The sequence below is a fragment of the Triticum urartu genome, chromosome 6A (genome assembly GCF_056163025.1).
Source record: "Triticum urartu cultivar PI428250 chromosome 6A, HENAU_Tu73, whole genome shotgun sequence".
NCBI classification, from domain to species: Eukaryota; Viridiplantae; Streptophyta; class Magnoliopsida; order Poales; family Poaceae; genus Triticum; species Triticum urartu.
Window position 1 is genome coordinate 215,700,863 of NC_141878.1, and position 144,179 is coordinate 215,845,041.

Genomic DNA, 144,179 nt, shown 5'->3' on the forward strand with positions numbered 1-144,179 from the left:
TTTTCATAAATAAACTTAAACAACACCCATGTTTTGAGCCAATATTGTAACTAACCATGTCGACAGTAACTCTTAAAAAATATATTAAGTCATATCAATGACATAATGAGCTAGCGAGCAATAATAAGATATCTCAAACAGCAACGCGTTATCAAAACAACCATGATATAATATGACAATAGTGGTATCTCGCTAGCCCTTTCTGAGACCACAAAACATAAATGTAGAGCACCTCTAAAGTTCAAGCAGCAACTAAACATTGTAATTCATGGTAGAAAAGATCTAGTCATGATGCACCCAACATTAGCCACACACAATGCATAAGCATGACATCAGTGCTCTAAGGTTCTGGCGCTTTATTTTAGAAGGTCATGACACAACATAAAAGTAAGTAGATAGTCCCTTTGCAGAGGGAATCAGTGATTTGCAGCGGTGCCAGAGCTCAAGTTTTTAAAACAGTGGTAAATGATATTTTTTAGAAATGCACCCTTCTTGTTTACTTCGTGAGCATCAGTAATCAATATCTTCCATGCTAAACACATTAGCGGTGGTTCCCAAGTGATAAAGTAAAGGTTATTACTCCATAGGAGTTTTTGTTTGATTATTTGTAAGCTCAATTATTTTTGCAGTTTGGGACTGGGCATCCCTATTACCGTCCCCTTCTCATGCAATGGCGAGTGAATAAACACTCAACCTAAGAATAACCCGCTTAGCATGGAAGATACTGACTACCTCCTATCGCTCTATGAACAATCCAGACACACAAAAAGGATATTTATTTGGAGTTTTTAGATGTGGCACATGCAAATTTACTAAGGACGGCAGGGTAATACCGCATATAGGTAGGTATGGTGGACTCATCTGGAATGACTTGGGTTTCAGGTTTTTGATGTACAAGCAGAATTCCCACTTATTACAGGCGAAGGCTAGCAAATAGGTTGAGAAGCGTCCAGCTAGAGAGCAACAATAGTCATGAACATGCATTATGCATAAGTAACATTGGATACTATCATTAGTAGGATATGAACTGTAGGGTAACATAGTATTTCAAAAATATCCTACGATCACACAAGATCTATCTAGGAGATGCATAGCAACGAGAGGGGAGAGTGTGTACACGTACCCTCGTAGACCGAAAGCATAAGTGTTAGTAACGCGGTTGATGTAGTCGAACGTCTTCGTGATCCAACCGATCCAAGCACCGAACGTACGACACCTCCGCGTTCAGCACACGTTCAGCTTGATGATGTCCCTCGATCTCTTGATCCAGTTGAGGATGAGGGAGAGTTCCGTCAGCATGACGGCGTGATGACGGTGATGATGAAATTACCGGCGCAGGGCTTCGCCTAAGCACTACGACGATATGACCGAGGTGTGTAACTATGGAGAGGGGCACCGCACACGGCTAAGAGAAGACTTGGTGTGCCTTTGGGGTGCCCCCTCCCACGTATATAAAGGGGGTAGGAGTGGTGGCCGGCCCTAGGGGGCGCGCCATGGGGGGAGTCCTACTTGGACTCCCGGTCCAAGTAGGATTCGGTCCCCCCTTTCATATTCCAAGTAGGAGAAGAAGGGAAGGAGGAAGAGGAGAGAAGGAAGGAGGGGGGCGTCGCCCCCACCCCTTGTCCAATTCAGACTGGGCAAGGGGGGGGGGGTGCCACCTCCTGGCCGGACCTCTCTCTTCTCCACTAAGGCCCATGGTGACCCATTAACCTCCCGGGGGTTCTGGTAAACCCTGATACTCCGAAACTTATCTGAAACAACCCGAACCATTCCGGTGTCCGAATGTAGCCTTCCAATATACGAATATTTATGTCTCGACCATTTCGAGACTCCTCGTCATGTCTGTGATCCCATCCAGGACTCCGAAAAATCTTCGGTTCATCAAAACACAAAACTCATAATACAAATCGTCATCGAACGTTAAGCGTGCGGACCCTATGGGTTCGAGAACTATGTAGACATGACTGAGACATATCTCCGATCAATAACCAATAGCGGAACCTGGATGCTCATATTAGCTCCTACATATTCTACAAAGATCTTTATCGGTCAAACCACATAATACATACGTTGTTCCCTTTGTCATCGGTATGTTACTTGCCCGGGATTCGATCGTCGGTATCATCATACCTAGTTCAATCTCGTCACCGGCAAGTCTCTTTACTCGTTCCGTAATGCATCATCCCGTGACTAACTCATTAGTCACGTTGCTTGCAAGGCTCAAAGTGATGTGCATTACCGAGAGGGCCCAGAGATACCTCTCCGATACACGGAGTGACAAATCCTAATCTCGATCTATGCCAACTCAACAAAAACCATCGGAGACACCCGTAGAGCATCTTTATAATCACCCAGTTATGTCGTGACATTTGATAGCACACAATGTGTACCTCCGGTATTCAGGAGTTGCATAATCTCATAGTCTGAGGAACATGTATAAGTCATGAAGAAAGAAATAGCAGAAAAATTAAAAGATCATTATGCTAAGCTAATGGATGGGTCTTGTCCATCACATCATTCTCTAATGATGTGATCCCGTTCATCAAATGACAACACATGTCTATGGTCAGGAAACTTAACCATCTTTGATTATCAAGCTAGTCAAGTAGAGGCATACTAGGGACACTCTGTTTGTCTACGTATTCACACATGTACTAAGTTTCCGGTTAATGCAATTCTAGCGTGAATAATAAACATTTATCATGATATAAGGAAATATAAATAACAAATTTATTATTGCCTCTAGGGCATACTTCCTTCAGTCTCCCACTTGCACTAGAGTCAATAATCTAGGTTACATAGTAATGATTCTAACACCCATGGAGTCTTGGTGTTGACCATGTTTTGTTCATGAGAGAGGCTTAGTTAACGGGTCTGCAACATTCAGATCCTATGTATCTTGCAAATCTCTATGTCTCCCTCCTTGACTTGTTCGCGGAGGGAATTGAAGAGTCTCTAGATGTGCTTTGTTCTCTTGTGAAATATGGATTCCTTTGCCAAGGCAATTGCACCAGTATTGTCATAAAAGATTTTCATTGGATCCGATGCACTAGGTATTACACCTAGATCGGATATGAACACCTTCATCCAGAATCCTTCATTTGCTTCTTCCGAAGCAGCTATGTACTCCGCTTCACACGTAGATCCCGCCATGATGCTCTGCTTGGAACTGCACCAACCGACAGCTCCACCATTCAATATAAATACGTATCCGCTTTGCGACTTAGAGTCACCGGATCAGTGTCAAAGCTTGCATCGACGTAATAGTTTACGACGAGCTCTTTTTCACCTCCATAAATGAGTAACATATGCTTAGTACTTTTTAGGTATTTCAGGATGTTCTTGACCACTGTCCAGTGATCCACTCCTGGATTACTTTGGTACATCCCTGCTAAACTAATAGCAAGGCACACATCAGGTCTGGTACACAGCATTGCATACATGATAGCACTTATGGCTGAAGCATAGGGAATGACTTTCATTTTCTCTCTATCTTCTGCAGTGGTCGGGCATTGAGTCTGACTCAACTTCACACCTTGTAACACAGGCAAGAACCCTTTCTTTGACTGATCCATTTTGAACTTCTTCAAAACTTTATCAAGGTATGTGCTTTGTGAAAGTCCAATTAAGCGTCTTGATCTATCTCTATAGATCTTGATGCCCAATATATAAGCAGCTTCACTGAGGTCTTTCATTGAAAAATTCTTATTCAAGTATCCTTTTATGACATTCAGAAATTCAGTATCATTTCCGATCAACAATATGTCATCCACATATAATATCACAAATGCTTCAGAGCTCCCACTCACTTTCTTGTAAATACAGGTTTCTCCAAAAGTCTGTATAAAACCATATGCTTTGATCATGCTATCAAAGCGTATATTCCAATTCCGAGAGGCTTGCACCAGTCCATAAATGGATCGCTGGAGCTTGCACACTTTGTTAGCACCTTTTGGATCGACAAAACCTTCTGGTTGCATCATATACATCTCTTCTTTAAGATATCCATTAAGGAATGCAATTTTGACATCCATTTGCCAAATATCATAATCATAAAATGCGGCAATTGCTAACATGATTTGGACAGACTTAAGCATCGCTACGGGTGAGAAGGTCTCAACGTAGTCAACTCCTTGAACTTGTCGAAAACCTTTCTCAACAAGTCGAGCTTTGTAGACAGTAACATTCCCGTCAGCGTTAGTCTTCTTCTTAAAGATCCATTTATTCTCTATTGCTTGCCGTTCATCGGGCAACTCAACCAAACTCCATACTTTGTTCTCATACACGGACCCCATCTCAGATTTCATGGCCTCAAGCCATTTCGCGGAATCTAGGCTCATCATCGCTTCCTCATAGTTCGTAGGTTCGTCATGGTCAAGTAACATGACCTGCAGAACAGGATTACCGTACCACTCTGGTGCGGATCTTAGTCTGGTTGACCTACGATGTTCGGTGGTAACTTGATCAGAAGTTTGATGATCATCATCATTAGCTTCCTCACTAATTGGTGTAGGAATCACTGGAACTGATTCCTGTGATGAACTACTTTCCAATAAGGGAGAAGGTACAATTACCTCATCAAGTTCTACTTTCCTCCCACTCACTTCTTTCGAGAGAAACTCCTTCTCTAGAAAGGATCCATTCTTAGCAACCAATATCTTGCCTTCGGATCTGTGATAGAAGGTGTACCCAACAGTCTCCTTTGGGTATCCTATGAAGATACATTTCTCTGATTTGGGTTCAAGCTTATCAGGTTGAAGCATTTTCACATAACCATCGCAGCCCCAAACTTTAAGAAATGACAACTTAGGTTTCTTGCCAAACCACAGTTCATATGGTGTCGTTTCAACGGATTTCGATGGTGCCCTATTTAATGTGAATGCAGCCGTCACTAAAGCATAACCTAAAACGATAGCGGTAACTTAGTAAGAGACATCATAGATCGCACCATATCTAATAAAGTGTGGTACAACATTCGGACACACCATTACGCAGTGCTGTTCAAGGTGGCGTGAGTTGCGAAACTATTCCACATTGTTTCAAATGAAGACCAAACTCATAACTCAAATATTCACCTCCATGATTAGATCGTAGAAACTTTATTTTCTTGTTACGATGATTTTCCACTTCACTATGAAATTCTTTGAACTTTTGAAATGTTTCAGACTTATGTTTCATTAAGTAGATATACCCATATCTGCTCAAATCATCTCTGAAGGTTAGAAAATAACGATACCCGCCACGAGTATCAACACTCATCGGACCGCATACATCAGTATGTATTATTTCCAATAAGTCTGTTCCTCGCTCCATTGTTCCGGAGAACGGAGTCTTAGTCATCTTGCCCATGAGGCATGGTTCGCAAGCATCAAGTGATTTCAAAAGCCCATCAGCATGGAGTTTCTTCATGTGCTTTACACTAATATGACCTAAACAGCAGTGCCACAAATAAGTTGCACTATCATTATTAAACTTGTATCTTTTGGCTTCAATACTATGAATATGTGTATCACTACTATCGAGATTCAACAAAAATAGACCATTCATCAAGGGTGCATGACCATAAAAGATATTACTCATATAAATAGAACAACCATTATTCTCTGATTTAAATGAATAACCGTCTCGCATCAAACAAGATCCAGATATAATGTTCATGCTTAACGTTGGCACCAAATAACAATTATTCAAGTCTAAAACAAATCCCGAAGGTAGATGTAGAGGTAGTGTGCCAACGGCGATCAGATTGACTTTGGAACCATTTCCCACGCGCATCGTTACCTCGTCCTTAGCCAATCTTCGTTTAATCCATAGCCCCTGTTTCGAGTTGCAAATATGAGCAACCGAACCAATATCGAATACCCATGCACTACAACGAGCATTAGTAAGGTACACATCAATAACATGTATAACAAATATACCTTTCACTTTGCCATCCTTCTTATCCACCAAATACTTGGGGCAGTTCCGCTTCCACGGACCAGTCCCTTTGCAGTAGAAGCACTCAGTCTCAGGCTTATGTCCAGATTTAGGCTTCTTCACTTGAGCAGCAACTTGCTTGCCGTTCTTCTTGAAGTTCCCCTTCTTCCCTTTGCCCTTCTTCTTGAAACTAGTGGTCTTGTTGACCATCAACACTTGATGCCCCTTCTTGATTTCTACCTCCGCAGCCTTTAGCATTGTGAAGAGATCGGGAATTCTCTTATCCATCCCTTGCATATTATAGTTCACGATGAAGCTTTTGTAGCTTGGTGGCAGTGATTGAAGAACTCTGGCAATGACACTATTAACAGGAAGATTAACTCCCAGTTGAGTCAAGTGGTTGTGGTACCCAGACATTTTGAGTATATGTTCACTTACAGAACTATTCTCCTCCATTTTGCAGCTGTAGAACTTATTGGAGACTTCATATCTCTCAATCCGGGCATTTGCTTGAAATATTAACTTCAACTCCTGGAACATCTCATATGCTCCATGTGTTGGGGAACGAAGTATTTCAAAAAATTTACCTATGATCACGCAAGATCTATCTAGGAGATGCATAACAACGAGCGGGGAGAGTGTGTCCACGTACCCTCATAGACCGAAAGCGAAAGCGTTTAGTAACGCGGTTGATGTAGTCGAACGTCTTCGCGATCCAACCGATCCAAGTACCGAACGTACGGCCCCTCTGTGATCAACACACGTTTAGCTCGATGACTTCCCTCGAACTCTTGATCCAGTTGAGGCAGAGGGAGAGTTCTGTCAGCACAACGGCGTGGCAACAGTGATGATGAAGTTACCGGCGCAGGGCTTCGCCTAATCACTATGACGATATGATCGAGGTGTGTAACTATGGAGGGGGGCACCGCACATGGTTAAGAGAAACTTGTGTGTTCTAGGGTGCCCCCTGCCCCCGTATATAAAGGAGGGGAGGGGAGGCCGGCCGGCCCTCCTAGGGCGTGCCAGGAGAGGGGAATCCTACTAGTACTCCAAGTCCTAGTAGGTTTCCACCTAAGGAAGAGGGGGAAGAAGGAAGGGAGAGAGGGAAGGAAAGGAAAGGGGGGGGCGCCCCCTTCCCCTAGTCCAATTCGGACCCAAGGGGGGGGGGGCGTGCGGCCAGCCCCTCCTGGCCCTTCCTCTCTTCCCACTAAGGCCCATTGAGGCCCATTAGTTCCCCCGGTGGGTTTTGATAAACCCTCCGGCACTCCAATAATTATTTGGTACCTCTCGGAACTCATCCGGTGTCCAAATAACATCGTCCAATATATCAATCTTTATGTCTCGACCATTTTGAGACTCCTCGTCATGTCCGTGATCTCATCCGGGAGTCCGAACAAACTTTGGTCATCAAATCACATAACTCAGAACACAAATCGTCATCGAATGTTAAGCGTGCGGACCATACGGGTTTGAGAACTATGTAGACATGACCGAGACACATCTCCGGTCAATAACCAATAGCGGAACCTAGATGCTCATATTGGCACCAACACATTCTACAAAGATCTTTATCGATCAAACCGCACAATAACATACGTTGTTCCCTTTGTCATCGGTATGTTACTTGCGCGAGGTTCAATCGTCGGTATCATCATACCTAGTTCAATCTCGTTACCAGCAAGTCTCTTTACTCGTTCTGTAATGTATCATCCCGTAGTTAACTCATTAGACACATTGCTTGCAAGGCTTATAGTGATGTGCATTACCGAGAGGGCCCAGAGATACCTCTCCGATACACGGAGTGATAAATCATAATCTCGATCTATGCCAACACAACAAACACTATCGGAGACACCTGTAGAGCATCTTTATAATCACCCAGTTACATTGTGAAGTTTGATAGCACACAAGGTGTTCCTCCAGTATTCGGGAGTTGCATAATCTCATAGTCTGAGGAACATGTATAAGTCATGAAGAAAGCAACAGCAGAAAAACTAAACGATCATTATGCTAAGATAACGGATGGGATTGTCCATCACATCATTCTCTTATGATGTGATCCTGTTCATCAAATGACAACACATGTCTACGGCTAGGAAACTTAACCATCTTTGATTAACGAGCTAGTCAAGTAGAGGCATACTAGGGACACTCTGTTTGTCTATGTATCCACACATGTACTAAGTTTCCGGTTAATACAATTCTAGCATATAATAAACATTTGTCATGATATAAGGAGATATAAATAACAACTTTATTATTGCCTCTAGGGCATATTTCCTTCAGTCTCCCACTTGCACTAGAGTCAATAAGCTAGATTACATAGTAATGATTCTAACACCCATGGAGACTTGGTTTTGATCATGTTTTGCTCGTGAGAGAGGCTTAGTCAACGGGTCTGCAACATTCAGATCCATATGTATCTTGCAAATCTCTACGTCTCCCTCCTTGAGTTGATCATGGATGGAATTGTAGCGTCTCTTGATGTGCTTGGTTATCTTGTGAAATCTGGATTCCTTTGCCAAGGCAATTGCACCAGTATTGTTACAGAAGATTTTCATTGGACCCGGTACACTAGGTATTACACCTAGATCGGACATGAACACCTTCATCCAGACACCTTCATTTGCTTCTTCTGAAGCAGCTATGTACTCTGCTTCACACGTAGATCCCGCCACGACGCTCCGCTTGGAAATGCACCAACCGGCAGCTCCACCATTCAATATAAATACGTATCCAGTTTGCAACTTAGAGTCATCAGATCAGTGTCAAAGCTTGCATTGATGTAACTGTTTATGATGAGCTCTTTGTCACCTCCATAAATGAGAAACATATCCTTAGTCCTTTTCAAGTATTTCAGGATGTTCTTGACCACTGTCCAGTGATCCACTCCTGGATTACTTTGGTACGTCCTTGCTAAACTAATAGCAAGGCACACATCAGGTCTGGTACACAACATTACATACATGATAGAACCATGGCTAAGGCATAGGGAATGACTTTCATTATCTCTCTATCTTCTGCAGTGGTCGGGCATTGAGTCTGACTCAACGTCACACCTTGTAACACATGCAAGAACCCTTTCTTTGACTGGTCCATTTTGAACTTCTTCTTAACTTTATCAAGGTATGTACTTTGTGAAAGTCCAATTAAGTGTCTTGATCTATCTATATAGATCTTGATGCCCAATATATAAGCAACTTCACCGAGGTCTTTCATTGAAAAATTCTTATTCAAGTATCCTTTTATGCCATTCAGAAATTCAGTATCATTTCCAATCAATAATATGCCATCCACATATAATATCAGAAATGCTACAGAGCTCCCACTCACTTTCTTGTAAATACAAGATTCTCAAAAGTCTGTATAAAATCATATGCTTTAATCACACTATCAAAGCGTATATTCCAACTTCGAGAGGCTTCCACTAGTCCATAAATGGATCGCTGGAGCTTGCACACTTTGTTAGCACCTTTTCGATCGACAAAACCTTCTGGTTGCATCATATACAACTCTTCTTTAAGATATCCATTAAGGAATGCTGTTTTGACATCCATTTGCCAAATATCATAATCATAAAATGCGGCAATTGCTAACATGATTCGGATAGACTTAAGCATCGCTACGGGTGAGAAGGGCTCATTGTAGTCAACTCCTTGAACTTGTCGAAAACATTTCGCAACAAGTCGAGCTTTGAAGACAGTAACATTACCGTCAGTGTTAGTCTTCTTCTTGAAGATCCATTTATTCTCTATTGCTTGCCGATCATCGGGCAAGTCAACCAAAGTCCATACTTTGTTCTCATACATGGATCCCATCTCAGATTTCATGGCCTCAAGCCATTTCGTGGAATCTGGGCTCATCATCGCTTCCTCATAGTTCGTAGGTTCGTCATGGTCAAGTAACATGACCTGCAGAACAGGATTACCGTACCACTCTGGTGCGGATCTTAGTCTGGTTTACCTACGATGTTCGGTGGTAACTTGATCAGAAGTCACATTGCTTGCAAGGCTCAAAGTGATGTGCATTACCGAGAGGGCCCAGAGATACCTCTTCGATACACGGAGTGACAAATCCTAATCTCGATCTATGCCAACTCAACAAAAACCATCGGAGACACCCGTAGAGCATCTTTATAATCACCCAGTTACATTGTGACATTTGATAGCACACAAGGTGTACCTCCGGTATTCGAGAGTTGCATAATCTTATAGTTTGAGGAACATGTATAAGTCATGAAGAAAGCAATAGCAGAAAAATTAAAAGATCATTATGCTAAGCTAATGGATGGGTCTTGTCCATCACATCATTCTCTAATGATGTGATCCCGTTCATCAAATGACAACACATGTCTATGGTCAGGAAACTTAACCATCTTTGATTATCAAGCTAGTCAAGTAGAGGCATACTAGGGACACTCTGTTTGTCTACGTATTCACACATGTACTAAGTTTCCGGTTAATACAATTCTAGCGTGAATAATAAACATTTATCATGATATAAGGAAATATAAATAACAAATTTATTATTGCCTCTAGGGCATACTTCCTTCAGTCTCCCACTTGCACTAGAGTCAATAATCTAGGTTACATAGTAATGATTCTAACACCCATGGAGTCTTGGTGTTGACCATGTTTTGTTCATGAGAGAGGCTTAGTTAACGGGTCTGCAACATTCAGATCCTATGTATCTTGCAAATCTCTATGTCTCCCTCCTTGACTTGTTCGCGGAGGGAATTGAAGAGTCTCTAGATGTGCTTTGTTCTCTTGTGAAATATGGATTCCTTTGCCAAGGCAATTGCACCAGTATTGTCATAAAAGATTTTCATTGGATCCGATGCACTAGGTATTACACCTAGATCGGATATGAACACCTTCATCCAGAATCCTTCATTTGCTTCTTCCGAAGCAGCTATGTACTCCGCTTCACACGTAGATCCCGCCATGATGCTCTGCTTGGAACTACACCAACCGACAGCTCCACCATTCAATATAAATACGTATCCGCTTTGCGACTTAGAGTCACCGGATCAGTGTCAAAGCTTGCATCGACGTAATAGTTTACGACGAGCTCTTTTTCACCTCCATAAATGAGTAACATATGCTTAGTACTTTTCAGGTATTTCAGGATGTTCTTGACCACTGTCCAGTGATCCACTCCTGGATTACTTTGGTACATCCCTGCTAAACTAATAGCAAGGCACACATCAGGTCTGGTACACAGCATTGCATACATGATAGCACTTATGGCTGAAGCATAGGGAATGACTTTCATTTTCTCTCTATCTTCTGCAGTGGTCGGGCATTGAGTCTGACTCAACTTCACACCTTGTAACACAGGCAAGAACCCTTTCTTTGACTGATCCATTTTGAACTTCTTCAAAACTTTATCAAGGTATGTGCTTTGTGAAAGTCCAATTAAGCATCTTGATCTATCTCTATAGATCTTGATGCCCAATATATAAGCAGCTTCACTGAGGTCTTTCATTGAAAAATTCTTATTCAAGTATCCTTTTATGCCATTCAGAAATTCAGTATCATTTCCGATCAACAATATGTCATCCACATATAATATCACAAATGCTTCAGAGCTCCCACTCACTTTCTTGTAAATACAGGTTTCTCCAAAAGTCTGTATAAAACCATATGCTTTGATCATGCTATCAAAGCGTATATTCCAACTCCGAGAGGCTTGCACCAGTCCATAAATGGATCGCTGGAGCTTGCACACTTTGTTAGCACCTTTTGGATCGACAAAACCTTCTGGTTGCATCATATACATCTCTTCTTTAAGATATCCATTAAGGAATGCAATTTTGACATCCATTTGCCAAATATCATAATCATAAAATGCGGCAATTGCTAACATGATTTGGACAGACTTAAGCATCGCTACGGGTGAGAAGGTCTCAACGTAGTCAACTCCTTGAACTTGTCGAAAACCTTTCTCAACAAGTCGAGCTTTGTAGACAGTAACATTCCCGTCAGCGTTAGTCTTCTTCTTAAAGATCCATTTATTCTCTATTGCTTGCCGTTCATCGGGCAACTCAACCAAACTCCATACTTTGTTCTCATACACGGACCCCATCTCAGATTTCATGGCCTCAAGCCATTTCGCGGAATCTAGGCTCATCATCGCTTCCTCATAGTTCGTAGGTTCGTCATGGTCAAGTAACATGACCTGCAGAACAGGATTACCGTACCACTCTGGTGCGGATCTTAGTCTGGTTGACCTACGATGTTCGGTGGTAACTTGATCAGAAGTTTGATGATCATCATCATTAGCTTCCTCACTAATTGGTGTAGGAATCACTGGAACTGATTCCTGTGATGAACTACTTTCCAATAAGGGAGAAGGTACAATTACCTCATCAAGTTCTACTTTCCTCCCACTCACTTCTTTCGAGAGAAACTCCTTCTCTAGAAAGGATCCATTCTTAGCAACCAATATCTTGCCTTCGGATCTGTGATAGAAGGTGTACCCAACAGTCTCCTTTGGGTATCCTATGAAGATACATTTCTCTGATTTGGGTTCAAGCTTATCAGGTTGAAGCATTTTCACATAACCATCGCAGCCCCAAACTTTAAGAAATGACAACTTAGGTTTCTTGCCAAACCACAGTTCATATGGTGTCGTTTCAACGGATTTCGATGGTGCCCTGTTTAATGTGAATGCAGCCGTCACTAAAGCATAACCTAAAACGATAGCGGTAACTTAGTAAGAGACATCATAGATCGCACCATATCTAATAAAGTGTGGTACAACATTCGGACACACCATTACGCAGTGCTGTTCAAGGTGGCGTGAGTTGCGAAACTATTCCACATTGTTTCAAATGAAGACCAAACTCATAACTCAAATATTCACCTCCATGATTAGATCGTAGAAACTTTATTTTCTTGTTACGATGATTTTCCACTTCACTATGAAATTCTTTGAACTTTTGAAATGTTTCAGACTTATGTTTCATTAAGTAGATATACCCATATCTGCTCAAATCATCTCTGAAGGTTAGAAAATAACGATACCCGCCACGAGTATCAACACTCATCGGACCGCATACATCAGTATGTATTATTTCCAATAAGTCTGTTCCTCGCTCCATTGTTCCGGAGAACGGAGTCTTAGTCATCTTGCCCATGAGGCATGGTTCGCAAGCATCAAGGTGTACCTCCGGTATTCGAGAGTTGCATAATCTTATAGTTTGAGGAACATGTATAAGTCATGAAGAAAGCAATAGCAGAAAAATTAAAAGATCATTATGCTAAGCTAATGGATGGGTCTTGTCCATCACATCATTCTCTAATGATGTGATCCCGTTCATCAAATGACAACACATGTCTATGGTCAGGAAACTTAACCATCTTTGATTATCAAGCTAGTCAAGTAGAGGCATACTAGGGACACTCTGTTTGTCTACGTATTCACACATGTACTAAGTTTCCGGTTAATACAATTCTAGCGTGAATAATAAACATTTATCATGATATAAGGAAATATAAATAACAAATTTATTATTGCCTCTAGGGCATACTTCCTTCAGTCTCCCACTTGCACTAGAGTCAATAATCTAGGTTACATAGTAATGATTCTAACACCCATGGAGTCTTGGTGTTGACCATGTTTTGTTCATGAGAGAGGCTTAGTTAACGGGTCTGCAACATTCAGATCCTATGTATCTTGCAAATCTCTATGTCTCCCTCCTTGACTTGTTCGCGGAGGGAATTGAAGAGTCTCTAGATGTGCTTTGTTCTCTTGTGAAATATGGATTCCTTTGCCAAGGCAATTGCACCAGTATTGTCATAAAAGATTTTCATTGGATCCGATGCACTAGGTATTACACCTAGATCGGATATGAACACCTTCATCCAGACTCCTTCATTTGCTTCTTCCGAAGCAGCTATGTACTCCGCTTCACACGTAGATCCCACCATGATGCTCTGCTTAGAACTGCACCAACTGACAGCTCCACCATTCAATATAAATACGTATCCGCTTTGCGACTTAGAGTCACCCGGATCAGTGTCAAAGCTTGCATCGACGTAATAGTTTACGACAAGCTCTTTTTCACCTCCATAAATGAGTAACATATGCTTAGTCCTTTTCAGGTATTTCAGGATGTTCTTGACCACTGTCCAGTGATCCACTCCTGGATTACTTTGGTACATCCCTGCTAAACTAATAGCAAGGCACACATCAGGTCTGGTACACAACATTGCATACATGATAGCACTTATGGCTGAAGCATAGGGAATGACTTTCATTTTCTCTCTATCTTCTGCAGTGGTCGGGCATTGAGTCTGACTCAACTTCACACCTTGTAACACAGGCAAGAACCCTTTCTTTGACTGATCCATTTTGAACTTCTTCAAAACTTTATCAAGGTATGTGCTTTGTGAAAGTCCAATTAAGCGTCTTGATCTATCTCTATAGATCTTGATACCCAATATATAAGCAGCTTGACCGAGGTCTTTCATTGAAAAATTCTTATTCAAGTATGCTTTTATGCCATTCAGAAATTCAGTATCATTTTCGATCAACAATATGTCATCCACATATAATATCACAAATGCTACAGAGCTCCCACTCACTTTCTTGTAAATACAGGTTTCTCCAAAAGTCTGTATAAAACCATATGCTTTGATCATGCTATCAAAGCGTATATTCCAACTCCGAGAGGCTTGCACCAGTCCATAAATGGATCGCTGGAGCTTGCACACTTTGTTAGCAACTTTTGGATCGACAAAACCTTCTGGTTGCATCATATACAACTCTTCTTTAAGATATCCATTAAGGAATGCAGTTTTGACATGCATTTGCCAAATATCATAATCATAAAATGCGGCAATTGCTAACATGATTCGGACAGACTTAAGCATCTCTATGGGTGAGAAGGTCTCAACATAGTCAACTCCTTGAACTTGTCGAAAACCTTTCTCAACAAGTCGAGCTTTGTAGACAGTAACATTCCTGTCAGCGTCAATCTTCTTCTTAAAGATCCATTTATTCTCTATTGCTTGCCGATCATCGGGCAAGTCAACCAAACTCCATACTTTGTTCTCATACACGGACCCCATCTCAGATTTCATGGCCTCAAGCCATTTCGCGGAATCTAGGCTCATCATCGCTTCCTCATAGTTCGTAGGTTCGTCATGGTCAAGTAACATGACCTGCAGAACAGGATTACCGTACCACTCTGGTGCGGATCTTAGTCTGGTTGACCTACGATGTTCGGTGGTAACTTGATCAGAAGTTTGATGATCATCATCATTAGCTTCCTCACTAATTGGTGTAGGAATCACTAGAACTGATTCTTGTGATGAACTACTTTCCAATAAGGGAGAAGGTACAATTACCTCATCAAGTTCTAGTTTCCTCCCACTCACTTCTTTCGAGAGAAACTCCTTCTCTAGAAAGGATCCATTCTTAGCAACGAATATCTTGCCTTTGCATCTGTGATAGAAGGTGTACCCAACAGTCTCCTTTGGGTATCCTATGAAGATACATTTCTCCGATTGGGTTCAAGCTTATCAGGTTGAAGCATTTTCACATAAGCATTGCAGCCTCAAAATTTAAGAAACGACAACTTAGGTTTCTTGCCAAACCACAGTTCATATGGCGTCGTTTCAACGGATTTCGATGGTGCCCTATTTAACGTGAATGCAGCCGTCACTAAAGCATAACCCCAAAACGATAGCGGTAACTTAGTAAGAGACATCATAGATCGCACCATATCTAATAAAGTGTGGTACAACGTTCGGACACACCATTACGCTGTGCTGTTCAAGGTGGCGTGAGTTGCGAAACTATTCCACATTGTTTCAAATGAAGACCAAACTCATAACTCAAATATTCACCTCCACGATTAGATCGTAGAAACTTTATTTTCTTGTTACGATGATTTTCCACTTCACTATGAAATTCTTTGAACTTTTCAAATGTTTCAGACTTATGTTTCATTAAGTAGATATACCCATATCTGCTCAAATCATCTTTGAAGGTCAGAAAATAACGATACCCGCCGCGAGTATCAACACTCATCGGACCGCATACATCAGTATGTATTATTTCCAATAAGTCTGTTCCTCGCTCCATTGTTCCGGAGAACGGAGTCTTAGTCATCTTGCCCATGAGGCATGGTTCGCAAGCATCAAGTGATTCATAACCAAGTGATTCCAAAAGCCCATCAGCATGGAGTTTCTTCATGCTCTTTACACCAATACGATCTAAACGACAGTGCCACAAAAAGTTGCACTATCATTATTAAACTTGTATATTTTGGCTTCAATACTATGAATATGTGTATCACTACTATCGAGATTCAACAAAAATAGACCACTCAACAAGGGTGCATGACCATAAAAGATATTACTCAAATAAATAGAACAACCATTATTCTCTGATTTAAATGAATAACCGTCTCACATCAAACAAGATCCAGATATAATGTTCATGCTTAACGTTGGCACCAAATAACAATTATTCAGGTCTAAAACAAATCCCGAAGGTAGATGTAGAGGTAGCGTGCCGACGACAATCACATCAACTTTGGAACAATTTCCCACGCGCATCGTCACCTCTTCCTTAGCCAATCTTCGTTTAATCCATAGCCCCTGTTTCGAGTTGCAAATATGAGCAACAGAACCAGTGTCAAATACCCAGGCGCTACTACGAGCATTAGTAAGGTACACATCAATAACATGTATAACAAATATACCTTTCACTTTGCCATCCTTCTTATCCACCAAATACTTGGGCCAGTTCCGCTTCCACGGACCAGTCCCTTTGCATTAGAAGCACTCAGTCTCAGGCTTAGGTCCAGATTTAGGCTTCTTCACTTGAGCAGCAACTTGCTTGCCGTTCTTCTTGAAGTTCCCCTTCTTCCCTTTGCCCTTCTTCTTGAAACTAGTGGTCTTGTTGACCATCAACACTTGATGCCCCTTCTTGATTTCTACCTCCGCAGCCTTTAGCATTGCGAAGAGCTCGGGAATTCTCTTATCCATCCCTTGCATATTATAGTTCACCATGAAGCTTTTGTAGCTTGGTGGCAGTGATTGAAGAACTCTGGCAATGACACTATTAATAGGAAGATTAACTCCCAGTTGAGTAAAGTGGTTGTGGTACCCAGACATTTTGAGTATATGTTCACTTACAGAACTATTCTCCTCCATTTTGCAGCTGTAGAACTTATTGGAGACTTCATATCTCTCAATCCGGGCATTTTCTTGAAATATTAACTTCAACTCCTGGAACATCTCATATGCTCCATGACATTCAAAACGTCGTTGAAGTCCCGATTCTAGGTCATAAAGCATGGCACACTGAACTATCGAGTAGTCATCAGCTTTGCTATGCTAGACGTTCATAATATCTGGAGTCACTCCTGCAGCGGGCTTTGCACCTAGCGGTGCTTCCAGGGCGTAATTCTTCTGTGCAACAATGAGGATAATCCTCAAGTTACGGACCCAGTCCGTGTAGTTGCTACCATCGTATTTCAACTTAGCTTTCTCTAGGAATGCATTAAAATTCAAAGGAACAATAGCACGGGCCATTTATCTACTACAACATAGACATGCAAAATACTATCAGGTACTAAGTTCATGATAAATTAAAGTTCAATTAATCATAATAGTTAAGAACTCCCACTTAGATAGACATCCCTATAGTCATCTAAATGAGCAAGTGATCCATATCAACTAAACATGTCCGATCATCACGTGAGATGGAGTAGTTTACAATGGTGAACATCACTATGTTGATCATATCCACTATATGATTCACGCTCGACCTTTCGGTCTCAGCGTTCTGAGGCAATATCTACATATGCTAGGCTCATCAAGTTTAACCTGAGTATTCTGCTTGTGCAAAACTGGCTTGCACCCATTGTATGTGAACATAGAGCTTATCACACCCAATCATCACGTGGTGTCTCAGCACGAAGAACTGTAGCAATGGTGCATACTCAGGGAAAACACTTGTACCTTGAAATTTAGTGAGAGATCATCTTATAATGCTACGTTCGTACTAAACAAAATAAGATGCATAAAAGATAAACATCACATGCAATCAAAATAAGTGATATGTTATGGCCATCATCATCTTGTGCCTTTGATCTCCATCTCCAAAGCACCGTCATGATCACCATCGTCACCGGCTTGACACCTTGATCTCCATCGTAGCATCATTGTCGTCTCACCAACTATTGCTTCTACGACTATCGCTACTGCTTAGTGATAAAGTAAAACAATTACATGGTGATTGCATTTCATACTATAAAGCAACAACCATATGTCTCCTGCCAGTTGCTAATAACTGTTACAAAACATGATCATATCATACAACAATTTATATCATCACGTCTTGACCATATCACATCACAATATGCCCTGCAAAAACAAGTTAGACGTCCTCTACTTTGTTGTTGCAAGTTTTACGTGGCTGCTACGGGCTTCTAGCAAGAACCGTTCTTACCTACGCATCAAAATCACAATGATTTTTCGTGAAGTGTGTTGTTTTAACCTTCAACAAGGACCAGGCATAGTGAAACTCGATTCAACTAAAGCTGGAGAAACAGACACCCTCTAGCCATCTGTGTGCGAAGCACGTCGGTAGAACCAGTCTCATGAACGCGGTCATGTAATGTCGGTCCAGGCCGCTTCATACAACAATACCTCCGAATCAAAGTAAGACGTTGCTGGTAAGCAGTATGACTATTATCAGCCACAACTCATTGTGTTCTACTTGTGCATATAACATCTACGCATAGACCTAGCTCTGATACCACTGTTGGGTAAGGCAGTATTTCAAAAAAATTCCTACGATCACGCAAGATCTAACTTGGAGATGCATAGCAACAATAGGGGAGAGTGTGTCCATGTACCCTCGTAGACCGAAAGCGGAAGCGTTTAGTAACGCGGTCGATGTAGTTGAACGCCTTCGCAATCCAACTGATCCAAGCACCGAACGTAAGTCACCTCCACGCTCAGCACACGTTCAGCTCGATGACGTCCCTCGATCTCTTGATCCAGTTGAGGATGAGGGAGAGTTCCGTCAGCACCACTGCGTGATGACAGTGATGATGAAGTTACCGGCGCAGGGCTTCGCCTAAGCACTTCGACGATATGACCGAGTTGTGTCACTATGGAGGGGGGCACCGCACATGGCTAAGAGAAGACTTGGTGTGCCTTTGGGGTGCCCCACTCCCACGTATATAAAGGGGGAGAGGAGATGGCCGGCCCTAGGGGGCGCGCCATGGGGGGAGTCCTACTTGGACTCCCGATCCAAGTTGGATTCGGTCCCCCCTTTCCTATTCCAAGTAGGAGAAGAAGGGAAGGAGGAAGAGGAGTGAAGGAAGGAGGGGGGCGCCGCCCCCACCCCTTGTCCAATTCGGACTGGGCAAGGGGGGTGCGCACCACCTCCTGGACGGCCCTCTCTCTTCTCCACTAAGGCCCATGGTGGCCCATTAACCTCTAGGGGGGGGGGGTTCTGGTAACCCCCCGTACTCCGAAACTTATCCGAAACGACCCGAACCATTCCAGTGTCTGAATGTAGCCTTCCAATATATGAATCTTTATGTATCAACCATTTCGAGACTCCTCGTCATGTCCTTGATCTCATCTGGGACTCTGAACAAACTTCGATTCATCAAAACACGAAACTCATAATACAAATGGTCATCGAACGTTAAGTGTGCGGACCCTACGGGTTTGAGAACTATGTAGACATGACCAAGACATATCTCCGGTCAATAACCAATAGCAGAACCTGGATGCTCATATTGGCTCCTACATATTCTACGAAGATCTTTATCGATCAAACCCCATAACAACATACGTTTTTCCCTTTGTCATCGGTATGTCACTTGCCTGAGATTCGATCGTCGGTATCATCATACCTAGTTCAATCTCGTCACCGGCAAGTCTGTTTAGTCGTTCCGTAATGCATCATCCCGTGACTAACTCAATAGTCACATTGCTTGCAAGGCTCATAGTGATGTGCATTACCGAGAGGGCCCAGAGATACCTCTCCGATACATGGAGTGACAAATCCTAATCTCGATCTTTGCCAACTCAACAAACACCATCGGAGACACCTGTAGAGCATCTTTATAATCACCTAGTTATGTTGTGATGTTTGATAGCACACAAGGTGTTCCTCCGGTATTCGGGAGTTGCATAATCTCATAGTCTAAGGAACATGTTAAGTCATGAAGAAAGCAATAGCAGAAAAACTAAACGATCATTATGCTAAGCTAACGGATGGGTCTTGTCCATCACATCATTCTCTAATGATGTGATCCTGTTCATCAAATGACAACACATGTCTATGTTCAACAAACTTAACCATCTTTGATTAATGAGCTAGTCAAGTAGGGGCATACTAGGGACACTCTGTTTGTCTATGTGTTCACACATGTACTAAGTTTCTAGTTAATACAATTCTAGCATGAATAATAAACATTTATCATGATATAAGGAAATATAAATAACAACTTTACTATTACCTCTAGGGCATATTTCCTTCATGAACACAATGAACATAAATATCATAGAGGCTATGTTGGTTTTGATTCAACTACATTATAACATCCTAATTTTCAATTTGGATGTTAATCACTAGGTCATCATATGCATCCATGATTTGTGCATTTTGAATTTGGTATATTTGGACATTTTTATCCTAGAAACCTTAAGCTACTCAAGGACCATTTGAGAGAGTTGGAGGTTTTCACAAAAATCCATTTTTGAATTTTCAAAATTGGAAAAATTGGATCAAAGTGATTTTTATTTGAAATTATCTTTCCAATTATTTTCAAAATAAATAAATACTGAGAGAAGATAACATGACTTCATCAAAAACATCTAGGAAATAATGGAAATTTAATTTTGAATAAAATATATTTTTTATTTGAATTTTATTCGGTTGAATTAGGGAAACGTGTGCATTTTTAAAAATTGCATTTGGCCCAGAAAAATGTTCACTTTGTCCTAAGTATTAGGAGAGGACAATGAAAATTAGTTCTGGAATTTTAAGAATTTTTTTAATTTTTTTGGATTTTTTTCTTCGCGGTGAAATTATTTTTTTTAAAAAGTTTTGGACCGAACTGGGCCGAAGGCCCAGCAGGCCCAAACCGCGCCGCTGCCTTCCACCTCGCGCCCGAGCCGGACTCCTTCGGAGCCCGAGCTCCACATGCCGCCGGCCGGCCCCCTGCCCAAGTCGGACCCCCCGGGGCTCCTTATAAGCCGCCGCCCCCCGGCCCTCTCCTCCACCAAGCCGCGCCGCCTTGAGCCGCCGCCCGCCGCCATAGCCGCCGCCTACCGTGTCGCTCGTCGCTGCCGTTCGTCGCGCCGCCTGCCGCGCCACCCCCTCCCACAACCGCCGAAACCGCGCCGCCGCCGGAGCCCGATCCGTCGCCGCTGGTTTTTCTCACCGAACCGGTATAACTGCCTAATAAGCCTGCCCCGGTTTATTAGTTTCAGTTTCCCTTTTTAAATCGATTTATTTTATTACACTACTAGGGAAAACCCTAGCAGTAGCGCGGGTATTTTCCCTATCAGTAGCGCGGGACGACGCGCTACTGATAATGCACTGCAGCCAACGTGTAGCAGTAGCGCGTGTCGTCCCTCGCTACTGCTATACATGGCTAGCAGTAGCGCGCTTTAGTGCAGAGCGCTGCTTCTAATATCTACAACGCTTTTTAGCAGGAAGCGCTACTGGTAAGGGAGCGCTACTGCTAACTTTGTTCCCCTTGCTACCGCCAGTTTTATTAGTTTCTATTTTTTCTGCATATTTGTTTTGTATTTGACTAGGCTTTATACAATAATCTTTAGCATATCATACACATACAAATGTAATCATAGCATATACATACAAATAGTCTCATCAAATCATGTCATCATCATAATCATCATCCAACACAAAGTGGTCTCTCATCATCATCTCGAAAATAGCGATACAAGTCTCGATCACTTGCAACTACATTGTCATCCATCTAAACAATGATATACGCGAGAAGAGCTATCACTTTGAGTGAGAGCGGAACTATGCAGTACATGAGTTCGTATCCCTCTCTCGCATTAGCGTGGACCTAAACTAACTACTGGTTGTCACTCGGAAACCGAAAACTGGTACACCTAGGCCTGACATTCCGACCACTCGTCGTATACTCCTGGCGTCGCACTTCTTCGCCATCGATGATCTATACACCTGCATCATCACATGAGTCGACGATATGCAACATATATAGTTGAGCAAAAGAAAGAGACAAACTTGGCAAAAATAGAAGCAACATATCATAAGCATAAATAACAAAGCTCATCGTACCCAAAATGCCCTAACTAGAGTGATCTTCGCTAGTCGAGGAGGACAGTTTAATTACATCACAAATAAAGTTTCTTCATGCATAATTCAAAGTTTCGCCATACAGATAGTATGGACTAAACAGACACATTGTCATATATCGACAATCACTCCATGTCGTGCCATCCATCCAAGTCAGGGAGATAGTCCCCGAGCTTAGTGAAAGGCTTCAGGTCGAGACGTTGAGCGGCTACGCGTGTTCGGACGTCTTCCCGCGAGATTTGTCCTTCTTCGTAGAACATCCATTTTTTTCCGACGACCTCCTTCATGATGATTTGGGCAAGTTCGCGCTGGATGTGATAGAACTAAGCTCAAAGTCGACGATCCTCGATATCTGCTAAGTTCTTTGCCCATTGCAGAATATGGGCATTGCCGGATCTAGGTGACATGCGAAGGTTTTGGTGATCCCGTCTGTACTCCAGCATCTGGTGTAGGACATAGAATCCATCATTAAGAGAATCACTCGGTTACTAGATGCAGCAGAAGTCGGTCTTATGGCCGAATGCGGGCCTGCCGTCCCTTTTCTTCTTGTCCTTGACCTCTCCACCCCGTGCGCCATCGTAAAACATAGCACTGTAGAGAACATACTTGATGTGGGTGTAATCCTTTTTGTTAATGTTCTTCGATGAGTCCAAGTAAAGAGCGTGGGAGTATCGGGGGTAGAGGATGATGAAGACGACGCGCCCGCCGCTGCGCAAAATAAGTACACCTCAAATTAATTAGCCTCCACCGTGTAAATGAATGATTGAAATCAAAGGAAGGATATTCGCGCGGATGACTTACAGGGGATGATAAGGCACAAGAATCACCTCCTTTTCCTTATTGGCGAGCATGAAATTGGCGATGTATTCCCTCGTGTATTCACGGTGCTCCGCGCAGACTCCCAAGAAGCCCTCGTGCATGAAGTACGGGTCAGCGACTGATACGTCCCCAACGTATCTATAATTTTCGATTGTTCCATGCTATTATATTATCTGTTTTGGATGTTTATGGGCTTTATTATACACTTTTATATTATTTTTGGGACTAACATATTAACCCAGAGCCCAGTGCCAGTTTCTGTTTTTTCCTTGTTTTAGAGTATCGCAGAAAAGGAAAATCAAACGGAGTCCAATTGACCTGTAACTTCATGGAACTTATTTTCGGAGCAGAAGAAGCCCACGGAGTATCGGAGTTGGACCAGGAGAGTCCCGGGCTGCCCACGAGGGTGGGGGGCGCGCCCACCTGGGCGCACCCCCTGCCTCGCGGACAGCCTGGAGGTCCACCGACGTACTTCTTCCTCCCATATATACCCATATACCCTAAAAACTTCGGGGAGCACAATAGATCGGGAGTTCCGCCGCCAAAAGCCTCCATAGCCATCAAAAACCAATCTAGACCCGTTCCGGCACCCTTCCGGAGGGGGAACCCTTCACCGGTGGCCATCTTCATCATCCCGGTGCTCTCCATGATGAGGAGGGAGTAGTTCTCCCTCGGGGCTGAGGGTATATACCAGTAGCTATGTGTTTGATCTCTCTCTCTCTCTCTCTCTCGTGTTCTTGAGGTGGCACGATCTTGATGTATCGCGAGCTTTGCTATTATAGCTGGATCTTATGATTTTTCTCCCCCTCACTACAAAAAAGACACATCCGTGACATTTTGGGCCGAACGAATTTTTTTCCTGTCATACATATGACACTTCTATGACGATAATTGTGACAAAACCTGGTATCATCATAGATGTGGTGGGCTCCTACTTCTATGACAAAAAATCATGATAGAAAATGGGCTTTTCGTCCTAGGCGGGCCGGAGACGCAGCTGCATGACATTCTTTGGGCCGTCCATGACGGAAAAAACCGTGGTACAAGCGAGGGGGAGGAAAATTTCGGGGAGTTCCCGGTTACGGTGGGAGGTCGGGGGCCGAGCGATGCGCGTTTCTCTCGTACACGTATGCGTGTGTGTGCGAGGCGTTGGCTCTAACTGAACCCAAGCGAGGCGTTGGGCTCTAACTGAACCCAAGCGATTGCACTGCAGGCTACGCGTTACTGAACCTGAGCGATCGATCGATGGCTGTTAACTAAACCCGATCGAGCGATTCCTTCGCTACTGCTGCTAACTGAAGCCGATCGATTGGATGAACAGTGAGCATTGCGGGGGGGGGGGGGTTGGATGAACAGTGAGCGGTGGCGTTGCCTCTAGATGCACAAGACCCCGTGGTGTGGTGGAGGGCTGGATGAACAGTAGACGGTGGAGGGGTGCCCGTGGAGGGGTGGTTGAACAGGACCCCATGGTGTGGAGGGATGGATGAACAATAGACGGTGGAGGGGTGGTTGAACAGTAGCCGGTGGAGTAGCGCACAGTGGAGGCTAGATGAACAGGAGCCGATGGAGACTGGAGGAGGTCGACGGTAGCCCGTGGAGGCTGGAGGAGGTCGACGGTGCAGATGAACAGTATCCCGTGGAGTCCCGTTTTGCGGTATGCCACACCCCTCCCGATGAACAGGACCCCCTTTTGACCGTAGGAGGTCCGTTTCGTCCGTTTTGCGATACGACACACCCCTCCCGATCAACAGGACCCCCGTTTCGACCGTAGGAGGTCCGTTTCGTCCGTTTTGCAGTATGCCACACCCGTCCCGATCAACAGGACCCCCGTTTCGATTGTAGGAGGTCCGTTTCCTCCATTTTGCGGTACGCCAGACCCCTCCTGATCAACAGGACCCCGTTCCTCCGTTGTGCGGTACGCCAGGCCTCGTTTCCATGCCTGTTCCGCCCAAGCCCTCCCGATGAACACGACCACGCATTTCGTTCCGACCCAGCCGGTTGGCTCCCACGCGTTCCGTTGCCTCCCTATGAACACAACGCATTCCGTTGCCTCCCCATGAACACGACGCATTCCGTTGCCTCCCCATGAACACGACGATGACACTGCCTCCCCATGAACACGACGACAACGTTGTTTCTCCGTTCCGACCCAGCCATGTACACGAGCCCTGGCTGTACGTACGCGCGAGTAGGCGTTCGAGACCCCGCCCGTATGTACAAATATGTGGCCATATTTTCTTTCTTGTACCCTGGCCGCTGTACATACGTGTACATGCTACGTGCATGCCTCTAATACGACACGTATGCGCCTCTATTACGACACGTGCGCACCTCTACATCCACCAGTATATATGTACGTACACGTTCGCGACCAGAATGACAACGCTACGTATGCTTCGACCAGGTGTGTAACACCCTGGATGTAACTACCTTAATTGTATTCCGACTCTTGCCTTTTCCGGAATTAAGTTATGTCATTTCCTCGTTGTCGGGTTTTTGCCTTCGTGTGTTTTTGTCTTTGTCATGCATCTCATATCATGTCATCATGTGCATTGCATTTGCATACGTGTTCGTCTCATGCATCCGAGCATTTTCCACGTTGTCCGTTTTGCATTCCGGCGCTCCTATGTCCTCCGGTGTCCCTTTCTACCTCTTTTCGTGTGCGGGTGTTAAACTTTTTCGGATTGGACCGAGACTTGTCATGCGGCCTTGGTTTACTACTGGTAGACCGCCTGTCAAGTTTTGTGCCATTTGGACTTCGTTTGATACTCCAACGGTTAACCGAGGGACCGAAAAGGCCTCGTGTGTGTTGCAGCCCAACACCCCCCAAAGTGGCCCAAAACCCACCTAAACCCCTTCCATCATCTAGAGCGTTCGATCACGATCGCGTGGCCGCAAACCGCACCTCATTTGGAGCTTCCTAGCTCCCTCTTCCTCTATATATAGGCCACTCCCCGAAAATTCCGAATCCAAAACCACCCTAACCCTAAAAATCCTCTCGCGCCGCCGCCGGACATGTCCGCCTGCGCGCCGGACACCGCTCCGATCCAGTGAGCGAGCTACACGTGGCTCCGCCGCCTCCTTCCACCGCGCGGCCCGGCGAGCCCGTGGCCGGCCCCCGCGGCCCACGTCGCCCTGCCGCCACCTACCTCTGCTTCCGTCGCCCAGCCTTCCTCGCCGCGCCGCCCGAGACCTGCCGCACGCCGCCCACGCCGGCGAGCGCCGCGCCCCGCCGTGCCGGCGACTGGCTGGAGCCGCCGCATCTTCGCCCGGCGCCACGCCACCGCTCGTCGCTCCGGCGACCTCGCCGCACTCCGGCCCCGGCGACCCCTCCTCTCCGGCGTCCTACTCCGACCGCGTCCCCGTCGCCGGTGAACAGTAACTCCGGGGCCGACGAACCTCGTAATCCGCGCCAGATCTGGATCTGAGAAGTTTCAGTTGACTTTTTCCCCCGTAACCCTAATATCTTTGCATACTTTGACATGCCATAACTTCATCATAGTAGCTCCGATTCGTGCGTGTAGCATATCAAAATGTTCGCCTCGACGAGTACATCATTTCATCTCATTGCATCATTTTCAGTTGAGATCATCTTGATGCCCAAAATGCTGTTGGAAGAGGGCTATGTGATGATAGTTTCAGATCCGTTTCAGCAAATGCACTTTTGTCATTTTTGCCATGATTAATGTGTGCATACTATGATCATGAGCTCTACATGTGTTTTGAAGAATGCCATGCCATCTTTACAGGGGTGTATGCCATGTATTTTTGTGATCTATGTGGTGACTAGCATAAGCATGCAAAGTATCTTACTCAATGATGCTGATTTCAGAGACTTAGAATTTCACTAAGTCCTTGCCCTGTCATTATTTTTATGCCATATGTTGATGTTGTTGCCTAGTGATCCGTGCCTCTTTTGAGCATGATCAGTAATGATGTTTTGTAGATAATGTTGTGCTCTATCCATCATGTCTTTGTTTGCAATTATGGAGCAACCTAGCTTGAGTCAATCGAGCTCTACTTTTGCTATAAAATGTTCCTGGCAGATTGTTAACATGTTTAGCGATTTTGCCGAGCTTGTTGTAGTTGATCCGTGCATGTTATGATGTTGTTCTTGCCATGTCTAGCTTCTATGCCATGTCTACTTGCTGGGTGTATGCTTAGATTATCATGCAATGCCTCGTGGCGAGTGCATCGAGCTAGTAAACATGCCTACTTGTTATCTGTTTTGCCATGCTCCAGTTTTTTTCATTTAGTCTGAATCTGTTTATGTTTTTGCTATGTTCACATGCTTGCAATTGTATTTTTTGATCCCTTTTGGCTCATGGTCACTAAGGGACTTTTGTTGTATGCTTTGAGTAGCTTCATGCCATGCCTTGCTTTGCCATGATAAGTTCCTGTAGCATGTAGTTTTCGTGCTCTAAACATTGCTTCCTGATGATAAATTCCTGACATGCTGTTAATTTCACTAAGTCTGAAACCCGTTACCTTTTGCACGTTTGTCATGCTTGTTTGAACCTGTTATTGAGTGAATTGGCGGTAGATCAGTGTTCATCTTTTGTCAAGCATTATGAGTGGATCCCTGCCATTTATTTTGTTGCCATGCTTGAGTGCAGTAGCTTATTTATCTTGATGCATTTAGGAGGCTACTTGTTGTTTATCGGAGACCGGTGCCATATTTTTTTTGCTTGCCATTTCCAAACCGTGCATCCGATTCCCGTGATATTTATATCGATTTCGACCGAAATCAACTCCTCTTTCCAGTGGAACTCTTGGTTTTCCAAGTTGAGGCCAGGGCCAATCATTATTTTCCAAATCTTGCATATGCATCACATATCGCATTCCGCATATCATACCCTGTTTGCATCATGTTGCTTGAGCATTGCACGTGGTTGATTGTGTTCCTTTTTGTTTGTTGTTCTTGCTTGGGTAGAGCCGGGAGACGAGTACGTGATCGAGGAGCCCGTTGAGTACTCTTACGAGGATCAAGTCAACTCAGAGAACTTTGCAGGCAAGATGACCATACCCTCGAAATCACTTCTATCTTTGCTTGCTAGATGCTCGCTCTTTTGCTATGCCTATGCTACGATACCTACCACTTGCTTATCATGCCTCCCAAATTGCCATGTCAAACCTCTAACCCACCTTGTCCTAGCAAACCGTTCTTTGGCTATGTTACCGCTTTGCTCAGCCCCTCTTATATCGTTGCTAGTTGCAAGTGAAGATTGGAGATCGTTCCTTGTTGGAACATGTTTATTGTTGGGATATCACCATATTATCTTGTTTATCCTAATGCACCTATACACTTGGTAAAGGGTGGAAGGCTCGGCCTTATGCCTGGTGTTTTGTTCCACTCTTGCCGCCCTAGTTTCCGTCATATCGGTGTTATGTTCCCGGATTTTGCGTTCCTTACACGGTTGGGTTATAATGGGAACCCCTTGACACTTCGCCTTGAATAAAACTCCTCCAGCATGGCCCAACATTGGTTTTACCATTCGCCACCTAGCTTCTTTTTCCCTTGGGTTCCACGGACTCAAGCGTCATCTTTATTTAAACCCCCGGGCCAGTGCTCCTCTGAGTGTTGGTCCAACCTGTTAGCTGTCGGTGGCCACCATGGGCAACTCTGGGCTGGCCTACCGGAACCTTGGACAATCCAGTGTGCCCTGAGAACGAGATATGTGCAGCTCCTATCGGGATTTGTCGGCACATTCAGGTGGCTTTGCTGGTTTAGTTTTCCATTGTCGAGATGTCTTGTAACCGGGATGTCGAGTCTGATCGGATTGTCTTGGGAGAAGGAATGTCCTTCGTTGACCGTGAGAGCTTGTGATGGGCTAAGTTGGGACACCCCTGCAGGGATTTGATCTTTCGAAAGCCATGCCCGCGGTTATGGGCAGATGGGAATTTGTTAATGTCCGGTTGTAGGTAACCTGAAACTTAACTTAATTAAAATGCACCAACCGCGTGTGTTACCGTGATGGTCTCTTCTCGACGGAGTCCGGGAAGCGAACACGGTGTTGGAGTAATGCTTGACGTAGGTTATTCTAGGACCACTTCTTGATCATAGTTGTTCGTCCGTGCCCTTGCCTTCTCTTCTCGCTCTCTTTTGCGAATATGTAAGCCACCATATATGCTATTCGCTTGCTGCAGCTCCACATCATACCTTTTACCCTTCCTATAAGCTTAAATAGTCTTGATCGCGAGGGTGTGAGATTGCTGAGTCCCCGTGACTCACAGATTCCTTCCAAAACCAGATGCAGGGACCGATGATACCGCTCCGAGTGATTCAACTGAGCTCAAGTGGCTGTTCGATGAGGACTCAGGACGATACTACGTGTCTTTCCCAGATGATCAGTAGTGGTGCCCAGTTGGGGCCATCGGGGACTATGTTGCATTTGGGGTTTATCTTTATTTTGGTTCCGTAGCTGGACCTTGAGTGTATTTGGATGAATGTAATGTTATTTATGCATTGTGTGATGTGGCGAGTGTAAGCCAACTATGTATCTCTTTCCCTTTATGTATTACATGGGTTGTTTGCAAAGATTACCTCACTTGCGACATTGCTTTCAATGTGGTTATGCCTCTAAGTCGTGCTTCGACACGTGGGAGATATAGCCGCATCGAGGGCGTTACAAGGTGGGTCCCGACTGTCAGGCACTTCCTTGCGTGCGAAGATGTAGCTGGTGGGTCCCAGCAGTCAGGGGGGTGAATCGTTTTTTTGCCCGGACGCACTTCCTTGCGTGCAAAGATGTAGCTGGTGGGTCCCAGCAGTCAGGGGGCGAATCGTTTTTTTTGTCTGGACGCACTTCCTTCCGTGCGAAGATGTAGCTGGTGGGTCCCAACAGTCAGGGGCAAATGTTTTTTTTGTGAAATAAGGTGGCCCGTCCGGTGGGTCCTTGCTGTCAGGTGGAGGAATAATTATTTTGCACGTAATAGGGAGGCACTTCCTTGCTGCGGCCGTGGACCCAGTTGTTAGCCTATCCACGTACAGTCCACGTCTGATGGAAGCCGTTCCTTGACCACATTGACCACGCCGCGCCGAGAGCACCAAGGCGGTGGACGACGGCGAGGCCTGGGAAGGGGACGACGCGGAGCCGGGGAAGACGCGGCGGTGGATGCCCACGCGTAGAGGAGTACGAGGGTTCACTGGTTCGCTGCGGTGTGAGGCTGCTGTCGCCGCAGAATAACAGGGGGTGTGGGTGAGTAGAGGGATGGCTTGGCCAGCGGTGGGAGTAGTAGGGGGTGGTGAGGCCTCCGCCGCATCGCAGCCGGCCATGGGAGGCAGGAGCACGAGGCACGACCGGTGCTGGTTTGGGCGGGTGGAGCAAGAAGACCAGAGGTTGAAGAAGCACTACGGCCGTTGGATGGACATCGTACGGTCACTAGAGCTAGAATCGTGCATATTGACTAAGTTGACAAAGCCCTCCGTCCCCGTCAACTTAGTAGGCCCACAAGTCAGCCTGCCACTATACTGGGTCCCAGCTAACAGGGGGAGTATTCATTTTGTGTGTGTGTAATAAGGAGTCATTTCCTTGTGTGCGAATATATAGCTGGTGGGTCCGAGCTGTCAGCGGTGGTAATGTTTTTTTCATGAAATATAGAGGCCCTTTTGGTGGGTCCCTGATGTCATGTGGAGGAATCATTATTTTGCGCGTAATAAGGAGGCATTTCCTTGCATGCGGCCGTGGACCCAGCTATCGGCCTCTCCTCGTACAGTCCACTTCAGATGCATGTCGGTCGTCGACCACGTTGACCAGGCCGCACCGAGAGCACCAGGGCGGTGGACGACGGCAAGGCTTAGGAAGGGAACGACACGGAGGCAGGGAAGACTCGGCAGTTGTTTCCCACGCGGAGGGGAGTACGACTGTATGAGGGTTTACTGGTTCGTCTGCCGTCGCCGGAGAATAACAGCAGGTGTGGGTGAGTAGAGGGATGGCTAGGCCAGCGATGGGAGTACGGTGGGGCAGTGAGGCCTACGCGGCAGCAGAGCCGGCCGCGGGCAGGAGGGAGCAGGTAGTCCCGCCGGCGCATGTTTGAGCGGCTTGAGCAGGAAGAGCAGAGATTGAAGAAGCACGACGGCCGTTGGATGGCCGTCCAACAGTCACTGCTTTTGCGTCAACCTTTATTTAGGAAAGCCTCAAATCTATGGAAAATAGCATACAACCCATCTGCCATTATTTCTAATAATTTACAGCCCATTTGCTAATTATTAAGGTTTTTTTGGAGCCCATATTCTTTTTGTTAGCATTACAACCCATATTGTGGCCACGGTTAAAAAATTATACGAAATTTTGCATATTTTGGTGCGGTCCGAACTGTTTTTAATCCTGAAATTTCGAATCACATTCAAACTGATTTTGAAAATAAATGTATATCAATACAAAATTCTACAAATTCTCCATGCATAAAAATTAATGTAATTTAAAATCTCGAAATGAAAAAAAGATGTTTGAAACTAATTGCCGGTTTGATGTGTTTTAAAAATGTACAACCCATTTCTCATTACTGATGGGCCATTTTCTCGGCCAGCCGAATGAAAGCTCTCCTCGTCTTGAAAGATTTGCAGCCCAATAGGCCTGACAAAGCGACTTACTTGGCAAATCACAAAAAAACTGGGTTGTGGCCGTGGACCCAACTTTTAGTCCACTTGTTTTTTAGTCCATTTGGTGGGCTGGGTGAAACAATGATGTAGCATATATGCAGCCCATTTAAATCCCATTTGCATTTTTCTCGGAATTCGCGGACTTGCTGGGCTGGGTGAAAATATCATGTTGGGCTAGACAGAGAAATGTTATAAAAACATAAACACATGATTGCACGTCAGTAAAATCTTTGCAAGCTTATGTACGCAATCACTAGGAGTTAACTTGCCAAGTTATATATAAACAATTATTATTATTATTTTGTAAGAACTTTCAACTTACGAAATAAAATATCATTTTAATTTGATGAGTTAATAGTACGTGGGGTATTATTAGTTTTTAGGCTAGACGTGGGACAGTTGAGTTGGTTCTAGGGGAAGTACTGGGATAAAACTCAGTTTACATCGAAAAAGAAAGTGGGAGAAAATTCAGAGACCTGCTGGGTCCACCTGAGGAGGGGAATATGTTGGGAGGAAGGATATTCAAAGCACGGTAGCTGAGTGAACTAGTTTTTTTTACGGACAAGTGAACTAGTTTACATACATAAGCAAATAGCCACTAAAAAAAGCAATCAGGTTAATGGGTTCTTAAAAGAAATATTTCGGACAAAACAGATAATTACGACACATAGGCTAATGCATGAAACACTCAGATGATAAAGGTGCTTATAAACAGATAAAGTACAACATCTAGACCTTCCTGGCACGCTTGATCATGACGTTGCGGCTGTCTGTGTACTCATCGGTTACGGGAAGTAGACACACCATCATGTCCAAGATCTGCCTGTACATGTCGTAGCATGCGTATGCGTCCTTGGCCGCGTAGGTTATGTAGGCTAGATTCAGACGTACCTCCCACGTGTTCAGGTAGTCTTCTTTCATGTTGGCGTATCAGGGGTCGATGATGGTCTCAGCGAGGTCAACCATGGAGTCCTTCTCCTGCCCGTTGCTGATGATCTTGTATTGCTTCTGGATGTCGACAAGCTTGTTGCACCAGATGGCCGAATCGTCGCGTTCTTCCTTCTCTCCACCGTAGAGAAGGTGCAGTCGGCGCTGCCGATGAAACGGGCGAATGCTCTAGAACCTGGTGCAGCCATAGGACTGAGGCGAGGTAGAGCTTCACCGAGTCCGTATCGTTGGTGTACATCACATTCAACTTGGTGCAGCCATAGGACTGAACGGCGAACTCAAAGGGGAACTCCTTGCTGAAGTCCATATCCAGCAGGCTCACCCCTCGGATCGCCATTGGAGTCTCCTCAAGTGAACGAGTGTGTAGGCGGCGGCAACAGTTTGTTTTTCAGCTCTTGGGGAACTGGATTCAACAGTAAGCTAAGTGTGTACAGGCGACAACAGTTACTACCCCTCCCTCGTTCGCTACACGCCCGGCAGAAGATGCACCCTCGGCCACATGTCGGTTCACGAGCGGGTCTGTATTGGTACTGTAATAACAGGTGTTAGTGGTCACTTTACTTATATTTAATTAGCTTTAATAGAAATTTGTACTTAAAACAAGCAATGCATTCGGTCCATCTATCAGTGCCACAGGATCAACATGCACAACAATTAGAATTATTATTCTCAGGACGCACACGATCAACACATTTGTCGCACTTTCACAAAGATAATACTACCAAGTTTGAACTGTTTGTTATGGTTGTTGTCCTCTGCATCATCATGCCATGTTTCCCAGCTTGCAAGATTCAGAACCAACAAATAAGATCCTAATAATAAGTACAACAAAGATGCCTACACATCTCATTGATTCCCAGCTTGCAAGATTCAGAACCAACAAATAAGATCCAAATAATAAGTACAACAAAGATGCCTACACATCTCACTGATTCCCAGCTTGCAAGATTCAGAACCAACCCATTAGAGCCTTTTGATAAAGTGAATATCGGGATTAAATCCATCTTGGCTAGCCATGTCATACAATCGAAGAACTTGGCGAATGATCTTGACCGTCACAACATCTGTAGTTGAGTATTCCTGTTTGCACAGCATGTTTGCACATCACAAACAAGGAGACAGGAGAGCATGATTTCGCTTTAATAGCGGCCTCCTTGAACTCAACCTCCAGCTCTACTTGGATGAGGTCTGCCTGGAGTTCCATGATTCAATTCATGCGCCTTTTTCTGCAGTTCACCTGGAATGAAGCAAAGATTGCATCATTCAGCTAGCAAGAAGTACTTGCTCTTGTGAGCTGGTAGGTTCTTCTTTAGTAGTTGCACTAAAATTGAGGAACCTTAAGGTTGGCTGTCCGGCTCATGTATGGTGCAACTATAATTTTCTTATCCTTTTGTGCAGTTCCACTAAAATAAAGTGCCATTGTGGTGACAGTGATGGCTCCATCTTGCAAAGGCTAATAAAATGTTGCACGAGATTACCAGCAGAACTTGACGGAGATTTTGGAAACTCCAATCACCATTTTGTGCAGTTCCACCAAAATTGAGAGATGTTGCCCACGTGACATTTTAGTTGAACTGCACAAGACACTCATTCCAAAAAAAGTGTTTTGTGCAGTTCACCAAAAGGTCACAATAGCAACAAGGTGAAATGGATATCCCTATCTGCACAAAAAGATAGAAAGTAAACAGTTGCTGGTCAATAAGAATATACGAAACATATACAAAATGAAAAGAAGCATCTTAATTATGTTGATGGCAATCACGCAAGGACAGTAGAAATTTTAAAACGTCAGCAATGCTTCATGTTACCAGAAGCATTACGATCAACAATGAGATTCCTCAAATATGGGATTACTTTAATGGTGGCATTGCTTGTTTACTAGACACAGTAAATCAACAGCAGCTAAAGAGTTGGTTTAAGGGCATGGGACTGTGGGGACACCAGGACACTCAGTAGCGTAAAGGAGCAACTTACTTATCATACTGGGAAAACAGCAGGAGTGTCATTGTACTATGCGAGGGCAGCAAATCTAATCCTGGAGACCTTTTACTATGTGAGGGCAGCAAATCTAATCCTGGAGACCTTTTACTATGTGAGGGTAGCAAATCTAATCCCGGAGACCTTTTACTATGTGAGGGCAGCAAATCTAATCCTGAGACCTTTTACTATGCGAGGGCAGCAAATCTAATCCTGGAGACCTTTTATTATGTGATGGCAGCAAATCTAATCCTGGACATACTCTGTTGACTTGTCCACTAGCCGCCACTTTCTATCCTTTTTTAAACCAATAATAGATCTATTCCTTATCCAGTTTGTACTGCGTTTTCCCATTATTTCCCTTTTCAACCAAGAGACCGGTTGGGTATCTGGTCTCTACTACTTTCACCATATTATTTCCTCTTTGAATCAAGTCCTAGATTCATGCTACAACTTGCCCCCTTTCTTCGTTGTTTGAACAAAGCCCTAGATTCAAATGCATGAATTAGCTTTACCTCTAATAATACTAAAAATTTAGGTGGCTTTGGAAGAGCTGATGGGAGTAGAAAAAGATGCACATGCAGACATGTGGGGAGCTGGGGCAGTAGAGCAGGGCCGCTTTCGAAGAACTTATACCTGAGGGTAGTCGGGATGTCGGTGGCGGCAGGTCGGATCTGCGGACAATACGGTAGGGAGGAAGAAGGGTCGGAGGACCTCCCGAGCCGGACATGTGTCGGAGAGAACGACACGGGCAGAGGATTGGGCCCCTCCGGCAACTGTGGGTTTCCTCCCTCAGCGGCGATGACCACGTGAACGATGCACCTTTTAGTCCTCTACACACACCGGCCGAAGGGATCTGGCCGGATCTATGACCAGCGGTGAGCAGAGAGAAATTGTTGCTACCGCTGTCTTGTTTATATCTGGAGAGGATGAGAGAATGAAGAGAGCAACCCTAGTAAAGCAAGCGCTCAGGCCCCTGCATCCATATATAGTGGAGTGGTTATCTTTTTTCTCTCCACAACAAGCGTTTCAATTTGTGTATGTGGCATTAAAGAAAATAAACTCTCTATTTAAGGTGACTACTGTACGACTCCTACTTACTACTAGTAGTACTACAGTATTGTTCACTTGTGCCCCCCGCCCCTCCATTCATTGAACAACCCCACGGGTGAATAAACATATAGTAAGTACTGTATTTATATAGAACGAACAAGCTCAAACTATTTTCGCGTAGTTAAAGTTGAGCGCGGGGCTTTTCCCGGGCAGTACGCGCGGCAGTTTTCGGGTAGGGCCAGAAGACTATTTTATTTTTTTAAACCTCGAGACGGCCACATAGCATGGAGCCGACCCCAACGATTTTAAGCTTATAGGCACTGTACACACTATCCTAGACTACTATACACATGAAACTGCCACACGAGCGTCCGGGCTGCGCTTGGCTCTTAGCCTCTTCAGGAAGTCGAACAATGATGGAATACTACTGTACTGGAGGAGTACTACAGTACGCTTCTGGCCATCTGACACCGATTGAACTGCTGCATGTCCACCGCGTGCGGGCGGGAGAGCGTGTAGCGAAAGCTTCTCCTAGTCTTGCCAGCCACCACGCTCATGGGCGAGGAAGGGACGCCCCTGCCTTTGCGTGTATGGTGGGCCCTACAGGTGTGTGGCCAACCTGTCATACAGTCAAAGGCAGGTGCAGTTAAGTCCGCGAGGGAGAGGATAATCAAACGTCTCATTGATGTACGAGTTGACGCAACACATCAAAGCACTACACTCGATATATTTCAATAATTTGCGTGTGTGGCTCCCAGATGCAGAGGCCGGGGGTCATCATCCTCCTTTTTGTAAAAAAAACAGACGCGTGTGTGAGAGGACGAGTGCGTGCGTGCACCTCTTCTCTTCCTGTATAACGTACTACTAAACTCAGAGTACAAGTTTTTGTGGGTGGCACGATGGTGCGTGCGAGAAGTCCCGAGAGATAGGTTTAATGCATTAATTGCAATGCATGCATGCATAAAGTACATGCATTGGTCAATTTTCTCTTAATACTTGCATGCAATGATTTAATGCACCTTGGAATCTGAACATGTGTTGGGGACAACCAAATTGAGCCTTATAAAATGGAAAAACTAAAATTTTGAGATAAGCCCTATAAAACCGGAAAGGAGGGAGTAGAAAAAGAAGTACTCCATCCGGGAATAGTGCGGCACTTCGAAACTGGAACCGTCAATAAATTTTGAGCTTGCGTCTCATCACATTCCAAATTACTCCATGCTATATTGAATTGCAAACCTGTTCACACCGATCACAACCTAAACGGTTTCCCACTTAGGAGTGTATTAGTACTCGGTTATAAATACTAGTATGCTAACATGACTGCACATTCCTCCTCAACTCCTCATCCACAAAAACAAACAAGTCATTCAGCATCCTTCCCTTGCGTCTGCCATGGCCAGCGTGAGTTCTGGGTCGAGAGATTGCCACCAGGGAGAGGCGAGCATGGAAGCGGAAGCACGAGAGATGTCCCGTCTCGCTGCGAGAGCAGCCGACATGTCCCGCCGCGCGGAAGTAGCAGCACAGAGGTCCCGCCGCGCCGCTGAAGCAGCACGGAAGTCCCGCTGTGCCGTTGATGCAGCAGACTGGTCCGGCCGCGCCGCGGAAGCAGCAAAGATGTCCCGCGGCGCCATGAATTCAGATGCGTACTTTCTTGTGCAACAGCAAGTGCTGGAGGATTTAAGCGCCAAACAAGAGAAAGTTAATAAGCTTTGTAAACATCTTGCCAGCATTATGGGTACCCAGGATATTGTTTCTTGAACTCTTCTGACGTGGTTTCAGTTCTAGACTTGTTTTGCTGCGGCGTTTATATGCTGCTTTGTTCCCTATATTTGCACTGGTGGTGAACTTTGATGCCTAGTGGATGTAATATGTGTAATAGCCGTGATAGCCTAGCATAAGTTGCTTGCTTATTTATTTCCTTGTTGTCTTGTTTATTTGTTTGCTTGTAGTCAGTGCAGTTCCTTTTCCGCGGTTTGCTAGTGGCTGCAATAACCTATTTTTTAAAACTAGGCCACAATAACCATGGGCTAATATTTACTGTAGTGACACTGGGCCTCCTACGGGCCGTAGAAACAGTGGGCCTTCTACGGGCCATAGAAATAGTAGGCCTTCTATGGGCCGTAGAAACAATGGGCTTTCTATGGGCCGTAGAAACAATGGGCCGTCTACGGGACGTATCATCAATGGGCCTTATACGGGTCGTATGATCGATTGGCCAAACATGGGCCAATAACAGGCCGCATTATTGCCGTAAACGGGCTAGAGTTGGAATCGTCCGTTCATGGGCTGACCATAATAGGCCATCGTTAGTAGGCCGTATTTGATGACGCTATGTAAACGACCCAACGTATTAACGGACCACAAACGGGCCGACTATAACCACGGGCTGAATTTGGCCCACAAGCAGAAAATGACAGTAACGGGCTGTAAGTAAACGAATGCTGGAAATGAGCCCAAGAATAAATGGGCTCTGAGAAGGCCGAAAGATAACATGGGATGGAAACGGCCCAACGGAATAACGGGCCGTTAATGGGTATAAAGTGATACACTGTTCATTACGGGCCAGTTTCACCATGGGCCGTTAATGGGTGTAAAGTGATACACTGTTCATTACGGGCCAGTTTCACCACGAGCCGTTAATAGGCCAAGAGTTACATAGGGCCTCATATGGGCCAAAAGACGTCATGGGCCATACATGGGCCAGAAGTGAAAATGGGCTGGAATCATATTGGATGGTCCAGATGATGCTACTGGGCCTAATTCGGATAGGGCGTAACGGGCCTTGGGTTAGCAGGTTGTAAATGGGCTATATGCGAACATGCCGTTAACAGGCTTTCCATGGGCCAGCCCGCCACCTTTCGACCAAGTCAAACGGGCCGGCCTTTTCACAGGAATGGGCCTCTGTTGGGCCGTGCCACATGTTGACGTATCATAGGCGCCTTCTGTCCAATGAGTGGATGACATCTGTCCCAACGATGAGCCGACACATGTTTCCTCCAGCCAATGATGATTTTATACGTGGAAAATCCCCATTGGTTGAGGTTGTTAATGGGTTATCAGATCCAAAACCCGACCCGATAGCTTAACGGTGTTCCGGTACGGTGGATGCCACGTGTCGGTCACCCTTGATGAAAGCACTTCTGTGACGCGCGATTTATTGTCATGGAAGTGCACACTTCCGTGATGATAACTTTTGTAATGTCATGGAACACTTCTATGACAGCACAGGTATGACTATCTTGATTCTGTCATAAAATCGTCATGGATGTACATGCATGACAAAAAACGCGACCTACTGTGACAAACACGTATCATCACGGAAGTGTATTTTTTTGTAGTGCCTCTACTCTCTTGTAATGGAATGAGTTTTCCCTTTGAAGTTATCTTATCGGATTGAGTCTTTAAGGATTTGAGAACACTTGATGTATGTCTTGCATGGGATACCCGTGGTGATAATGGGGTATTCTATTGATCCACTTGATGTATGTTTTGGTGATCAACTTGCGGGTTCCGTGACCTTGGGAATCTATGCATAGGGGTTGGCACACGTTTTCGTCTTGACTCTCCGGTAGAAACTTTGGGGAACTTTTGAGGTTCTATGTGTTGGTTGAATAGATGAATCTGAGATTGTGTGATGCTTATCGTATAATCATACCCACGGATACTTGAGGTGACATTGGAGTATCTAGGTGACATTAGAGTTTTGGTTGATTTGTGTCTTAAGGTGTTATTCTAGTACGAACTCTAGGGCTGTTTTTGACACTTATAGGAATAGCCCAACGGATTGATTGGAAAGAATAACTTTGAGGTGGTTTCATACCCTACCATAATCTCTTTGTTTGTTCTCCACTATTAGTGACTTTGGAGTGACTCTTTGTTGCATGTTGAGGGATAGTTATGTGATCCAATTATGTTATTATTGTTGAGAGAACTTGCACTAGTGAAAGTATGAACCCTAGGCCTTGTTTCAACGAATTGCAATACCGTTTGTGCTCACTTTTATCATTAGTTACCTTGCTGTTTTTTTATTTTCAGATTACAAAAACCTATATCTACCATCCATATTGCACTTGTATCACCATCTCTTCGCCGAACTAGTGCACCTATACAATTTACCATTGTATTGGGTGTGTTGGGGACACAACACTACAAAAAATACACTTCCGTGATGATACGTGTTTGTCACAGTAGGTCGCATTTTCTGTCATGCATGTACATCCATGACGATTTTATGACAGAATCAAGATAGTCATACGTGTGCTGTCGTAGAAGTGTTCCATGACATTACCAAAATTATCATCATGGAAGTGTCCACTTCCATGAAGATAAATCACGCATCATAAAAGTGCTTTCATAAAGGGTGACCGACATCTGGCATCCACCGTAACGGAACGCCGTTAAGCTATCGGGTCGGATTTTGGATCCGATAAACCGTTAACAGCCCCAACCAATGGGGATTTTCCACGTGTAAAATCATCACTGGCTGGAGGAGACACGTGTCAGGTCCGCGTTGGCACAGGTGTCACTCATCCAATGGGCGAGACGCGCCTATGATATGTTGACACGTGGACCGGCCCATCAAGTTTAAATGGGCCAGCCCAACTGAAGGCCCACAAGATTTTGCGGACCATAATGGGCCAGCCCAGCTAAAGGCCCATGAGATTTTGCGGACCATAATGGGCTGGCCCAGCTAAAGGCCCACAAGATTTTGAGTGCCATAATGGGCCGGCCCAGGTAAAGGCCCACAAGATTTTGCGGGCCATAATGGGCCGGCCCAGGTAAAGGCCCACAAGATTTTTATGTGTCATAATGGGCCGGCCCAGGTAAAGGCCCACAAGATTCTTGCGGATCATAATGGGCCGGCCCAGCTAAAGGCCCACAAGATTTCACCGACATTAATGGGTCGGCCCAGCTGTAGGCCCACAAGATTTTGAGGACCCTAGTAGGTCGGCCAATTAACTGGCTGCCATGTTTTGGGCCAAATGTCGGACCATATTTGATCCGGTCCATTAATGGTCTGCCACGCTCCGGTCCTAATAGTGGCCCATATGAGATCCGGCCCGTTAAAAGCCTACCACGTTCTAGGCCAAATTATAGCCCAGATCAGGTCCGGCCCTTTAAGAGGCTTTGGGCTCAATTATGGCCCATATCAGATTCAGCCCATCAACTGGACACTATGCTTTTGGGCCCACTTGCTAAAGGCCCACTTAGTAATTCAGCCTGATATTAGTTTTGGCCTCTTAAGGGCCCGTTTAACATTTCGGCCCTATATTAATTTCGGCCTGTTAAAAGTCCGTCATATAGTTGGGCCTAACTACGGCCCGGTTTGCATCCGCCCTGCTCGCAGCCGATATCTGATTGGGCCAAACAAGGACCGAGACAATTTTGGCCTGTTAAAAGCCCGTGATTTGATTCGCACAATCATGGGCCGGGTTCATTTCGGGTTGCTACCGGCCCGTGAGCTGTTCGACACGTTTCAGGCCCAACCTACATCGTGATTGCATGACGGCCCGATTATGTACCGTAATTTTATGGTTTGGCCAGTTTACTGCGAAGACAGGATATATATACAGTAAAATAACTACAGCATCATGAATAAGAAAAAACGTAGACTATACAATAAATAAATTACGACATATTACATCCACTGGGCATCAAAGTTCGCCACTATGATAATAAAGCACAAGCAGACAGCAGATTACATACATTGGGCATCAAAGATCGCCACCAGTGCAAATAAACACGCCGACAAAATAATATACAATACCGACAACACTTCAATAGAGTTCAAGAAAGGTTAGCCCTCCTGGGGAGCTGCAGCGCAAGCAGCTGAGCAAGACGATGAGACTGCGCTTGCTCAACACTTATATCTTCCTCACTCTAAAAGATAAACAAGCAGACATATGACAGGTTTTGCACATAAAAGTATCAGTGCTGACAATTCATCACATTTCTTACTGACGAATAAAGTGACATAGTTTAAAATTGCATTAACACAATATGGTATTGTTTAGGTCAAGACATGGCAGGAAATGACATTGTGAAGGAGTTGGCAGCTTCACGACACCACTGGATTACAGATCAAGAACTCATAAGTATCAATGGTTAGTGTGCTGTCAATTTATACCATTTCAGATTGGCAAATAAAGAGACAGTTTAAATAATAGTAGAATGATATGACATTGTTCATAGTTAAGACATTGCAGAATATGACATTGTGCTGTAGTGGGTAGGTTCACCACACCACTGGATTACGGATGAAGAACAGAAGCATACATGCAGTGCAAAAGAAGATCACTTGCTCTGTATAGTTTAATTTACATGGTATGAAGAAGGAACTTGGTTTTACAACTGAAAACTTAAATTGAGAAAGGACAAACTTTTGTTTATGAACTATATAATAAACTTTAAACAAGCAATTTGATGCAAACACCAAAAATAAACAGCTGTTGCAGTCATGCCTAACCAAATATATACAACAAAGTTTGAAGGCTTGAGATGGACAAACTTACATTATTGGTGAAGACAGGCTCTATAAAGGCCTTGCCATGCTGATGGGGGGGATTCAAGAAGTTTACCACATAATCTTCTTCAAAAGCATTGCCTTTATTCTACATTTTGTTAAGAGTAAATATAGATGTGATAATATACGAAAAAATGGAGAATATTTAAGATAAGATGAAGAGTGATGCTACATAACCAAGTAGCTATAAATGTAAGGGCAGCGATACAGGCAAAAGGTACAGCCAAGAGCAATGCACAACTAAACTTCTTCAGTACCAACCTTATGGTAAGAGTAAATATATATCTGATGTGTAGAAAATAGAGGGCAAAGGAAAATAAGCTGCAGAGTGATGGTACATGAACAACTACCTGTCATTATAAGTACACTGATAAAGGACATCATGTACTTACAAGAACAATGCAGAGCTAAAAAACATTGGCACTGGATATATTCTACACTAATGTAACCATTCATACAGATCAGATAATTTGGAGCGAACAATTGATAAGCAAGCTATCATGAGTACTGCTGTCACATAATGAACCAGGTATGTATGCAAGTACAGTGATACAGAACAACATGTACTAACAAGAGCAAAGCAGCGGGCAACATATTTGCGATATCCTATCGTTCTTGTCAAACTGGAATTCTTCTTCAAGCAGATTTCCTGCAAAAAAGATCCGTAAGGCACATGCGGAAAAGTAGAAGTTCAAATTGTCATGTGATTTCATAGAGAGTACCTCATCCTGGGAACGAGACCAGTGCATAACAAGGTTTTTCCATTCAATGTCTTCTAAATTTAGCATAGGAGACTTCACCGGAAATTCGTTTATAGACTTGCCATCAAAGTGTGATTTCCTTAGGTAACACCGATACTGCTGCAATGCTTCCTTGAAAAGCACAAGCAAGCTTTGCTCGTCATGACTATCCAGATTGACCCTCGCCTAGTTACAACAATGTAATGTAAATCATTGATGTGTTCAATCAGCAGAAAACAGGAAAATAATAACCATGAATAATAGCACTTACACATAAGTTGGACAGGAAGATGTGAAAATGGTGTTTGTCTTCACAATAATCTTCCCATGATGGGAATATATGCATGTAGTCCCTAACAACATTGAAAGCATTGTCTTTTAAACTGGGAATAAATGGAATGGGGTTCCAATCTGTAGGAATTGGCCATCTCTGTAGTTGGGATAGGTCTTCGGCCGGTGGACTTGCTGTACTTTTTGCTGGAGTGGGATTTTTCTATGGTACAGCTAGTGCTATGGCAAATGAAATCGGTATACCTTTTGCTGGAGTGCAGGTCCTGTGTGGTGGGGCTAGTGGTGTGGCCAGTGAAGTATGGGTACAGTTTGCTGGAGTCGGTCCTACGTTTTGTGTCACTGGTTGTACAGCCAATATAAGTGGGGTGTTGTCTGATTTCTCCGGCACCACCATGTTTTTCAAGGACTTTGCTGGTGCTCCTTCAGGTTCAGCAATCACCCTCTTCCTTTTTGATGTCTGATGCACAAGAACAGCATTTGAGTGGGAAAACATGGTATGATGACAGATGGAATATGTATTGATAATGGATGGGCATGGCATCTCGACATATATGATGAGTAAACTAAGCAGATGGCGGTGCAACAAAGTAGAAGAAATGCAAGACAACATATGCAAGATACCCGCAATCAATAAAACATTGCCAAATTAGAACAGGCACCTTGATGGGTGAACATGACAGGCCATCCGCCTTTGACTCCTTGAGGTTAGAATAGTCATTAGGATCATATTCTGAACAAGAATCAACAGGTGGGGAGCGTATGAGTTTCATTGCATCCAGAATGGCACTCAATGCCTTGGTGCCAATTTTGTAAGTCATTGCAGTGTTTAGCTTCAAGAGTGGACTGCTGCTAGTGCGACACAAAGCAGCTACACAGATCATAGTGTAGATATAACGGGAAAACCTTAAGCATCAGAGTAAAATTAGCAGAGTGGAACTTGCTGGAATATATGTGCTAGTATTGCCGGTATGGCTAGAAAGGATTCGGATACCAGCTCTCTTCAAGTGAAGGTGCGGTACTGTTAATATCAGTATAACTCTCAAAGGCAACACAGCTCCCCGCATTTCCTTGCTATTCTTATAGCATTCAAGTGGGCAGGCCACTACAAATCCTATTCCTATGTTTACAAGATCCGACGAATCAAAGAGGCTCAAAGTGTCCATCACAACCGACCGTATAGACCTCTACACTGCAAATGTCCATGCTCATCTTCAATACAAGGAACATACTGTACTACTATCATACTCCCTCTGTTCCAAAATATAAGTCTTGGTAGAGATTTCCACTATGGGTCACATACAGATGTATCCAGATACATTTTAGAGTGTAGATTCACTCATTTTGCTCCATATGTAGTCCATGGTGGAATCTATACAAAGACTTGTATTTAGGAACGGAGAGAGTACATATTAAAGAACGGAAGAGGAACATGGTAAAGAAGAGCAAGCAGATTTTGGATAATAAAATGTTGGTTGCGCAGTGCCCACACATGATGAACCAGAGCACATTAAGAATGCAACTCCCAGCTGTCTCTCGACCATTTCAGGAGGTTGGATGAAGATCCTACTTCTCCTAACCCTTCTTCTTCCTCGTCTCTGATTCTTCCCATACAGAACACCGCACGGGCCGCCGGCCGGACCACCGGCCCCCACCGCTTGTGTTCCTCCGCCACCCCCACCCCCACCCCCGCCCCAACCCCCACCCGCGTCGAGTTTTCTTTGTTCGGCGAGGCCCCACAACCACCCGAGCCCCTTCGACCGCACCAGCGAACTCCGACGAGCTCTAAAAAATCGACTGACCCAATTTTGAAATTTAGTCTACTGTGATTTAACTAGTGTGGAATATAAAAGGGGAAAACCATAAGCATTGGGAGTATAGTGTTGAGCGTGCCATGGCGGATCTGAAGGTGCAAACCGGACAAAGGCAACTTTGCAACCAAGACAAGAAATTAGAGTAAAGCAGTGGCGATCTATTTTCTTGCTGCGATAAATAAGTTGAGCAGATACGAAAGAGTACCGCCTCTGGTGCGGCGCCGTGTACGCATCTACTGAGAATTTGACGATGCTGCGATAGCGATGGCTGTCGGCGGCATGGAAGCAGATCTAGGAGGGTAGACGGTGGCGGTGGGGTGCGGTGGACAAGACGGTCGTAGGAGCGGCGCCGGCAAGGTGGACAACGGCGGGGATGAAGCGAGAGGACAGGATGCAAGGATCCCGGTCCGAAGCCGTGGATGAGAGAGGTCGATCTCTTGTAATGGACGGCGGCGTCGGGGTATCAACTCCGGCATGGTGGAGGAGGACAACGGTGGATGGGGTGGCGGACGGTGGCAGACGGAGGAGGGTGGGGTGGAGAGGGTGTTTTGGCGCCCACGGAGTACGAATGGGGAAAAGGGGGGTAGAGAGGAAGCGGGGAACCATGTATTCAGGGCGCGCTTGTCTCAAATGCGAGGAAAGTTACAAACTTAGCCCCTGTTTCAAATTTCTACTACATCACAACAACATTAGTCGGTTGGGGATAGGACGGTAATCTCGCATACACCGAATATTTGTCGATGAGAGTTTGTTTTTGGCGCCCACCGTGTATGAATATGAATCGGGGAGGGAGTCGATTTCGGCCGAGGACACACTGTGTTTTGGCACCCACCGTGTTCGAATCTAGGTGAGAGGAGGTTACGTCACGTTTGGGTGAAATTACAAACCTACCCCTATCGAAACCTATAGAAATCCAGCAGATAGGCTTTGCGTGGCAGGGATAGGCAGTAGTGATTTCCATCTCGCAGATTTTGGTTTCGGGCGGTTACTGCGACTTTCCCCGCTTCGTTCAAATTTTGCAGAGTGCACGTTTACCATGCCAACTCAATTCGAATCCCGTTTGTATTCTATTTTTTTCGTGCGGGATCCATTTTCAATTGGAATTACATTCTATATACATCATTTTTTATATATACTTTCAAAAGCACAACACCATTTATACATAAATATGGTTTACAAATGGCATGATCTCAGATTCATAAGGTTGTATCCATCAATTTGGATTTTCAAATATTTGAAACCACTTTATGTTGAAATCCAATGTATGCATTCCTCGCTAACTGTCTCCAATTAATGTGTGTTTCATGCGGGGTTTTTTTACTTCTCAAACATGTATAATGTGTTTCACACACGCAACATATAGTGTAATCCCGTTTAGACATTAATTGCATATAAACCGTGCATTGTTTGTAATTGAAGAATCTATGGATCACCAATATTGATAAACTATATAACATTACACGTGTGCCCAAATTCAAATGAATATGCATGTTTGATACACCAATTTGCGTTATGATATTATCGATGTCGTGATCTCCAGTTTAAATATTTGATCCCCTTTAATCCAGATATTCATCTCATATAGCTATCACTCATGCTTATATAGGACTATCTCTCTGGACCTATACGCGTTCATTGTCTCTCAGGTATCTCTCGTGCTACCTGTATGTCGACAATGATCTTTTATCTTCGTAACACACTGACGGTACTCTCTCCCTCGACCTTCATCACTCTATCTCTCTCTAAGTATATCTCGCTCCCTGCTATGTGTCTCTAACTATGATTCTCCATGTGGAATCTCTTTCTCTCACACAAACACAAAACTTTGTCTCCCGGGGTCTCATTTCTCTCTACTATTCCCATGTGTGCCACTCGCACACCCCTCATACAGAGATGTCTTTTGCTCCTTAGATATGAGAACCTACGACTCTTCCTCTTCAATATCTCTTTCTCACACACAAACACAAACTCTGTCTCCCACAGTCTCATACCTCTCAAACATGCACGTTCAAGGTCTCCATGTCTCCATACGTAGTTAATTACCCTCAATCCTAATGCCACATCGAATCGTTCTCCTCTTTTGTGCACATAACTTCCGCCTAGATGGGTAAAACACACACTCACACTTAACAATCTCCTTCTAGCTACCCCCCCCCCACGCCGCCTCTCACTCTTCCCCTATATCCCTGAAACCAATAAGACCATCCCTTTGTTTAATTCCCGCCTACATGCACCATCGATATATAGTAGTCTTCCTCGGTGTCTCTCGAACAAACACGTTCTCTCGATGTCGACTCCTCTCACGCGCACACACCTTCTGTTCCCTCTCTATGGGCATTTTCTCTCTCGCACCCCATCGTTGGTGGCCTCTGCCATACACATCACCTCTCTATGATGAAGCCGTGCACACTTAAATTACATCCGCCACAGAGGACCCCACGACACACACACACGCACACACACACACACACGCACACACACACACACACACGCACGCACGCACCCCCCACACACACTAAGACTCCATATCTCTCTCTCACACACACAAACACAAACACACACACACATGCACGCACGCATGCACGCACCCCCCACACACACTAAGACTCCATCTCTCTCTCTCTCTAACACACACACAAACTAAGACTCCATCTCTCTCTCTCTCTCACACACACACACACTAAGACTCCATCTCACACACACATGCTCTAGGCGGAGCATTTGTTCCTACCACCCTTCATCCAACCTTACCCGTATGATAAACAATCACCTTTATTTACTTGCATAACATGGACGAATTCCACTTTACTTTAGTAGTTAGCAAACTTATCATCTGTACCCTTATAAAAAATGAGTTGGCGGTGATGGTGTGCCTGCCATCTTGTAATACAGACCGTATGATCTATATTTGAGGATAGAAAGCAAACTATGATAATTTTACAAAAGATACACGCACCTCTCTCCACATCATTATCTCCCGCAACCTCATTGCTCAGCAATTAAAAAAGGAATAAGTCTCTGGAACAATCTAGCATGCATGGTGGCCGCTGCCGCCTGCCGGCGCCGTCCATCCCCATGCCTCCACCCATTCCGACCACCAGTCACCACCATGCTCCACTCCTCCTCGCCTTATCTCTCATCTTTCATTTTTTCGATGACATTCTCGAGATACCAGTTTTCCGATAAAATTCTCGAGATATCATTAGTTTTTACACATGGGATTACTCCTGCATGGGTCAATCACAACAGGCGTTTTGTAAAAAAAATGCATATTGATGTTCCCTGCAATGCACGAGAATCTTGCTTGTAATTATATAACGCAAATCACGAGCAGGAAGTGGCATTTTTTTGACACAACCACGTTAACATGGCCATGTAAATCACTAGCTAAAGTAAATACCATTATACTTATATCCTGATGCAAAAGGTTGAGTACATGTCCGAAGAGTAGAGTCGCACACACGCACTCTGTCTCTCAAAATCTCTCTCTCTCACACACACCAGTTACGTGACGCCCACTTAAGTAGACACGTATGTTACAATTTGTGCACCCGCGGGTACACGTGATGCTACACATTTATTTAAGCCGGAAGGCGAACCCAAATAGTAGCTGCATTCATTCCTCTCCCGCTACCTCTTCTCTAGTCACCGTCGCCCAGTAGCCATGGGCCGGCCGAAGGTAACAACATACGCCAAACTCCCGTCGGAGCGGCGCTTTAACATGGAAATTTTAGTGGTCATGCATGCATCTTTTTGTGCTAGCACTCCTATATAAGGGTTGACCGGTCGCTTCCCGCGGACGTGCGCGGGTGGTGGAAGAGGAAGGAGAAGGGAAGCGGGCTGTGGAGTAACGTTTTTTTACCACAATTTCTTAGGAAACTGAGTGCAATAATTGAGTAGTTTAGCAAACTACCAGTACTACACCTGAAATGGTTCAAAACCTATACTCCCTTGCCAGCGCGTGCTTCCCGCGTGAAACGGTCAGCGTCCCCTGCAGCGTCAGTGCCGCATTAATGCCTGGCCAAAGCGGAGGCGACCTCTCATTAGCGCCGGCTTTGAAGTGGCGCGACGGCCGAGAGAGCGCCGCTTCCCGGTGCATGTGACTGCTCCGCGTCGAGACTGGCCATAGGCCCTGTTTGGATCCATGGGTTAGAGTTAGTTTGAGCTAGTTGGGGCTCAAACAGCTCTAGAGTATCCAAGCATGCGGGTTTAAATTGGAGCAAGTTGCACCGAACCCACCAAAAAAAACTATCCCACCCAAGAGGTGCTAACTGGAGATAGTTCTCATTGGGACCACTGAAAAATCACTTTTCTCTCTCCATGAAGTGCATTTATTGTCAATCTAACCCTGTCACCCAAACACCTCTTTGGCTACAGTTAGTTCAGGGTTAGTCATGAGTTAGTGTAACCTCTAGCTAAGTTAGAGTATCAAACAGGAGCAGTATAGGACATGCAGGTTGCTCAAAGCATACATGCAAATTCGTACGTGAAAGTATTTTTTCTTTTTGAAAATGGAACGTGAAAGGAATTTTTTTTAGAATGCTCTTGGCATGTCGCTAACATGTGATAGTTAACCGACCTCAATAGACAGCAGAAACGCCAGTCCGCCACAGTTTGATAGAGACAAGGAGGGAGAAGCGATATGGGCTGCTGGATTACTAGAGATAGGTGTCGCACGAAAGCCAAGAAATATGGTGATAGCGTGGGTTAGCCATGTACTAGTATGATGTAACTACACTGGGCTGCCGTGTTTCGTACTCTTGCAGTCCACTGTGGAGATGATTGGTTAATTTTATATCGCTGAATAATATTAAATATTATGAGTGCAGACGCTCCACCACGAGGTTCCTTGCTCCTTCTCGGTCGTCCAGAATCTATGTTCTTCCACTCTATTTTTTTACGTGAGCTTTGTTCATCCTTTTGCCAACACGCGAGACATCTAGCATCAAGGTGCACGTGTTATGCAAGGATTGTTCCATCTATATGAAGAACACGTGGGACTGGAACTACGAGACGGACATGTACCCAGGAGTGGACGTACGAACCTGAGTAATGTAGTGTAGTAAGTGAAGTAGAAAGGCACAAATGGTATGAACATGCGTGGCATATAGGGTGTGTTTGGTTGCGTTCTCGTCTCAGCATAGTTGTTCCCTCTTCATGCATGCTCAACTCAACACCCCTCTTCATGCATGCTCTCTTCATGGATGCTTCTAGTGTATTTGTGCTAAACTAGTGTGGACTCATGCACCCTCCATACACTCTACCAAACACCCAAAAGTAGGTCGAGAAGGGAACTCTTGGGCGGCATTTGTCTCTTACTATGTACTACCACTAAACGTTGTACGTGCAATGCACGGTGATGTTATGGAGTATGTGCCTAAGTACTCTACTACTACTATATTAGTTGGAGGCACATATTAACTTTTATATTTGTTTACGTGTATGCCCTGAGACCTTCCAACTAGACGTGCCTTTCCCTCCAGGTCGCACTTTGTATCGTTCATACCACTAAGTACTACTACGTTTGGTCTCCGACCCAGAAGTGGAAGAAGTGGAGACGCTCTACCATGCTGTTTTTTTACGCTGGGCTCTACCACGCTGTTCATGTCCCACTCCTTTTGCTGACGTGTGGGACATACAACACGTGCCGTGTTTGGCACCCTTCGTCGTAAGAGTTGAAACGCTAGCATTCATCAGAAATAAAAAATAATTATACAGTGATACTATTTTTTGTGAACCAATCAGTAGTGATACTATACCACGAGGTTTCCTTGCTCCTCGATATCGGAAAGAATACTTCCGTTCGCCAACATGTGGGACGTCGACCATCCTGGTCCACTTGCCATGCACGCAGAAATCCAAGGGAGAGTCGCCCAGGTCGTCGCGCCGCAGTAACAATGACTAATGAGCCATCAAATCACAGGCCAGCTTCCCACTTTAAAGTTGCTCGGACGAAGGAACCATCATGACTTCGTTGAATTCCGCTTCTTGAAGAAAACTACTGTACCAGCAGTACTGCTAGCTACAGTAGTTACTCCAACAGAGGCCTCCTTTCGTTCATAGGATAGGAATATGAAAATCATAGGAAGTGAGATGACATGCATCTCAATTCCAATAGAGAAGGAGATGCCATTTGATGCTTAGGATAGGAATTTTTCCATTTAGTCTAGGCTAATGTACTGGTAATTTGCTCTAAAAACTACAGTAGTAACTAGTAGTATTGGTACATGCTCATACTCAGACACAGACACACACACACACACACACACTAACTACTAGTACTACTACTTCTCACATGCTGGCCAGACGATGTTGTTCTCCTTCCCGGCTTTGTCGGCGACACCCCACCGTGCTTGGATCTCCGCCGACCTCTCCGCAGCAGCGTGTGCGTCCTTTTCTTTCTTGCGGCGGCGGGCCTCTCTTTTCTTGAGTGATTTCCGACTTTTCCGCTCCCTATGTGCGGCCTTGGCCGCCTCTTGCTCTACCGCCCATTCGGCCTTGGCATCTTCAAATTCCTCCCACATAGTTGTGAGGTCGCGAGCGGCGATGACCTCGGCACGACGGGATGCCATCGCTTCCCTACCATTTTGTGTGCGGCCGTGAGCGGTGAGGAACTCGGCGCGGCGGGATGCCATCGCTGCCTTACCGGTTAGTGTGCGGCACGGTGGCATGAACGACGCTTGGTGAGAGCTCTGGGGTGGAGTGGCCGGACAATCGTATAGTGCATTGGTTTGTCAAGAGCTCAAGGACAGAAGACGAAGCAAATTTGGATTCCCCTTCAATCCTGGTCATTTATTACCGAGTAAAATGCATTGGCGGTCATCGAACTTGTCTTGATATCTCACTTTGATCATTGTATATGAGATATGGTGATTATACGGTCACTGGCTCAGCGTATAGCTCCGTGTTTGTCTGGTTGATGAGTCAAACAGTCCGCATTCGCCTCATCAGCTCGTGTTCTTTATCTATCTACGCGGGCCTACCTGTCAATGGAGAAAGAAACACTGTAAAAACCAAAATTATGCGTATGTGGGGAATCAAACCACGGACTTGTCACTGCAACGCACCCTCGTCAGCCAAATGAAAATGAAATACTTCGCGTCAGACACTCACGCTCACGCTGTCAAAGCATGCTAATGCATGCACGTCGCCCTCTAAATCAAAGTCATGCTCATGGCGCAACGCAAACGGTGAGCCCATCACCTGCACGCCCCGGCGGTGCCTGACATTACTATTAAGACGTTTGATGGAGGCCTACGCGAACGCCGAGCATGTATTCACCTGGCTCAACACCAACGGTCATACTCGGACCGCCTTGCTCATGTATATCGTCCATCACAATGACAATCTATAAAACAGCCTAAGCTAGAGAGGGTACTATGGTAGTATGGTATGAAGTATGTACTATCATGAGCGACCGATCTTAGTGCCACTGCACACCTAAACCCCTTGCATCGCTAGCGCGCGCTTCCCGCCTGAAGGTCACCATCTCTCCAGAATGCCAATGCCGCATTCACCGGACTTAACTGCAGGTGCAATTGGTGTGTCACTGACATGCGGGCTAGATGCCCGTTGGGCCCACATGTTAGTAACCCAAATGCATCTGCAGTTAAGTCACTGAAGCAGCGTCCGCATTCACGCCCGACGAACCTACTCCGGCGCCAGTTGTCCATCCGTCTGTCGTGGCTCATTGCCATTCGCCCGCTATATTAACTTGAGCCCCAGCTCCCAGCCATAGCCAAAGACCCACACTTATTCTCCTCCGGTCCCTTCCTTCTGTCGGCACCACTTCAACCATGGCCTCCTGGCGCTCCGAAGCTCTCTTGGACGTATTATCACAGGAGCAGACGAGGGACAACGGCGGCTCTGCTCCAAGCGTGCTCCAAAGCTCTCTTCGACGTACTATCGCAGGAGCAAACGAAGGAGATCACCGCCACCCCCCGGCCGCCCTCCGCCGCCACGACCACGAAGCCGGCATGCGTGCGCGGGCGCAGCCAGCAGCGAGGAAGAGTAGTACATGGTAGGTCGCCGCCGCTCTGGTCCCGGGAAGGCCACTGCTACTCCACTCAGTTGACGCCAAGCTTGGTGGGGTAAACATCGGTGGCCAATTAGCCGCTTGACGGCGACGTGGAGGCGGATATCTTCATAACCTTGTGCTCCGGAGGAGGAGGTTATCGAGGTGGATGAGGAGGAGGCAAAGGCAATGGCCGGCTTTCTCGGGTTCATGGCCGGACATGGTGGTCGGGCGCCGGCGATCGTTTAGATTAGGTTTACAGTAGGTTTTAGTACGGTTTGTGCGAAATATGTAATGAATTTCGTCCAGTTTGTAGGAATTTTTTTTGAAATGTAATGAATTTCATTCGGTTAATTTGAAATTTGCTTTGTTTGCACGAATTTCGTCCGGTTAGTTCATATAGTTGTTGAAAGTTATGCGGGCAGCATCGGTGGCATCCATTAGTGTCCTCGGACAGATGCCGGTGTAAATTTGTGGGCCAGCGCTGGAGATGCCCTAACTATCATGCTATAATCGCTAACAATCCTCCATTATTTGGCAGGGAACAGTTATCCCTCGATCAAAATCAGATCCGCGGTGTTTCGCACTCCTCCCGCGTAAGAGTGTAAACTCTTGCTTACATAAAAATGGAGCAACTGGACGGCACTCTAGCACGTCATATCACTCGAACTAGCCCGCCTAACGAGCGGGAAAGCACCGCCCTCATCATTTTGTTCTGGATTTCTATCGATCGATCGCGCGAAAATGTTACGCTTCGCAAGTTCTAAAGGAAAAGGCGGCACACTTACGACTCGTACGCGTCGCAACCCCGACAGTCCGGCTCGCACGCCGCTCACCAGAGGGGACATGCATTGTCTTGCAATTTCACTGACATGTGGGACCGTAATTGAATAAACCGTCGATAGCCGAAATCTAATCGCTCAGCGGGCGTCGACTGAGAAGAGAGAAACGGAGGAGGGAGAAGAGATCGCCCGCCCGCCGTGCACAGACTCCAAGAAATATATGGTGATAATGTGAGGTGGGCCATGCTGGAGTCCGGACCGCTTCTGGAGCCCGCTCTCACCGCCCTGGCCCCTCAAGACGCCAGTTGCCCGCCGCATGCATGCATAGCAAGTAGTACTCCTTATGTGGCGGAGAGAGAGGCATTGACAAAGTCAAGGAGTGGGCTTTGCAAGAGCCCGTCTCTACACGTGCTCCTAGGTATAAAAAAATAATTCTAAAAAAGGCATAAAAACAATTGTGTCTTAAAAAATAAAGGTAAAAAACATTTGAGAGGAAATAGATAGAGAGAAAGTGAGAAAAAGCTGTAACCTGGGCATTACATGAGGAAGGAGGGACTGGTGCACATGCCAAGTTCACTGGGCTGCCGTGTTTCACACTCCTCCGTCGTAACAGTGGAGACAATAGCTTTCATCAAAAATAAACAATGAATACTCGTTGCTCGTCCTCTATATCGGAAAGAATACTTTCATTCGCCGACATGTGGGACGTCGACCATCCTGGTCCACCTGCCATGCACAAAATTATCATGGTCTACCCCGGTCGTATCGCAGGCCCAACCTTTCCCACTGTAAGTTGTTCGGACGAAGGAACCATCATGACTTCGTTGAATTCCGCTTCTTCAAGAAAACTTACTGTACCCTCAATACTGCTACCACATGCGAAGACTGGACGGCACTGTACCACGTCATATCACTGAAACCCACTAGGCCAAACTAGCCCGCCTAGGTCATCTATTTTGGAACGGAGGGAGTACGTCTCTGCACTGCTATGATTTTGTGTTGCACGTTCTCTGTACTTTTGCTATGATTTTCCTACCCTATGAACCAAATGAGGCCTGAATGTATGTCGACTATTGTCTGATCAATCGCCAAGCCTACAATTTTAGGAGCTAGGGCTATTGGTCGATCGACGAGGGATAAGTATAAGCGTACCACGATCTCATCAGCCCCAACGTTTCTCTTCGGTGAGTGTTTTGCAAGTACTATAGCTCGCACAGTAGCTAGCCTACTAACACCAAGAATCATCAAACAAGCCCCGCTGATATGATAAACAGTTCAAACTTACATCTAAGCATGCCATATATTACATCAAAAGCTGGTGAGGATACATCTATTTCCATAACTCGGAGAGGGTTCGCATGATTCATCGCATGATTCACTATCAAACAAAAGTAGCAAGATCCTCCCACACAAGGCAGTGCACTAGCCCTAAGATGGTTTGATAACACGCATCATTCTGGTAATTAAACACAGGGAAATGCAAACTACCATGAAGGATTAGCGCGACCAACTATTTCTTGTCATCGATCTCTCGGGCAATGACCACAGCATCGACAGCGGCATGGGAATCGATTTTTGGGGCGATGTCCACAGGACTGACCGTGACATCGGAATCGATCTCTGGGGCAATGTCCACATGATGGACAGCGGCATCGGAATCGATCTCCGGGGCGATGCCAACAGGACGGGCCACGACATCGGAATCATCAAGGACGTCCACCGGCACCTGCACAACCCTAATATATTAGCAAGCACATTGCGAATAATCAAAAACCACAACTATGGTAATAAGCCATTATTTTTTACCTTGTACAGCTCACCGGGGGATCTCATCCCTCTGGGGGCCATCTCCTCGTCCTTGATGGGGGCCATCACCTTGCCAGGGGAATACTGCTTCTCAACGGCAACTATCTCCTTAAACTCGGTCTTGAGCCTCACATAGGTGGCAATCAGAGTTCCTGGGGTAGGCACGGTGGGGCCCTTGCTGTTCTTCCAACTTCCTTTGAGGAGTTCGTCCGCCAACATCCTCAACTCTTTGGCCAGTGCGTGTTTCTTGGAGTTCTTCGTCTCCATGGGTTGGCCCGCCAACATGGTCAACTCATTGGTCGGTGCTTGCTTCCTGGAGATCATTGTCTCCAGTGGGTTGTCCACCGGCAACTCTTTTCCTAGTGCTCCAGGATCCATCAATGAACTGACAAACAAAAAGCAATCGAAAGGAAACCACAATCGCAATGAAAACGGGAAAAGAATAGGATGTGAGAATCGGTCGGTGCTTCGCAAAAAGAAGATTCTTGGAATGAAAATATAGCAGCATAACTGATTCGCCCACCTTTCCTTCGTCGATACAGAGGAAAAATGGCAGAACTGAGTAGCCTGGAGTGAGGTTTTCTTCAAGAAAGGGAAGAAAGGGCTTGAACGAGCGTTTCAGTGAAATGATGGTTGCTTCGTCCAGTCCAACTTGGAGGCCACCTTACCACTGCTGGTAAAGGTGTGGGTTTTGTGATATGACGGGTCATAACGGCCACACCGGGGTTATAGGTGAGTCTCGACTGTAGCACCTCGCTGTGATTTGGTGGATGGCATGCGGGCCCGGATGCTTTGAAATGTCCCGCATGTAGATAGAGCCGCTAGTCATATAGGAGTGCTCAATATTGTGCACCGCAACCAAGGCGGAGAGGAAAACGAGAGAACTACGTAATTAATGCATGAGTTTAATTAGGGTAGTTTTGTAAAGTATGAGATACATTCCTCCAATCGCAAAATGCCTTGGTTCATGAGATTTGAGATTTGAGCCCTATAGACCGGAAGGGAGGGAGTACTGCACACGGTGTAGTCTAGTCACTTGTTGAAATCTCTAGAAAGGCAAATACTCCTTTCCGGTTTATAGGGCTATACTACTCCCTCCGTCTAGGTGTGTAAGTCATCTTACGAAAACCAAATAGTCCCAAAACATTTAGGCGCGGTGCATTAACTTCTACCTTGTTTCTTAACATATCAACCAATAAGAGATGAGAGGTGTGCATGCTTTTAATGACTTGCAATTGCTAGTTCATTGCATGCAATGCTATTAATTAGCAAATAAACATTGGTGACCCCAGGAGGAAACGGTGCTAAGCGCATGGACCTATGCATAATGAGTATCAACCAATGGATAATGGAGTTTAATTGTTAAACAATAGCAATTTTGTCTCATGAAAGAGCCTGGCTAGTACTCCAAGGAACCGCACCACGCGAGCGTTCGCAACTGTCATGTTCGGGTTGCGCTTGGCTCTTCGCCTCTTCGAGAATACGAACAATGATGTTACTCCTACTTCTACAGTATCGAATCCACTGCTGCATGTCCGTCCACCTCGTGCGGGAGGGATAGCGTGTAGCGAAAGCTTCTACTTACTGCTCCTGCCTTTGCATCTATGACAGGTGGGCCCAACAGATGGTTGGCCCTCCTATCATGTAGCAAAAGGCAGGTGCAGTTAAGGCACCGGAGCTCAGTCCGCGAGGGAGAGGGCGTTGTAGTAATCAAATTTCTCGGTCTTGTACGAGTTGACGCGACACATCAAAGAACTGCACTCGATATAAGTCTTTTTACACATTTCAAATGGGCTACTTCGTATGTAGGAGTAGACATATTCTGCTTCGTATGTAGTCACTTGTTGCAATCTCTAAAAAAGACTTATATTTGGAAAGGGAGTACAACGCATGCATGCATGTCGTGACTTTCCTTTTGATACTTGCATGTGTTGATTTGATGCACCTTGCCAAATTTTGACTATAAATTTAACTAACCAAATTTTCATGCATGTCACAGAAAATTACGGGGCTGTTTGGATTGTGACTATGTTTGTCTTATGTTGCCACATTATTTTTCCCACACTTGCCACACTTGCCTAACCTGAGTTGCTCAAATTGTTAGACACACTTTGGCTTGCCTAAGGGAATCTTGCCACAATTTTTGTGTCTATGACATGTGGGGTTCACTGCTAATAAAAAAATTATTGTCTTAGGTGTGGCTAATAAAAAAGACTTACATTTAGGAACAGATGGAGTAGAAAATATAAATAATAATGCATGTTGGGGCAACCCACGTTTCCGCTAATTTTAGCCATGGGCTTGTTCACAATTTTTACGAGGGGTGGTTGTTCATTTAATGGAGGGACTTGTAGTACCAGACTTGAACGATACAAAGTGTGACCTGGCACACCGTAACACCACTTGGAACAAGCGGGTAGCTATCTCAAAAAACAATCAACAACTAAAAAAACCGCGACCTGGCATGTAGTAGTACACAATTTTAAATGATTATTTTGATGGAGTGAAAAAGGAAAACTACCCCACTATGTATATATAGGCCGGAGCCTCCGCGCTTGCTTGCTAGGGTTGCTCTATTCACACACTCTCATCCTCTCCAGATCTAAACAAGATAGGGGTAGTAACACTGTCGTTCTCCCTTCAAAAAACACCGGCTTTCTATCCTCACTGCTGGTTACAGATCCGGACGTATCCCCCTCCGCCGGTGAAGGGAGGGAGGGGCGGCGTTTAGGCCATCGTCGACATCGAGGGAGGAGACCCATTGCTGGCCGCACCGTTATCTATGGCCGAGCTCCGGCGCGGGAGGTCCTCCGACCCCTTCATCGTTGCCTGTGGGAGGATCCAGCCTCCCGCCGCCCACCTATCCACATCCCGACGACCTTCAGGTATATCTTCGTTCGAAACCGCCTTAGCTCTACTTCCCCAGCTCGCTACGTCGCTGCATGTGCATCATTTTCTACCTCTCAGCCCCTCTCGATCGGATGGTCCAACGTCGCATATTTTCTTCTTCTATTGTTAGAGGTAAAGCTACTTCATGGAGTCGAATCTTGTAGTACTTGGTTCAAACAAGAAATAAAGTGGGGGTGGGGTAATTTAGTATGTACATCGGACTTGGTACAAACAGGAAGGAAAGGAGTGAAAGTAGTACAGACTGGTCATCCAACCGGGCTCTTGGTCGAAAAGGGAAATATAGGGGTAATGATGTACATAGTGGTATGGCCACGACTAGATTTGCTATCCACACATAGGAGTAGGTGACTAGAGTGAACAAAAATGGGACCAACCCAGATATGTTTCTTGGATGTTTGTTTCTCGGGGCAACAAACTATGAATCACCACTTTATGCCCCTGTTTACATACATGGTGCTGGACTGCTGGTGCACCCACTGTTCTTAATCTAATGTCCCTGGTAAAATGAAGCCATGCCACTATTATAAGCCATGACAAGTTTAGCCAAATGTTTTTGCCTGTAATTGTTTGAGACTCTGACTGTTTCCTCTGTGCCTTTTTGTGCAAACAGGGATATCCAATTCACCTGGTTGTTGTTGTGACCTTTTGGTGCACTGCACAAAACTCTTCTTAAAAGAAGTGACTTTTGTGCTGTTTAACTGGAATGTCAGAATGGAACAGTTGGTTCATTTTGGTGGAACTGCACAAAGGGAGATATGTGTTCCAATCCTCATCATCCATATTTGCGCCATAACCTTCCTTTAGGTAAGAATGATATTTAATGCATGTGTTCATCTCTATTTTCCGACTGCCATGAGAAAATAATGCTATTTTTTACTAGTACACTTGTACTCCCTCACTGACAAAACCAATTCTGAATTAGAAGGCCAATCATGTACTTGGTTTCACCAACTGGTGAGGAGAAAGAGAAATAGAGCATGAAGAGGAGGAAGAAGAAGAAGAAGAAGAAACAGTGCCAAGGCGATCTTGCTGAAGCCAGAGGCCTCGGTCGAGGCCATTCAAGGGCTCCAGTAACGACTACCTTACATGTGAGACGATCCTCCAGGGAGCCCTTCCACCTCTATTGTCTCACTTAATTAATTAGGAGTACTTAAGTACCACTAATTTATTACTGCCTAATTTTCCTATTGGAGTTAAACAAATCTTTAGTAGGACCCTATGCTGAATCATGTACGTGTGTATGTTTGTCTATGGAGGTGAATCATGTGGTGGAGCAGGGAGGGAATATTATCAGTGTCATGACATAATAGTGCTATTGTTTTGCATGTCAATTTATTGCCATTGGTTCAATGAGGCAATGTTTTGCGTATTTTCCATCATGAATTTGAAGCTACTATTTGAGTAATATGCTAATGTCTTCCTATCCTTTCTCACTAAGCTAATGAAGGTTTCACCTTGTTCCTACTTGTGCAAACAGGGATCATGTTGTGCCAATCATACATTTTAGTGGAACTACACAAGACAATACAATGAACTGTATCCCAGCCAGTGCTTTAACTCTGCTGGAAGTTCTTGATAATCTTTCGATATAATCTCAGCACTGGTAAACAAGAGTGATTTCAACCATACATTTGAAGTGCACAAAAATATATACTATTTTGTGATTCCAGTGAGTGCTTTATCATCTCTTATGGGACTACATGAATAAGTTTTTTTCTCAGGTTGGTACGGGCCTAAGGCCTTCATCCATATTACTTTGTTGTCATCTCTATTTGTATCGTGCTACTGTCATGAGAAACTCCTTTATCTTTGCACGTTAAAGTTTTGCAACCTATGATAAATGACAATGCTTTGAGTGTTGAGTTTAGCTAATTGGCACTGATTAAATAAACTAATACCTCTCTTTAAGCAAGACTACTATGTTGCTAACTTTACCCATTAAGATAATGAGGGTGCTTCTATTTGTTAGTGTATGTTTCATCAACTAGGCCCACTATTACAGTAATCTCACTCTCTCAATATATGTGCTAATAGGGATGCTCGATTTTGGTGGAACTGCATAAAAACTTTGGGTGCTTCATTGCCTCGACAGCTTCCGTCCTTTCCCGTCAGTCGCTAATCTCCGCTTGCTTTCTTCCTTTGCTGTCAGTCGCTTGGCTTATCTCGGCTTCTAGTCAAAGGAAATAGTAATTGATATGCTACCTCACACAGGTTGGTACTAGTCTTTATCCTGATTATTGTGCCTGTGATATGTATTGGTAATTTGGTATTGTGCTACTGTTTGCCGATTTCATAAAGGAGTAATTTGGAGCCTGAACTCGCAGGCAAATCATTACATCGGATGATTTCAGTAGAACTGCACAAAATGATCAGATGGACAGGTACTTATGCTGCTGCTATGTACTCCAAAGTTCACTCAGACAAGCATCGATGTTGACAAGAAGTGCCTATATTCATTCGAGTACAACCAGCGTCAAACAATTGTCAAAATCCAAGTATTAGGAGAGTGAACGCCAAAAATATTGCATGGTGCATAGCCCAGAAAAACGCAGTCCAGTCTTTGGTCCCAACTTGTGCCCTTTGGTTATCGGCACATATGGTAGCGAACTATATGGCATGGAGTCTAAAGATTCCAGACAAGTTGGTTGACGCGTATATTCATCTGGCACTTAATCAGTCTGCACGCCAAGGATGCTCCATTTCAGTTGAACTGCACAAAAAATTTGGGTGGTTCATTTTCTCAACGGCCTCCTTTCTCCTCTACAATGTAGAATTTTGGCGAGATACAGGACCAAGATGAGCCAGTAAACTAGTTGGATGAAAATAGTGGCCAAGTTGCTCAAACCTCCCTCGGCACGAGGCCACTATTTGAGGATAAACCTACAAGCAAAGTTCAGATTGTCTGTGCTGCCTCTTATGTACTCAAAAGTTTACTCGTACAATAACTAATTTTAGCAAGAAGTACCTCCGATTGAACACCTTTTACCAGTCTGTACCCAAGGTAATTAAAGTTCTTCCATGGATCATATTGGCTGTGATCTCAATCATTTGGATGCATAAACATACTGAACATGTGTATATCTGAATCTTTTTCTGAATTATGTATGAATATTGTCGTGTGATCTATCAATCATTTGGATGCACAGATATGCTGAGCTTGTGTATATACGAATCTTTTGAGTTGTTGATAGTGAATGTTGGCTATGAATATGAGCGTGTCCTGTGAACCTGAGTTTGATATGCATGTTTACCTTTTCTGTTGTATTTGTGTGTGAACTTGTTAGTATGCCTACTGTGGGGTATAAAACGCAGGTCTCTTATAAAAGTAATGTTGTGTCCAATTTATGTTTTCCCTTCTACCACATTATATATACTAGCATAAGGGCCCGTGCGTTGCATCGGGAAAAAATATGGCACACACTTACGTTCTATTCTTCTTTATCGGGTCTGTTATTACATGTGCTCCGGTGTAATAACATCATAAATTACCAAACTGCCTTAGGAGTTTTTGTCTCAGGCACCACAGTGAGAATGATTGACAATATGAGCATCACCAGCCTAAAGAAAGTTGTTGCTGTTATGACGGCATGGCCAAGAGGATATATGATGCGCACTGACATCCAACAACAACATTTCTCATGGTTTCGGTTTTTTTTCTGAACCAGTGCTATATTTGATTATTTGGCACAAAAAAGTTGTAATTCTTTCACTCGTCATTCTTCCAGAAGATGTCCCTTATGATATTTTTTCAGAAAAAAGGAGTGCATTATCTCCTTGCTGTCGTCTAACTGAAGGAAACTGTATGTGAAAATTTAAGTGTATATAGACTGACCCACTCGGAGTGCATACACAAATATTTTTATCCAAGTCGTCAGTGCCAACACTGTACCTCCAATGTCCATCTGCATCTACACGGCTAGGTCTAATCTTAAGCAAGAATGAAACTACCAAGCAAACTGAGATAACAGCATGTAGCCGACCCTGGGCAGCAGGTGGTCAGGGATCATCAGCAGAGAAACATGAAGTCGGCTGACGACCGCCGAGCATGGCCAGGCCCATCTCTCTCTCGTGGCTGCTGTGGTGGCTCCCGGGCCTCTCCGTGGCTCCTCCACTCCGAGTCCATAGCCCGACCTCGGCATTCCGCCTCCATCCTCCTCCGCCCTCTGTCTCGCATGCTCCTCCACACCTCCCTCTCCAAGCCGATGGATCCGACCTTCCGCTCGCTAGATCCGGTCCACCACGAGCCTCAAGCCACCCTGCCGCCGCGCTCGTGTCCATGTCGTGCGTGGTGTAGAGGTGGCCAGCGTGTGGAACAAGCTGCGTCGCAGGCATCTGCGCGCTGCGCCTCCGCTTCCTCACCCCGGCGAGCGCCGGACTGAACAGCTTCACGCCGGACTATCGTTTTGTTGTATAATTTCCCTTCATTCTCTTTTTGTGTTTGTTGATTCAAGAGGCTCGTTGTTGATATGCAATTTTCCAGGTATATAAACTGGTAGACTTTCATGTAAGCAATCGAGGTGGGATTACTCCGAGTACATGTGTGAAAATCAGGTAAGGTACAGATACAGAAGCGTGCATGCAGGCCGAAACATGCGTGCAGGCCCAATAAGAGAATGTGGACGTGGACCAATTGGATGGACAAAGTTTTTAGTACCGCCTTGCAGCAATTGGACGGACTGTCAATCAAAACTAACGAAAAAAAAACTGAAAGCGTAAATTCACGGAAAGAAGCGTATTGTGACGGTGAACCCCAAGAGTCAATCCGTGCTTTATTATTAGGGAAAGATTTATATAATTACTATTATCGTATATTTTATAGAGACTTGTATATACATTATAAAAACATCCCACGTGTTATTAACTTATAAAAGTATTTGTTTAATGGAAGTTGACAAGGAAAATCCTGGTTGTTTTTGACTCACAGGCAAGGAAAATCCTGGTGATTGCGTACAAAAGCTTGTGAAGATTTTAAGGACCAATTTAATAATAACATGCTCATTTTTATTTTGAGCAATAACTTGCTAATTTCTTAATTATATATATATATATAATGTGCCTCTCTAGTTTATTCTTTGATATTAATTGCTCCTTCTAACATAACATTATATATATAACGAGCCCACCTAATACGTGTATTTCAAGGAAGTGCAAATGGGCTGGGATTTCTTAGAAAATATAAATGGGCCTGATTGACATGAAATTATTTGTTCACCCAGCCCAGCAAATGGACTGTACATTCTAGAAAACCTGGGTTAAATATATGCCACATTTTTGCAGGCTGACATGTGGGCCAATAGGTCGAAGCCTACGCAGGGCGTTGTCAACTTGGTCAACAAATGATTGTGTCATCCACAGCCATTGGATTTATATCCAACGGCCGACATGCACCTTAAATCTCTCGTCTTCTTCCTCCAGCGTCGCCGAGACCGCCTGGTCCGGCCTCTGGCGGCTAGCGGCTCTGCTTAGCACGCATCGTTGCGAAGCGCTACCCCACCACCGGCCAGGCTATCCCTCCACCCCTCGACACCTCCTGTTATTCTCCACAGAGTACAGCCTCACGCCGCAACAGAACCAGTTATAACCCTTCTCCTCCTCTCAATCTGTGACTCCACTGCCGTGTTTTCCCATCTCCGAGTCGTTCCCGTCCGGGGCCTCGCCGTCGCCCACCGCCTCGCTGCGTTCAGTGTGGCGTGGTCAACAAATGAGAGTCATCGGAAGAGGACTGTGCGTGGAGAGCCTGACGGCTGGGACCCACGAGGTACATGGTCGCACGCAAAAAATGTTTCCTCCACCTGACAACTGGGACCAACCGACTATATCTTCGCACAGAAGGAAGTGCCTCCTAGTTTTGCGAAAAAATTATTCATCCCGTTGACAGTTGGGACCCGTCAGATTTGGTGACTGACTTGTGGGCCTACTAAGCGGACGTGTACACACGGCTTTGTCAACTTAATCAACAAATGATTCTAGCAGCTGGACCGTTGGATGTTAATCCAACAGCCGTGCTCCTTCTTCAACCTCTGTTCTTGCTCCTGTCTCCCGTGGGCAGCACCGCGGTTGTGCTGCGTTGCACCCGAACCAGTGAAGTTTCCCACTCCTCTCCATCTGCGACTCCACTGCCCTGTCTTCCCCATATCTGGGTCGTTCCTGTCTGGGTGCGCTCGGCACGGTGTGGTCAACGTGGTCAATAACCGAGAGTCATCGAAAGATGACTGTACATGAGAGGCTGACAGTGGGGACGCACCATGCCCATGGACGCATGCATGCAACGGAACGCAACGAGGTCAACGTGGTCAAGGAACGACTTCCATCGGAAGTATACTGTACGTGGAGAGTCTCAGCTGGGTCCACGGCCGCAGCAAGTAAGTGCCTCCTTATTACGCGGCAAATAATGATTCCTCCAACTGACAGCAGGGACCCACTGGACGGGCCACCGTATTTTGCGAAAAAAACGTTTAACCCCTGACTGCTGGGACCCACCTGATGGGCCACCGTATTTTGCGAAAAAAACGTTCCCCTCACTGTCAGCTCGGACGCACTAGAAGTGCCTCCTTATTACGCACAAAAAATGAATACTCCCCCGGCTACCTGGGACCCACCTTGGTGGGAGGCTGACTTGTGGGCCTACTAAGTTGACGGGGACGAAGGGCTTTGTCAACTTAGTCAATATGAACGATTCTAGATCCAGTGACCGTATGATGTCCATCCAACGGACGTAGTGCTTCTTCAACCTCTGGTCTTCTTGCTCCAGCCGCCGAAAGCAGCGCCGGTCGTGCCGCATGCTCCTGCCTCCCGTGGCCGGCTGTGCTGCCGCGGAGGCCTCACCGCCCCCTACTATTCCCACCGCTGGCCAGGCCCTGCGGCGACGGCAGCCTCACACCGCAGCCGAACCAGTGAACCCTCATACTCCTCTCCGCACGGGCTTCCATTGCCGCGTCTTCCCCGACTCCGCGTTGTCCCCTTCCTAGGCCTCGCCGTCGTCCACCGCCGTGGTGCTCTCCGCGCGGCGTGGTCAACGTGGTCAAGGAACGACTTCCATCGGAAGAGTACTGTACGTGGAGAGGCTGACAGCTGGGTCCACGACCACAGCCCAGTTTTTTTTTGTGATTTGCCAAGTAAGTCGCTTTGTCAAGACTGTTGGGCTGCAAATCTTTCAAGCCGAGGAGAGTTTTCATTCGGCTGGCCGAGAAAATGGCCCATCAGTAATGAGAAATGGGTTGTACATTTTTAAAACACATCAAATCAGCAATTAGTTTCAAATATCTTTTTTTCATTTCAAGATTTTAAATTACATTAATTTTTATGCGTGGATAATTTGTTGGATTTTATATTGATATACATTTATTTTTAAAATCAGTTTGAATGTGAGTCGAAACTTCGGGATTAAAAACAGTTTGGATCGCACCGAAATATGCAAAATTTCATATAATTTTTTAACCGTGGCCACAATATGGGTTGTAATGCTAACAAAAAGAATATGGGCTCCAGAAAAACCTTAAGAATTAGCAAATGGGCTGTAAATTATTAGAAATAATGGTAGATGGGCTGTATGTTGTTTTCCACAGATTTGAGGCTTTCCTAAAAAAAAGGTTGACGCACAAGCAGTGACTGTTGGATGTCCATCGAACGGTCATCGTGCTTCTTCAATCTCTGCTATTCCTGCTCCAGCCGCTCAAACAAGCGCCGGCGGGACTGCCTGCTCCCTCCTCCCCGCGGCCGGCTATGCTGCCGCGCAGGCCTCACCGCCCCACCGTACTCCCATCGCTGGCCTAGCCATCCCTCTACTCAACCACACCTGCTGTTATTCTCTGGCGACGGCAGACAAACCAGTAAACCCTCGTATAGTCGTACTCCCCTCCGCGTGGGAAACAACTGCCGAGTCTTCCCTGCCTCCGTGTCATTCCCTTCCTAGGCCTCGCCGTCGTCCACCGCCCTGGTTCTCTCGGCGCGGCCTGGTCAACGTGGTCAAGGACCGACATGCATCTGAAGTGGACTGTATGTGGAGAGGCCGACAGCTGGGTCCACGGCCGCATGCAAGGAAATGCCTCCTTATTACGCGCAAAATAATGATTCCTCCACCTGACATCAGGGACCCACTGAAAGGGCCTCTGTATTTCGCGAAAAAAACGTTACCGCCGCTGACAGCTCGGACCCACCAGCTATATCTTCACACACAAGAAAGTGCCTCCTTATTACGCACAAAAAAATGAATACTCCCCATGTTAGCTGGGACCCAGTATAGTGGCAGGCTGACTTGTGGGCCTACTAAGTTGACGAGGACGGAGGGCTTTGTCAACTTAGTCAATATGCACGATTCTAGCTCCAGTGACCGTATGATGTCCATCCAACGGCCGTAGTGCTTCTTCAACCTCTGGTCTTCTTGCTCCAGCCGCCCAAACCAGCGCCGGTCGTGCCTTGTTCTCCTGCCTCCCGTGGCCGGCTGCGATGCGGCGGAGGCTTCACTGCCCCCCTACTACTCCCACCACTGGCCAGGCCATCCCTCTACTCACCCACACCCCCTGTTATTCTGCGGCGACGGCAGCCTCACACCACAGCGAACCAGTGAACCCTTGTACTCCTCTACGCGTGGGCATCCACTGCCGCATCTTCCCCAGCTCCGCGTCGTTCCCTTCCTAGGCCTTGCCGTCGTCCACCGCCCTGGTGCTCTCGGCACGGCGTGGTCAACGTGGTCAAGGAACGGCTTCCATCGGACGTGGACTGTACGTGGAGAGGCTGACAGCTGGGTCCACGGCCGCAGCAAGGAAGTGCCTCCTTATTACATGCAAAATAATTATTCCTCCACCTGACAGGGGGACCCACCGGACAGGCCACCGTGTCTCATGAAAAAAACGTTTGCCCCTAACTGCTGGGACCCACCAGCTGCATCTTCGCACACAAGGAAGTGCGTCCGGGCAAAAAAAATGATTCACCCCCCTGACTGCTGGGACCCACCAGCTACATCTTCGCAAGCAAGGAAGTGCCTGACAGTCGGGACCCACCTGGTCGAAGCGTACGTAGCGTTGTCATTCTGGTCGCGAACGTGTACGTACATATATACTGGTGGATGTAGAGGTGTGTTTGTGTCGTAGTAGAGGCGCGTACGTGTCGTAGTAGAGGTGCGCACGTAGCATGTACACGTACGTACAGCTGCCAGGGTGCAAGAAAGAAAATACGGCCACGTATGTGTACATACGGGCGGGGTCTCGAACGCCTACTCGCGCATACGTACGGCCAGGGCTCGTGTACATGGCTGGGTCGGAACGGAGAAACAGCATCGTCGTCGTGTTCATGGGGAGGCAACGGAATGCGTCGTGTTCATCGGGAGGCAATGGAACGCGTGGGAGCCAACCGGATGGGTCAGAACGGAATGCGTGGTCATGTTCATCAGGAGGGCTTGGACGGAACAGACGATGGAAACGAGGCCTGGCGTACCGCACAACGAAGCAAACGGACCTCCTACGTTCGAAACGGGGTCCTGTTGATCGGGAGGGGTCTGGCGTACCGCAAAACGAAGGAAACAGACCTCCTACGGTCGAAACGGGGGTCATGTTGATCGGGAGGGGTGTGGAGTACCGCAAAACGGACGAAACGGACTTGTGTTGGAGCGCTACGGTCGAAACGGGGGTCCTGTTCATCGGGAGGGGTGTGGCGTACCGCAAAACGGGACTCCACGGGATACTGTTCATCTCCACCGTCGACCTCCTCCAGCCTCCACGGGCTACCGTCGACCTCCTCCGGCCTCCACGGGCTCCTGTTCATCCAACCTCCACCGCGCGCTACTCCACCGGCTACTGTTCAACCACCCCTCCACCGTCTACTGTTCATCCAGCCCTCCACACCACGGGGTCCTGTTCAACCACCCCTCCACGGGCACCCCTCCACTGTCTACTGTTCATCCAGCCCTCCACCACACCACGGGGTCCTGTTCATCCAGAGGCAACGCCACCGCTCACTGTTCATCCAACCCCCCCCCCCCCCCGCAACGCTCAGTGTTCATCCCAGAGGCAGCATCGATCGGCTTCAGTTAGCAGCAGTAGCGAAGGAATCGCTTGATCAGGTTCAGTTAACATCCATCGATCAATCGCTCGGGTTCAGTAACGCGTAGCCTGCAGTGCAATCGCTCGGGTTCAGTTAGAGCCCAACGCCTCGCTCAGGTTCAGTTAGAGCCAACGCCTCGCACACACGCGCGTACGTGTACGAGAGAAATGCGCATCGCTCGGCCCCCGACCTCCCACCGTAACCGGGAATTCCCCGAAATTTTCCTCCCCCTCGCTTCTACCATGGTTTTTTCCGTCATGGACGGCCCAAAGAATTGCATGCAGCCGCGTCTCCGGCCCGCCCAGGACGAAAAGTCCATTTTCTGTCATGATTTTTTGTCACAGAAGTAGGATCCCACCACATCTATGATGATACCGGGTTTTGTCACAATTATCGTCATAGAAGTGTCATATGTATGACATAAAAAAATTTTGTTCGGCCCAAAATGTCATGGATGTGTCTTTTTTTGTAGTGCAAGAGATTCTTTGTTATTTGGTTGCAGGGTTGTTTGAGAGAGACCATCGTCATCCTACGCCTCCTACGGATTGATAAACCTTAGGTCATCCACTTGAGGGAAATTTGCTACTGTCCTACAAACCTCTGAACTTGGTGGCCCAACAACGTCTACAAGAAGAAGGTTGTGTAGTAGACATCAAGCTCTTTTCTGGCGCCGTTGTCGGGGACGTTAGCGCTTGAAGGTATATCTTTAGATCTTGCAATTGAATCTTTTTGTTTCTTGTTTTAGCACTAGTTTATTTTATAAAAGAAAACTATAAAAAATATGGAATTGAGTTTGCCTCATACGCTTCATCTTTTTAATATCTTTCGTGAGTATGATGGAAAAGAAAATTGTGCCAAAGTGTTAGAAGAAGAATGCATTAAAATGTTTGGCACTAAATACTTGAATGATGAGCATGATTGCAATGTTGTTAGTATGAATTCCTTGAATCCATGATGCTAATGATATGCAAAGCCACAAGCTTGGGGAAGCTATATTTGATGAAGATGATATTTTTTGTCCCCCAAGTTTTGATGAGCAAATTTATTATGATGAAAGCATGCCTCCTATTTATGATGATTATATTGATGAAAGTGGATTTGGAGAGGTCATGACTTTATTTTGTGATGAATCCACTATTTCGGAAGAGGTTCCAATTGATTATGAGAACAAAGTTTCTATCTATGATGATTATTGTGATGACTTGTATGCTATAAAGTATAATGATATCCATGAAACTTGTCATCGTGATTTTAGTTTTCAATTGGATTATGCCTCACATGATAATTATTTTATTGAGTTTGCTCCCACTATTATTCATGAGAAGAATTTTGCTTGTGTGGAGAGTAATAAAATTTCTATGCTTGTAGATCACGAAAAGAATGCTTTAGGTGCTGGTTATATTGTTGAATTCATTCATGATGCTACTGGAAATTATTATGAGGGAGGAACTTATGCTTGTAGGAATTGCAATAATATCAAGTTTCCTCTCTATGTGCTTAAAGTTTTGAAGTTATGCTTGTTTTGCCCTCCTATGCTAGTTGATTATTGTTCCCATAAGTTGTTTGCTCACAAAATCCCTATGCGTAGGAAGTGGGTTAGACTTAAATGTGCTAGTCATATTCTTCATGATGCTCTCTTTATGTTACAACTCTTATCTTTTATGTGAGCATCATTGAAATCACCATGCCTAGCTAGGGGCGTTAAACGATAGCGCTTGTTGGGAGGCAACCCAATTTTATTTTTATTCCTTGATTTTTGCTCATGTTTAATAATAAATAAATAATTTATCTAGCCTCTATTTTGGTTGTGTTTTTTTGTGTTTAATTAGTGTTTGTGCCAAGTAGAACCGTTGGGAAGACTTGGGGAAAGTCTTGTTGATCTTGCTGTAAAAAACAGAAACTTTAGCGCTCACGAGAATTTCTGCCATTTTTTATTGGAGAGTCTTATTTAGTTAATTCTTTTTGAAGATGATTAATAGATAAATTCCTCACGTCCATAAATTTATTTTAGAATTTTTGGGGTTCCAGAATTTTGCATTGGTTACAGATTACTACAGACTGTTCTGTTTTTGACAGATTCTGTTTTCTATGTGTTGTTTGCTTATTTTGATGAATCTATGGCTAGTAAAAGAGTTTATAAACCATAGAGAAGTTGGAATAAAGTAGGTTTAACACCAATATAAATCAAGAATGATTTCATTACAGTAACTTCAAGTGGTGTTTTGTTTTCTTTCGCTAACGGAGCTCACGAGATTTTCTATTTTGAGTTTTGTGTTGTGAAGTTTTCAAGTTTTGGGTAAAGATTCGATGGATTATGGAATAAGGAGTGGCAAGAGCCTAAGCTTGGGGATTCCCAAGGCAGCCCAAGGAAATATTCAAGGACAACCAAGAGACTAAGCTTGGGGATGCCCCGGAAGGCATCCCCTCTTTCGTCTTCGTTCATCGGTAACTTTACTTGGAGCTATATTTTTATTTACCACATGATATGCGTTTTGCTTGGAGCGTCATTTTATTTTATTTAGTTTTTATTGCTGTTTGAATAAAATACCAAGATCTGAAATTCTTAAATGTTAGAGAGTCTTCATATAGTTGCATAATTATTAGACTACTCATTGATCTTCACTTATATCTTTTGGAGTAGTTTTTTGTTTGCTCTAGTGCTTCACTTATATCCTTTTAGAGCACGGCGGTGGTTTTATTTTGAAGAAATAGATGAACTCTCGTGCTTCACTTATATTATTTTGAGAGTCTTTAGAACAGCATGGTAGTTTGCTTTGGTTATGAAACTAGTCCTAATATGATGGGCATCCAAGAGGGATATAATAAAAACTTTCATATAAAGTGCATTGAATACTATGAGAAGTTTGATACTTGATGATTGTTTTGAGATATGAAGATGGTGATATTAGAGTCATGCTAGTTTAGTAGTTGTGAATTTGAGAGATACTTGTGTTAAAGTTTGTGATTCCCGTAGCATGCACGTATGGTGAACCGTTATGTGATGAAGTCGGAGAATGATTTATTTATTGATTGTCTTCCTTATGAGTGGCGGTCGGGGATGAGCGATGGTCTTTTCCTACCAATTTGTCCCCCTAGGAGCATGCGCGTAGTACTTTGTTTTGATAACTAATAGATTTTGCAATAAGTATGTGAGTTCTTTATGACTAATGTTGAGTCCATGGATTATACGCACTCTCACCCTTCCACCATTGCTAGCCTCTCTAGTACCGTGCAACTTTCACCGGTACCATAAACCCACCATATATCTTCCTCAAAACAATCACCATACCTACCTATTATGGCATTTCCATAGCCATTCTGAGATATATTGCCATGCAACTTTCCACCGTTCCGTTATTATGACACGCTTCATCATTGTCATATTGCTTTGCATGATCATGTAGTTGACATCGTATTTGTGGCAAAGCCACCGTTCATAATTCTTACATGCATGTCACTCTTGAGTCATTGCACATCCCGGTACACCACCAGAGGCATTCATATAGAGTCATATTTTGTTCTAAGTATCGAGTTGTAATTCTTGAGTTGTAAGAAAATAAAAGTGTGATGATCATCATTATTAGAGCATTGTCCCAGTGAGGAAAGGATGATGGAGACCATGATTCCCCCACAAGTCGGGATGAGACTCCGGACTAAAATAAATAAATATAAGAGGCCAAAGAAGCCCAAAAAAAGAGGCCATAAAAAAAGAGAAGGTCCAAATAAAAAATGAGAGAAAAAGAGAGAAGGGACAATGCTACTATCCTTTTACCACACTTGTGCTTCAAAGTAGCACCATAATCTTCATGATAGAGAGTCTCCTATGTTGTCACTTTCATATACTAGTGGGAATCTTTCATTATAGAACTTGGCTTGTATATTCCAATGATGGGCTTCCTCAAAATGCCCTAGGTCTTCGTGAGCAAGCAAGTTGGATGCACACCCACTTAATTTCTTTTTGAGCTTTCATACACTTATAGCTCTAGTGCATCTGTTGCATGGCAATCCCTACTCACTAACATTGATATCTATTGATGGGCATCTCCATAGCCCCACTACAAAAAAGTACACTTCCGTGATGATACGTGTTTGTCACAGTAGGTCGCGTTTTTTGTCATGCATGTACATCCATGACAAATTTATGACAAAATCAAGATAGTCATACATGTGCTGTCGTAGAAGTGTTCGATGACATTATCATAATTATCATCACGGAAGTGTCCACTTCCATGATGATAAATCGCGCGTCACAGAAGTGCTTTCGTCAAGGGTGACCGACACGTGGCATCCACCATAACGGAATGCCGTTAAGCTATCGGGTCGGGTTTTGGATCCGATAACCCGTTAACAGCCCCGACCAATGGGGATTTTCCATGTGTAAATCATCATTGGCTGGAGGAAACACGTGTCGGCTCATCGTTGGGACAGATGTCATCCACTCATTGGACAGAAGGCGCCTATGATACGTCGACACGTGGCACGTCCCAACAGAGGCCCATTCCTGTGAAAAGGCCGGCCTGTTTGACTTGGTCAAAAGGTGGCGGGCCGGCCCATGTAAAGCCTGTTAACGGCTTGTTCGCATATAGCCCATTTACAGCCCGCTAACCCAAGGCCCGTTACACCCTATCCGAATTAGGTCCAGTAGCGTCATCTGGGCCACCCAATATGATTCCAGCTCGTTTTCACTTCTGGCCCATGACGTCTTTCGGCCCATATGAGGCCCTATGTAACTCTTGGCCTATTAACCGCCCGTGGTGAAACTGGCCCGTAATGAACACTGTATCACTTTACACCCATTAACGGCCCGTGGTGAAACTGGCCCGTAATGAACAGTGTATCACTTTATACCCATTAACGGCCCGTTATTCTGTTGGGCCGTTTCCAGCCCATGTTATCTTTCGGCCTTCTCAGAGCCCATTTATTCTTGGGCTCATTTCCAGCATTCGTTTACTTACGACCCGTTATTTTCATTTTCTGCTTGTGGGCCAAATTCAGCCCGTGGTTATAGTCGGCCCGTTTGTGGTCCGTTAATACGTTGGGCTGTTTCCATAGCGTCATCAAATACGGCCTATTAACGATGACCCGTTATGGTCGGCCCATGAACAGACGATTCCAACTCTAGCCCGTTTACGGCCATAATGCGGCTTGTTATTGGCCCATGTTTGGCCAATCGATCATACTGCCCGTATAAGGCCCATTGATGATACGGCCCATAGAAGGCCCATCGTTTCTATGGCCCGTAGGAGGCCCATTGTTTCTATGGCCTGTAGAAGGCCCACTATTTCTACGGACTGTAGAAGGCCCACTGTTTCTATGGCCCGTAGAAGGCCCACTGTTTCTACGGCCCGTAGGAGGCCCAGTGTCACTACAGTAAATATTACCCCATGGTTATTGTGGCCTAGTTTTAAAAAATAGGTAATTATAGCCACTAGCAAACTGTGGAAAAAGAACTGCAATGACTACAAGCAAACAAATAAACAAGACAACAAGGAAATAAATAAGCAAGCAACTTACGCTAGGCTATCACGGCTATCACACATATTACATCCACTGGGCATCAAAGTTCGCCACTAGTGCAAATAAACGCGCCGACAAAAGAATATACAAAACTGAGAGCACCTCAGAAGGCACTAGGCCTGGCCAGGTCGGGCCCCCCAAACAGCTGAAGAAGCTGAGTAGACCTCAGTTGTGTCAACGATAGATGCATCAACACTAGATTTAAGGCATGATGGTGCGCACGGCAGTCCTCTGACATCTTCATTGCATCTTTGACTTCAAGTTGGAGCTGAGCTGAAGCAAGCCTTTCCACTTTAAGTTGAGACTGTAGAAGTCGAACTGATTGAGGCAGCGACTGCACAGAGGTTGTCTCACACCTGCTGGTGAGTAGCTTCAACTCACTGTCTTCATCAAGACAGGACCTTGGGGTCATCTCGTTGTCCTCAAGATGGTTTGGCTCACTATCTTCCCTAAAGTTCTGCCTGGTGTAAGAGATACGGGTCTGAAAGAGAAACAAGGAGACACGTAACAGGTTTTAAAATTATATAAGCAAATAAATGGATCTTTTCTGCATAAGGAACATGTTTTTACAACTACAAATTGAAACTGGTAGTTGTTGCAAACATCCAATCAGATGTAAACAACAAAGCAAACAGCAGTGGAGGAAATGATGCCTATCCAAATCTATACTAGAACAAAGTTTGAAGGCTTGAGAAGGATGAACTTACATTACATGTTAACACGGGTTGGACAAAGCCCTTCTCCATGTTGATGGAAGGATAATTCAATAAATTCCCCAAAGAAAATTCTTTATAAGCGTTGCGATTATTCTACATTTTGCAAAGAGTGAATATAGATCAAATAATATTGGAAGAAACAGAGGATAATGAAGCTCAGGTGCAGACTGATGATACATAATCAAATAGCAATTAATTAAGTACAGCATTACAAGGCAAAAGGGAGAGAGGTACTGACAAGAGCAATGCAGAGCCCATTATTGTTTTGAGATCTTATGATCCTTTGAGCAAGGAGATTCATCTGAAATTAGTTTTCATACAAGAGAGAAGGTAAGGCACAAGCAGAAATTTAGGAGTTCAAATTTTGAATTGATATCATAGACAGTACCTGACGCTGGGCTCCCAGCAGTTCTAATAGGGGTTTGGCCACTAGAGTAGGGGTAAAGTGTGGTACAGTTGGGCTTGTGTTTTCTGTGGCTGCTGATCTATCTGATTTAACAGGTATCACTACCTTTTCCAAATACCTAGTTTGTACTCCTTGACGATCTGCACTCACCCTCTTCCTTTTGTACATCTATTACGGAAGAACAACATTTGACTGGAAAAACATAGTGTGAGACACATGGAATAGGTACAGAAAATGGATAGGTATGGCATATACTCATATATGATGCTTAAACTAAGTAGATGGTGTAACAAAGTAGAAGTAATGCAAGAGGTCAGATGCAAAATATGTGCGACCAATACAACTTTGCAAAGTTAGAGCAAGCACCTTGATGGGTGAATAAGATAGGCCATCCTCCACCATGCCAAGTTTGTTAGCCAGTGGATCGTTCTGCAATATTACTCTCGTGCGCCCATTCTCATATTCATTTTGATAATGTTCAATATCTGACATGCATGAAAACATAAAAACAAGTGAGATTTTCTTTGTAATGCAGAAGTGATTCTAATCCAATACTGCCTCCCTGTAAACCCCTTTGTGCTATCTCTGCAATTCTTTTAAAAGATGCCATGCATGCTGTAATTTGTTGTGTGCATTAATGTAATGTGGCCTACTACTCAAAATATGAGAGCTCCAGAAGTGATGACACTTCGCAGATGATAGCTTCAACATATAGTAAAGAAGAACAAGTCGACCTGACCTGACAGATTCAAAATATACTAAGGGAGAACAACTCGACCTGACCAGTCGACCGCAAGAGAAGAGTATCATCTTAAAGAAGAGTAGAAGAGCAAGCAGATTGAAGATATTACAAGTCTTTCAATGCAATGTCGGTTGTCCACCCATGATGAACCAGAGCGCATAGAGAAATACTATTCTTTATAGTCTCTCCATATGTGGCTCACATGCATTTCGAAACTAAAGTAGGAACATTTAGCTAACCAATTAAACATCTCTTAGTTTTACTAATATCAGATATGAATTTGTACAACTAAGCTTGTTTAGCTCGATGGGTGGAGCAGTGCTATTATGACACGAACCACGTAGGATGATTGTGGTCATCATAAAATGGGGAAAACATAAGCATGATGAGTACAGTGTTGACCGTGGCAGTGGGATGGCAGATCTGAAGCTGCAAACCACGCAAAGGGTAGTTAGCAACCGATGTTTGCTTTGAAATAAGAACTAAGATTTGTTATGGTCAAGAAAGTACGGTCAACAAGTGACAAAGAAATGCAATTATGCTGTCTCTCTATATGTCGCGACATGCATTTGGAAACTCAAGTGGGACCTTTAGCTAACCAATTAAATGTGTCGGTTAACTAATATCAGTATCATATCACAATCATATTTGAACAACTAAGATTTTGAATTCTAAGTGTTGTGTTGTTTAGCTTGAAGGGTGGAGTAATGCTAGTACGACAGAAAGCACCTACGCAGATCATAGTAGAGTAGATAAAAGGGGAAAACCCTAAGCATCAAGAGAAAAATTAGGAAAGTGGAACTAGCTGGACCAATGGGTGGCGCACATGCTTTTCGAAATGAATATAGGAACATTAGGCGACCAATTAAACATTCTCTGTTTTAGTGATATGAGCATCATATCATATTCGTATTTCAACACGTAAGCTTTGGGTTGAGGTCTTGAGGAGCGGTGCTAGCATGACACGAAGCACCTACGATGATGGTAGTGAATATAAAGGGGGAAACCATAAGCTTTACGAGTATAGTGCCCGTGCCATGGCGGATCTGAAGGTGCAAACCAGACAAAGCTACTTCGCAACCAATGTTTGCTTTCTACTAGCCACTACGATTTGGTACGGACAAGAAAATTACAGTAAACAAATTATGATCTATTTTCGATTGCTGTCGGCGGTGGGGAAGAAGACTTTAGACGGCAGACGGCCGGGTCGGGGGATATATCCTATTGCCGTGGACGAGGCGGTCATAGGAGCGGCAACGGCAAGGTGGACGATGGTGTCGATGAAGTGAGAGGAGGCGATGAAAGCATCCTGGTCCAGCACCGTGGATGAGAGACGTCCATCTCTTGCGGTGGACGACGGGGTAGGGGTAGCGGCTCCGGCAAGGTGGAGGATGGGGTGGCGGACGGAGGAGGCTGGCCGCAGTGCGGAGGTTGTCGTGCCGCCGACGGTGTATGATTGGGGAAATGGAGGGGAGGGGGATCTCAAACTTTGGGACGCGCTTCTCTGAAATGGGGGAAAGTTACGAACTTATCCCTCGTCTAAAATTTCAGACATCGTGTCGGTTGGGGATAGGACGGTAATCTCGCATCTCCCAAATATTTGCCGGTAACTATTTTGGGCGAGGAAAGGGTGTTTTGCCGCTCATGGTTGGCGCCCACGGTGTATGAACGGGGCTAACAGGTAGGGCGGTTGTGTCATGTCTGATGGAACTTACACATCTGCCCCTATTTAAAATATTAGCCTACATCGATTTCGGACGAGGAGAGTTTGTTTTGCCGCCCATCGTGTATGAATGGGGAAATGGAGGAAGAGACACATGTCTTTCGGACGAGCTTGAATCAAATGTGTTTTGCCGCCCATGTTTGGCGCCCACCATGTCTGAATGGGATCAGAGGCCGTCGTGTCACGTCTGATTGAAGTTACTAGTCTACCCCTATCAACAGCAGTGTACATCCGGTCGATAAGAATTCAAGTGTCAGGGGTAGACAGTAATTTCCATCTCGCAAACACTTGCTTTGGGAAGCCCACAAATTATAGTGGCTGTTTAGCCGCTTCGTTCAAAACTTGGGAGAATTAGCATTCACGTTTGCCCTGGGACCTGGCAAACTAAATTCAAATCCAATTTGTATTCGATTACGACTATCCATAGATAATTATATGTTTTGCTATTTATTTCTTCAAAACCACAACAAAGATTTATTCCACCTTTATATATGATTATGATTTAGAAATGACGTGATCTTCGAATTCAGTAGGTTGGATACACTCTGAGTCAAACAGTTATTTCATCCAATACAATATGCTCACACGAAAAATAGTTCACCTTATGTCAATCATACAAGTACTGAGGATTACCTCGCCTAAAAAATTCGGATCATTACAACACATGGACAACATAGGGGGTCTTGCAACATAATCCATTCAATGACATGACACAACATGCAAGTACAATAATCTAATGACAATTTGAACTGGTATCTAAAGAAGAACCAGGATTACCTTGGGCTTCAGATAGCAGAAACAGTAGGACCTCCTCCGTCTTCAAATGCAACATTCTTACTTCCTCCAATTCTTGGGTTGCTTGCATAATGCGTGCCGCTAATTCCGTAATCTCCAGTCTCAAGATAAAGATTACCTCATTCATGGTAGCCACACCATCTCTTTCTGCCTCTAGTAGAGCCTCAAGCACTATAATATCTGTGCTCAGACTGCTCTCTGGCGGTGTTGCCTCTGAACTGCTACCATCTGGTAACATGGATGGCGCACTGCTTCCACAAATAGATTTTGGGGTTGTACATTGTGTCCTAGTGTGAATGGCATCCTGAAAGGTTTCCGCTGGACATCAGTAAGAGATAGTTATCGTATGATCCAGGCAGTAAGCTTACATGGTAAACGACGGACGAATTATTGCCGAGCATGGCAAACTATATTTAAATGGTTTGAAGCAGCATCAGCCGAAAATAAATTAAAATGGTAAGATGAAACTAGGGATGTAAGTGGCAAATAAACGACATCCGCCAGTCCCATCTAGTTAGTTTTTGCTACCTCCCTAGTTCATTTTCCTCAAAAACAAAAACTCTTTTGAACTATCATACCACTAGTGGACTTTAATCGGGATTAAACGGGACCCAGTTGACATCCCTAGTTGAAAGGGAGTGTACAACCGCTATATTTAAGTTGCAAAGACATCTAAGCAGTTGAAATAATCTGAGAAAGCACTTAACAATGTGGCCTCATATAAACTACGAAGACAGTCTTGTGATGAAGTTGAGAGGAAAATTTAAGGACTCAAATGAAATAGGCATGCATTTCTTTACGATAGTACATCAGTCACTGCTGACATATTGGCCAACTCAGGTATAGCGTAACAACAAATAAGCATTCGAATCAAGCAATACAGCAAAGCACACAACTGAACTGTTTGTAATTCGGTAGGATTACACGTTGAGGGCACAAGCCAAGAAAGCAGCCCACTCGCATTACATTTCACATGTACTAAAACACACTGGCTTACCATATGTTGCTGTGAAGCCTAGCTGCTGTTGCAATGTTCTTTGAAGATATCGTCAGCATCCCGTGGTTGCAAATCTAGTTGTGGTAGTTTATTCTGCACCATCTATTTAGGTAAAATTAATTTTAATCGCATGCACTGGTCCGAATTGATCAATGGTTCATCTAAACTAATGAAAGAAGGGTGTGTGCATACACGACAATATATCTGCTTCCCTCAATTTTTATGCTTGTTCGAGGTGCCAGCCCCAAAAGAACAAATATTTTGCTTGATGGGGTTGGCAGCTCCATAATTAATAGAAGCATCAAATTAGTCATGCAACTTGGGAAGATCAAGATCACACAAACAAGTAATGAACAGAGGCTCGGAGCAGTGATGTAATAGCTAGCATAAAAAATGTAGGGTAAAACGAACAAAAAGTAGCGGAACCACATGCTAGTTTGCTGATGTGTAATTAAGCATAGAGAACATTAAGCAGTCTGATGGAACCAACAGGTGGCATCAGAACAAAACTAAAGCATATTAACTATATGTGCACTGGTATGTAATTTAGCACATGTAAAACTGAAGTATGGCCCTACAGGTGCAAGTAGAATAACGCGTCTCATGAAAAACTGAATGATGCCCTGAAGAAATTCAAAGGTGCGGTGCTTATGCTAGGAAAGTGAACGTAGGCACCGGCCATTGGATAATAGTACCTGATTCTCGGCGGCGTATGGGTATCGTTGTCATACTTGATAGCTAAGGATCGTCGATGGTGCTCGTGTTGTGGTTGAGTTTGGACCGGCTATCACCGTCGCTGAAGCGGCTCCGGTGCTACGGTTGCGGCGCCTGTCGACATACAAGAAAGCTCATCTGTGGTAAGTGAAAAATTGCACAATAAAGAGAAAAACCGAAGGAGTACAAATCGAAATAACCTGATGAGGCTGCGGCATCGGTAAAGCAGGGCTGGTGGAGTTGAATATGGCGTCCGTGGAGCGGGTCCGGTGCAGTGGACGAAGGCTTCGGCGGGCGCGTTGTACAGTGCTTTCGGTGAGGCGGATCTGTTGCGACGGACGAGGGCTTGTATGAAGGGCCAGCGAAGGGGCCGACGAGGGAGTGAGTGAAGGGCCTACGCTGTGGTGGATGAGGGCGCCGGTTAAGCAGATGTGGTGCTGTGGACCATGATGGCGGTTAAGGAGATCTGGAGCAGTGGACAAGCCAGTCGCTGAATCGGCTCTAGTGAAGTGGTGAGTTGGCAGTTGGGGGTTCCAAGGTGCGAAAGGTAGATCCAGTGGGGTGTGAGGTCCACCGCTTCGGCGGAGGACTAGATTCGGCGGCTTGCCGTGGTTGGGGGTCGGGGAGGGGAAGGGGAGGGGGGCAAAGAGGGGAAAACAATGGAGTTACCAAAGCAGCCCTTTTCCGTTCATGTGGCAGGGGTAAAACAGGAATATCGCAGGGCTAAACTTTCGGGCGCGTGATATTTCGATGTGAGCGGGAAGTTTGAAAGCTTTTGGCGCCTAAAATTATAAGTATTCTGCTCTCGTACGGCCGACTATGATATCATGGCCGACAATTTGTTTGTTTTGCATGCAAAAAAAAGTGCAAGTTCTGAAAATCAATGTCTCCAACTCGAAACTTAGATTGTCCACTCAATTCAAATATGGATCATTGAGCTACTACAAGCAAATACCATCATACGGTCCAATTCAAATGAAATTCCAAATGTGTTTATCCTAAATATGATGACAAAAGCAAAAATGTGTATGTGTATGAATAAAGTGGATGATTATAATGTTTGAACATGCCTGTATGTGTATATCTCTAGGTTTGATATATGAATTTGAAATCACGAAATCCCGGCTTAATCTCCGTTTAAATGAATTACAAAAGCTAATGATGGAGTCGAATTCCAAAATTCCAATCTTAAGTTTGTAATTCTGGTACATCAAGGTATATCACGCATGTTCAAAAGTATCGTTATCTCATAGTACAAACTGTGAAACAAATTGATCAACCATGAGTGCACAATATCTCAATTATGCTAAGGTCCCTCAAATATAGACACCTCACTCTTTATCTGAAGTCAACCCCCCCCCCCACCACCAGCACACACACACACATAGAGAAGTCGTTCTCTCCCCCAAACACCAACACACGAGCACGTTAACACCCCTCTCTCTTGTAAAGTCCGGACCCCAACATAGGTCTCTATCACTTTGTCTCTCGGGCATGCACACATCTCTTCCCTCATTCTCTAGGTCTCCCGCTATCTCTCTTACCCAAGCACACGCACTATGTAGAGTGTATATTTCCCATACACACAAAATGTCGCCCCCAAACGTCTATCTCCCTAGTTATGTGGTTATCGCGCACTCACCTCACACACCACCCCCACTGCAAATAAGCACACTTTGTCTCCTTGTGCACCACTCTCCTCTTTCTATCTCTCCCACATGCGGACTCGCCCCAGCTCCTTCCCTGTATACATATATGTCGTGACTCTTTGCATAGCTCCCTAATGTATAATCGTTCTCGGTTTCGCACATTGTTCTCTACACCATCTATTCTAGATCTCTCATGAAGTCCCTATCACACACACGATGACTCGCTTCCCTTGCATCTCCGTTCATAGGCCAATTTTGGACAACATCAACATTGTCTCCCTATCTATACGCCATTTATGGACACAAACGACCCCTCTCGCCCCCTCTCTTCCTCCCTCTCTCTCTCTCCGTCGCTAGCTCTCTCTTTCTCTCGCTCTCACACCCCTCTCCCACACACACACTCGATGTCTCTTCTAAGTAGTCTGCTCCCCCCGCCCGCACCCGTGCTATCTCGCTACTACACATGTCACACCATTCCCCCTTCCCTTATACTACGTTTACATCATCAGTGGTCTCTCTACTCCACATACACTCTCTCCCTCTCACACACAGACGCGTGCACAAACACACACAGACACACACAAACACCCATTTATCTGGATCCTCATCTCTCCTCATGTCCGCATGTGTATCTCACACACTCACTCTCTAATTATGTATATGTGTCTCCACGTTACACAACACAAAGCCCCGTGTACATTTCTCTCTCTATCCTCCACACACATAGACACAAAGAATCTGTTATCATTGCCTTAGTCTCTAACATATCACACACGCACACTATCTCTCTCTCTCTTTGGCAAACACGCTCAACAAGGGTTTCCCCGTGAATAACTTACCGTCTATTCATCAACAGTCGTGGCAGTACGGCGAACACGAGACGTGAAAAAGAATAAATCTACACGTGATTAGACCACCTAGTATGACTACTAGGACTAGAGCAAGCCAAAAAGCGCGCCGCCGTCACCCCCTCCTTGTCGGCGATGGGAAAATATTTGTTTTACACAGTCGAGAAGTCATTGTGCTAAGGCCCCACATGCCGAGGCGTTGAATAGAATGTAGATGCTAGTTTATGGAAGCAAGTATCGATAATACGTTTGTATCTCCATACTTATATTTCTTCTCTTATAAAAAACCGAGTTGGTGATGATGGTACGTGTGCCATCTTGCAATATAGACCGTCCGATCTATATCTGACGGATGGAAATTAAACTGAAAGGTACCCGTACCCCTCTCCACATTTGCAGACAAGGCCTTCCCTCGTTCATCCTTATCTCCAACAAACCTCATTGTTGAGCAATTAAGAAAGGAAGCCTCTGGAACAAACTGGCCTGGTGGCCGCTGCCGGCGTCGTCAATCCCCATGCCTCCGCTCAGTCCGACCACCAACCACCACCACACCCCACTCCTCTTCACCTTATCTCATATTTCTCGAGATATCATTAGTTTTTACACATGGGATTACTCCCCGCAAGGGTCAATCACAACAAGTGTTTTATAAAAAAATGCATCTTGATGTTCCGTGCAATGCACGGATCTTGCTAGTACTCCTACACAAAACTAAGTTGGTGATGCTGGTGTGTCTGCCATCCGTCGTTTCTGACCATTAGATCTACATCTAACGATTCTGAGGTAAGTTGTTGCCTTTTCTCACCAACATCCCACTTGTCTACCAATTTGCAGAAAAACCCATAATTAGTATCTTAAAACCAACCATATCCCTCCCTGACCTCACCAAAACAGCCCAAGGAATATATTCTAATTGAAACATAATATATCTCTAGTGACATATGTATATCAAAATTAGAGTGTCTTGTACCAAGTTTGCGAATAAGTATTATTCTAATTATGATTCGTTGCAACGGACATGAACATTGCTAGTATTTCCAACCATGCATTTTTCCTAGTATTCCATAGTTTCAAGTTTTCCATCAACATATTAGTCACTCATGGTTGATATTTACTTTCAATCATGTACACATATGCACTATGTAACTAGCCTTGCTTATTGGCTTCCAAAGCTTAACTTTCACTCCTACTTACAATATGTAGAGTATTTAACAAAAAACTACCACTTTCAACCAGCCCTAGGAAGAATCTATTGTACAAAAAATAGCAAAAACATACCCAAAATTTCTTAATCCACGCCAAAAACTACCTAGTACTCCTACCGATTAGGTTCGTTTAAACCCATTTATGACAGGGTTGGCCCACACGTGTGTGCTGATGAGGCAGATTAAACCAACACATTTCGTTTGACCGTTGACACGAGGGATCCACATCTGACCTTTATCCTATTATTCCCCCTCAAATCATTATTTTTCCTGAACATTACTTCAAACAGTACTAATGCGTGTTCGTCGGTGGCACCGGTGATGAGCGAGTTGGCCGCCGCTCCGCCGGATGGGCCGGACGCCGCGCTGGCCTCCGCACGGGTTGGCAGGCTGGCCCGAGCATGACTTACGAGCGAGCAAGCTGCCGCGCTGGCCTTCGCTCGAGCCAGATGGCTGGCCTTAGCGCGGCGCGTGCGAGCAAGCTGCCGCGCTGCTGTGCCAATCTAGCTAGCAAACCTTGCAGACAAGCAGCTGGACGGAGCTATCTTGGCTAGCTAGCGGCCGCGAGCACCAGTCGGAGCTGGCATCCGGGCTGCCACAATACGGGCTCCGCACCGCCGGCGGTTTTGACCTCGCCTTCTACCGGCGGTGGTAGCTGCGTCCCATGGCCGAGGATGACTAGGTGGACGGGCCGGAGGTAGGAGGTCACTCGAGGATTTTTGTTGGTAAGAGCATGTACAATGGTTGATAAGGTAGTCTTATCTTAAGTCTGCCACATATGCAAGTGGTAGTAGTTTCTTGGCATTTTAGGGGTTTCTTGTAAGGAACAATGTACGTACTACTAGCGACAAAAGGCGATTCTAGGTTGCGTTGTACTCCAACGAGTACTACTAGTGGTCACGGGAGTGTATACCTCGTTTTGTGGGTTCGATCCCGGCCGAACGCACGGCGGCCTTTTTAAAAAAATAGTACTACTACACTTCGCTGCGAGCCAATATTTTACACGGGTAGTTTGAGTTTTGAAGTCAAATGGACATGCGGTCCCACAATCTGGGTGCACTGGACAGCCTAGCCACGTGAACGGGGTTTCCTTCCCAGCATCTCGTGGCTTGCGTGCTCGCCCTAGCCGCACCTCGGTTGCAGCTTCCTCATCATCTAGTAGCATATTTAAACTAGTGCCTCCCAATTAAGCCCAAGGAGCCAGAAAAGCCTGGCGGGGCATTGGGAACTGTGCAATATGGCTCTGTACGTAAAGTGCTCTACTACTATACTCAGTAGCTTGTGGCGTTGCATGCATGGACTTCACTCCATTATCGGCTCTACTATAAAAGAAATTCCTCTTGACTTGTTTTTTAAACGGAGGCAAAAGCTTTGCTTCATCTCATTCATAAAGAAGGAACTACTAACAAAGTTCGACAAGATCCATTACACCTCCACAAATGGAAGCGAAAAGCCTAGTCTCGTTGTATCAAATAACTCAAATGTTCTGCCCCCGCAGTAAACGTCGCAGATAAACAGGCTGCTAGTGTGTGCGTGAGAGGAGCGGCTGAGTAGGCCAGCTACGTGAGAGGAGCGGCTGAATAGAGCACCGAGAGTACCCACTAGGCCACTACGCAGGTGTACTTCCCTTGCATTGATAGTATAGCGATGGTTCTAGAGAACAGTAGTACCCTCCACTTCCAACTGTAGCTCCTTGGCCCTGAGATTCAAGAGTTCAAAACTGGTGCACTACACTAGACTAGACTAGAAGTACAGTACATCGCACTACTAGTTGAGAAAAGTAGTACTAGTACTGCTACAGTACGAGTACGTACTCCTCCGTCACATAATGTAAGATGTTTTTTGACACTAGTTGGCGTGTACAAAAAATGGCAAAAACATACCCAAAATTTCTTAATCCATGCCAAAAACTACTACCTAGTGCCAAAAATTCCTTACTAGTGCTATTATTTATAGTATAATGCAATCCCATAACGTTCCATAATCCCTTTCTTTCAAAAAAATCCCTTCTGGAGAGAAGATTGCTATCTCCACGCGAGCTTCTCATAGGCCAGTGCCACCGCATGCAGTCATGTGAGAGAGAGGGAGACATCCATGTAGCATGCAGAGAGAGGAGAACGCGGGCTGATAGCCAATGGGCTGCATGGGGCATTTATAGCTGCTAGCTCCTCCCATCCATGCGCCTTGGTAGCCGGGTCTGCTCTTATGCGCAGAGTAAAAAGAATCGGAGTACTAGTAGTAAATAATAGCCTCACCCCTTCGCTGAGGAACGATTTACAGTTGGAAGGGACGAGGCCCTGCAGTTACTACGCTCTTATCTCCTCCTCGCCAGTTCCCCTCCCCCCGAAGAGAAGGCAGTTTGTTGCTGCTCCCATGGATTCGCCAGGCGGTTCTCCTCCTCCTCGGGGCTGGGAGACCTTGGACGACGATCCTGTGGGAGAAATTGCACGCCGCTCCAACGTCCTCACCGTCGCAAGACTCGGTGCTTCATGCACAAACTTTTTCAAGACGCTGCTTAAATAGGCTTGGGAAAAGGCCATGCTTGTTGGTCTTCCATGCGTCCTCGAGGAGAAGGTTCTTCTATGGGACAATCCTTCGAACAGTCCACCGCTCCCTGGCCATGGTTGCACGTTGACTCCGCTAGAGTTGCCGACGTTGAGAGGTAGTCGAATTTTGTCCGATGAGCAGGTCAGTCATGGAGTTTGATCATGCAGTACTTAGTTATTCCATTTCCATCCCATATTTTGTCCCCTGCCCACCGTCTTATATATAGGTCTGGGTCGGTGCCAACGAAGATTGGCTTGCATACCTCCGGCCGAATACCACCATCATTTTGCACAACATCCACAGCAGTGCGGCCGTTCCGGTAGACCCCTTCTCCACCATTGGGATTGGCCTTCCGGACTGGCTGGGCTTGAATAAGTATGATGATGCCTACATGAGATTGAAGAAGATAGCAATTGCGGACCCGCCGACAAAGCAACGCGGCTACGCTGATTACTATCTCATCGCGGTGTTCGACATAAGGATTGCCATCAATGCAAGAGGCAGTAACGGTAGAGGTTGGCGCATGTTGGCGGCGGCAGATTTGTACCCCTACACGTTCGAAGACGCCGTGCGCCATCTAGGCCGCATCTTCGCGGTGACAAGCCAGGGGACTTGTTTCATCTGGTTGCCATCCTACGGCACGGTAGATTACAAACGGAATGCACAAACCATCATTTGCATCCCTAACGGTACTCCATTATTTTGCAGGGACCAGTCATCCCCCGATCAAAATAAGATCATCGATCCTGGATGTGCATTTGCATCCGCGATTCGGTCTAACCTGGAACCTTGTAGCTGACTTTGGCATATTGGGATCAGCTATCTTAGCAGTCGTTACCCATGGTACCACTGATGTGCAACATGGTCACACAATCTACCATGATCGGACCGTCACCATCTACCCAGGTATTCCATTTTTTTAACCCTCTCGCCTTCTCTTTCATTGTTGTACTAGTAGTGTACTTTGTAGTACTAGTAGGAGTACTTTTTACCTTGGAAGACGTGTATAGCTAGCTAGGCCCTTGAAGACTTGAACCCACTAGCTGCCACCATTTTTTTCCATGTCTTACTATCTCATCCATGTAGCCAAGAGTGGCTATATATAATAAGCCCGTTATTTTACTTCCTCTATACTAGAGTAGTACTATTTGCTGCATAGTATTACTGACCGCCATATTTGAGCACAACATTATTATGCATGGACCTTGACTATGTACGTCACCATGTGTCTAGATCTGGGATGTCGCGTGTACCAGATGAACGGCGCCGAGTTCGACCCCCGTGATGCTACGTGGGTGCCGAGGAACACTCTTGGAGAGTACTCGCTTTTCATCAAGGACAGCTACCCCATTGTGAAGCGGATGCCACCTTTCGTGCACGACACGGAAGGCCTGCCATTCATGAAGCATGGTTGTGTCTTCAGTGTGCACCGCCGGATGAACGACATGCTGGGACACGCTATCCCTGATTTATGCCGCTTCAGTTTGGATGAGTCTCCATTGTGTGGAACCGGACTAGAAAGCTGCGACAATGATTCCCGTTGCCCACCGCTATGGATCGTGCCATCCATGAAGAACACCTGGGACTGGAACCTGGAGGAGGACATGTAGCCCATCTATAACGTGTAAGTGGAGTACGGTAATTGTGAACGGTATCGCTGTGAATATATGTAGACTAGTCGTGCACAAATTTATCACATGAATTGGAGATGAACTTGTGTGGCATACTGGCATTTGTCCTTTAGAATTTATTACTATTAAATGTGTTATGTGTACGTGCAACTTGTGTAGTTGTTGCACGGGCTCCAACATGCTCTTTGAGAAAAAAAGGTGGCACAGCTTTGGATATACGTGACGTGGCGGCATCATACAGTAGCATCGTTTGCTATAGTTGTAGTACACTCCTACTAGGACGACAACTCCTATAAAACCTTGCACTTGGCTCTTTGCCTCTTCGGGAGGTTCAACAGTTCGTACTTGTGTGAACCTTGCACTTGGCTCTTCGCCTCTTCGGAAGGTCCAACAATGATGATACTACAGTACAATATGCTTCTGGCAATCTGACACCGATTGAACTGCTGCACCTCCACCGCGAGGGCGAGGGCGAGGGAGAGGGAGAGGGAGAGGGTGTTGTAGTCAAAACCCTCTCCTCGTCCTGCGAACCACCGCGCGCATGGGCGAGGGAGAGGCGTAGTAAGCAAGCTTCTCCTTGTTCGGCGAGTTGACGGGACACATCAAAGCAGTACTAGTACTAGTAGTAGTAGTCCATACTGCTTCCTTTCCGATTAATATGGCTTAATTTGAAACGAGAAAAATACACTGGCGGTCAACGTATGTAACAATACGCTCTTTACGGTCACCATATATAGTTTTGCGGCAATTATACGATCACTAGCTCATCGTAGAGCACCGTATTGCACCCTACTGACCAGCCACATAGTCGACGTGGCACTTTGTTGACTGGTTAAATTGTCACCTGGTTTCTGGGTCCCACCTGTCTGTTGACAGAGCAAAGAAATTAGTTAAACAAAACTTTATGCAGGCGCGACACGAGTCCAACCCTTGCGCGCGAACTGCCCTGGCTGTGTATGTGAGTGCATGCACGTGTCCTCCGTCGGTCTTCCAACAAAGAGTGTACATCGGCTATAAAACAAAGAGTGTAGTACATGATGTACATCTACACTTCCAATGCATTTAGCCTTTAATCTAAATCGATATTGATTGACTAATGCACCAACTTGTGTTGTAGGTATAGGCTACATGTCTATCCTTAATTACAGCATGCAACAGCCTTCATTTAATCTTCTTATATCAATGGTCGCATGCACACATAAGTCTACTACTTTTGGGCGTTAATTATGCCCTGGTCAATGTGTAAATCTCTAAATGTACAGTCTTTCACGGACGTAGGGAGTAGGTTGAGCACTTGAGCGTGAGCGTGTGTGTTGCGTCGTGTGATGTGTGCCGCATGGGTGCGTGAGTGTTGCGTGCGTCCATGTGTACGTGTGAGTGTTGCATGTTGCATGCATGCATGCATGCATGGGGCTTACTCCCTCCCATTGACATATTCATATTTCAAGCTTCCTCTGTTCCCTCCATATGGTGATACTCCCTCTGTTCCCAAATACGGAGAATTTGTCTTTCTACAGATTTCAACAAGTGACTAGGTACGGAGCAAAATGAGTGAAGTGAGCGTAGAGGCATAGGGATACTGTAGAAAGGAAGTTCTCGCGATCCATTATTCCCCATCTTGGTCAGAGAGAACTATTCAACTAGTCTTCGCAGTGAAGTGACAATACACGCTGCAGCAGATGGGACACGTAATTAATAAGCTGAACCAGCGTGTTGGTGTTGCTAAATCAGCCTTACCCGGTACTGCCATCTCTTCTTCTTCCTCCTCTCTTCCCCATCGTCGACCGCACACCATTTACCCCCGCTCACTGCTCGCCCGCCCGTGCCATCTTCCTTGGTAGCTCGCGCGTACCATATGCCCCCACTCACTGCTCGGCCACACGAGGAGAAGCTTCTTCACTCGCCCATCCGAATCCACTTCCCCGCTGGCTTGTAGGCACCGAAAACCCCAATGGCAGAACCGACTGACACCCAGAGCCGCGATTGGAATTCCCTTCCTGATGTTCTCTTGGAGCAGATCTGTAGTCGTATGGACCTACTCAGCACCGTCCGTCTGGCCGCATGCTCGGTGTCTTTGTACCGTCTACTCGTCTGCAACCGGCCGGCTCTTTTCAAGACACCCTGCTTGCTGATGCTCGATCCTCGCAGGTGGCCCAGACACCGACTTGACGATCCTACGGAGGTTGCCATGGTGCCCCTCTACATGCTACCACGACCTGTCCACCTGTCCTTCATGCGCGGCCACTACTGGGCAGGCATGAAGGCCAACTGGATCATCCTCATCCACCACACCGGTAGTCCGTGGCGTCTCGTGGATATCTACACCCAGTGAGAGATCACCCTTCCATCATTGGATACCGCCGCCATCGAGCCTCGCGGCCCGCTGGACACTCATGCCTACTACGCACGAGACGCGTCAAGCTTTTGGCTCGACCTCTGTTTGCAGAAAGTTGTAATCTATGAAGTGCCCACACCATCAGAAGACTACATGGATTACAAGCTCATTGCCTTGTTCAACATGGGATTAGTCTATCTGGAATCCGGTCGCCATACATGGTTATCATTATCAATCCTGTTGAGGCAACATTTCTGTCTGATGCTATAGTGCACGATGGCATCGTTTACGCGGTCGACGCACAGATTGGCTGCCTATACTGGTGGAATCTATCGTCGTGTAATTGTTCTATCTCATCCCATCTTGACCTTATGAATACGACTGCCTATTCATTTATTACAAACTTAGAATGCATAGCATGTCTATAACCACATCATTGCTATATGTTCCTCTCATTTCCTAGATTTTTATGACCACACATGTTATTGTTAGAGTTGATATGAGAACAATTGGCATCTAATGATTGTTAGAATACATATTATGAGCATAACATCATGATTGCTATATGTTACTCTCGTTTACAAGATTTGTATAACAATGCATGTTATTGCTTAGAGTTGATATGAGAACAGTAGTAGTAAGTGATATGGTAGAATATGAGTAGGCGTTGTCATAGCTGTTTTCCTCTCATTGTTACATGATGTTTGAACCATGACATATTGCTAGAATATGAAAGCCATTGGCTTATTTTTTAACTTGGGGTATGATTATGACCACGGCATTGCAATTCTCTGTCTATGATATGTGTCACTGTTATAATAATCTTAATTCCACACATACTCTGAACATGATTGTTTATTTTTGTCTTTTTGGTCTCCAATTTGAATTGTTACAGCAGATGCAAATGCGCTGGCCTTCATGATTCCAGGACCTGGAATCATACCAGCCGATGGGTGGTGGTTTATCGCTCATTCAGCTGACGGCAGTCATTTGATGCTCATTCGCATGTACCAAATTGACCAAACCATTACATCAAACCACATGCAGTACAATGCATGGGGCGTTCGTGACATTGATGGCTATGGCTGCTTCATGTTCGAGAAAGATCCCAGCTTCGTTGGGCCAGGCGTATTCAACTGGAGGCGGGTTTACAGCCTAGGCAACCACTCCTTGTTCCTCGGGCTCAATTATCTGATCATCCAACCAATCATCGATCATATCACCGGCAATGATTACTGTGTTATGCAACTTCCATTCACGAGGGGGGCTGTGTTTACACATCATACCATGGGTTTCATGAATCACCATATCTAGAGATTCGTCGACACAGCTTGTTGCCAGATAATCTTCAGTGTGTGAAAGGCATCAAGCTTCCATGCGATGGATGGATTTTGCAAACCCGACATGCGGCGGTTCATGCCAACAGCAAATATGTGCAACTTGATTCGTGCTGATATCTAGACTGAGCCATGTATTCTGCTGCTGTAGCACGACCCTTTTTTGTTGGATATTATGTACTGTTGTTAGTTTGAAGCACTCCTCTGGTTTGAAGGATAGATACCTACCTGGGATCAAGTGCATCCTAACTCACCTGCGTAGGATGTACTAATATCAGTTAGGCTTCAAGTGCGTACTTGTTAGTTAAACCTATGTATAAATTGTGACACTAAATACGACTATTAAGTAGTACAGTAGCAGTACTAGTATACGTTGGTCAAATTATTCATCATGTCCACACATTAAATTGACGTGACAACACGCTGCGCGTGAGCTGACACAAGAATCCCGGCGGCGTGTTCGGGTATTCTGGACTTCAGATTTGGAGTACCACTTATCTGTCGAAATCTTTCATCATTCACTTAAAACAGTCGATTGATCATACATTGAGTACCATATAACTGGAATTACCAATGCAAGTTGAAGAAGGATTTGACGGTGCTGCCGGCTGGCGTCAAGTTCGATCCCACGGATCAGGAGCTGATCGAGCACCTTGAGGCCAAAGTGAGTGCTAACAGCGCGAGATTTCAGTCTCTCATCGATTTGTTCATACCAACCATCGACAGTGAGCACGGCATATGCTACACCCAACCTGAGAAACTTCCAGGTAAGACACCGATCGGCCGTCTACTTGCACAAACATATTCCTTTGTTTATAGCTCTATTTATCTTTTTAGACGCAGACCTGGTGAAGCAATTACAATTTGACAGTTAATAAAAAGTGAAACAAGTGACTGCAACATGCCAAAGATGTTATGAAAATGCCAACTAGGTACACTAAAACCTGTATTCCACAATACTGTAGGTATCACACTGAGTGGCCTAAGGAAGCATTTCTTCCAGCGCAATTCCAAGGCATTCAAAAGGGGCACATGGACGTGTCGCAAGATACAGTCGGAGTGCGGCATGCATGCGATGTGGCACAAGACCGGCAATACCTTGCCGGTGATGGTCAACGGCTGGCAGACGGGCAGCAAAAAAGGTTCTGGTGCTGCACACTAGCAAGAACTTCGACCAGCAGTGGACCAACTGGGTGATGCACCAGTACCACCTCGGGGACCTGGAGCAAGAGAAGGAGCGGGAGCTGGTCCTCTACAAGATTTTATACCAGACGAACACAAGGGCCAGGAGTAAAAAGATTATAAATTAGTTTGGTATTGGTAGTTGTACTACCTTGTCGTCCGCAAGTTGGTATTGGTGTTAACGATCTTTTGGTATGAACTTGCATTTGCTTCCAACCATCATGCCGAGGGTCGACGTGGATATAAAGCTGAATCATTTGTTTCGAAACGAATTTTCAGGCACCTGATTTTTATTCGATGGGTAGCATAAGCACCCGCCGTTCGAACTCCCAGTTCTCCGTTTTTTTCGAAACAAGTGCATGCACTTATTATCACGATAAAAAAAATATCCGTGCTGCATCCCAGTTATCAGTCTGTACTTGCAGAATTCTCTCGTTTATTGAGCACGTATATTGTTTTTTCAGGTCGAACAAGTTTCAACTGGGCTGTAGACTGCCCAGGGTTGGTTTTGTTTTTAACAGGCCCAGCCCATGACGACAACGGGGCACAAAGATCCAGCAGGTATCTACTGGCCTCTGGCCCACCAGCATTAGTTATATTTTGTCTTACAACATCCGCAGGCAGTTTTTTTTACTGAATCAAACACACAACCCAGTTCTATTTTCCTCTTGAAACGCATGTCCTACATCCGTTTTCTAATCTCTACCTATAGTTTTACTAGTTCATATACACGTATCATTATATTGAAAACACATAAAATTCCCTTTTCATATTTACATCCTTATTTTTGTTGTTTTTTCCCACCCAACGCTGATTTTTTACCACTCGTTTTCCTTTAAACCAACTCAATTGTCCCACGTCTTATTTTTTACAAAAACAAAATGATTTTTTTGGCAAATCAATAAGTTCTTAAAAAATGTTTATCATTTCGGGATTACAACAGTTCGGACTCCACTGAAATATGCAAAATAAGGTTGAACTTTTTGACCGTGGTCCTGGGAAGAAAATGGGTTGTAATAAATTACTTAAGAATTAGCAAATGGGCTGCAAATTATAAAAAATAGCAAATGGGCTTTATGTTGTCTGCCAAAGATTTGGAGGCTGACTTGTGGGCCTACTAAGTTCATGCGTACACAAGGTTTCTCAAAAAAGAAACTTAGTCAACAATCGACTCTACCAGCGTCACACCGTTAGATGTCAATCTAACGGCAATCGTGCTTCTTCAGTCTCAGATCTTCCTGCCCCAGCCGCCCAAACCAGCGCCGTCGGAACCACCTCCTCCCGCCTCCCGTGGCCGGAAGTGCTGCCGGGCAGGCCTCATGGCCCCATCATACTCGCATCCCTGGCCTGTCTATCCCTCTACTCACCCACACCTCCTGTTATTTTCCGGCGACGGCAGCTGAACCAGTCAACCCTCGTACTCACCGCGTGGGCAGCCACTGCCGTGTCTTCCCCGGCTCTGTGTCGTTCCCTTAGTAGGCCTCGCCGTCGACCACAGCCCTGGTGCTCTCGGCGCGGCGTGGTCAACGATGTCCATCCAATGGAAGTAGTGCTTCTTCAACCTCTGGTCTTCTTGCCCCAGCCGCCCAAAGTAGCGCCGGTCGTGTCGCATGCTCCTGCCTCCCGTGGCCGGCTGTGCTGCCGCGGAGGCCTCACCGTCCCCATACTACTCCCACTGCTGGCTAGGCTATCCCTCCACTCACCCACTCCCCCTGTTATTCTGTGGCGACGGCAGCCTCACACCGCAGCCGAACCAGTGAACCCTCGTACTCCTCTCCGTGTGGGCATCCACTGTCGTGTCTTCCCCGGCTTCGTGTCATCCCCTTCCTAGGCCTCGCCATTGTCCACCGCCGTGGTGCTCTCGGCGCGGCGTGGTCAATGTGGTCAACGACCGACTTCCATCGGAAGAGTACTGTACGTGGAGAGGCTGACAGCTGGGTCCACGGCAGCCGCAAGGAAGTGCCTCCTTATTACGCGCAAAATATTATTCCTCCACCTGACAGCAGGGACCCACCGGACGGGCCACAAGTATTTCGCGGAAAAAACGTTTCCCCCATGACTGTTGGGACCCACCAGACGGGCCACCATATTTCGTGAAAAAAAATGTTCCCCCCGCTGTCAGCTCAGACCCACCGGAAGTGCCTCCTTATTACGCACAAAAAATGAATACCCCCCATGCTAGCTGGGACCCACCTTGGTGGGAGGCTGACTTGTGGGCCTACTAAGTTGACGGGAATGGAGGGCTTTGTCAACTTAGTCAATATGAACGATTCTAGCTCCAGTGACCGTACGATGTCCATCCAACGGCCGTAGTGCTTATTCAACCTCTGGTCTTCTTGCTCCAGCCGCCCAAAGCAGCGCCGGTCGTGCCGCCTGCTGCCTCCCGTGGCCGGCTGTGCTGCCGCGGAGGCCTCACCGCCCCCTACTATTCCCACCGCTTTCCAGGCCCTGCGGTGACGGCAGCCTCACACCGCAGCCGAACCAGTGAACCCTCATACTCCTCTCCGCACGAGCTTCCACTGCCGCGTCTTCCCCGGCTCCGCGTCGTCCCCTTCCTAGGCCTCGCTGTCGTCCACCGCCGTGGTGCTCTCCGCGCGGCGTGGTCAACGTGGTCAAGGAACGACTTCCATCGGAAGAGTACTGTACGTGGAGAGGCTGACAACTGGGTCCACGACCACAACCCAGTTTTTTTGTGATTTGCCAAGTAAGTCGCTTTGTCAGGCCTGTTGGGCTGCAAATCTTTCAAGACGAGGAGAGCTTTCATTCGGCTGGCCGAGAAAATGGCCCATCAGTAAAGAGAAATGGGATGTACATTTTTAAAACACATCAAACCGGCAATTAGTTTCAAATATCTTTTTTTCATTTCGAGATTTTAAATTACATTAATTTTTATGCGTGGAGAATTTGTTGGATTTTATATTGATATACATTTATTTTTAAAACCAGTTTGAATGTGAGATGAAATTTCGGGATTAAAAATAGTTCGGACCGGACCAAAATATGCAAAATTTCGTATAATTTTTTAACCATCGCCACAATATGGGCTGTAATGCTAACAAAAAGAATATGGGCTCCAAAAAAACCTTAATAATTAGCAAATGGGCTGTAAATTATTAGAAATAATGGCAGATGGGTTGTATGTTGTTTTCCGCAGATTTGAGGCTTTCCTAAAAAAGGTTGACGCACAAGCAGTGACTGTTGGATGGCCATCCAACGGCCGTCGTGCTTCTTCAATCTCTGCTCTTCCTGCTCCAGCCACTCAAACAAGCGCCGGCGGGACTACCTGCTCCCTCCTCCCCGCGGCCGGCTCTGCTGCCACGCAGGCCTCACCGCCCCATCGTACTCCCATCGCTGGCCTAGCCATCCCTCTACTCACCCACACCTGCTGTTGTTCTTCGGCGACGACAGACGAACCAGTAACCCTCGTACAGTCATACTCCCCTCCGCATGGGAAACAACTGTCGAGTCTTCACTGCCTCCATGTCATTCCCTTCCTAGGCCTCGCCGTCGTCCACCACCCTGGTGCTTTTGGTGCGGCCTGGTCAACGTGGTCAACGACCGACATGCATTTGAAGTGGACTGTACGTGGAGAGGCCGACAGCTGGGTCCACGGACGCACGCAAGGAAATGCCTCCTTATTACGCGAAAAATAATGATTCCTCCACCTGACATCAGGGAACCACCGAAAGGGCCTCTGTATTTCATGAAAAAAACATTACCGCCGCTGACATCTCGGACCCACCAGCTATATCTTCGCACGCAAGGAAGTGCCTCCTTATTACGCACAAAAAAAATGAATACTCCCCCTGTTAGCTGGGACCCAGTATAGTGGCAGGCTGACTTGTGGGCCTACTAAGTTGACGGGGACGGAGGGCTTTGTCAACTTAGTCAATATGCACGATTCTAGCTCCAGTGACCGTACGATGTCCATCCAATGGCCGTAGTGCTTCTTCAACCTCTGGTCTTCTTGCTCCAGCCGCCCAAACCAGCGCCGGTCGTGCCTCGTGTTCCTGCCTCCCGTGGCCGGCTGCGATGCGGCGGAGGCCTCACCGCCCCCTACTACTCCCACCGCTGGCTAGGCCATTCCTCTACTCACCCACACCCCCTGTTATTCTGCGGCGATGGCAGCCTCACACCGCAGTGAACCAGTGAACCCTCGTACTCCTCTACGCGTGGGCATCCACTGCCGCGTCTTCCCCGGCTCCGCGTCATCCCTTTCCTAGGCCTCGCCATCGTCCACCGCCCTGGTGCTCTTGGCATGGCGTGGTCAACATGGTCAAGGTACGGGTTCCATCAGACGTGGATTGTACGTGGAGAGGCTGACAACTGGGTCCACGGCCGCAGCAAAGAAGTGCCTCCTTATTACATGCAAAATAATTATTCCTCCACCTGATAGTGGGGACCCACCGGACAGGCCACCGTATTTCGCGAAAAAAATGTTTGCCCCTGACTGCTGGGACCCACAAGCTACATCTTCGCACGCAAGGAAGTGCGCTCGGGCAAAAAAAAGATTCACCCCCCTGACTGCTGGGACCCACCAGCTACATCTTCGCAGGCAAGGAAGTGCCTGACAGTCGGGACCCACCTGGTCGAAGCGTATGTAGCATTGTCATTCTGGTCGCGAACATGTACGTACATATATACTGGTGGATGTAGAGGCGCGCATGTGTCGCAGTAGAGGCACGTATGTGTCGTAGTAGAGGCGCGCACGTAGCATGTACACGTACGTACAGCGGCCAGGCTGCAATAAAGAAAATACGGCCACGTATGTGTACATACGGGCAGGGTCTCGAACGCCTACTCGTGCATATGTACGGCCAGGGCTCGTGTACGTGGCTGGGTCGGAACGGAGAAACAGCATCGTCGTCGTGTTCATGGGGAGGCAACGGAATGCATCGTGTTCATGGGGAGGCAACGGAATGCGTCGTGTTCATCAGGACGCAAAGGAACGCATGGGAGCCAACCAGCTGGGTCGGAACAAATGCGTGGTCGTGTTCATCGGGAGGGCTTGGATGGAACAGGCGATGGAAACGAGGCCTGGCGTACCACACAACGGAGGAAACGGACCTCCTACGTTTGGAACGGGGTCCTGTTGATCGGGAGGGGTCTGGCGTACCGCAAAACGGAGGAAACGGACCTCCTACGGTCGAAATGGGGGTCCTGTTGATCGGGAGGGGTGTGGTGTACCGCAAAACGGACGAAACGGACCTCCTACGGTCGAAACGGGGGTCCTGTTCATCAGGAGGGGTGTGGCGTACCGCAAAACAGGACTCCACGGGATAGTGTTCATCTCCACCATCGACCTCCTCCAGCCTCCACGGGCTACCGTCGACCTCCTCCAGCCTCCACGGGCTCCTGTTCATCCAGCCTCCACCGCGTGCTACTCCACCGGCTACTGTTCAACCACCCCTCCACGGGCACCCCTCCACCATCTGTTGTTCATCCAGCGCTCCACACCATGGGGTCCTATTCAACCACCCCTCCACAGGCACCCCTCCACCGTCTACTGTTCATCCAGCCCTCCACCACACCACGGGGTCTTGTCCATCCAGAGGCAACGCCACCGCTCACTATTCATCCAACCCCCCCCCCCCCGCAACGCTCACTGTTCATCCCAGAGGCAGCACCGATCGGCTTCAGTTAGCAGCAGTAGCAAAGAAATCGCTAGGTCGGGTTCACTTAACAGCCATCGATCGATCGCTCGGGTTCAGTAACGCGTAGCCTACAATGCAATCGCTCGGGTTCAGTTAGAGCCAACGCCTCGCACACACGCGCGTACGTGTACGAGAGAAACGCGCATCGCTCGGCCCCCGACCTCCCACCTTAACCGGGAACTCCCCAAAATTTTCCTCCCCCTCGCTTCTACCACGGTTTTTTTCCATCATGGACAGCCCAAAGAATGTCATGCATCTGCGTCTCCGGCCCGCCCAGGACAAAAAGCCCATTTTCTATCATGATTTTTTGTCATAGAAGTAGGAGCCCACCACATCTATGATGATACCGGGTTTTGTCACAATTATCGTCATAGAAGTGTCATATGTATGACAGAAAAAAAATTCGTTCGGCCCAAAATGTCACGGATGTGTCTTTTTTTGTAGTGCCCGTTGATACATCTAGTTGATGTGAGACTATCTTCTCCTTTTTTGTCTTCTCCACAACCACCATTCTATTCCACCTATAATGCTATATCCATGGCTCAGGCTCATGTATTGCGTGAAGATCGAAATTTTTTAAGAACATCAAAAGTATGAAACAATTGCTTGGCTTGTCATCGGGGTTGTGCATGATTTAAATATTTTGTGTGGTGAAGATAGAGCATAGCCAGACTATATGATTTTGTAGGGATAGCTTTCTTTGGCCATGTTATTTTGAGAAGACATAATTGCTTAGTTAGTATGCTTGAAGTATTATTATTTTCATGTCAATATTAAACTTTTTTCTTGCATCTTATGAATCTGAACATTCATGCCAAAATGAGAATTACTTAGAGAAATATGTTAGGTAGAATTCCACATCAAAAATTCTATTTTTATCATTTACCTACTCGAGGACGAGCAGGAATTAAGCTTGGGGATGCTGATACGTCTCCAACGTATCTATAATTTTTGATTGTTCCATGCTATTGTATTATCTGTTTTGGATGTTTATGGGCTTTATTATACACTTTTATATTATTTTTGGGACTTAGCTATTAACCCAGAGCCCAGTGCCAGTTACTGTTTTTTCCTTGCTTTAGAGTATCGCAGAAAAGGAAAATCAAACGTAGTCTAATTGACCTGAAACTTCACGGAAATTATTTTTGGATCAGAAGAAGCCCACGGAGTATCGGAGTTGGACCAGGAGAGTCTCGGGCTGCCCACGAGGGTGGGGGCGCGCCCACCCCCCTGGGCGCGCCCCTTGTCTCGTGGACAGCCCGGAGTTCCACCGATGTACTTCTTCCTCCCATATATACCCATATACCCTAAAAACTTCGGCGAGCACAATAGATCGGGAGTTCCGCCACCAGAAGCATTCGTAGCCACCGAAAACCAATCTAGACCCGTTCCGGCACCCTGCCGGAGGGGGAACCCTTCACCGGTGGTCATCTTCATCATCCCGGTGCTCTCCATGACGAGGAGGGAGTAGTTCTCCCTCGGGGCTGAGGGTATGTACCAGTAGCTATGTGTTTGATCTCTCTCTCTCTCTCGTGTTCTTGAGGTGGCACGATCTTGATGTATCGCGAGCTTTGCTATTATAGTTGGATCTTATGATGTTTCTCCCCCTCTACTCTCTTGTAATGGATTGAGTTTTCCCTTTGAAGTTATCTTATCGGATTGAGTCTTTAATGATTTGAGAACACTTGATGTATGTCTTGCGTGGGATACCCGTGGTGACAATGGGGTATTCTATTGATCCACTTGATGTATGTTTTGGTGATCAACTTGCGGTTTCCGTGACCTTGGGAATCTATGCATAGGGGTTGGCACACGTTTTCGTCTTGACTCTCCGGTAGAAACTTTGGGGCACTCTTTGAGGTTCTATGTGTTGGTTGAATAGATGAATCTGAGATTGTGTGATGCATATCGTATAATCATACCCACGGATACTTGAGGTGACATTGGAGTATCTAGGTGACATTAGGGTTTTGGTTGATTTGTGTCTTAAGGTGTTATTCTAGTACGAACTCTAAGGCTGTTTGTGACACTTATAGGAATAGCCCAACAGATTGATTGGAAAGAATAAATTTGAGGTGGTTTCGTACCCTACCATAATCTTTTCGTTTGTTCTCCACTATTAGTGACTTTGGAGTGACTCTTTGTTGCATGTTGAGGGATAGTTATGTGATCCAATTATGTTATTATTGTTGAGAGAACTTGCACTAGTGAAAGTATGAACCCTAGGCCTTGTTTCAATGCATTGCAATACCGTTTGTGCTCACTTTTATCATTAGTTACCTTGCTGTTTTTTATATTTTCAGATTACAAAAACCTATATCTACCATCCATATTGCACTTGTATCACCATCTCTTCACTGAACCAGTGCACCTATACAATTTACCATTGTATTGGGTGTGTTGGGGACACAAGAGACTCTTTGTTATTTGGTTGCAGGGTTGTTTGAGAGAGACCATCTTCATCCTACGCCTCCTACGGATTGATAAACCTTAGGTCATCCACTTGAGGGAAATTTGCTACTGTCCTACAAACCTCTGTACTTGGAGACCCAACAACGTCTACAAGAAGAAGGTTGTGTGGTAGACTTCAGCGACACAGATATGAGGTATCTTCTCAACCCCGATGAGGTAGTTCATGTGCAAGGCATAAAGGTGGACAAACGTAAAATCCAGCTTCTTCAAGTGAAACATGTCGAAGATGTAATCAAATCGAAGGAAGAACTTCTCCGCGGGGAATGTGCCGATGTATGACAATTGCCGTGGCACGTTAACCATGTAGAGTGGGTATCCTGGATTTTTTGAGGCGATGAGACCTTTCTCTATCCGCAGCACATCGTCATGAAGTCTCCTTAAATCGCCGAATTTGGCCCCTAGCACTACTTTAGGTAGGATTGGTTGAGCAGGGATATGCCATTTTGCCGCACCGGGGATATCTATACGGTCTTGAACCCGAGGCTGCTGAGTTGGCTGGATCATAGAAGCAACTTTTTTGCCTTTCCTCGGTCTCTTCCTAGACTTCTTTACTACCGGAAGGTTGTCCATAATACGTTCAGACTCCGGAGGCGACGATTCAAGCACTGACTCATGACGCTCAAACCCTAAGTAGGCACCAGTATTGATATACTCTTGAGTGTCATCGTCATCCTCATCCTCATCTATGACAACGTCACCAGTGACTAATGGAGCCTCTTCCTCACCCCCTCCGCTATCACCTAGCACGACAGCCGACGCTAATTGGGAGGTGAGGTGTTGATGTTCGTATCTAACTGTGTGCTCGTGGGTGTGCTCCCGTCCGCCTCCAGACGAAGCAGACTCTTTGGCCACAACAAGACCCACCCATTGCAACAATCACCAAGCCGCCGTGGGTCTCGTCGTCATCCCCCACTAGTACTAGAGGAGCCAAATTCTCGTGGCCCGGTTTGACACTGGCCACGAAAACCTTGAAGACATCCGGGGGGATCAGCTGGCTGTGGAACAATGGTTCCTTCGGCTCCATTATCGTCGCCTTCCCCACGTCCACCTTCTGGTCGCCAATGGTGTACAATATGGTGCACGTGGTTTCGTCGGCCTACAAAGAAAAGTCTGCGACGTGATACATCCGAAAGGCAACGAAAACAGGAGATTATACATTTATTGAAGGGGGCCAGTGTGACAGATACCGTGAGGGCGTCGAGCTCAGCCAAAGAAGAAGCACCGCCGAGCACGTCCGGTGCCGGAGCAGGTGCAGGAGCCGGTGCGGGAGCAGGTTGATACGTCTCCAACGTATCTATAATTTTTTATTGTTCCATGCTATTATATTATCTGTTTTGGATGTTAATGGGCTTTATTTTACACTTTTATATTATTTTTGGGACTAACCTATTAACCGGAGGCCCAGCACAAATTGCTATTTTTTTTGCCTATTTCAGTGTTTCATAGAAAAGGAATATCAAATGGAGTCCAAACGGAATGAAACCTTTGGGAACATGATTTTTGGAACAAACGTGATCCAGAAGACTTGGAGTGGACGTCAAGAAACGAATGAGGCAGCCACGAAGTAGGGGGCGCGCCTACACCCCTGGGCGCGCCCTCCCCCCTCGTGGATCAACCAAACTACTTCTTCCTCCTATATATGTTCACATACCCCGAAAACATCCAGGAGCACCACGAAATTCTATTTCCACCGCCGCAACCTTCTGTACCCAAGAGATCCCATCTTGGGGCCTTTTCCAGAGCTCCGCCGGAGGGGGCATTGATCACGGAGGGCCCCTACATCAACTCCATGGCCCCTCCGTTGATGTGTGAGTATTTTACCTCAGATCTTCGGATCCATAGCTAGTAGCTAGATGGCTTCTTCTCTCTCTTTGGATCACAATACAAAGTTCTCCTCGATTCTCTTGGAGATCTATTCGATGTAATCTTCTTTTGCTGTGTGTTTGTCGAGATCCGATGAATTGTGGGTTTATGATCAAGTCTATCTATGAACAATATTTGAATCTTCTCTGAATTCTTTTATGTATGATTGATTTATCTTTGCAAGTCTCTTCGAATTATCAGTTTGGTTTGGCCTACTAGATTGATCTTTCTTGCCATGGGAGAAGTGCTTAGCTTTGGGTTCAATCTTGCGGTGCTCGATCCGAGTGACAGAAAGGGAAACGACACGTATTGTATTGTTGCCATCGAGGATAAAAAGATGGGGTTTACATCATATTGCATGAGTTTATCCCTCTACACCATGTCATCTTGCTTAAGGCGTTACTCTGTTCTTATGAACTTAATACTCTATATGCATGATGGATAGCGGTCGATGTGTAGAGTAATAGTAGTAGATGCAGAATCATTTCAGTCTACTTGTCTCAGACGTGATGCCTATATACATGATCATACCTAGATATTCTCATAATTATTCGCTTTTCTATCAATTGCTCGACAGTAATTTGTTCACCCACCGTAATACTTTGCTATCTTGAGAGAAGCCACTAGTGAAACCTATGGCCCCCGGGTCTATTCTCCATCATACAAGTTTCCAATCTATTTTATTTTGCAATCTTTACTTTCAATCTATACCATAAAAATACCAAAAATATTTATCTTATTATTATCATCTCTATCAGATCTCACTCTTGCAAGTGGCTGTGAAGGGATTGACAACCCCTTTATTGCATGGTTGCGAGGTTCTTATTTATTTGTGTAGGTACGAGGTGGCTCACGCGTGGTCTCCTACTGGATTGATACCTTGGTTCTCAAAAACTGAGGGAAATACTTACGCTGCTTTGCTGCATCACCCTTTAATCTTCAAGGGAAAACCAACGCAATGCTCAAGAGGTAGCACTTTGCGCCACCTTTTTCCCCCTTTCCTTTCTTCTCGGTTGTCGCAGCCAGATGTTGGAGCCCAGGAGCCAGGCGCCACTGTCGACGACGACTCCTACTACACTGGAGGTGCCTACTACTACGTGCAGACCACCGACGACGACCAGGAGTAGTTTAGGAGGATCCCGGGCAGGAGGCATGCGTCTCTTTCGATCTATATCCCAGTTTGTGCTAGCCATCTTATGGAAACTTGTTTAAATTATGTCTGTACTTAGATATTGTTGCTTCCGCTGACTCGTCTATGATCAAGCTCTTGTATTCAAGCCCTTGAGGCCCCTGGCTTGTAATATGAAGCTTGTATGACTTATTTTATTTTTAGAGTTGTGTTGTGCTATCCTCCCGTGAGTCCCTCATCTTGATCATACACGTTTGCATGTATGATTAGTGTACGATTAAATCGGGGGCATCACTGATAACCCACAAGTATAGGGGATCGCAACAGTTTTTGAGGGTAGAGTATTCAACCCAAATTTATTGATTTGACACAAGGGGAGCCAAAGAACATTCTCAAGTATTAGCAGCTGAGTTGTCAATTCAACCACACCTGGAAACTTAATATCTGCAACAAAGTATTTAGTAGCAAAGTAATATGATAGTAGTGGTAACGGTAGCAAAAGGTAATGATAACAAAAGTAATGTTTTTGGTATTTTGTAGTGATGATAGTAATAGCAATGAAAAAGTAAATAAGCAAGGAACAATATATGGAAAGCTCGTAGGCAATGGATCGGTGATAGAGAATTATGCCGGATGCGGTTCATCATGTAACAGTCATAACCTAGGGTGACACAGAACTAACTCCAATTCATCAATGTAACGTAGGCATGTATTCCGAATATAGTCATACGTGCTTATGGAAAAGAACTTGCATGACATCTTTTGTCCTACCCTCCCGTGGCAGCGGGGTCCTAGCGGAAACTAAGGGATGTTAAGGCCTCCTTTTAATAGAGTACCGGACCAAAGCATTAACACATAGTGAATACATGAACTCCTCAAACTACGGTCATCACCGGAAGTGGTCCCGATTATTGTCACTTCGGGGTTGCCGGATCATAACACATAGTAGGTGACTGTAGACTTGCAAGATAGGATCACGAACTCTCATATATTGATGAAAACATAATAGGTTCAGATCTGAAATCATGGCACTCGGGCCCTAGTGACAAGCATTAAGCATAGCAAAGTCATAGCAACATCAATCTCAGAACATAGTGGATACTAGGAATCAAACCCTAACAAAACTAACTCGATTACATGATAAATCTCATCCAACCCATCACTGTCCAGCAAGCCTACGATGGAATTACTCACGCACGGCGGTGAGTATCATGAAATTGGTGATGGAGGAAGGTTGATGATGACGATGGCGACGGATTCCCCTCTCCGGATCAGCCCTCCCGAGAGATTTTAGGGCTTGGCGGCGGCTCCGTATCGTAAAACGCGATGAATCCTTCTTCTTTATTTTTTTCTCCCCAAAAGCAAATATATAGAGTTGGAGTTGAGGTCGGAGGATCTCCAGGGGGCCCACGAGGTAGGGGGCGCGCCCAGGGGGGCAGGCGTGCCCCCCACCCTCGTGGCTAGGGTGTGGGCCCCCTGGTCTTCATCTTTTGCAAGGATTTTTTATTATTTCCAAAAAGATGTTCCGTGAAGTTTTAGGCCATTCCGAGAACTTTTGTTTCTGCACATAAATAACCCCATGGCAATTCTGCTGAAAACAGCGTCAGTCCGGGTTAGTTCCATTCAAATCATGAAAGTTAGAGTCGAAAACAAGGGCAAAAGTGTTTGGAAAAGTAGATACGACGGAGACGTATCAACTCCCCAAGCTTAAACCTTTGCTTTTCCTCAAGCAGTTCAGTTGACAAACAGCTTTTCTCATCTCAGTCAGTCCATCATATATCGTCATAATTGCCTTTCACTTGCCCAACCGAATAATGTGGATAATAATAATAGTGCACGTGCATTGGACTAAGCTGGAATCTGCAAGCATTCAATAAACAGGAGAAGACAAGGCAGTATGGGCTCTTTTGTCAGATCAACAATAATGCATATAAGAGCCACTTCAAAAATTTAATTATGGTCTTCTCCTATCGACCCCCAAAGAAAAGAAAAGAAATAAAACTATTTACACAGGAAAGCTCCCAACAAGCAAAAAGAAGAACAGGAAATCTTTTTGGGTTTTCCTTTTAATTACTACTACAAGCATGGAAATTAAAACTAGCTAAAAGCTACAACTATTTTTTGGTTTTTCTTAAGGTTTATTAAACACACAAGAAGAAAGCATAAAAAGGAAATAAACTAGCATGGATGATACAATGAAAAAGTATGAGCACCGACATCTAGCAATGAGTGCGTGAACATGAATATAATGTCGGTGAGAAATACGTACTCCCCCAAGCTTAGGCTTTTGGCCTAAGTTGGTCTATGGCCACGGCTGGCCTGGCAGATATCCATAATAATAGTTGGGGTCGTACTGCGATGCAGCAGTCATTGCATCATGGGCTGCAGCTTGGAGGCGAGCTATCTCAGCTCTCCTCTTATACTCTTCCGCCTCCTCTCTGGTTATAAAATATCTCCTTTTTGCCTGAAAGTCAAAGAAAGTAGAAGCAGGGAGAGCGACGTGATAGGTGCGTCGTCTGTCAAAGATTAGTCGGTACTAGAGGAACTGATCGTTCCTCTCAACAAACTGATGACGAACCATAGCCTCATAATCCAAATAAGCAGGAGGCAACTCAATATCATCGTCACGTATGGTTATACCAAGAAAATTAGCTACGCGGGTTGCATAAATTCCACCAAAGAAATCTCCGTTAAATCTATTAAGATGCAACCTACGTGCAACAATGGCTCCCAAATTATAAGATTTATCTCCTAACACAGCACTCCTAAGAATACTGAGGTCAGGGACACACATGTGACATGCCTCATCTTTACCATTAATGCATCTACCTATGAAGAGAGCAAAATAATGTATAGCAGGAAAGTGAATGCTCCCTATGGTAGCTTGTGTTATATCTCTAGATTCCGCCACAGTTATACTAGCAAGAAAATCTCTAAATTCAGATTTGCGAGGTTCCCTAACACTACCCCATTGTGGAAGTTTGCAAGCAGTGGTAAAATCCTCTAAGTCCATCGTATAAGATTTTTCATAAAGATCAAACAGGACAGTTGGAGAATTGCGTGAAGATGAAAATTCAAACCTCCTCAGAAAAGGAACTAGTGAGATAGTGGTACTGGCGGGACTTTTCCTCCTCGAAGCTCACAAGATTAGTGTTACGCAAATATGCGTTAAATTCTTCCTTGATTTCCGCTCGATCCATAAAGTCCTCTGAAGGCCATTCACAGGGCCGCACTGGAGCGTCCCTTGGTGGCTCATCATCAGCATCACGCATTGCAAGCCTGGGTTCTTGTTTCCTTGAAGAGCCACCTTGGTACATTTTCCTAAACATATTTCTTCCTCTGAAAAATTTCTGAATTTTTTAGTAACTTCAAATAAAAGTGAGCCAAGCTCAACAAAATTGATAGCAACTACTCCTACAAGTGCCTAGAGCCTATATCATGCATCAAAACTACTTGAAACCACATAAATTTGACATGCAAACTCAAGAACAGGGTCACCTAGGCAGCACAAATATGCAATGAATAAAGCGCTAGAACAAAAACTAATTGGACCAATGGAGGAGTCACATACCAAGGAACAATCCCCCCAAGCAGTTTTGTGAGAGGTGCTTTGAGCAAGGAGATCGAAACTGGTAGCAAAATGAGCTTGGACTCGGGTTTGAATTGGATAATCGTGTTTGTGGGAGGAAGAAGGAGTGTGTGGGTGCAGGAATAAGTGGAGGAGGGCCACCGTGGGCCCATGAGGCAGGGGGCGCGCCCTCCACCCTCGTGGCCAGGTGGATGCCCCCCGTGCTGTGTTCTCAGTGCCAAATATTCTCAAATATTCCAGAAAAAAACCATATTTAAATTTCAGGGCATTTGGAGAACTTTTATTGGGGTATTTTTATATTGCATGGATAAATCAGATAACAGACGGAAAATACTTATTTTTATTTTATTTAATATAAATAACAGAAAGTAAAAGGAGGGTACAGAGAGTTGTGTTTTCTAAATTCATCCATCTCATGATCATCAAAAGGAATCCATTAACAAGGTTGATCAAGTCTTGTTAACAAACTCATTCCGAATAACATGGAACCGGAGAATTTTCGAATAACACTAGGTTACCTCAACGGGGATATGCACATCCCCAACAATAAGAATATCGTATTTCTTCTTGACAGTAGGAAAAGGAAATTCAAAACCTCCAAAAATAATCGATGGAATTTTTCCAATAGAATTGATACTGTGGACTTGAGGTTGTTTCCTCGGAAAGTGTACCGTATGCTCTACCATTAACATGAAAAGTGACATTGCCTTTGTTGCAATCAATAACAGCCCCTGCAATATTCAAAAAGGGTCTTCCAAGAATAATAGACATACTATCGTCCTCGGGAATATCAAGAATAATAAAGTCCATTAAAATAGTAACGTTTGCAACCACAACAGGCACATCCTCACAAATACCGACAGGTATAGCAGTTGATTTATCAGCCATTTGCAAAGATATTTCAGTAGATGTCAACTTACTCAAATCAAGTCTACGATATAAAGACAGAGGCATAACACTAACACCGGCTCCAAGATCACATAAAGCAGTTTTAGCATAGTTTCTTTTAATGGAGCATTGTATAGTGGGTACTCCTGCATCTCCAAGTTTCTTTGGTATTCCACCCTTAAAAGTATAATTAGCAAGCATGGTGGAAATCTCAGCTTCCGGTATCTTTCTTTTATTAGTGACAATTTCTTTCATGTACTTAGCATAAGGATTCATTTTAAGCATATCAGTTAATCGCATACGCAAAAACATAGGTCTAATCATTTCAACAAAGCGCTCAAAATCCTCATCATCCTTTTTCTTGGACGGTTTGGGAGGAAAAGGCATGGGTTTTTGAACCCATGGTTCTCTTTCTTTACCTTGTTTCCTAGCAACAAAGTCTCTCTTATCATAACGTTGATTCTTTGATTGTGGGTTATCAAGATCAACAGTAGGTTCAATTTCTATATCGTTATCATTGCTAGGTTGAGAATCAACATGAACATTATCATTAACATTATCACTAGTTTCAGGTTCATTACCAGATTGTGTTTCAACATCAGAAATAGAAATATCATTTGGATTCTTAGGTGTTTCAGTAATAGGTTCACTAGAAGCATGCAAAGTCCTATCATTCTTCTTTTTCTTCCTTTTAGAAGGACTAAGTGCATCTATATTATTTCTCTAAGAATCTTGCTCAATTCTCTTAGGATGGCCTTCAGGATACAAAGGTTCCTGAGTCATTTTACCACCTCTAGTCATAACTCTAACAGCATTATCATTATTCTTACTATTCAGTTCATTGAGCAAATCATTTTGAGCTTTAAGTACTTGTTCTACTTGAGTGGTAACCATAGAAGCATGTTTACTAATAAATTTAAGTTCACCTTTAACATTAGCCATATACTCACCCAAGTGTTGAAGCATACCAGCACTGCATTTTAATTCTCTACCAAAATAAGCATTGAAGTCTTCTTGCTTAACCATAAATTTATCACACTCATCTAAGCATGGGCTAGCAAACTTAGTAAATGGGATTTCAGCTTTATCATATATATAGAGAGAATTTACCTTTACTACCTGTGTCGGTTTATCAAGACCATGTATTTCTTCAATAGGAGATGGATTAAAATTATGCATTTCTTCGACAGGCGGTAAATTAAGACCATGTATTTCTTCAATAGGAGGTTAATTCTTAACATCTTCAGCAAGATAAGATCACGAACTCTCATATATTGATGAAAACATGATAGGTTCAGATCTGAAATCATGGCACTCCAGCCCTAGTGACAAGAATTAAGCATAGCAAAGTCATAGCAACATCAATCTCAGAACATAGTGGATACTAGGAGTCAAACCCTAACAAAACTAACTCGATTACATGATAAATCTCATCCAACCCATCACCGTCCAGCAAGCCTATGATGGAATTACTCATGCACGGCGGTGAGCATCATGAAATTGGTGATGGAGGAAGGTAGATGATGACGATGGTGATGGATTCCCCTCTCCGGAGCCCCGAACGGACTCCAGATCAGCCCCCTCGAGAGGTTTTAGGGCTTGGCGGCGGCTCCGTATTGTAAAACACGATGAATCCTTCTTCTTTATTTTTTTCTCCCCGAAAGCAAATATATAGAGTTGGAGTTGAGGTCAGAGGAGCTCCAGGGGGGCTGCGAGGTAGGGGGCACGCCCAGGGGGCAGGCGTGCCCCCCACCCTCGTGGCTAGGGTGTGGGCCCCCTGGTCTTCATCTTTTGCAAGGATTTTTTATTATTTCGAAAAAGATGTTCCGTGAAGTTTCAGGTCATTCCGAGAACTTTTGTTTCTGCACATAAATAACCCCATGGCAATTCTGCTGAAAACAGCATCAGTCCGGGTTAGTTCCATTCAAATCATGCAAGTTAGGGTCCAAAACAAGGGCAAACGTGTTTGGAAAAGTAGATACGATGGAGACGTATCAGTCACAAGTTGGTATCAGAGCCGACTGCCTGTAGGAATCCTCCTTCCAAACTCCTCTACCGAAGTCGAGTCTATACATTGCAAAAACTTTTTACTAACATGGTTGTGTGTCTTACGGGCCCACATCGCCATTTGGGTGGTATCAGGATCTTTTACTCCTCGATCTTTACTCCGGGACTCTGAACTCTCTTCTACTCGGGTTAAACGAATTTACTAACTCTAACATTAGGATCAGGTGACCACATTCACCCCAAAGTTGGATCAGCCATAGTTATTCCTTAGAATAGTATTTTGAACAATACCCACCCTGTCATTTGACTCCTTTGAAACATCTTTGTTTTCAGATGGAACCCACGAGGCAGGTCGTGCACCACACGACGGACATTGGTGTCCCAGGTTCACCTGTTGTGTTAGCTGAGATGATGACCTATCTGGGTTATCGCTGGCACCCTGAGTACACCGTGTATGAGCAGTACCAGGACTTTAACCAGGAGCAGTACCATCCCATCGTCCACCTCTACTCTCGGAAGTGTGACTCCACTACTATGCTGGACACTACTCATGGTGTTGGAGTGACCATAGATATGGTAGTCCATGATGCTGCTTATGCTGCTCTGACACGTCTTCATGGAGAGTATCGGGAGTTGGACACCTCCCCTTTCAGGCACATTACTATCACATCCGACGAGGGTGCGGAGGGATACTACACTGCTGCCTACTCCACCGTCACCCCGAGAGCCCTTTCACCATCAGAACCTGGTTCTGCATGCTGATGGGCTGGATCGAGCTAACCGAGCTCTTCGTCACGAGTTGTACACCACCCGTCAGCACCTTTACCATGCTCTGACATTGTTGCACCCCTTGGTCCGATCTGGTGAGCTATTGCGATCTGCGATCTACCCATCCAGGACCGTGATGCCCCAGGGTGTCGACTGGCCAGATGTGGGAGGCTACTCTCCCGCACTTGGTCCACTTCTGCCACCTGAGCGTCGGGTTCTGCACTAGAGTATCCGCGGACCCCAGGCTACTGACGTGTGATGTCGCTTGAAGCTACGTCGGTATTGCCCCAAAGAGGAAGGGATGATGCAGCACAGCGGCGGTAGGTATGTATTTCCCTCCGATATGAAACCAAGGTTATCGAACCAGTAGGAGAACAAAGCAACACAACGTAAACAACCCCTGCACAAAGATAACAAATCCTCGCAACCCGGCGTGTTAAAGGGGTTGTCAATCCCTTTTGGGTAACGGTGCCAGAAATTGGTGCGTGACGGGAGAAAGTTGTAATAGATTGAATAAATAGATCGCAAATAAAATAAAGTGCATCAAAGTATTTTTGGGTTTTTGGATTAATAGATCTGAAAATAAAAGCAAATAAAAATAGATCACAAAGGCAAATAATATGAGAAAGAAGACCCGGGGGCTGTAGGTTTCACTAGTGGCTTCTCTCGAGAAAAATAGCAAACGATGGGTAAACAAATTACTGTTGGGCAATTGATAGAACTTCAAATAATTATGACGATATCCATGCAATGATCATTATATAGGCATCACGTCCAAGATTAGTAGACTGACTCCTGCCTACATCTACTACTATTACTCCACACATCGACCGCTATCCAGCATGCATCTAGTATATTAAGTTCATGGAGAAATGGAGTAATGCAATAAGAACGATGACATGATGTAGACAAGATCTATCTATGTAGAGATAGACCCCATTGTTTTATCCTTAGTAGCAACGATACATACGTGTCGTTTCCCTTTCTGTCACTGGGATCAAGCAACGTAAGATCGAACCCACTACAAAGCACCTCTTCCCATTGCAAGATAAATAGATCAAGTTGGACAAACAAACCCAAATATCGGAGAAGAAATACGAGGCTGTAAGCAATCATGCATAAAAGAGGTCAAAGAAACTCAAATACTTTCATGGATATAAAAAGATAGATCTGATCATAAACTCAAAGTTCATCGGATCCCAACAAACACACCGCAAAAGAGTTACATCATATGGATCTCCAAGAGACCATTGTATTGAGAATCAAGAGAGATAGGTGAAGCCATCTAGCTACTAACTATGGACCCGAAGGTCTACAAAGAACTACTCACGCATCATCGGAGAGGCGCCAATGGAGGTGGTGAACCTCATCTGAGATGGTGTCTAGATTGGATCTGGTGGTTCTGGACTCTATGGCGGCTGGATGAATATTTCGTCGACTCCTCTAGGGTTCTCGAATTTTTGGGGTATTTATAGAGCAAAGAGGTGGTCCGAGGGGCACCCGAGGTGGGCACAACCCACCAGGGCGCGCCTGGGCCTCCTGGCGCGCCCTGGTGGGTTGTGCCCCCCTCGGGGCACCCCCAGGCGCAGCCAGGGCCCGTTCTGTTCCTTCTGGCCCATAAAAATTCTTCGTAAAGTTTCGGGGCATTTGGACTCCGTCTAATATTGATTTTCTGCGATGTAAAAACCATGGAAAAACACCAACTGGCACTTGGCACTATGTCAATAGGTTAGTACCAAAAATGATATAAAATGACTATAAAATGATTATAAAACATCCAAGATTGATAATATAATGACATGGAACAATCAAAAATTATAGATACGTTGGAGACGTATCAGCATCCCCAAGCTTAACTCCTACTCGTCCTTGAGTAGGTAAGTGATAAAAACAGAATTTTTGATGTGGAATGCTGCGTATCATGTCATATCATATTCTTTTCTTTATAGCATGGACATTTGGACTTTTAGTTGTTCAAAGCAATAGTCTAGTTTTGACATGATAATTTAGATACTCAAGCATATCAACAAGCAACCATGTCTTTCAAAAGATCAACGCTAAAATAAGTTATCCTTAGACCATCATGCTCAATCATTGATCCATTCATGAAACACACTCGAATATTAGCTACACCCAATACTTAAGTACGATCATATTGCCTCCTAGTTGGTGCTTTTATAAGACAAGATGGAGACTCAAAATAAAAATTGCATAAAGCAAAATAAAGGCCCTTCACAGAGGGAAGTAGGGATTTGTAGAGGTGCCAGAGCTCAACGCGAAAAACTTAGAGATGGTGTATCCATCCCACCAACGAAAACGGCTTAGAGTTGCCAATACTTTCCATGCATAGATATATCATAGGCGGTTCCCAAACAGAAAATAAAGTTTATTCCTTTTTCCACCATACTTTCACTTTCCATGGCTAACCGTATCCACGGGTGCCCTCCATACCAACACTTTCCAAGGAATTTATTATTTGACAACATAAAGTAAATTCATTTTTTTGCATTTTGGGACTGGGCATCCCTAATACCTTTGCCTTACTCTCGTGCAATGGAAGTGAATAAACACTCATCTTGAGAATAACACATCTAGCATGGAAAATATTAGCCACCCCTCACCGCTCCGCGAGCGAAACAAACACACAAAAGAGAAGTTTATTTTGAAAATTAGAGATGGCACATGCAAATTTGCTTAGAACGGCAAAAGAATACCGCATATAGGTAGATATAGTGGACTCATGTGGCAAAACTGGTTGAAGGATTTTGGATGCACAAGTAGTGATCATACTTAGTGCAAAATAAAGGCTAGCAAAAGACTGGGAAGCGACCAACTAATAAACAGATAATCTCATAAGCAAGCATTAAACATAAATAACACCAAATAATAAACCACAAGCAAGATATAATTTCATTGCATGACTATTGACTTTCGTACTTGCATAGGGAATCACAAACCTTAACACCAATATTCTTACTAAAGCATAATTACTCACCAAGATGACTCACATATCACATCATCATACCTCAAAATTATTACTAAGAATCAAGTTTATTTTGTCCAATGATCTTCAAGAAAGTTTTTATTATATCCTTCTTGGATATCTATCACTTTGGGACTAATTTTCATGTGTTGCTTTTGACAAGCTCCAACAAATATAAGTGAAGATCATGAGCATAACAAATTTTTCTTTCTCTCAAATTAATTTAAGTGAAGCAAGAGAGCATTTCTTCAAAAATACTAAAGCACACCGTAAAGATATAAGTGAAGCACTAGAGCAAGTCCATAGCTCATAAAAATTTAAGTGAAGCATAGAGAGCAATTTTAACAAGTCATGACATAATTTTGGCTCTCTCAAATAGGTGTTTCCAGCAAGGATTGATGACTTAAAACACAAAATAAAACAAGCAAAGACTCATATCATACAAGACGCTCCAAGCAAAACACATATCATGTGACAAAGAAAATATAATTTTGAGTAAAATACTGATGGTCGTTGGAAGAAAGCGGGGATGCCACTTGGGGCATACCCAAGTTTAGGCTCTTCCATCCTTCCTTCATCCATCGTAAGATAACCCAAAACTTGAAAACTTCAATCACACAAAACTCAACAAAACCTTTGTGAGATCCGTTAGTATAAGAATAATAAATCACTACTATAAGTACTGTATCAAACCAATTCATATTTTATTTTTGTATTATATCTACTGTATTCCAACTTTTCTATGGCAAAAACTCATCAAATAAAACCATAGAGCCATCAAATAAGCACACAACAGAAAGAAAACAGAATCTGTCAAAAAAGAATAGTCTGTAGCAATCTGACTATTTCGAATACTTCTACACTCCAAAAAATAGGACGCCCTGAGAAATTTGTATATTGATCTACTTCAAGTGGAATGGGTATTTTCTCGCTCTCTGGTAAAAAAATGAAAATTAATTCTGTGAGCATAAAAGTTTCTGTTTTTTCAGCAAGATCAAACAACTATCACCCAAGAAGATCCTAAAGGCTTTACTTGGCACAAACACTAATTAAAACATAGAAAACACAATCATAACAGTAGCATAATTGTGCTAACATTCAAGAACAGAAAGCAAAAAGCAAAAATAAAATTTATTCATTGGGTTGCCTCCCAACAAGCGCTATAGTTTTACGCCCTTAGCTAGGCATAAAGCAAGGATCTAAGTTTTGTCATCCTTGTACTTTGGAAAGAAAAGGGAAAAATTTCTATCAATGGCATTTAGTTTTTTATTTTATGAAAGCATATGGCCATTTATAGTAGAATAAAGATTAAGCATGTCCCGAAAATTCTTATCTAAACTAGCCTTCATCTCTTTAATTTTTTCATTTTGATAAAAGCACATAAGAGTGGTAGATTTAACATTTTCTCCTTCGGGGTGCTCAAATATAGCTTTCATCTTCTCATAAGTATCAACGGCATCCCCTTCAAGAAAACCATTTACAAATATAGAATCTAAAACTTGCTTGAAGGAAGAAGGCAAACCATCATAAAAACTTTTCAAGTATATCTCTATCTGGTATTGGGGCACATAGCTAGCTCGTATTCTTAACAACCTATCCCAAGCATGTTTCAAAGATTCGTCAAGTAAATAGCGAAAAACTCCGGGATCAGCTTCATCACAATGGTTAAGATTTTCCTTAAGAACCCCGGTAGATCCTTCCATAGCATCATTGTTTATGAGCTTGGAGAGGACAGAAGGGCTATCCAAAACATTAAGACTCGGGAGAAAACCCTTAGCTCTTCTAAGATCAGACATGGCGAGAAGATGGCGAACGAAAAAGAGAGGCGAATAAAACGGCAAATTTTTGTGAAGTGGGGGAGAGGAAAACGAGAGGCAAATGGCAAATAATGTAAATTGCGAGGAGATGAGATTTGTGATTAGGCACCTGGTAGATTGTAACGCCCGGATAATTAGGCTACTGTAAAGCTCTCCTAATGATGCCGTGTCACCTATGTTACTGTTGCTAATCACGTGTTAGTTCAAAACATTTCAAATTCAAAAATAAATTAGTGACAAACACCCAAAGTTTTCAAAAGTTGAAACAAAAATGTTCAGACAGTGCCAAATATGGCATAGGTAATTATGGTGTAGAGGACACAATTTTATAAAATACTTAAATTCCCTAAATTAAATAAAACAAAAAAGGAAAAGAAATAAAAGAAAAGAAAATACAAAAAAGCAAAACTAACAAAAAAAATGAAAAGAACCCCTCCTCTCCCTGGGCCGAATGGCCCAGCAAACCAACAGCCAGCCAGCCAACCGGCCCATCCGGGTCGGCCCACTCCCCCGTCCCCCTTGTCGCCTCCTTCCCCGCGCCCTGCTCCTCCGACCGCCCCACGAACAGGATAAACAGGGGCATGTCCCCGTCGCACCCCCTCGTTGTCCCCGCCGAGGGGATAAGATCGCCAGTGCTGCACCTCCTTGGGTCTCCTCCCCACTCCACCTCACGCTCCCTCTCGGCCTCTCCCTCTCCTCTCAGATCCACCCCACCACATCCGAGCGCCACCGCCGCCATGGCTCTGGCCTAGCCATAGCCGCCGTGCCCACCTCGCTGCCCCACTGTGTCTCCAAGGGCCGCCGTCGTCCGCTGCTTCGACTGGTGCACCCCGTTGGAGTTCGGAGCCACCGCAACGCCCACCACGCCGTCGTCTTCCTCCTCTGCTCCAACAAGCTTCGCCGTCGTTCTTCACCAACTCCGGCGATGCCCCCTGCAGCTACTAAACCCCCTAGGGTCACCGTGTGCGCCGCGCAGTGAGCTTCTCTGTCCCTTGCTACTTTTTCGTTGACCCCTTGCGCACCGTAGCTACCTCATCGCCGTTGCCGTGAGCCCATCGCCGCGGATCGCCTCACCGCCGTGACCATGCTCTCTGTCATGCTCGCCTGAGCTTGTCATCGTGCTCCTGGTGCTCACAGGAGCCCAAAGCGCATGCGCACACGCCTTCCCGTGCCTCCTAGCGATGGATCCACTGACGCCCGAGCTCTGGCGTCTGCTCCGCCGCTCGCCACCGCTGTCTCCGGCCGTTTCTGGCCAAGCCCTCTCCATCGTTCGACACGCCTCGATGTGCTCGTCCGTCCTGTCCCAAACACGCATCGAACGGAGCCCCGTAGCGTGATCCCCGTCTGCGCCCGAACTGTCGTCTGTCACGCTCGTCACCGGCATAGTTTCCGGCCACCCCTGCGCGTTTCGACGCCATAGATATACGCGGGGCACTCTCCTCGTTTGAACGCAAGAGACGGCGCTCGATTTAGTGTCCCGTAGGCGAAACTCGATGCTCGCCGGCATTCGGCAGCTGCGCGCGAGCTCGCCGGAGCTACTCCGGCGGCTCCGCTGAGCTGGCACACCTGGGGCCACTCCTGGATCACTGCTTGTGGGCCTAGGGGCCCCAACTGGCCACGTTGACCGAAGTCAACAACGTTGACGTGGCTCTCCTATGTCTATGACACACGGGCCCCATGCCATAAACGAATAAAAATAAATAGATAAGTTGCTAATTAGTTAAAATAGTTAATTAAAACCTGAATCTCTCACGGACTACTAGGCCCCACCTTCTAATTAACCCATTTAGTTAGTCTAAACCCCCCAGTTAGTGTCCATGACAATTACGTGTGGGTCCCACTCGACCCACCTGTCTAGTTTAACTGGTCATCGACCAGTTGACCTGTCGACGTCACCCTGATGTCATGCTTATGTCATCATTTACTATTCTGGATAATATGAATTTAAATAAATAATTAAAATCAGAAAATGATTAAAACCTTAGAAAATCATATAAAATAATCCGTTGCTCGGATGGAAAAACTGTGTACATGAAAGTTGCTCAAAATGACGAGACGAATCCGGATACCTAGCCCGTTCATCCGCCACACATCCCTAGCATAGCGAACACGCAACTTTTCCCCTCCGGTTCATCTATCCGAAAATGCAAAACTTCGGGGATACTTTCCCGGATGTTTTCCCCCCTTCGCCGGTATCACCTCCTGCTGCGTTAGGGCACACCTAGCACCATTACTTGTCATGTCATGCATCGATATGCATCTGTTTGCATTGTATTCATTGTTTCTTCCACCTCTTCACTCCGGTAGACTACGAGACTGACGCCGCTGCTCGTGCCCCGACCGACTACGTTGTTGACGACACCTACTTGCCAGAGCAACCAGGCAAGCCCCCCCCCCCTTGATCACCAGATATCGCTTATTCTTCTCTCTACTGCGTGCATTAGAGTAGTGTAGCGTGTTACTGCTTTCCGTTAATCCTATCCTGATGCATAGCCTGTCATTGTTGCTACAGTTATTGATACCTTACCTGCAATCCTAAATGCTTAGTATAGATGCTAGTTTATCATCAGTGGCCCTACATTCTTGTCCGTCTGCCATGCTATACTATTGGGCCGTGATCACTCGAGAGGTGATCACGGGTATATACTTACATATTATATGATACATGTGGTGACTAAAGTCGGGTCGGCTCGTAGAGTACCCGCGAGTGAATCATGGATTGGGTCCGAAAGGACGTTTGTCCCGACGGCCCTCTGAGTGGATCTTTGTGGCGGAGCAACAGGGTAGGTTGAGACCACCTAGGAGAGAGGTGGGCCTGGCCCTGGTCGGCGTCCGTGGTTATTTCAAAATAACACGCTTAACGAGATCTTGGTATTTGATCTGAGTCTGGCCACTAGCCTATATGCACTAACCAACTACGCGGGAACAGTTATGGGCACTCGACGTCGTGGTATCAGCCGAAGCCTTCGTGATGTCAGCGACTAAGCGGCGCGCGCCGAATTGGACCGTAAGCCTGCTCTTGTATTAAGGGGGCTAGGTCTGCTTCCGGCCGCCCTCGCAACATGCAGGTGTGCAATGGGAGATGGGCCCAGACCCCTGCGCCATAGGATTTAGACCGGCGTGCTGACCTCTCTGTTGTCCCTAGGTGGGGCTGCGGCATGTTGATCTTCCGAGGCCGGGTATGACCCAGGAAAGTATGTCCGAACAAAGGGGATCGAGCGTGTTGGGAAATGTGGTGCACCCCTGCAGGGAAGTTTATCTATTCGAATAGCCGTGTCCCTCGGTAAAAGGATGACCCGGAGTTGTACCTTGACCTTATGACAACTAGAACCGGATACCTAATAAAACACACCCTTCCAAGTGCCAGATACAACCCGGTGATTGCTCTCTCACAGGGCGACGAGGGGAGGATCGCCGGGTAGGATTATACTATGCGATGATACTTGGTGAACTTACCATCTACTCTCTTCTACATGCTGCAAGATGGAGGTTGCCAGAAGTGTAGTCTTCAACAGGACTGGCTATCCCCCTCTTATTCTGGCATTCTGCAGTTCAGTCCACATATACTACCCCTTTCATTGATACCAATGCATATGTAGTGTAGTTCCTTGCTTGCGAGTACTTTGGATGAGTATCTCACGGTTGCTTTGCTCCCCCTTTTCCCCTTTCTATACACGTTTGTTGCGACCAGACGTTGGAGTCCAGGAGCCAGACGCCACCGTCGACGATGACTCCTACTACACTGGAGGTGCCTACTACTACGTGCAGGCCGCTGACGACGACCAGGAGTAGTTTAGGAGGATCCCAGGCAGGAGGCCTGCGCCTCTTTCAATATGTATCCCAGTTTGTGCTCGCCTTCTTGAGGCAAACTTGTTTAACTTATGTCTGTACTCAGATATGTTGCTTCCGCTGACTCGTCTATGATCGAGTTCTTGTATTCGAGCCCTCGAGGCCCTTGGCTTGTAATATGATGCATGTATGACTTATTTTATTTTTAGAGTTGTGTTGTGATATCTTCCCGTGAGTCCCTAATCTTGCGTGTATGATTAGTGTACGATTGAATCGGGGGCGTCACTAGTTGGTATCAGAGTCGACTACCTGTAGGAATCCCCCTTCCACACTCCTTGGCCGAAGTCGAGTCTAGACATTACAAAACTTTTTACTAACATGGTTGTGTGTCTTACGGGCCCACATCGCCATTTGGGTGGTATTAGGATCTTTTACTCCTCGATCCTTACTCTGGACTCCGAACTCTCTTCTACTCAGGTTAAACAAATTTACTAACTCTAACATTAGGATCCCGTGACCACATTCACCCCAAAGTTGGATAAGCCCTAGTTATTCCTTAGAGTAGTAGTTTGAACTATACCCACACTGTCAATTGACTCCTTTGAAACATCTTTGTTTTCAGATGGAACCCACGAGACAGGTCGTGCGCCACATGACGGCCATTGGTGCATCAGGATCACCTGCTGTGTTGGTTGAGATGATGACCTATCTGGGTTATCGCTGGCACCCTGAGTACACCGTCTAGGAGGAGTATCAGGACTTTAACCAGGAGCAGTACCGTGCCATCGTCCACCTCTACTCTCGGGAGTATGACTCCACTATTGTGCTGCACACTACTCATGGTGTTGGAGTGACTATCGACATGGCAGTCCACGATGCTGCTTATGTTGCTCCGACACATCTTCGTGGAGAGTATCGGGAGTTGGACACCTCCCCTTTCAGGCACATTGCTATCGCATCCGATGTTGGTGCAGAGGGATACTACACTACTGCCTACTCCACCATCACTCGAGAGCCCTTCTACCATCAGAACCTTGTTCTGCATGTTGATGGGCTGGATAGAGCTAATCGAGCTCTTCGCCATGAGTTGTACACCACCCGTCAGCACCTTTACCGTGCTCTGACGCTGTTGCACCCCTTTGTCCAATCTGGTGATCTGTCGCGTTCTATGATCTACCCTGCCAGGACCGTGATGCCTCAGGGTGTCGGCTAGACAGATGTGGGAGGCTACTCTCCCGCACTTGGTCCTCTTCTTCCACCTGCGCGTCGAGTTCTGCACCAGAGTATCTGCGGACCCCAGGCTACTGACGTGGAGGACTTCCTGTTGCGTCACTACCAGCTGTCAGGCTACACCTACCTCCACAGTTCCTCCTAGGACTGATGTAGGCTTGCTTGTTAGTGTTAGATGCATTCACCGCGAGCCTGCGTGCCGCCTATGATGTCTTTAGTCTGTGTACTAAACTCTCTGTACCGAACTCTATGCATGATCCCTTTTGTAAGATATGCCAACTACTATGTAGTATCTATTGTGTTCCTTTCATTATGCATGTTTCATCATGAATGATTCTTGTCCTTGCAAATTTCTCAATGCTGAACTACCCCTGTTATATATTAGCAGGATGGTTAGACCAGGTGGTCGTAGTCGTGGTGGCCATGCCCCACCACCGCCTGAGTACATGGCTGGTATGATCCAACAGTTCGAGCTAAACCGCCAGTTCATGGAAAATATGATGGCTCAGTTTCCTCGCCCCAATATGAACCAGCAGCCAGCCCAAGTGACTCTGCAGGACTTCATGCGCCTCAACCCAACTATGTACCGCAGCTCAACTCAGCCTCTGGATGCTGATGACTGGCTCCATGACATCACCTATGAGATGGAGTCTGCTGATGTAGCCCCTGCCAGCTATGTCACCTTTGCTTCCTTCTTCCTAAAAGGACCCGCTGCTCAATGGTGGGACAGCCACAGGCGTACTCTACCGGTTGGAACAATCATCACCTGGCCAGACTTCCAAGCTACTTTTCGTGCCTGCTTTATTCCTCAGGGAGTCATGGACCGGAAGAAGCGCGAGTTCCGAAACCTCACCCAGGGCAACAAAACTGTGGAAGCTTATCAGCGGGAGTTTCTGGACTTGTCTCGCTATGCTGAAGAAGACACTGCAACTAATGCACGCAGACAGGAGAAGTTCCGTGATGGCCTTCAAGCTGACATCAAGCTCGCACTTCTAGTGCATGACTTTGCTGATTTCGCCACCTTGGTGAACAAGGCCATCAATGTCGAAAACTGGTCTGCAGGAACACCAGAGCTCTCATAGGCGCAACCGTGACACGGGCTCATCTTCGGGTCCGTCCTCGCAGAAGCGTAGGATATGGATTCCCAACAGCATGTACCAGCCAACTCCACCTGCTCCAAGGCAGTCCTATGCTGCACCGCGTCTGCCTCCCCCACCAACTAGGCAGCCAACACTTCTAGCTCCACCACCCCGAGCTCCTGTTCCCACTCCCAATAATGGTCTCTGCTACAAGTGTGGTCAGCCAGGTCACCGTGCTAGAGACTGCCATCAGAATTAGAATCAACTGGCCCTTCCCGCAGCTGGCCGTGGAAGCAACCAGCATCGCAACAACAATGCCAGGCCTTATGGTCGTGTTCATGCCAACCACGTTGCTACCTCTTGAGCACTGCATTGGTTTTCCCTTGAAGAGGAAAGGGTGATGCAGCAAAGTAGCGTAAGTATTTCCCTCAGTTTTTGAGAACCAATGTATCAATCCAGTAGGAGGCCACGCAGGAGTCCCTCGCACCTACACAAACAAATAAACTCCTCGCAACTAACACGATAAAGGGGTTGTCAATCCCTTCACGGTCACCTACGAGAGTGAGAACTAATAGATATGATAAGATAATATTTTTGGTATTTTTATGATAAAGAGAAATAAAGATGCAAGTAAAATAAATGGCAAAGGAAATAACTAAGTATTGGAAGATTAATATGATGGAAGATAGACCCGGGGGCCATAGGTTTCACTAGAGGCTTCTCTCGAGAGCATAAATATTATGGTGAGTGAACAAATTACTGTTGAGCAATTGACAGAATTGAGCATAGTTAAGAGAATATCTAGGTATGATCATGTATATAGGCATCACGTCCGAGACAAGTAGACCGACTCCTGCCTGCATCTACTACTATTACTCCACACATCGACCGCTATCCAGCATGCATCTAGAGTATTAAGTTCAAGAGAACAAAGTAACACTTTAAGCAAGATGACATGATGTAGAGGGATAAACTCATGCAATATGATATAAACCCCATCTTGTTATCCTCGATGGCAACAATACAATACGTGCCTTGCTGCCCCTACTGTCACTGGGAAAGGGCACCGCAAGATTGAACCCAAAGCTAAGCACTTCTCCCATTGCAAGAAAGATCAATCTAGTAGGCCAAACCAAATTGATAATTCGAAGAGACTTGCAAAGATAACCAATCATACATAAAAGAATTCAGAGAAGATTCAAATATTGTTCATAGATAAACTTGATCATAAACCAACAATTCATCGATCTCAACAAACACACTGCAAAAGAAGATTACATCGAATAGATCTCCATAAGAGAGGGGGAGAACTTTGTATTGAGATCCAAAAAGAGAGAAGAAGCCATCTAGATAATAACTATGGACCCGTAGGTCTGAAGTAAACTACTCACACTTCATCAAAGAGGCTATGGTGTTGATGTAGAAGCCCTCCATGATCGATGCCCCCTCCGGCGGAGCTTTGGAAATGGCCCCAAGATGGGATCTCGTGGATACAGAAAGTTATGGTGGTGGAATTAGGGTTTTGGCTCCGTATCTGGTAGTTTGGGGGTACGTAGGTATATATAGGAGGAAGGAGTACGTCCGTGGAGCAACATGGGCCCCACGAGGGTGGAGGGTGCGCCTGGGGGGGTAGGCGTGCCCCCTACCTCGTGCCTTCCTGGTTAATGTCTTGACGTAGGGTCCAAGTCCTCTGGATCACGTTTGTTCCGAAAATCACGTTCCCGAAGGTTTCATTCCGTTTGGACTCCGTTTGATATTGTTTTTCTGCGAAACCCTAAAATAGGCAAAAAAATAGCATTCTGGGCTGGGCCTCCGGTTAATAGGTTAGTCCCAAAAATAATATAAAATTGTATAATAAATCCCAATAATGTCCAAAATAGGATATAATATAGCATGGAACAATCAAAAATTATAGATACGTTGGACACGTATCAAGCATCCCCAAGCTTAATTCCTGCTCGTCCTCGAGTAGGTAAATGATAAAAACAGATTTTTTGATGTGGAATGCTACTTGGCATAATTTCAATGTAATTCTCTTAATTGTGTTATGAATATTCAGATCCGAAAGATTCAAGACAAAAGTTCAATATTGATATAGAAATAATAATACTTCAAGCATACTAACTAAGCAATTATGTCTCTTTAAAATAACATGGACAAAGAAAGTTATCCCTACAAAATCATATAGTCTGGCTATGCTCCATCTTCACCACACAAAGTATTTAAATCATGCACAACCTCGATGACAAGCCAAGCAATTGTTTGATACTTTTAGTGTTCTCAAATTTTGTGAATCTTCACGCAATACATGAGCGTGAGCCATGGACATAGCACTATAGGTGGAATAGAATGGTGGTTGTGGAGAAGACCAAAAGGGAGAAGATAGTCTCACATCAACTAGGCGTATCAACGGGCTATGGAGATGCCCATTAATAGATATCAATGTGAGTGAGTAAGGATTGCCATGCAACGGATGCACTAGAGCTATAAGTATATGAAAGCTCAACAAAAGGAACTAAGTGGATGTGCATCCAACTTGCTTGCTCACGAAGACCTAGGGCATTTTGAGGAAGCCCATCGTTGGAATATACAAGCCAAGTTCTATAATGAAAAAATCCCACTAGTATATGAAAGTGATAGCATAGGAGACTCTCTATCATGAAGATCATGGTGCTACTTTGAAGCACAAGTGCGGAAAAAAGGATAGTAGTATTGCCCCTTTTATTTATTTATTCTTTTTTTGGGCCTTCTTTTTTGCCTTTCTCCTTTTTTTCTTTTTTTATTGGGACAATACTCTATGAATGATGATGATCACACTTCTGTTTATTTACAACTCAATGATTACAACTCGATACTAGAACAAAGTATGACTCTATACGAATGCCTCCGGCGGTGCACCGGGATAGCAATGATGCATGAGTGACTTATATGAAAGAATTATGAACGGTGGCTTTGCCACAACTAAAATGTCAACTACATGATCATGCAAAGCAATATGACAATGATGGAGCGTGTCATAATAAACGGAAGGGTGGAAAGTTGCATGGCAATATATCTCAGAATGGCTCTGGAAATGCCATGATAGGTAGGTATGGTGGCTGTTTTGAGGAAGGTATATGGTGGGTGTATGATACCGGCGAAAGGTGCACGGTATTAGAGAGGCTAGCAATGGTGGAAGGGTGAGAGTGCGTATAATCCATGGACTCAACATTAGTCATAAAGAACTCACATACTTATTGCAAAAATTTATTAGTTATCGAAGCAAAGTACTATGCGCATGCTCCTAGGGGGATAGATTGGTAGCAAAAGACCATCGCTCATCCCCGACCGCCACTCATAAGGAGGACAATCAATAAATACATCATGCTCCGACTTCTTAACATAACGGTCCACCATACGTGCATGCTACGGGAATCACAAACTTCAACACAAGCATTTCTCAAATTCACAACTTCTCAACTAGCACGACTCTAATATCACCATCTCCATATCTCAAAACAATTATCAAGTTTCAAACTTCTCATAGTATTCAACACACTCATAACAAAAAAATATTAATCTTGAATGCCTAAAATAATTAAAGCAAATTACCATGCTGTTTTGTAGGACTCTCGAAATAATATAATGAAGCATGAGAGAACAAAAGTTTCTATAAAACAAGTCCACCATCGTGCTCTAAAATATATAAGTGAAGCACTAGAGCAAAAACTATATAACTCGAAAGATATAAGTGAAGCACATAGAGTATTCTATCAATTTCCGAATCATGTGTGTCTCTATCAAAAATGTGTGTGCAACAAGGATTATTCTGGAAAACTAACAAATAAAGACTCAAATAATACAAGACGCTCCAAGCAAAACACATATCATGTGGTAAATAAAAATATAGCTCCAAGTAAAGTTACCGATAGAAGTAGAAGAAAGAGGGGATGCCTTCCGGGGCATCCCCAAGATTTGGCTTTTGGGTGTCCTTAGATTATCTTGGGGGTGCCATGGGAATCCCCAAGATTAGGCTCTTGCCACTCCCTGTTCCATAATCCATCAAATCTTTACCTAAAACTTGAAAACTTCACAACACAAAACTTAAAGTAGAAAATCTCGTGAGCTCCGTTAGCGTAAATAAACAAAACAACACTTCAAGGTAATGTAATTAACTCATTGTTTATTTATATTGGTGTTAAACCTACTGTATTCCAACTTCTCTATGGTTTATAAACTATTTTACTAGCCATAGATTCATCAAAATAAGCAAACAACACACGGAAAACAGAATCTGTCAAAAACAGAACAGTCTGTAGTAATATGCAGCTAACGCAAGTTCTGGAACCCCAAAAATTCTAAAATAAATTGCTGGACGTGAGAAATTTATCTATTAATCATCTTCAAAAATAATTAACTAAATATCACTTTCCAAATATAAATGGCAGCAGTTCTCGTGAGCGCTAAAGTTTCTGTTTTTTACAGCAAGGTTAAAAAGACTTTCCCCAAGTCTTCCCAACGGTTCTACTTGGCACAAACACTAATTAAACACAAAAAACACAACCAAAACAGAGGCTAGATAATTTATTTATTACTAAACAGGAGAAAAAAAGCAAGGAATACAAATAAAATTGGGTTGCCTCCCAACAAGGGCTATCGTTTAACACCCCTAGCTAGGCATAAAAGCAAGGATAGATCTAGGTATTGCCATCTTTGGAAGGCAATCCATAAGTGGCTCTCATGATAGATTCATAAGGTAATTTAATTTTCTTTCTAGGGAAGTGTTTCATGCCTTTCCTTAGCGGAAATTGGAATCTAATATTCCCTTCCTTCATATCAATAATTGCACCAATCGTTCTAAGGAAAGGTCTACCAAGAATAATAGGACATGAAGGATTGCAATCTATGTCAAGAACAATAAAATCTACAGGCACATAATTCCTATTTGCAACAATAATAACATCATTAATTCTTCCCATACGTTTCTTAATAGTGGAATCCGCAAGGTGCAAGTTTAAAGAGCAATCATCGAAATCACGGAAACCTAGCAAATCACGCAAAGTTTTGGGATCATGGAAACACTAGCACCCAAATCACACAAAGCATAGCACTCATGATCTTTAATTTTAATTTTAATAGTAGGTTCCCACTCATCATAAAATTTTCTAGGGATAGAAACTTCCAAGTCAAGTTTTTCTTCATAATATTGCATCAAAGCATCAACGCTATGTTTGGTTAAGGCTTTATTTTGACTATAAGCATGAGGAAAATTTAGCACGGATTGTAACAAGAAAATACAATCTATCAAAGAGCAATTATCATAATTAAATTCCTTGAAATCCAAAATAGTGGGTTCATCGATATTTAAAGTTTTGACTTCTTCAATCCCACTTTTAACAATTTTAGCATCAAGATCTAAAGACTCCGAATTTTTGGAATGCCTTCTAGGTAAAGGTGGATCATATTCAGTCCCATCATTATCAAAATCCATATTGCAAATAAAAGATTTAATAGGGGACACATCAATAACTTTTAGATCTTCATCTTTATTATCATGGAAACTAGAAGAACACGCTTTTATAAAGCAATCTTTCTTAGCACGCATCCGAGCGGTTCTTTCTTTGCACTCATCAATGGAAATTCTCATAGCTTTGACAGACTCATTGATAGCATGCTTAGGAGGAATAGATCTAAGTTTCAAAGAATCAACATCAAGAGAAATTCTATCAACGTTCCTAGCCAACTCATCAATCTTAAGCAATTTTTCTTCAATCAAAGCATTGAATTTCTTTTGCGAGGTAGTAAATTATTTAATATTAGATTCAAAATAAGAGGGTATATTATTTAAATTTCCATAAGAATTGTTGTAGGAATTACCATAATTATTAGAGGAATTACTAGGATACGGCCTAGGGTTAAAGTTTCCTCTATACGCGTTGTTACCAAAATTATTCCTACTAACAAAATTCACATCCAAAGATTCATTATTATTCTCAATCAAAGTAGAAAAAGGCATATCATTAGGATCAGAAGAAACACTTTTATTAGCAAATAATTTCATAAGTTCATCCATCTTTCCACTCAAAACATTAATTTCTTCTATCGCATGCACTTTCTTATTAGTAGACCTTTCAGTGTGCCATTGAGAATAATTAACCATAATATTATCTAGGAGTTTAGTAGCTTCTCCTAAAGTGATTTCCATAAAAGTGCCTCCCGCGGCCGAATCTAAAAGATTTCTAGAAGCAAAATTCAATCCGGCATAAAAAATTTGTATAATCATCCATAGATTCAAACCATGTGTAGGGCAATTATGTATCATTAATTTCATCCTCTCCCAAGCTTGTGCAACATGTTCATGATCAAGTTGCTTAAAATTCATGATATCATTTCTAAGAGAGATGATCTTAGCGGGAGGAAAATACTTAGAGATAAAAGCAACTTTGCACTTATTCCACGAATCAATACTATTTTTAGGCAAAGACGAAAACCAAGCCTTAGCACAATCTCTAAGTGAAAAAGGAAATAGCTTCAATTTAACAATATCATTATCCACATATTTCTTCTTTTGCATATCACACAGATCAACAAAGTTGTTTAGATGGGTAGCGGCATCTTCACTAGGAAGGCCGGAAAACGGATCTTTCATGACAAGATTCAGCAAAGCGGCATTAATTTCACAAGATTCAGCACCGGTAAGAGGAGCAATCGGAGTGCTAATAAAATCATTGTTGTTGGTATTGGTAAAGTCACACAATTTGGTATTATCTTGAGCCATCGTGACAAGCAAGCAATCCAGCACACAAGCAAACAAGAGACGGGCAAAAAGAGGCAAATAGAGAAAGAGAGGGAGGATGGAGAGAGAGAGGGCGAATAAAACGGCAAGGGTGAAGTGGGGGAGAGGAAAACGAGAGGCAAATGGAAAATAATGTAATGCGGGAGATAAGGGTTTGTGATGGGTACTTGGTATGTTCACTTTTGCGTAGACTCCCCAGCAACGGCGCCAGAAATCCTTCTTGCTACCTCTTGAGCACTGCGTTGGTTTTCCCTCGAAGAGGAAAGTGTGATGCAGCAAAGTAGCGTAAGTATTTCCCTCAGTTTTTGAGAACCAAGGTATCAATCCAGTAGGAGGCCACGCACGAGTCCCTCACACCTACACAAACAAATAAACTCCTCGCAACCAACGCGGTAAAGGGGTTGTCAATCCCTTCACGATCACCTACGAGAGTGAGAACTGATAGATATGATAAGATAATATTTTTGGTATTTTTATGATAAAGAGAAATAAAGATGCAAGTAAAATAAATGGAAAAGGAAATAACTAAGTATCGAAAGATTAATATGATGGAAGATAGACCCGGGGGCGATAGGTTTCACTAGAGACTTCTCTCGAGAGCATAAGTATTACGGTGGGTGAACAAATTACTGTTGAGCAATTGACAGAATTGAGCATAGTTATGAGAATATCTAGGTATGATCATGTATATAGGCATCACGTCCGAGACAAGTAGACCGACTCCTGCCTGCATCTACTACTATTACTCCACTCATCGACCGCTATCCAGCATGCATCTAGAGTATTAAGTTCAAGAGAACAGAGTAACGCTTTAAGCAAGATGACATGATGTAGAGGGATAAACTCATGCAATATGATATAAACCCCATCTTGTTATCCTCGATGGCAACAATACAATACGTGCCTTGCTGCCCCTACTGTCACTGGGAAAGCATACCGCAAGATTGAACCCAAAGCTAAGAACTTCTCCCATTGCAAGAAAGATCAATCTAGTAGGCCAAACTAAACTGATAATTCGAAGAGACTTGCAAAGATAACCAATCATACATAAAAGAATTTAGAGAAGATTCAAATATTGTTCATAGATAAACTTGATCATAAATCCACAATTCATCGGTCTCAACAAACACACCGCAAAAGAAGATTACATCGAATGGATCTCCACAAGAGAGGGGAGAATTTTGTATTGAGATCCAAAAAGAGAGAATAAGCCATCTAGCTAATAACTATGGACCCGTAGGTCTGAAGTAAACTACTCACACTTCATCGAAGAGGCTATGGTGTTGATGTAGAAGCCCTCCGTGATCGATGCCCCCTCCGGCGGAGCTCCGGAAAAGGCCCCAAGATGGGATCTCGTGGATACAGAAAGTTACGGCGGTGGAATTAGGGTTTTGGATCCGTATCTGGTAGTTTGGCGGTACGTGGGTATATATAGGAGGAAGGAGTACGTCGGTGGAGCAACGTGGGCCCCACGAGGGTGGAGGGCGCGCTTGGGTGGTAGGCGCGCCCCCCTACCTCGTGCCTTCCTGGTTGATGTCTTGATGTAGTGTCCAAGTCCTTTGGATCACGTTTGTTCCGAAAATCACGTTCCCGAAGGTTTCATTCCGTTTGCACTCCGTTTGATATTCTTTTTCTGCGAAACCCTAAAATAGGCAAAAAAAATAGCAATTCTAGGCTGGGCCTCCGGTTAATAGGTTAGTCCCAAAAATAATATAAAAGTGTATAATAAAGCCCAATAATGTCCAAAACAGGATATAGTATAGCATGGAACGATCAAAAATTATAGATACGTTGGAGACGTATCACACGTCGATCTCAATGAAGTTCTAGACCAGCCTGCTACCGTGATGGGTACACTCCTCGTAACTTCTGTACCAGCATCCGTTTTATTTGATACAGGTGCATCACATTCATTCATGTCAGAGGATTTTGCATTCATGCATGGCATTGAAAGTGAAGACATGAACGCTTCGTTATTAGTACACACCCCCGCGGGCCAATGTCGGACCTCCATGATTTGCAACGATGTCCCCATTGAAATCAAAGGACTAGAATTCCTTGTCTCTCCCATTGTACTGAAGTCCTGTAGCATTGATCTCATTCTGTGGATGGATTGGTTGAAAGAGCATACTGTTTCTATAGTTTGCTCCACTAAGACCGTCCATCTGCTACACCCTTCTGATGAAATAATTACTTACCAAGCTCATCTAGTTTAGAATGCCGAGGCACGGCTTTATGCCTTGAATGCATTGAAAGCTGCACCACTCGAGGGCATTGAAAACATTCCCGTCGTTCGTGATTTCCAAGACGTATTTCCTGAAGAACTTTCAGGGATTCCCCGTGCTAGAGCTGTTGAATTCATCATCGATTTGAAACCAGGCATCACTCCTATAGCCAAACGGCCCTACAAGATGCCGTCGCGTGAACTCATTGAGCTTAAGGAGGAAATCGACAAATCTCTTCGCAAAGGTTTCATTCGCCCTAGTTGCTCTCTTGGGGAGCACCTTCTCTCTTTGTTAAGAAGAAGGATGGGACAAACCGATTAGTCCAAGATTATCGTCCTATTAACCAAGCCACTATACAGAACAAATATCCCCTCCCTCGGATCAATGATATTTATGATCAACTGGCTTGTTCATCAGTGTTCTCCAAACTCGACTTGAGGTTGGGTTACCACTAGATCCGTGTTCGTGAAGAGGATATCCCAAAGACCGCCTTCGTGACTCAGTATGGATCATACGAGTACACCGTCATGTCATTCGGCTTAACGAATGCTCCAGCCACCTTCTCTCATTTGTTGAACTATATATTCATGGATTACCTTGACAAGTTCGTCGTGGTTTATCTGGATGATATCCATGTATTACAACAACAAAGAGGAACATGTTGAACATCTTCGTCTTGTGCTGGAAAAGCTTCGAGAGCGTCGACTCTACACTAAGTATTCCAAGTGTGAATTCTGGCTCCCCGAAGTAACCTATCTTGGGCATGTCATCTCCAAGGGTGGTATTGCCGTCAACCCTGAATGAGTCCAGGCTATTCTTGATTGGACTCCTCCGAAGAATGTCAAGCAAGTCCGAAGTTTTCTCGGTCTCGCCAGCTATTGCCGTCGATTCATCGAGAACTTCTCCAAGATTGCCAGGCCTCTGACTAATCTGTTGCATAAGGGCGTCAAGTTCCGATGGACAGACAAGTGTCAGGAAAGTTTCTAGGCGCTCAAAGACAAGTTACCTTCTGCCCCAATGCTTGCTCCACCTGATACTAAGAAGGACTTCATCATTTACTGCGACGCTTCCCGTCAAGGATTAGGCTGTGTCCTAATGCAAGAGCGTAGAGTGATTGCTTATGCCTCTCGTCAGTTGCGCCCTCACGAACAGAACTACCCAGTTCACGACCTCGAGCTTGCTGTTGTCATTCATGCACTGAAGCAGTGGCGACATTACTATCTCGGTAATCGTTGTGAGATCTTCACCGACCACCAAAGTCTGAAGTATCTGTTTACTCAGCCAGACCTGAACCTCCATCAGCAGAGATGAATGGAGACTATTGCAGACTTTGACGTGGGTATATCCTATACCCCAGGCAAGGCTAACGTAATGGCTGATGCCTTGAGTCGCAAGTCTTACTACAACCACCTCCAGGTTCACAAAGTTCAGCCCTCGCTTGTCGGAGAATTCATAAAGCTGAACCTCCATATAGTTCCTCCGGGTGCACTCGCTCCCCTCCCCCCCCCCCCGAGTGCTGCAAGATGAACCTCCACGTTGTTGCCCAGGGTTCTCTCAATACCCTGGTTGCTATACCAGATCTCATGAACAGGTCAAAACGATACAGAAGTATGACTCTCAAGCCCACAAGATCAAGCGCTACCTCACAGAAGGAAAGCCCTCATTCTTCAGTATTGCTGATGATGACACCTTGTACTTCAAGGGCCGCCTAGTGGTGCCATGTTCAGAGGAAAGCAAGGATATGAGACAGGAGGTTATGCAAGAAGCTCATGATACGCCTTTGTCTATTCATCCCGGTAGTACAAAGATGTACTAAGACATCTGTCAGAGATTCCGGTGGTCTAATATGAAGCAAGACATTGCTCGTTATGTTGCTGAGTGTGACGTTTCACGTCGTATCAAAGCAGAACATCAAAGGCCTGCTGGAACTCTGCAACCTATCTCTATTCCTGAATGGAAATGGGACCATGTCGAGATGGACTTCGTCACCGGATTTCCCAAATCGCAGAAAGGTAATGATGCTATTCTTGTCGTCATTGACCGGCTTTCTAAGGTCGCACATTTTCTGGCGGTCAAAGAAACAATCACTGCTAGTCAGCTTGCAACTCTCTACATGTCTAGAATTGTTTCACTTCATGGTATTCCACTGGTTATCAGTTCAGACCATGGCAGCTTGTTCACTTGAAGATTCTAGGCAAGTTTCCAAGAAGCTATGGGAACTCATCTGTCGTTCAGTATTGCGTTTCATCCTCAGTCGCAAGGTCAAGTTGAACGTGTCAACCAAGTTCTTGAAGACATGCTCCGAGCTTGTGTAATTTCCTTCGGCAAGAAATGGGAGGAATCTCTTCCATATGCCGAGTTCTCTTATAATAATAGCTATCAAGCTAGTCTGAAGATTGCCCCTTCGAAGTGTTATATGGACGAAAGTATCGAACCCCTCTGAACTGGTCAGAAACTGGGGAACGTCCACTCTTCGGTCCGGATATTATCCAACATGCCGAAGAACAAGTCTGCATTATTCGTGAGAATTTCAAGACTGCTCAGCCACGTCAGAAGAGTCTGTATGACCGTCATCACAAAGACATGGTCTGTCAACCTGGCAAAAAGGCTTATCTTCGAGTTACACCAATGAAGGGTGCTCACCGCTTCGGGATCAAGGGCAAGCTAGCTCCTCGCTATATAGGTCCCTTCACTATTCTCGAAAGGCATGGAAAAGTGGCATATCATGGAGCTTCCATCAAACCTTTCTCAGGTTCACGATGTGTTCCACGTGTCACAGCTCCGCCGTTGCTTCAAGGACCCAATCCGAGCAGTGGATCATGAAGTGCTCGAATTGCAACAGGACCTCTCCTATAAAGAACATCCGGTCCGCATTCTCGACCAAGCTGAACGCCGCACACGTCAGAAAGCGATCAAGTTCCTCAAGGTCCAGTGGTCGCATCACTCTGAAGATGAAGCCACTTGGGAACGCGAGGATCGCCTGCGTGATGAATACCCCGCATTGTTTCCTGCTACCTCCTAAATCTCGGGACGAGATTTCTTGTAGTGGAGGAGATTTGTAACGCCCGGATAATTAGGCTACAGTAAAACTCTCCTAATGATTCCATGTCACCTCTGTTACTGTTGCTAATCACGTGTTAGTTCAAAACATTTCAAATTCAAAAATGAATTAGTGACGAACACCCAAAGTTTTCAAAAGTTGAAACAAAAATGTTCGGATAGTGCCAAATATGGCATGGGTAATTATGGTGTAGAGGACACAATTTTATAAAATACTTAAATGCCCTAAATTAAATAAAACAGAAAAGTAAAAGAAATAAAAGAAAAGAAAATACAAAAACAGAAACGCAAAACTAACCAAAAAAGGAAAAGAACCCCCCCCCTCTCTCCCTGGGCCGAATGGCCCAGCTAACCAACAGCCAGCCAGCCAACCGGCCCATCCGGGTCGGCCCACTCCCCCGTCCCCCTTGTCGCCTCCTTCCCCGCGCCCTGTTCCTCCGACCACCCCATGAACAGGATAAACACGGGCGTGTCCCCGTCGCACCCCCTCGCCGTCCCCGCCGAGAGAATAAGATCACCAGCGCCGCGCCTCCTCGGGTCTCCTCCCCACTCCACCTCACGCTCCCTCTCGGCCTCTCCCTCTCCCCTCAGATCCACCCCACCACATCCGAGCGCCACCGCCGCCATGGATCCGGCCTAGCCACGGCCATTGTGCCCACCTCGTCGCCCCATTGTGTCTCCAAGGGCCGCCGTCGTCCGCTGCTTCGACTGGTGCACCCCGTTGGAGTTCGGAGCCACCGCAACGCCCACCACACCACCGTCTTCCTCCTCTGCTCCGACAAGCTTCGCAGTTGTTCTTCACCAACTCCAGCGACGCCCCCTGCAACTACTAAACCCTCAAGGGCCACCGTGTGAGCCACGCGGTGAGCTTCTCCGTCCCTTGCTCCTTTTTCGTTGACCCCTCGCGCACCGTAGCTACCTCGTCACCGTTGTCGTGAGCCCGTCGCCGCGGATCGCCTCGCTGCCGTGACCATGCTCTCTGTCGTGCTCGCCTGAGCACGGCATCGTGCTCCTGGTGCTCACAAGAGCCCAACGCGCACGCGCACACGCCTTCTCGTGCCCCTAGCGATGGATCCACTGACGCCCGAGCTCCGGCATCCACTCCGCCGCTCGCCACCGCTGTCTCCAGCCGTTTCCGGCCAAGCCCTCTCCACCGTTCGACGCGCCTTGACGCACTCGTATGTCCGGTCCCAAACACGCATCAAACGGATCTTTGTAGCGTGATCCTCGTCCGCGCCCGAACTGTCGTCCGCCGCGCTCGTCACTGGTGTTGTTTCCGGCCACCCCTGCGTGTTCCGACGCCGTAGATAGACGCGGGGCACTCTCCTTGTTCGAACACAAGAGACGATGCTCGATTTGGTGTCCCGTAGGCGAAACCCGACGCTCGTCGGTGTTCGGCCGCTACGCGCGAGCTCGTCGGATAGGGGTGGACTAACGAGAAGCTCGGCTCGTTAAGCTCATACTCGTTAAGGCTCGGCTCGTTAAGCTCGTTAAGATTAACGAGCGGAAAACCCTGCTCGGCTCAGCTCGTTTGAAGCTCGTTAAGCTCGTGAGCGCTCGTTAATAGATTATAATGTTTTAGATATACAGGATGAATGTGTAGGTGTGGTTTTCAAGACGAAATATGATGACTATAAAAAGAAATGCAGTAGTTTGTTGTCTCATAGGTCGATTAGATTGAATAGATGGGCTGAGGTGCTATAAAAGTTTGTCACGTAAAATGAAAATATGTGTTGTGTTGTTACTAACGAGCTTAACGAGCTACTCGTGAAACTCGTTAGCTCGCTCGTTAAGCTCGTTAGGCTTAACGAGCTGAAATCAATGATTGGCTCTGTTCATTAAGAAGCGAGCTACGAGTTTAACGAGCCGAACTATCGAGCGCTCATTAAGCTCGCAAGTTATGAGCTTTTGGTCCAGCCCTACGCCGGAGCTACTCCGGCGGCTCCGCTGAGCTGGCACACCTGGGGCCACCCCTGGGTCACTGCCTGTGGGCCTAGGGGCCCCAACTGGCCACGTTGACGGAAGTCAACAGCGCTGACGTGGCTCCCCTGTGTTTATGACATGCGGGCCCCATGCCATAAATGAATAAAAATAAATAGATAAGTTGCTAATTAATTAAATTAGTTAATTAAAAACTTAATCTCTCACTGACTACTGGGCCCCACCTGCTAATTAACCCATTTAGTTAGTCTAAACCCCCCTCTTAGTGCCCCTGACAATGACATGTGGGTCCCACTGGACCCACCTGTCTAGTTTGACTGGTCAACTGACCAGTTGACCTGTCGACGTCACCCTGATGTCATGCTTACATCATCATTTACTATTCTGGATAATTCGAATTTAATAAATAATTAAAATCAGAAAATGATTAAAACTTTAGAAAATCATATAAAATAATCCATAGCTCGGATGGAAAAACTTTGTACATGAAACTTGCTCAGAACGACGAGAAAAATCCGGATAAGCAGCCCGTTCGTCCGCCACACATCCCTAGCATAGCGAACACGCAACTTTTCCCCTCCGGTTCATCTGTCCGAAAATGCAAAACTTCGGGGATACTTTCCCAGATGTTTTCCCCCCTTCGCCGGTATCACCTCCTACTGTGTTAGGGCACACCTAGCACCGTTACTTGTCATGTGATGCATCAATATGCATCTATTTGCATTGTATTCATTGTTTCTTCCCCCTCTTCTCTCCGATAGACTACGAGACTAACGCCGATGCTCATGCCCCAACCGACTACGTTGTTGACGACCCCTACTTGCGAGAGCAACCAGGCAAGCCCCCCCCCCCTTGATCACTAGATAACGCCTATTCTTCTCTCTACTGCTTGCATTAGAGTAGTGTAGCATGTTACTGCTTTCCGTTAATCCTATCCTGATGCATAGCCTGTCATTGTTGCTACAGTTTTTGATACCTTACCTGCAATCCTAAATGCTTAGTATAGGATGCTAGTTTATCATCAATGGCCCTACATTCTTGTCCGTCTGCCATGCTATACTATCGGGCCGTGATCACTCGCGAGGTGATCAAGGGTATATACTTATATACATATTATATGATACCTATAGTGACTAAAGTCGGGTCAGCTCGTAGAGTACCCGCGAGTGATTCACGGATTGGGTCCGAAAGGACGTTTGTCCCGACGGCCCTCTGAGTGGATCTTTGTGGCAGAGCGACAGGGTAGGTTGAGACCACCTAGGAGAGAGGTGGGCCTGGCCCTGGTCGGCATCCGCGGTTATTTTAAAATAACACGCTTAACAAGATCTTGGTATTTGATCTGAGTTTGGCCACTAGCCTATACGCACTAACCAACTACGCAGGAACAGTTATGGGCACTCGACGTCGTGGTATCAGCCGAAGCCTTCGTGACGTCAGCGATTGAGCGGCGCGCGCCGGATTGGACCGTAAGCCTGCTCTTGTATTAAGGGGGCTAGGTCTGCTTTCGGTCGCCCTCGCAACATGCAGGTGTGCAATGGGCGATGGGCCCAGACCCCTGCGCCATAGGATTTAGACCGGCATGCTGACCTCTCTATTGTGTCTAGGTGGGACTGTGACGTGTTGATCTTCCGACGTCGGGCATGACCCAAGAAAGTGTGTCCGGACAAAGGGGATCGAGCATGTTGGGAAATGTGGTGCACCCCTGCAGGGAAGTTTATCTATTCGAATAGTCGTGTCCCTCGGTAAAAGGACGGCCCAAAGTTGTACCTTGACCTTATGACAACTAGAACCAGCTACTTAATAAAACACACCCTTCCAAGTGCCAGATATAACCCGGTGATCGCTCTCTCACGGGGAGACGAGGGGAGGATCGCCGGGTAGGATTATGCTATGCGATGATACTTGGTGAACTTACCATCTACTCTCTTCTACATGTTGCAACATGGAGGTTGCCAGAAGCGTAGTCTTCGACAGGACTAGCTATCCCCCTCTTATTCTGGCATTCTGCAGTTCAGTCCACATATACTATCTCTTTCATTGATACCAATGCATATGTAGTGTAGTTCCTTGCTTGCGAGTACTTTGGATGTGTACTCACGATTGCTTTGCTCCCCTTTTCCCTTTTCTATACACGTTTGTTGCGACCAGACGATGGAGTCCAGGAACCAGACGCCACCGTCGACGACGACTCCTACTAAATTGGAGGTGCCTACTACTACGTGCAGGCCGCTGACGATGACCAGGAATAGTTTAGGAGGATCCCAGGTAGGAGGCCTGTGCCTCTTTCGATATGTATCCCAGTTTGTGCTAGCCTTCTTAAGGCAAACTTGTTTAACTTATGTCTGTACTCAGATATGTTGCTTCAGCTGACTCATCTATGATCGAGCTCTTGTATTCGAGCCCTCGAGGCCCTTGGCTTGTAATATGATGCTTGTATGACTTATTTTATTTTTAGAGTTGTGTTGTGATATCTTCCCGTTAGTCCCAGATCTTGATCGTACACATTTGCGTGTATGATTAGTGTACGATTGAATCGGGGGCGTCACATATATGTTGAAGATGCTCCCCGACAACGGCGCCAGAAATTCTTTTTGATGTCGCTTGAAGATATGTCGGTATTTCCCCAAAGAGGAAGGGATGATGTAGCACAACGGCGGTAGGTATTTCCCTCAGTTATGACACCAAGGTTATCGAACCAGTAGGAGAACCAAGCAACACAACGTAAACAGCCCCTGCACATAGATAAAAAATCCTCGCAACCCGACATGTTAAAGGGGTTGTCAATCCATTTCGGGTAACAATGCCAGAAATTGGTGCGTGACGGGAGAAAGGTGTAATAGATTGAATAAATAGATTGCAAATAAAATAAAGTGCAACAAAGTATTTTGGGTTTTTTGGATTAATAGATCTAAAAATAAAAGCAAATAAAAATATATCGCAATGGCAAATAATATGAGAAAGAAGACCCGGGGGCCGTAGGTTTCACTAGTGGCTTCTCTCGAGAAAAATAGCAAACGGTGGGTAAACAAATTACTGTTGGGCAATTGATAGAACTTCAAATAATTATGATGATATCCAGGCAATGATCATTATATAGGCATCACGTCCAAGATTAGTAGACCGACTCCTGCCTGCATCTACTACTATTACTCCACACATCGACTATTATCCAGCATGCATCTAGTGTATTAAGTTAATGGAGAAACGGAGTAATGCAATAAGAACGATGACATGATGTAGACAAGATCTATCTATGTACAGATAGACCCCATCGTTTTATACTTAGTAGCAACAATACATACGTGTCGTTTCCCTTTCTGTCACTGGGATCAAGCACCGTAAGATTGAACCCACTACAAGGCACCTCTTCCCGTTGCAAGATAAATAGATCAAGTTGGCCAAACAAAACCCAAATATCGGAGAAGAAATATGAGGCTATAAGCAATCATGCATAAAATAGATCAAAGAAACTCAAATACTTTCATGGATATAAAAAGATAGATCTAATCATAAACTCAAAGTTCATCGGATCCCAACAAACACACCGCAAAAGAGTTACATCATATGGATCTCCAAGAGACCATTGTATTGAGAATCGAGAGAGAGAGAGAGAGAGAGAGAGAGAGAGATGAAGCCATCTAGCTACTAACTACGGACCCGACGGTCTACAAAGAACTACTCACGCATCATCGGAGAGGCACCAAGGGAGGCGGTGAACCCCATCCGGGATGGTCTCTAGATTGGATCTGGTGGTTCTGGACTTTGCGGCGGCTGGATGAATATTTCGTCGACTCCTCTAGGGTTCTGGGATTTTTGGGGTATTTATAGAGCAAAGAGGCGGTCCGAGGGGCACCTGAGGTGGGCACAACCCACCAGGGCGCGCCTGGGCCTCCTGGCGCGCCCTGGTGGGTTGTGCTCCCCTCGGGGCACCCCCCAGGCGCAGCCAGGACCCGTTGTGTTTCTTCTTGCCCATAAAAATTCTCCGTAAAGTTTCGGGGCATTTGGACACCGTCTGATATTGATTTTCTGTGATGTAAAAAACATGGAAAAACAGCTACCCGCACTTGGCACTATGTTAATAGGTTAGTACCAAAAATGATATAAAATGACTATAAAATGATTATAAAACATCCAAGATTGATAATATAACAACATGGAACAATAAAAAATAATAGATATGTTGGAGACGTATCAGCATGCCAAAGCTTAACTCCTACTCGTCCTCGAGTAGGTAAGTGATAAAAACAGAATTTTTGATGTGGAATGCTGCCTATCATGTCATATCATATTCTTTTCTTTATAGCATGGGTATTTGGACTTCTAGTTGTTCAAAGCAATAGTCTGTTTTTGACATGATAATTTAGATACGCAAGCATATCAACAAGCAACCATGTCTTTCAAAATATCAATGCTAAAATAAGTTATCCCTAGCCCATCATGCTCAAACATTGATCCATTCATGAAACAAACTCGAATATTAGCTACACCCAATACTTAAGTATGGTCATATTGCCTCCTAGTTGGTGCTTTTGTAAGAGAAGATGCAGACTCAAAATAAAAATTGCATAAAGTAAAATAAAGGCCCTTCGTGGAGGGAAGTAGGGATTTGTAGAGGTGCCATAGCTCAAAGCGAAAAACATAGAGATAAAAACATTTTGGGAGGTGTATCCATCCCACCAACGAAGACGACTTAGAGTTCCCAATACTTTCCATGCATAGATATATCATAGGCATTTGCCAAACAGAAAATAAAGTTTATTCCTTTTTCCACCATACTTTCACTTTCCATGGCTAACCGTATCCACGGGTGCCCTCCATACTAACACTTTCCAAGGAATTTATTATTTGACAACATAAAGTAAATTCATTTTTTTGCATTTTGGGACTGGGCATCCCTAATACCTTTGCCCTACTCTCGTGCAATGGAAAGTGAATAAACACTCATCTTGAGAATAACACATCTAGCATGGAAAATATTAGCCACCCCTCACCGCTCCGCGAGCGAAACAAACACACCAATGAGAAGTTTATTTTGAAAATTAGAGATGGCACATGCAAATTTGCTTATAACGGCAAAAGAATACCGCATATAGGTAGATATAGTGGACTCATGTGGCAAAACTAGTTTAAGGATTTTGGATGCACAAGTAGCGATCATACTTAGTGCAAAATGAAGGCTAGCAAAAGATTGGGAAGCGACCAACTAAGAAACAGATAATCTCATAAGCAAGTATTAAGCATAAATAACACTGAATAATGCACCACAAGTAGGATATAATTTCATTGCATGACTATTGACTTTCGTACTTGCATAGGGAATCACAAACCTTAACACCAATATTCTTACTAAAGCATAATTACTCACCAAGATGACTCACATATCACATCATCATATCTCAAAACTATTACTAAGAATCAAGTTTATTTTGTCCAATAATCTTCATGAAAGTTTTTATTTTATCCTTCTTGGATATCTATCACTTTGGGACTAATTTTCATGTGTTGCTTTTGACAAGCTCCAATAAATATAAGTGAAGATCGTGAGAATAAAAAAAATCTTTCTCGCAAATTAATTTAAGTGAATCAATAGAGCATTTCTTCAAAAATACTAAAGCACACCGTGCTCAAAAATATATAAGTGAAGCACTAGAGCGGGTCCATAGCTCATAAAAATTTAAGTGAAGCATAGAGAGCAATTTTAACAAGTCATGACATAATTTTGGCTCTCTCAAATAGGTGTGTCCAGCAAGGATTGATGACATAAAACACAAAATAAAACAAGAAAAGACTCATATCATACAAGATGCTCCAAGCAAAACACATATCATGTGACGAGTAAAAATATAGTTTTGAGTAAAATATCGATGGTCAGTGGAAGAAAGCGGGGATGCCACTCGGGGGCATCCCCAAGCTTAGTTGGTTGCTCATTCTTGGATAATAGCTTGGGATGCCGGGGCATCCCCCAAGCTTAGGCTCTTCCATACTCCCTTCATCCATCGTAAGATAACCCAAAACTTGAAAACTTCAATCACACGAAACTCAACAAAACCTTCGTGAGATACGTTAGTATAAGAATAGTAAATCACTACTATAAGTACTGTGTCAAACCAATTCATATTTTGTTTTTGTATTATATCTATTGTATTCCAACTTTTAAATGGCAAAAACTCATCAAAGAAAACCATAGAGCCATCAAAATAAGCACACAACACAAAGAAAACAGAATCTGTCAAAACAGAACAGTCTGTAGCAATCTGACTATTTCAAATACTTCTTTAACTCCAAAAATACTGAAATTTAGGATGCCCTGAGCAATTTGTATATTGATCTACTACAAGTGGAATGGGTATTTTATCGCTCTCTGGTAAAAAATGAAAATTAATTTTGTGAGCATAAAAGTTTCTATTTTTCAACAAGATCAAACAACTATCACCCAAGAAGATCCTAAAGGCTTTACTTGGCACAAACACTTATTAAAACATAAAAACACAATCATAACAGTAGCATAATTGTGCTAACACTCAAGAACAGAAAGCAAAAAAGCAAAAATAAAATTTATTCATTGGGTTGCCTCCCAACAAGTGATATAGTTTTACGCCCTTAGCTAGGCATAAAGCATGGATCTAAGTTTTGTCATCCTTGTATTTTGGAAAGAAAAGGGAAAATTTTCTATCAATGGCATTCAAATTTTATTTTGTGAAAGCACATGGCCATTGATAGTAGAAGAAAGATTAAATATGTCACGAAAATTCTTATCTAAACTAGCCTTCATTTCTTTAAATTTTTCATTTTTGATAAAAGCACATAAGAGTGGTAGATTCAACATTTTCTCCTTCGAGGTGCCCAAATATAGCTTTCATCGTCTCATAAGTATCAACGGCATCCCCTTCAAGAAAACCATTTTCAAATATAGAATCTAAAACTTGCTTGAAGGAAGAAGGCAAACCATCATAAAAAAAATTCAAGTATATCTCTATCTGGTATTGGGGCACATAGCTAGCTCGTATTCTTAACAACCTATCCCAAGAATTTTTCAAAGATTCATCAAGTAAATAGCGAAAAAATCTGAGATCATCTTCATCACAATGGTTAAGATTTTCCTTAACAACCCCGGTAGATCCTTCCATAGCATCATTGTTTATGAGCTTGGAGAGGATAGGGGGGCTATCCAAAACATTAAGACTCGGGAGAAAACCCTTAGCTCTTCTAAGATCGGACATGGCGAGAGAATGGCGAACGAAAAAGAGAGGCGAATAAAATGGCAAATTTTTGTGAAGTGGGGGAGAGGAAAATGAGAGGCAAATGGAAAATAATGTAAATTGAGAGGAGATGAAATTTTTGATTAGGAACCTGGTATATGTTGAAGATGCTCCCCGGCAACGGCGTCAGAAATTCCTTTTGGTGTCGCTTGAAGCTACGTCGGTATTTCCCCAAAGAGGAAGGGATGATAAAGGGGACCAAGGTTATCGAACTAGTAGGAGAACCAAGCAACACAATGTAAACATCCCCTGCACATAGATAACAAATCCTCGCAACCCGACGTGTTAAAGGGGTTGTCAATCCCTTTCGGGTAATGGTGCCAGAAATTGGTGCGTGACGGGAGAAAGTAATAATAGATTGAATAAATAGATCACAAATAAAATAAAGTGTAGCAAAGTATTTTGGGGTTTTTAGATTAATAGATCTGGAAATAAAAGCAAAAAAATGATCGCAAAGGCAAATAATATGAGAAAGAAGACCCGGGGCCGTAGGTTTCACTAGTGGCTTCTCTCGAGAAAAATAGCAAACGCTGGGTAAACAAATTACTGTTGGGCATATGATAGAACTTCAAATAATTATGACGATATCCAGGCAATGATCATTATATAGGCATCACGTCCAAGATTAGTAGACTGACTCCTACCTGCATCTACTACTATTACTCCACACATCGACCGCTATCCAGCATGCATCTAGTGTATTAAGTTCATGGAGAAACAGAGTAATGCAATA